General features: G+C 41.7%; 3 protein-coding genes and 1 long non-coding RNA gene across 11 annotated transcripts; 2 read left to right on the top strand and 2 right to left on the bottom strand.

Annotated features, from left to right (window-relative positions):
- The first annotated feature begins 7975 nt into the window (after positions 1 to 7975).
- crhr1 (corticotropin releasing hormone receptor 1) lies at positions 7976 to 55712 on the top strand. 3 transcript variants are annotated; one of them, XM_076092877.1, is made up of 14 exons: positions 7976 to 8593; positions 13627 to 13714; positions 15094 to 15141; positions 15491 to 15616; positions 30918 to 31003; positions 36236 to 36342; positions 40920 to 41040; positions 42038 to 42191; positions 44031 to 44091; positions 45702 to 45774; positions 50816 to 50901; positions 51034 to 51169; positions 51980 to 52021; positions 54816 to 55712. In XM_076092877.1, the coding sequence occupies exons 1-14, from the start codon at positions 8564 to 8566 to the stop codon at positions 54954 to 54956; spliced, it is 1299 nt and encodes a 432-aa protein (XP_075948992.1). In that variant the 5' UTR covers positions 7976 to 8563; the 3' UTR covers positions 54957 to 55712. The 3 variants fall into 3 exon arrangements, with proteins under 3 accessions (XP_075948992.1, XP_075948991.1, XP_075948990.1); XM_076092876.1 differs by having other exon boundaries at positions 15094 to 15153; XM_076092875.1 differs by having other exon boundaries at positions 15094 to 15153; positions 40911 to 41040.
- A 7061-nt stretch (positions 55713 to 62773) lies between these two features.
- Positions 62774 to 89723, top strand: LOC142952153 (KAT8 regulatory NSL complex subunit 1-like). Of its 6 annotated transcripts, none has more exons than XM_076094205.1 (16): positions 62774 to 62830; positions 63906 to 63988; positions 68536 to 70033; positions 79289 to 79430; positions 79613 to 79678; positions 80773 to 80897; positions 81356 to 81497; positions 82852 to 83017; positions 83433 to 83588; positions 84153 to 84365; positions 84506 to 84651; positions 85958 to 86088; positions 86180 to 86237; positions 87344 to 87456; positions 87557 to 87791; positions 88065 to 89723. In XM_076094205.1, the coding sequence occupies exons 3-16, from the start codon at positions 68604 to 68606 to the stop codon at positions 88275 to 88277; spliced, it is 3336 nt and encodes a 1111-aa protein (XP_075950320.1). In that variant the 5' UTR covers positions 62774 to 62830; positions 63906 to 63988; positions 68536 to 68603; the 3' UTR covers positions 88278 to 89723. The 6 variants fall into 6 exon arrangements, with proteins under 6 accessions (XP_075950320.1, XP_075950321.1, XP_075950319.1 ...); XM_076094206.1 differs by having other exon boundaries at positions 83433 to 83589; positions 84145 to 84365; positions 85967 to 86088; XM_076094204.1 differs by having other exon boundaries at positions 83433 to 83589; positions 84145 to 84365; positions 85964 to 86088.
- On the bottom strand, positions 75503 to 80740 carry LOC142952154 (uncharacterized). Its single transcript, XR_012954651.1, has 2 exons — positions 79233 to 80740; positions 75503 to 78894 (listed from the first exon to the last, which is right to left on the bottom strand). It is a non-coding gene; the product is annotated as an uncharacterized LOC142952154 (long non-coding RNA).
- Positions 89724 to 93711: 3988 nt separating the features above from the next.
- On the bottom strand, positions 93712 to 113083 carry LOC142951489 (uncharacterized). Its single transcript, XM_076093049.1, has 15 exons — positions 112985 to 113083; positions 110566 to 110701; positions 107948 to 108019; positions 105978 to 106001; positions 104012 to 104046; positions 103137 to 103277; positions 102797 to 102863; positions 102635 to 102673; positions 102191 to 102441; positions 100479 to 100571; positions 99748 to 99840; positions 98253 to 98345; positions 96275 to 96356; positions 96014 to 96120; positions 93712 to 94083 (listed from the first exon to the last, which is right to left on the bottom strand). The coding sequence occupies exons 1-15, from the start codon at positions 113081 to 113083 to the stop codon at positions 93886 to 93888; spliced, it is 1530 nt and encodes a 509-aa protein (XP_075949164.1). The 3' UTR covers positions 93712 to 93885.
- Between the last annotated feature and the right edge of the window lie 6030 nt (positions 113084 to 119113).

Genomic DNA, 119113 nt, shown 5'->3' with positions numbered 1-119113 from the left:
GTCCTGGCATGCGATTCTTGGCTCCGGCTCAGACTCCAGGTGCATTGCGACACATCCTTCAGCCACTAATAGCTTCTTGAGCAGAAAACCTGTCCAACTGACATTTATGCATAACAACAAGCACCAGTGTGTATGCGTGATAATTAGAACGTGTGCTCCACGGAGCCTTCTCACATCTCCTTGAGTCTCTCAGTTAGGTGCCCGCAGGGGGAGTTTTATTTTTAGCTCTTTGGTCTTTGATTAAAATATGACTCTCTTGTTGACCTTCACACCTGCCGCAGCTCTGCCAAGTCCACGGGAACACGAGCACTTGATAAATAAAGAGCTGTCACCGGAACCGCTGACGAGACATAATCAATTGGCCGGGCCCTTCCTGTGCACGGTCCCCGTGAATGCTGCTGGGGGGGGAAGGGACCCATCCTTCCCTGCAAAATGTTTCCCCCATTTTACCCAACGGGTTAGGGTTACGTCACGCTACGTATGTGTGCGAGGAGCTTCTGTTGCAACGCTAGCGGCGTGGCCCAATGTCACTCTGTTGGTCGGTCCAGACTGGAAATATCTCAACAACCATCAGATGGGTTTGTGCAACATTTTGCACAAAGGTTCATGGTCCCCAGAGGAGGAACGCTAACAGAGAGGCAAAGTCCCGCCCCTTCAGGTGGCCCACAATGGGACCTTATTTGGGAGACAACACATTTTCTTCCTAAACCTAAGCAATTGTTTCTGTTTGAATTCACAACGTTAACACGTGATTGTGGAGCGCCATTATTTTGACGAGCTGGACTACCCTGCGACAGGCTGACCCGGCGGCTTGCAGCTAACAGCACTGACAGAGCTAACAGCGTTACGTGGGGGGGGGGGGGGGGTGGGCGTCCTGACTACCTGAATGTTGTCTGTCTGTCTGTTGGTTTCAGCACTACGGGCTACACACAACAAACAGCGCCGTCCAATACTACCAACACACACCGTCGTAGCTACGCGCATGAAGAACATGCACTTATTGAAATAGTATTGCTCCGTTTAACCCGTCTAACATTCACACGCAACAGGCCAAGCCTTACATAAACATTACATTGTTCTGCAAAAATACAAAAGTAGTTGCAACGTTGATTAGTGATTGTAAGAAACTCCATAAACTAGTGAGCATCTACTTTATAAGGAGCAGTGAACGAGCGATTTGGGACACGGCCTCGGTTTTGTTTTCGTGTCACAGGAAGAGGCAGACGGTGGATGGATGAGCGGGTAGAAATATCGATCGGCACAGATAGAAAGAATAATTGACAGATGATGGATGGATGAAAAAGAGAAGCAGATGGGGGAGAAAAAGGTTCGAGGAGACGGACCTGCTGCACCTTGTTGGCGGCTTCATTACCTTAACGGATGAATGTGTGACAGAAACACTCTTTGGATGTCCAGATAAATTAAAGTCGCTTTAATTGCCAGCGGGCACGTTGGTCTTTCTGTGAGTGTGCATTTTCTTGTGTTTATCTATTTGTTTATATTTGTAGTTGTACTGTATCTTTAAGAAGTATTCATGTGTTATTGTTTCACAACATTAAATCAAAATAGATTTAATTTGACTTTTTTTTAACTGTCATGAATAGAAAAAGATTCAATATCAAAATATATCACATATATAAGATACTAAATACTGCAGCAGCAGTCATATTTTTACTATTTGTATCTTATTTGTATTCATATTTAATTTGCATTTGTTTATATATTTGTACTTTTTAGTCTTGCTCTGAATTTGTAACTCAATCAAATTTTGTTCGATTTAATTTAAATTTTTAAGTTAATTTTTTTATTATTTATTTATATTTTTTTATTGTTTACTTTATTTTAATCCATTTTCAGTTTGTATTTAATTGTATTACTTGCATTTTTTTTTATTGTATTGTACTTTGTATAGTTTATTTTTCATTCGTATCTCTATTTGTGTTTTTGATTTTGTTGTTGTTGATGTTGTTGTTGTTTTTCATATTTATCTTTATCTGATGTTTGTATTTATCTGTTTACTCCAGCTGTGCATCATTTTACTGTGACATGGACTTCAACACAATAACAGCTATTCCCCCAAAACAGATCGCATTTCCATCTGTGTTGTTATCATCTTACACAACCACCGACCATCATCCCGTGGATGTCAGGAGTGTAAAATGATGGTGTCGCTAAAATTGCTCTTCAAGTGGTGCTCTGAATGTGTGCCGGTACGACACAGTGCACAGATGTGGCAAAAAATCAAAACAAGAATCAGCATGAGCGCGCGCACACACACACAATCACATACACACAATCACATACACACGCACACAATCACACACACACGCCGACTGCTTCGATGTGAAGCTGTTTTCTAGGTCACCGTCTTCACTGAGTGACTTGACAAGTTTTCCGATCTCAGAAAAATCCGTTTGAAGTTCGCTCCAGTAATGAATGACTTTATGATTATGCAACTTTTCTTGCTGAGTATTGATGTATTTTTAAAAAAAACAACTATTCGACAAAGACTCCAACTCACTTGTTTTCAAGCATTCGACCATATGGCATGGTCTTCATCAGCAGGTTGAGTTTGCTCAGTTTTCGTGAAAATGAAGACGTTCAAACTACCGGATCTTCTTTTCTATGTCGGCCTAAAAATTCTTGTCTTTGGAAACAAGCTCAACTCAAGGTCCACTTACTTACTTGTTCTGGAGCTTTCAACGGTGTCAAACATTCTTCATCTGCAACATGAGTTTGCTCTGTTAGTGCGGAAATAAAAGACGTTCAAACTCTCAGTGATTATCTTGTCCATGTTTCCTTTAAAGTTCTTGAATAAGTAATCGGCAAACCAATCTAAACTCAAGGTTCACTTACTCGTTTATCTGGAGCTTTCTACCGTATCACATGGTCTTCATCAGTACTTTGAGTTTGCTCACCACCTCTAAGACTTTCCATGGTTTTCTTGCTTAAAAATATTTAACTTTGGAAAACTTAACTCAAGGACCATCTACTCACTTGTTCTGGAGCTTTCAACTGTGTCAAACTGTCTTCATCTGCAAATTGAGTTCAACCTGCTGATGAAGACTGTGATTCAGCTGCAGAGAAGGGTCAGTGTTTATTCCATCCGAGCTCTGAACTCTAGCTTTCATTAGCTGATTGGCGTGTTTCAGTCATGCTTCTCAATCACTTGTAGTCCCTCAATGTTACCTCAAGACGAGGGTCAACCTCACACCAGCAACAAAGACTAACTCAAATGGAAAATGGTCAAATAATGATCCAACAAAAACAGGCCTTTTTTAGCCATATTTCAGTGACATTGATTTTCTCTACCCAGATCTGGTCCTATTCTACCCAGATCTGGTCTGGTTTAACCCAGATCTGGTCCTGTTCTACCCAGATCTGGTCGTATTCTGGCCAGATCTCAAAAGTAATATTATTTCAAACACAAGTAACAGGAACATTGTATGTTTTGGGGTCAAAGAGGATATTTTCAGGGATACAAGTAAAGTGGCTTTTGTTGTAATTTATGTGAGGTCGAGTTACATAATTCATGAAGCGTTCATCAGCTGTTCGTAGCAGCTGACCAGTAACATTACATCATAATCATGCAGATCAGACACTGTAACCCGTTCCTCCTGCCTGGTCGTCTGCAGCAGCCTCCTCCTCCTGTGATCTATGTTTGGTATCAGATTTATATGTTAATGTTTGTTTCTTTAGGGGCGGATTATAGCTCTCACAGCACGGCTGCTCTGATGCTGTGAGAGCTCCGTCAAAGGGCTCAGCCTTCTCCACCAAACCTCGTTCTACAGCTCTGTAGAGCTATAAATGCTCTTTGGGTTGAGGTTGGTTTGTTTCCAAGGGCAAGAATGAACTTTTACATGTTTAAGGGCTGATTTTATTGTTGATTAATGCGCTGATCATTTATCTTTATTAATTCATTTGTCTTAAATTAGCTTAATAAATAAGAGCTTACCTACCACAAGTTCAAATCGCACGCTTGGTTCGACCAACAGCCCAACAATGAAACATTTAAAATCATAGTTTGTGTGAGAAAGTTGCTTTTTCCTCCTTATTCAACCTCAGAATGGAACATTGGTAATTAAATGAACTGCCTGCTTATCGATGTTTTCTGCTGACGCTGTCAAATATCAGCAGCTGCAGAAGCGTTTTTGCACTTCTAAACTTTTCGGGGACATTTTAAACGAGAACGTGTACGATTTTGAAAACAGGATGATTTGAGCGCTGGACGTACTCCTCCTGACACCGATGGAAGTCTTTGTTTTAAAGCTTTTATGTGAAATTGTTTGTTTTTGTTTCGTTTTACACTTTTTTGCTGTTTTGTCGGTTGTGTGTGTTTTTATGTGGTGAAATTTTATCAACTTTGCACGAAGATTCTAAATCTCAATGGGAGTATTTTGGGTAAATAAAGGTTAAAGAAATAAAATAAACAGGAAAAAAAGAAACGCAGTAAATCCTCACATATGAGAAACACAACCAGAGAATATTTCTCTCTTTTTTTTGCATTATAAACTCATCATTGATTAAAATAGTTGCAGATTTGTTTTTTGTCAGTTGACTCAAAAACAAGTGTTCTGTAAGAACACTTGTAAAAAACTTTCTTTTCTTTCCAGCCCATCAAAGTGCAGCGACCTCGTCCAGCGGGGGGTCTGTAGGTTAAACATGCTCATCACTGAACGCACTCATGTGAGGAGAACGTGCACGTTGGTCCAAACCTTCACGGGGTCCGAGTGCATGTTCGTCACCCCAACACATCACGGCTGCAGCTTTGTCATCGGCCGTGCATCTGGAATGCCCCTCAGTGTGCGCAGTCACACACACTCACACACACACACACACACACACACACACACACACACACACACACACACACACACACACACACACACACAGCATTTGACGCCGTGGAGAGCCGGGGATGTGACATGTCTAGATTGGAGATAAATTGCATTTTAGATTAGATGGAGGAAGAAGAGGAGGGGGGGGGGGGGGGGGGGGTTATCGACAGTCTGCTTCATGGTGAACTCCACCAGCTGCAGGAAAAAAGGGATTTAAAATCAGGCCTCACAGAAAATCCACAGCGAGACCAAAACACAATCCACTAAAGCGTGCATGACACCAGACGGCTTGATTAAAACGATATTGCCACCTGGGTGACACTCTGTGTCCTACAGGGAGCACACTAATAAACCAGTTTGCCATGGTCTCCTCCTTTTTACCACTAGTGACACTTCACAAGATGGCACAGTCGGGGGGGAGGAGGGCACTGTCACCTTGTATTAAAGCAGCTTCTGAATAATGCCTCTTTGCACGTCACTGGGTCTAAAGAAAGCTTTAGCGCAGTGTGCATAAAGCATTCTGTGCACTCGAAGGCTCGCTGGTCTGAATAATTGCAAAACAACCGTCGCTCCTCCTGTGAGCAGAAGACATCACGTCTGATGATGTGATGCGTCATGGGAAATATTACTTTGGTTTAAAACTGGCAGGAAGAGGAGCACCAGGGCGGAAGTCCCCCGGTGATGCAAAAACCACAACCGAACCTATTAAGTGTTGGACAATAATGTGAAAAGTGAACAACTTCCATGAGTCCAAGGAGAAGTCTCAATGTCCAAACCTCAAAGATATATATTTGGTATTCTTCCCTGATACATGAGTTGAACCTGTGCCACAACCATGTCCCTTCAAATGAAGCAACGTGAGTGAGCATGACGTTGAGCAATTGTGATCTGTAGAGCCTTGGAGAGGTTGGAGCCGCCACAATCAATATGTCAATAGATCAATAGATCAAAGTCTAACGTTGCATGTGTTGCTCGTAGTGATGAACCATAGAACATCTTTATAATTACTCTCAGATGCTTTTCAGCATCTTTTTGGCTGATTGTTTTGGTTTTATGGCCCGCAACTTTACTGTTTTGATTCTCTGTCAAGGTGTCGTTTTTCAGCAGCAGTCCGCTGATTACAGAGAAAAGGCTGTAAGAACATCTGTTCTCTACCTGCTCAGCAGCAAACAGCAGACAGGCTCAGTTAGCGACTAGCTGGGAACATTGTGGAGCATTCAGCAGCTAAAGAGACATATTCCCGTAAGGAGGTGGTGGAGACCAAAACCGGAGCTAAAAAGAGACTCCAGGTGAATGATGCTATCTATGCTTCTTGTGTGAATAGGTGACTGTTTGCTTAAGATTACCCGAAAATGTGATGATATGCAGGCTGTTATCCAGCATTCATAACCTTTACCAACGATAAACAATGCGCTTTAATTCGTAAAGATCCCACGAAATCATTTTGTATGTTTTCCACGTAATCATGAAGGAAGCAGAAAGATCGTAAAAGCACACATTTGAGGCGGATGTGTTCAACAACCAACAATCTTTCACCCAGGACACAGTTTGTTTCCGTGTGAAACAAGAAGTCAACGTTGATTTATTTGTCACGTTACTTGCGTAATGTAGTTCCTGTACTTCCGTGGTTATTTAAACCCAAACAACGATCTTTTCCTAAACCTTACCGAGTAGTTTTGTTGCATGAACCTAAAGTATTTCATCATCTTTTCCTAAACCTAACTAATGTAACAGGACGGTACGGAGGACACAGACAATAGTGGCAGCACAGCAATCAGAGTATTTATTTAAACAAACTTCAAGTAACACAAAACAACAGAAAACCTATCAGTCTAAACTATTTCAGCCGGGCCGCTAGCCGACTTCCCGGTCTCAACTTTCTCCAACCGTAGAGATCTCAGGGAGAAGCGACTCTCCTCCTCTTGCAGCATCAGTGTCCCTGCTTGACATTTGTTCAGCTCCCTGATGAGGAGATCAGCTCCAGGTGTGCCTCCTTCCACACCTGATCCCAATGCTCTCCTGAAGGAGTGGGTGGAGCCCTCTGGCTGGAATGCAGATTCCTCCAACTACCCCCTCAGCCCCTTACACTACGTTGTGTCCTGTGAAGACAGAAGCTTATTTATTTTAAACGCTGCATGCAACACATAGAAATGTACACGTGTTGATGGCTTTCGTAGGAAAATGCACAAAAAATGAGGAATGTCTTTTCATAAGATAAGATACGAACAGTTGCATGAGGATACGTTCACTACCGGCTCAGCAGCAAACAGCAGACAGACACACTTAGATTAGCTGGTGAACATGGTGGAGCATTTAACAGCTGAAGAAGCAGATCAGGAGGTGGTGGAGACCAAATACTGAGCTTAAAAGACGCTCCGGATGAATGCTAATGCTGCTTTGTGCTTGCTTGATGTGGAAGGTGACTATTTGTTGAAGTTCTGCATGTCAACCTAAAGGTGATGATATGTCAGCGCCGTGCTTCAATTTGTTTCTGCTGCCCCCAAGTGAGCAAAACAAATCAGTTCCTGCAACTGTAAATAGTCCAAAAATAGAGAGAAGTCAATAATAAACGTACGTTTGTGTAACAGAGTAAATACATTGTGTTCTTTCTCATCCCGTTAATCATTTTATGACCCACCAGAGTTATTTATGGTCCACTGAGGATCCTGACTGTCCGTTGACTGATTGATTGTTTGAGCGCTGATCTGAACACATTCAAATGTGAAGTCTATTTATTTTAAAGAGCCGGTTTATTGGGAACTCATTTGCATCGGGTTTTATTTAAAAAGAACCCCGGGGAGATGCGTAACTTTGTTTTATGTATTTTATTGACACAGTGGGACCATCTGTCCATCCTGCTCACAGCCAAATCGGTGAACTCAGAGTCTGGCACTGATTCAGCTGAGAACAGGGACACGTGTTAAAAGGGTTCCCTGTTCCTGGATGAGCTTCTCTTCTTTTCAGTAATGCGCGCGGATTCCATCCACCCCAAAACAAATCATTTAGCTGCGTCCTTTAACTTTCCTTAAAGCACTGCCGTCTAGATTGCGGAGGGATTACAGATTAGGATCTGGGACAGCGGAGAGCCGTTGCATAATTAACTCCGAGGCGAGGAATTGAGTTATTCCTCCGGTTTTAAGTGGCACAACGTGGGCGGCGCGTCGAGGAGTCGATGCTGAACCAGCGGCTCCGCGCGGGACTCTCACGCTGGATGTGAAGCCGGAGTGGGGGGGAGAGGAGGAGGGAGGAGGAGGAGGAGGAGGAGGAACATGACGGTGTAACCTGCGGAGGGAAAGCGTGCCAGCAAAGGGAGGTTTTTTTTTTGGTCCGGGGCCAGCCGTGGAGCGGATGCGGTACAGTCCGTGTGATGGTGCGCGCGTCTCTCCAAAAGGTGGATTCGGTTTCCAGTCCGCGTAACACAAACTGACGCAGCGACTTCATTTGAGGAGAAAAAGCCGAAGTGAACGGAGGACACCTGAAGGGATCCTCCTCACTGGACTGGATCTAATCTCTCTGGCCACGCGCCTGTTTCTCTGTTGGCGTTGAAGCAGCATCTTCTGCTTTTATTGTTTTTATTGGACACCATCAAGAAACAGTGCGACTTTTTTTTTTTTTTTTTTTTGCACAATTAAACTGAAGACGGAGAGTCTCGGTGGATACAACGGAGTCACAAGAAGACATTTATTGACGCATGTGGACACTATGTGAACAATAAACGGGTGGAAATGCGTCGCAAATGCTTCGGTCTGCTCGAGGTAAGTTCTGCGCTTTTGGCTTCATTTTTGTTTCTAAACCATCGCATCCGGGTTTGGACATTTCATTAGAAATATCGTAATAAACTCTTATTCAGCGGAATATAATCTTGATGCGAGAGGATGTAACACCATCATCTCATCCAGATGTCAGTTTCGGATATTGTCTCCATCTCACAGCTTCATCCATTACAAAGCTTTCTCTGAACTGCGTTGGCAGTAATCCAGACTTCTTTCTGCACCACTTCGAGTATTTGTTTTGGAAAACAACAATCTGCATCATATTTATCAAATTAGACACACTGAAGCATGAGCCATGTGTTTGGTTAAGATGGCATGAGAAACACCATCCCAAGTGACTCGAGTCCTCCCTCTTTTTCTTTTTCTTTTGTTGTGGGACTGGAGCTCAGATGCTGATGCTGAAAACACCGATTTGGGAAAACATGGAGATTAAAAGTGTTAATGCACTCCTCTCACTTCCTGTTCTGTGTCTGGAATCCCAGAAAGGAGAAGTCCAATTAACATTTTCAACTCTTGAAAGCCTCCCCGGGATGACTCATGTGAGGCTTACGTCGGGGCACAGGGGGGCATGCGGTTGGTTGGTGATGCTGCAGAAGCCAGAGGTGAATCACTTGAGGAGAGCTGCAGCACTAAGAATAGTCAAGAATCCTCTGAACCCTCCTGGCTTCTATTCGCGTCCTCCATTGTTGTGATTTAAGACCTGGACCCCCACTCACGTGTCTGCTGTGAGGTCAAAAAGAAACTGAGTATTTACCCGAGTACTGTACTGTACTCTTCCCTTCTGAGGTACTTAGACTATTAAACTCACATGAAACTTCTCCAGTTGATTTCTTAATTAGGACAATTATTTTATTTTATTTCATACATTTCAAGAACATAAACCTGAACATTGGATAAATCCAGGTTCAAAACTCTTGTTTCATTTATGATATTTCTTTGTGTCGCTCCATAAATCAGAAAATACTGTCAACAACCATTCAAAGTCATGGTTAATCATGTTTTTATTAATAACATGTAGTATAACTGAGTGTGTGAGTGGTGTGTGAACAAACCCCTCTGTGTGAACCTTCAGCACACAGAGAGGAATGAACGAGTGAAGTTTGGTGAATGTAAGAGCTGCTGAAGTGGAGATTTATCATCAGAGTCTGAGAACAAACTCATTGAGAGGAAACGTCCTTTAAAGAGACGTTTAGTTACATTACAGACATTTAGAGACTCTACAGGTGAACACATGAACTCATAGATATCACCATGAAACTTCACCACTTCATCACTCACATTAAGACTATTGTTTTTTGTATTACAAGTTTTTCGAAATGTTATGTTTCGATATGGAAATGACCTGCAAGGTCTGCAAATGAGATTGACCTTTGAAATCTACAGACGCAGACAAAGTAGTAAAATAAACACTTGAATGTGTATTTTGAATGTTTTCGTTCCTCTATAGTCTGAAAGAAGACTCTCTAAACTTAAAACAAACAAAGTTTTGAGGTACATTTCCTGAGTACTTCAGTGGTATAAAAAGAAGTACTCAGATGTTATACTCAAGCAGCCGGAGCCACAGTTTGCAAATACTCTGTTAGTAAAAATAAAGTTAAGACTGAATCTGCATAGTTACTGTCGGATGAATGCTGTACAGTGAAGCGGAGTAGAAGTTTGAAGTAGCATGAAATAGAAATACTCAAGTGAAGTACAAGTACCTCAAAACTCTGCTTAAATAATGATTTCAAACCTTCAGGGAGGAATGTTGTATTTTTTATCTTCTACCACTTGTGTTCAATTTTGCAGATTACTTTTCATACAAAAACTGATCCGATTATAAAACGTCATCAAGTCATTTTAATCAGAAACTGAGTTCTTAAATCAGAGAATTTCAACCTGCTTTCATTTCAAATCAATTTGTTTCAAGAGGAGATCGTTCTGCTTTATTGGCTCTTGATTCTGAGTGTTTGTGTCGGTGACATTTTGTGGTGAAACACACACCTCAGGGCCGCTGCTGGTTGGCTGCAGCTCACAGACACTTTACATATCAGAGGCAAACATTAATACACAGCTGCAAACATCTCTAAGCTGCTTCACTGACTCAAGCGCAGGTCTCTGTGCTCTGTAAGGTGTGAAAAGAAACCTTTCTGAAACAGTTGCCGCCAATGTTACTAGCCGTAGAAATAGAACAGACTGAGGAGCAGCTGGCTAATTAGCTATCTTGCTAATTCCACTGCGCGTTAATGCTACACTGGTTACAGAAGATGAGCCGAACAGTGTGCTGGTCTCTAGTTGTCCCTCCGCCTCACTTCCCTCTGCTCCAGAGGAGGACGAGCTAACAAGCTAACTAGTCAACCGTCCGTCTCCTGAGCTGCGTCCGCTCTCTATATATATTTTTTGTACTTGTCAAATGACGCACAATGTCCTATTTTACTTCTATGTTTCAAGCTCTCTTCCTGTCTGTTTCAACACAGATTTCTTGTTCACCGTGTAGCATTATCAGGGATCTGCTGATTTTCACTGAATATCTGCCGATAACGATCAGCATTAAGACTTTATTTAACCCCCCGATGGGTGAACTGTGTAATCAATCTGCGGTTCACATGAGGCCAAACCAGAGAGTAAAACCAGTGGGACTAATGTAGAATAAGAAGATGCATTTGAAATAATAATGTTTATTATTATGACACATTATGATGAAAGCATCTGTCCCAACGTCTCTCAGAGGACACCAACATGTCCAGAAGCAGCCGTGGAAATAGAGTCTGATTTAGAGCATTTATTAAACATGTAAAGCAGAATAAGCTGCATGTTTTTACTACATAAGAGAATATGGGTTTAAAAAGGTTCTCAGGACTTGATTGTAGACAGAAATGATGTTTTACCATCTCAAATAACCACAAAATATTGCTCACACATCAATGCTTCGCTCATAATAATCCTTTAACAATTAATTCATATATAACTCGAGAAGTGTGGCCTTCTTTTTGTTGACAGTAATCCCGTGACTGTAGGCGTGACATCTTCCACATCATTGTACTTTAATGGAGAGCATCTTCCACACACAGAAAACGACGCCCCGCTGAATAAACACAGGCTTGTTCCATCCCGTGGGTTCAGCGCGGTGGCTATCAGTCACGTTGTGGAGCTTTAATTAGGTGGGAGGAGGCAGACGGCCGGCGGTACAGCAGGTGACGTCCTCTGATACCTGGCCAGGACTCAGTGAGCGTGAAACAGACGCAGCGAGCCACCGGGGACGGTTCAACCCATGACATCTGCTGCAGTTACAGTCTGCGTGACGTGACTACGCACCCTGCTGTGACCATCAGGTATCAATGTGCCTTCAGCTCTCACATGTAATGAGACAAAAACAAAGTTTCATTCTTCACAGAAACGTATTCTTTAGGTTCTGCCAACAAAGGGAAGAAGTGAAATGTGTTTCAGATGTTAATAATGAGAAGTATGTTTTATTCAAAGGGCTTGTGTGTAGGATTCTGGGGTAGCTTTTGGCAAAAATTGAATATAATATTCATACTTTTCCTTATTGTGTAATAACCTGAAACTAAGTGTTTCCACTAGTTTAGAATGAGCAGTTTTTATCCGTCGTGCTGCATACCCCCTTCAAAACATGATTCTACCAAATATCACTATCTGTAATGTAAAGGGACATATCCTAAGAAAGAAAAGCAGATGTGCTTATTGGCTCCAAATACGAGTGGACCTGAGTCTCCCTGTGTTTCTGCCCCACAGTGTAAATGTGATTCACTCAGTAACAGCCGTGCTGTTGGTTTTAGTTGTGGGTGAACTGAGTTTGAAAATATGCCATGCCTGTTTTGTTTTTTCATCAAAATGATCTGTTGAATGCTCGTCGGCTGCTCGAACACGACGAGAAAATGAAAAGCAGGAGTTTCTGTGATGGGGTCACGTAATTCATCGGGGATGTCTCTCCCTCGTCCTTGTGTGTAAAACCAAAGACATTTGGTCTTTATCAAAATGCAAAATACATGTTGTGCCCGAACCTGACACTAGTGATGGTATACCGCCAACCACGTGCACCGCCATGTTTCTACAGTAGCCCAGAGCGGACAAACCAAACTCTGACTCCAGAGAGAGTTTGTGTTTTTACCTGCAGGCCACCGTAGTTCTTGTGAAACCGTGGTACCGTCAGCCGCCGTCTGACCTCTGTTGCTCCTAAAGACCTGACCTCTGTTGCTTCGGGCGGCTCACGTTACCACAGTTGGAAAGAGGAGGAGTGTGATGGATGCTGTGGGTAATAGACTCAAGGACATCCGCAGCGACATGCGGGGTCAACTCGAGAAAGGCCAAGCAAAAAAGTAAACCCATGACATTTTACAGTCTTCTCTGCCTCTCAATGAAACACCACTCACAGATGCATCACTGGTTTCCACGCGTCCCCAGTGCAGCACAATGCACACATTCACCAGCAGTCACGAGACATCCAGTCTGGATGCAGAATGAATCCACTGTGCCGTCGTGCACCAGCACCAGGGTCTCACCTGTTATCAGCCCGGTTGTGTCAATGCAGCAGATGCTATATTACATCGTTGTGCAGAAAAAGAAGCTGTTTCTTCAGTCACATGAGATCCAGCAGACACGTGCACATAACCCTCTCCTGAATTATGTAACATTATTTAATGTCCCCCCCCCCCCCCCCCCCCCCCCTTTTTGCACACAAGTCGCTGCAACCACGCACACAATGCACACGAATGAATGTGGATTCAGCTCTGCAGCCCTCCAAGAAGGTAAATAACTGCTTAGCCTTTATATTTTATTGAGTCCTTGTATCTGTAAACATGAAAGAGTTGGGGGGGGGGGGGGGCAGTGATCGCACAAACTACAAAGCGCTCCAAATTAGTCGAGAGGAGTTGTTAATACACGTATCATCGTCTGCTCAAGGGCACCTCGAGTCTTTCGGTTGGATTCAACTTCGCCGACTGTGTTGGGGATTAAACGAGCTGTGTTGAACGTGTTGATGTTTGATCCGCTGATTGGTGTCTCTTCTCTGTTTTCAGGTGTGCGCCATCATGAGCCTCCTGCCTTCAGGCTCTCTCGCAGACCTGACGTGTGAAGCTGTGCTCGTGCTGTCGGGAAATGTCTCCTGTAAGTCCATGTTTACAAGACAGCAACTGCTTTTAGAAGCCGCTTGTGTTGCCAGTCTCTCCGCTGTTAGCAACACTTGTGATTAAATAGATTTAGACCTCACAAGTACAGTAATACCTGGTTATTAAACACTGTACACCGCAGCACACACCCAGAGAGCACACACACACACACACACAACCATGCACACACACTCACACAACCATGCACACACACACACACACACACACAACCATGCACACACACTCACACAACCATGCACACACACACACACACACACACAACCATGCACACACTAACAGGAAGGATCTTCTTGTTATTTGCCTCCGGGTTTAATACTAAAGATGAGGTCTATGATATCAATGTCTGTGTTATTATGCTGTCACATTTCTCCGGGTTGACTCGGCACAATCTTGAACTTCTCCACCTTAAGTGACGAGTACGGCTCCAACTTACGTCAATGCAGTGTCAAAGATAAAGTTAAAAAAAAGAAAAGCCCAAAATATTCTGTTTACAATCAAATAAAACAGAAAAGCAGCAAATTGTCACAGTGGAGTCGCTGGAAGCAGAAGCTGTTAAACGTTTCTGCTTCATGACTTCAACGATAAATCAACTCAGTCGACAGAAAAAATGTTGACGTTGTAAGTTTCCACAAACAACGAGATACGTTGAATGGCAACATAATAACACAATGTACGATTATTTTGTACATTACTGAGGTGTGATGGGAGTAAAAAGTGAACTAAATGTTTGTTTGTCAGTAACGGTGCCGATCCCATCAAGAACTTTGTTACATTACTTTTGTAACTGTAACAAAGGTGCTTTTAAGCACGTCCACACGTCACATATTCTGTATTTGAAGCTGTGGTGCTTCATTTAAATTCATGGCTAGAGGAAGAACTACTTGGTTAAGGTCTCCCAAATCAAATACACAACAGACAAGAGTCACAATTCAGATGGTGCTTAGAGGTCTTTGTCAATAATATTAAATATTTGTTGATTTACAAGCATTTGAGTGAACAAAAAAAACTTCTCAAACTAATCTGTTCTCATTTTAGATTTGTTTCTCTCACCACAAACGGGTTTTTAAAGAATCTGTTAGACTGAAGCGTCAACTATTCCCCAGAACATCCTTATTTCTTCTTGAGTTATTGCAGAACTAATAGCCTTACCCTCGGGGCACGTCTACATTCATATTTGCTGCTCCCGTCCCATTATTGCTGGAGGAAAGGTCTGTCACCAGTGTTTACCGTTGCCCTTTAATGCGCACCCTTTGTAGCTGTTAATCTGGATGTAATGAGATTTCCTTAGCCTTCCTCTACAGTGTGCAAACAAAGATTGAGGTTATTGATGAATGTCTTTCCCTCTGGATTTTGCAGTACAGTCGCTGGCCTCCACCTGGAACCAAACCCTGAGCAACGCCACAGGTCAGTGGAGCGGTGAGTCGAAACACGTTTCCCTCTTTTCACAATGTGTGAAACTGATTCAATGCAGCGCTACTACAAAGCAGAGGTTGTTGTGGAACACCCCAGGCGAGGAATATGTTTGATCTGAACTCAGATTATAGACGCTAACATCAAAGACAATGCTGGAAATAGATTTGGAGACAACACTCGGGAGTAATCATTAAATCCCGTGCACAAACACATTGTTCCATCCCCAACAATTTACCGCCGGAGCGCTGTCAGGATTCCAGCGTGGCTATATGTGGTCCCGAGCCAATGCCGGGAATGTACTGTACGGTCTGCATCTGACATTTCTGTCCTCGCGCTGCAGGCTCGGGACTCTACTGCGACACCTCCGTCGATGGCATCGGCACCTGCTGGCCCAGGAGCGGCGCGGGCCAGATGGTGTCACGACCCTGTCCGGAGATGTTCTACGGAGTCAGATACAACACCACCAGTAAGTCCTCCCGCGTCAACGCTCCTGCAGCTAAACAAGAAACAGTAGATTCAAGAGAACCAAACCTCCCTCCACCCTCACTCGTCTTCCCCTCGGGCAAATCCTGTTTACGTAATTGCATACACAAAAACATTAGCATGAGCATACAAATGAACGAGAGACAAAGTGTAGAAAACAACACGTGTTCACAAAGTAGGACCGCTGCAGATAATACAGCAGAAAGAAAGAAGAAAGGACGCGATGTGTTTCTGTAGATGTTTGAGAGATCAGATTTTTGTGCTTTTCTTTAAGTAAGTAAAGTGGTTTAGATTTCTGCTCTGGAGTCGAACTCTACCTGAACTCCTCCGCACCACAGTTTCTTCAAAGGTCTTAACTCTTAAAGTACAACTGAAAGTTAATTGCTGCAGCAAACAGATCTGCTCTCTAGATTACATGTCTGCTGTTGTCTTTTGAAAAGAAATCTGTTGTTTTATAAGCTGTAGGAACAGCAGTCGGTCGTCCACCATTTTGTTTCTCCACTCAAATATCTCAACAACTACTGAGCATGGGTCGTCATGACATTACGTTCAGACATTCATGGTCCCCAGAGGAAGAACCCTTCTGACTTTGGTCATCACATTTTAATTTGATACCAATACTTTGGTTTATGACCAGATACAGGCGGCAACCTCCAGGTCTTCACCTTCAGTCAAAGCTTCATGTGTTAAAGCTGCATTCTCTCTAATGTCCACCAGGGGGCGACTCCTCTGGTTGTATAGAAGTCTATGAGAAAATGACTCTACTTCTCTCTTGATTTATTACCTCAGTAAACATTGTAAACATGAGTTTATGGTCTCAATCTCTAGTTTCAAGTCTTCTTCAATACAGCATGATGTTCATTTAGTACATTATGGTCCATTTAGAGTCAAACAGACCATAAAGCAGGGGATGCTTTAGGGGCGGGGCTTACTGTGATTGACAGGTCTCTACCAGAGACGTATACGGCATCTCTACGTCACTCTTCCTCAGTCCAGATATGGTCACTTCTGTTCGTTGATTGCGAAAAAAACACGGCAACGGCTGTAATCCAAGATGGCGAAGCCGAAACCGCCGAACTCCACAAACCAACGAGTGACGTCACAACGACTACGTCCACTTCTTACAGTCTGTGGTCAGATACCTGCACATCTAACGACATCACCATCAGCCTCAGCTGGGCTTTGTTTTTACTCTTCCACACAGTGAGGCATAAAGATTATTAATCAAACGATGGTATCAGCTGATACCCAAAGCCCAGGTAACTCTGATCATTTAAAAAGTAAATGATTCTGATCAAATATGGATCAGTAGTCTGTGACGTGGTTTCATTTATTGCACTGCGGCACTCTGAAGGTAAAACAAACGCAGCACAGAAAACACAATTCAGTACATTTAGGAGATAAAAGCCGACGTGTTTCTTGGTCATTTAAAGTGTGGAACCCCCACAGGACCCCGAGGACAGAGAGAGAGAGACGGGTTATAATTCAGCTCACCAGTAATTTGACACTGCGAGGTTCAGTTCACCTTCAGCATTTCAACATAATCTCCATTCGAGCGCAGACTAAAAGCCTTAAAACAGACCTCCCATCAGCTGACTCCGCCAGCGAAGGTCAACAGTGGAACAAGGTGTTTACTTTACCGAGATTTAGGGCCGAATCACTTTCTAAATGTTAACCCCCCCCCCCCCCCATGATATCACCCCTGAAGTCAAGTTAAATGAAGACTTAACTTGATGGTGTATTTTTAGCCTGAATTTATTATTTATCCTTCTTGAATATTTCATATTTTTTCACCGATGAGGTCAGAAGAGGCTAAAGGCAAAACATTTAATGAAGCTGCTTCGCCGTCACTTCTTTTGCTGAAAGCTTCATTGTGAGAGGTATAGAACACGGTGACCTTAAAGAGTTTTCTCTCATTCACCACTTTGAGCTGAAAGCAGCAGTTTGTTCCTCTCCTCTTTCGTTAAGGACGCTGTGAACACAGCACACTAAACAGCACAGATGAGTCAGATGGCCACATGGGGTTTTATTACAGTTTAAAATCTGTAGATTAACTACAGCTGTTAAATATATGCACTAAAATGTACAATGCTTGCCTCTGAATTGTAGTATAAAGTGGCAAAAAGATGGAAACACCCGGGTATAAGTACCTCAACATTATACTTAAGTACAGTACTTTAACGTACTTTCCACAAACGGTCCGCCTCTCTGCTCGCTTCAACAAGCAGCACATGTTGGATATTATCCGTCTTTATAGGAAGCGTTTCCGTTCATGTATGATAGTTCAGAGGGTGGCAGGTGTTGAAAAGCCTGTAAAATTCCAAAATTGCTTCACAAGACAAAACGGTGCAACCAAAGATTGTGGAGACGCAGGCTGAACCGGCTGTGACCAATTAGTTTCCGCTCCATTTCATCGGTGACGGATTCACTGCCACCAGAAGACGAGGTTGCCATAAATTCCCGTGTGTCTAAGTGGCGCTGTGGTGTAAACAGCTTTTTTAAGCTTCTTTCTTTTATTACACAAACACTTTTTTTATTAGATGAAAAAAGTCCAGTCAATACATAGAATATATTTTTTAAATGAAAGAAGGATAAGGAAAGGAAACGTACACGAAGAAGTAGTAGTAGTAGTAGTGTACGTAGTATTAGGACAATAATAAGTGGCTTTAGAGGAAGGCGAGTGCAGAGCGGCTCGTCCGGAGTGGGCACTTAAAAGCCTGAGTGGATGTGTTGCTTCTCCTCAGATCCAGAGGGAGATTATTGCAGAGTTCAAGTCCACGAGTGCAAAAGTCAGCTTTCCCTTTTTAGTCTGAGTTGTTGGTGCAGAAAGAAGATCCGGGACGTATTTCAGCCGCAGATCAACTCCCAACGCCAAGAGACAAATCCATGATACGATTTATAGACGAGCAAAACCAATTACACTTAAATTGGATTCTGAGAAGACGAAGACGAAGAAGAAGAAGACGAAGAAGAAGAGTGATGCAAACTCTGGTTTCTGCTCCAGTTTCAGAAAGAATGACGAGTCATGAACCCAGAAATGTTAAGCCCTCATCTGGACCCACAAAACTTTACTCACAGACGATCGTTAACGGATCAAAGGAGGAAACTGTAACAGCAGCACAGAATTCACATCCTTTACTTTAATAAAAGTACTAATACCGCACTGCTTCACTGCAGGACTTTAACACTGATGTTAAAGTCCTGCAGTGAAGCATAATCAGAGAAACGTAGGTGAAGTCTTCTACTATTATATATTCTATCATTAGAGTATTAAATACTCGTGCATTCATGTAAAAACAGGATTTTAGCTTATATTTAACTATTAGTTTATGATTATTTTCTCCCTTTAATCAAAAGAAAATGAGAAATGAAAGCCCAAAGTGACTCCTTCACAGTGTTCGTTAAGTTCAAAACTCAACATTATTAATAATACATAAACTTTACTACTAATACATTTACATTATTAACATTATTAAAAGGAAAAGCAGGAAATCTGGAACCATGAATTATTTTTACATGAAAAAAGATTATTATCAAAATAGTTGCCAATTCATTTTCAGTCAGTCTTTTAATTGGTTATTAATTTCAACTGTACTTGTATAATTGGGGGTCTAATTAATAACAAATCATCATATTTTGTGTTTTTAACAATCTTAATGTGTAAAGCAACTAAAGCTGTCACATAAATGTAGAGTGGCGTGAAGAGGAACTCTCTCTCTTGTAAAGTACAAGTGCCTCTGACGTGTCCCTCAGTAGACAATGTGAGTGAATGTACTTCGTTAAATTCCACCACTGCAGCGTTGAGTCTTAGTCTTTGTGACGATGAAGTTGCAGCCGACATGTTCTCTTCAAATACAACCTGCTGCTAAAAACGCTGAACAGAAGTAAAGCTGACATCCATTGTGTGTGTGTGTGGTGTGTTGGTGTCCATGCCCTGATTAGCAGTACTGTGAAACAGCACTTCCACGAATCAGGTTAGTAGGTAGCCAACCGGGCTGGACTTCCAAATTTAGATCGAGACAAATCCTCGATTTAAAGGGACAGCGCGTCGTTTTAGCGGTGTGGTTGAAGATTGCGACCAACTGAAACCTCTCCGCTCACTCCTTCCTTTTACAAGACTGAGGTAACGTGAGCCGTTAATCCATTCCATAATATACATATATACATATATATTAGCACAACTTTAGGAACAACGGAAGTTAGGGCGGTTAGACCTTAAGTTAACGTAAAAACATGAAAGTCTCTCTGTCGAGCTAGTGTTTGGTTTGTCCTTTCTGGGCTACCGTAGGAACATGATGGGCAACAATATGGCGGACTCCGTATTGTCCGCCAACTGATCATATTAGGACAGATGCTTAACATCGCTGGCCATCATTTTAATGCCTTCAGGTCAAGTCAAAACCAAGATAAACATATTAACACAGTATAATAATAGAAATAATAAAACCTGAGTCATGTGTCAGAATTATAGACTCAATAAGCTTTTTAAGGAGTTGACATGAAGCAAGTGTGAAAATCAAAAGAGATGAGATGCCATAAAAACAATCTCCCATGAATTAAATATGCAACAGTAAATATGTTTTAGAGGAAACATAATTATTTAAATTATTTGTATAGCTTTTTCTTAACAAAAGCTACAAAGAGCTTTACAAGAGAAGAGGAAAAAAAGTAAATTAAAAATGAACAATGAGATCTTCAAACACAGGAGATCAATAAGAAATGTAAATTTACAAGGTCGAAAACCACAAGAAACTTTTAAAAGCTGTTTTATCAAAGAAAGGGATTTGTACGACGTTACAGACTTTGTTGCAAAAGATTTGATGACAACGTATTCAATTTGTTTTTCCCCATAAAATATCCAGTCTTACAATAAAGTATCTGCTCACAGTGACTGCAGCATTATTAAACCTTTTATTATATGTTATATAGGCAGTAGCAGCACTTGTTAAAGTTTAGAGAAAGATCCTGGTTTGTTTCAGAAACAGTCTGCAGAGACTTGAGACACAACATGTTTATTAGCATTTAACTGAAACCCCGATCTGAAGCACCTCTGTAGCTCACTAATAGACATGCTGGTGTAGTTCTTGGTGCTACTTAACAGAGACAGGCTAGCTGTTAGCCCCCGTTTCCAGTCTCTGTGCTAAGCTAAGCTAACTGGCTGCTGGTTGTAGCTTAATAATCAACAGACACATATAAGAGTGACATAAAATGTCCAACTGTTCCTTTAAATTGCCTTTTAAATGGTTATTAAAAGTCAGAAAATGCAAGAAAAGACTAGAACCCAGTCGCCAGAAAAATTGTTGTCATTTTATTACTTTTCTGCAAACAACGGACACATTGAATGTCGATGTTTCTAAACCCAAATTACGTTAGCTTGAAGAAATGAACAATGCCACGTGGTTAACGTTGTGAAATCTTTACCTGTAAGCAGAAATAAAACACACAAGGCAAGTATTGATAATATTTAGAAATAAATAGCGCATCACATTCTGGAAAGAGACGATTTACCCAGTGACAGAAGTCATTCACTATAAGTGCTTAAAACAAAGCGCACACCTCTTAGACCTGAGGTTCTCCACCTGTAGCTTAATGGCACATGTTGCAAACTCACCACTGTATACCGTCATTGTTTAGGTCAAAGTATATCTTAACCTTTGGTAAATCATCGGTTAACCCTTTAACCTGGCTACAGGTGAATGTCCTCTTTACCACTCGTACATAAACATCATGCAGACAGAGTCCAACACTAGTCCTGTACATGCAATCTATCACGGGTTAAAGTATACATAATGACTATAATATATTCCTTTTACATTAACATTGTGAAATTATTGTTTAGGTTTCGGGAACAACACTTTTGGTTAAGGCTTAAAAAAACATCATGGTTTGTGTTACAACGTAACGAAACAATGCAAAGTAACAACTTAACACAACCTAACAACGTAACCTAACAATGTAACAATGTGACAACGTAACTTTACAATGTAACAATGTGACAACGTAACGTAACGATGTAACAATGTGATAACGTAACGTAACGATGTAACAATGTGACAACGTAACTTAACAATGTAACAATGTGATAACGTAACGTAACGATGTAACAATGTGACAACGTAACCTAACAATGTAACAATGTGACAACGTAACGTAACGATGTAACAATGTGACAACGTAACCTAACAATGTAACAATGTGATAACGTAACGTAACAATGTAACAATGTGACAACGTAACCTAACAATGTAACAATGTGACAACGTAACGTAACGATGTAACAATGTGACAACGTAACCTAACAATGTAACAATGTGATAACGTAACGTAACGATGTAACAATGTGACAACGTAACCTAACAATGTAACAATGTGACAACGTAACGTAACGATGTAACATTGCAACGTAAGAACTTAATGTAAGGTAACTTGACAACGTTATGTAAAAAACGTAACTCAACAACCGTAACAATAACTACGTTTCCATTCAATTGTCAAAGCGAATTTAAGGGGACTTTTGAAATGTCGCCAAAATTAAATGTGTGTATACGTAACACATGCAAGGGAGACATTTTGGTCGGGCAATAGTGCTGCACAGCTTCAATCAGCTTAAGATAAAACACAAGCCAACAGGACAGTCAAGTGAAAGTATCGTTAACGTAAAGTCAAGATATTAATGTTGTTATATTATAACATATATATTACTTCATCCTTTCTATGTTCATTTTTTTATTTAATTCACAAACCTGGCCGATCTGAAATATTAATGATTTTTTTGACAGATTTTTAAAGGCACATTACTCAGTTTGTACTGTTAAACACATCTTTGACCAATCTGTGTTTCACCTTACAGACCTTGTGTGTTGAGAATCAAATGTCACACACACACCTTTCTTTTGATCTTGACAGTCGAGATATCTCACTCCGTCTCTCATTAATTCCTCATTTCCACATGGGAGGAGAAAAAACATAACTAGAAAATAAAATCTAATGAGTCGGGGAGGAAAAAACCAAACTGGTCTGAAGATCGAAAGCACTTGAGTTAATCTTCTTCTCGCTGAGACTCGGAGCCTAATTGGAGCGATGAACGCAGGACTAATCACGCTAATCATCGCGAGCTCCTCGATGCTTCTGACGCTCTCTGAGATGATCGCGGCATGTTGTTAAACATATGCACGGAGGAGGGAGGACAGACGTCCGGCGGCCGCTGTCCAGACCGCTCAGCCGCCGAGTCCGTGACAGGTGCCCGGTGGCGCTGCACGCCCTCCTCTGGGTTCGTGACTCGGCTCCGGCACTGTCGTTGCACCACATCTCTTGCCCTCCACCCGGAAACCCCTCCACCATTTGTGGCCAAGCTTGACTTTCCCCTTAATGGTCCCCAGAGGGAGGCCAGCGGATTTTCATACCAGTGTGTGTGTGTGTGTGTGTGTGTGTGTGTGTGCACATGTGTCACTGACTGGCTGTGAGTTGTCTGGTCTTGCGCCAGTCAGAGTGGATAGAGGATGAAGAGGAAGAGGGGGTGTACTTTTTATTTAGAGTGGTGTAGGGTGGCAAAAACCCTCACCCCGGCTCACCCTCACAAGGAATGCAATGCGTTCTCTTTTTGTTGAATGAGCTCGAGCGTGGCGCGCAGCATTCGTCGAATATTAATTCATGAATGCCGTGTGAGCGTGTCGACGAGGGGGGGAACATCAAAGACAGAAGAGACAAAAGAGAAAGATGTAAAAGTGATGTGAGGAGCTGGTTTGTGTGTTGTTGTTTTTTATTCCTGCAGTAAGTCGGACACGGAAAGTAGATTATTCTCTTTAGACCTCCTTGAGAAACAGACGGCTCCGTCCTCTGCAAACCCTTGAGGTGTCTCATGCAGAAGTGAGCCAGAACACACACCCAGCGTGAAAACTGGCATCGGCTTCCTCCCTCAAGAGTGTCGACGGCCCGCGATGTCTCAAGAGTTGCTCCAGTTTCCAAGTTTTTTGGATGAATTTAACAAGTTTTTCTCCTGAATGAAAATGAGGTGGCAAAAAAAGTTTCCCATGTTTTCAGAACACAGGTACGACTCCTCACCTGAATACCCGCGTTTACTGAAGTGTAGAAGTGTTGTGGAGATGTGGAAAGTTGCAGCAATGTGCCAGATGTATGTGTTGCGATGAGGAGACTGTCACCTTCATCACTGCCTCATTAGTTTTAAAACAGGCTCTGTAAGTACAAATAGTCACAAATAGAATTAAAGCAAGTGTTGGATCATAAAACGTGAGCTCCGTAAGTGTTGCTGCGTCTCAGTGCAAAACCTTTCACACTTACTTCCCTGCAGAGTCTCTGAGCTCTGAACAATGGCTGACCTGCAAAAACAAATAAACACATGCTGTTACAGCTCAGATCTTTACAGTCTGGTTTGCTCTGCAGTTGTGCAAAACAACAACTAATTTAGTGCAAATAATATGTTTTTCTCTTCCCTGCTGGTCCTGGTTTTAATTAGACCTGTGCTCACAATGCTCAGAGGAGGAGGATGCTTCTGAGCTGCAGCCATTGATCCGTTGTGTTAAAGCGCTAAGTAAGTGTGACGATATTTGGGTCAGCGTATTTGCTCGTGTCAAGTTTAAAATCACAGCAGAATATCTGCTGTGCTCTGCGTTTTTTTTGTTTTTTGCCACAGAGAGGATCCTCTGATCTGTGTTAGTCAGCGGTGTGCGTTTGCTGTAGTGCTTGGAAATGAAATGAAGAAGAGGATCCTTCAGCCTCGAGGCTTGGAGGGCAGCCGGTGTTCCATCCACATCCACCACACAGAGCTCCGGTTTCCACAGGGAGGACTTAGCACCTGCCAGTCGCTGTATTTAACACCTACGCAGAGACAACAATGGCCGGTCACTGGGCAAAGATTGACACTGATATGTACTAGGTAGCTTACAATGACATCCTCTGTGATCCTTCTAAAGAAGCTCCACAGACAAACCCGTCTGCCGGTAATATAGAACTCCTGGTGAACCAGGCAGCTTGGCAGCCGACACTAAACGAAATCAGCCGTATATTTTAGGGACCTTGAGATCGTGACCGATGTAAATGGCATTTTACGATGCTGCCAGAGGCTCGTTCCTCTGCAACCCGCAAGAAGACTGCAGGAGAATGTTAATACGGTGGAGCCGCTGCAGTCTGAGGGAGATGTTCCTGCAGCAGAAAGCAGATTTCACAATGTGACTCTCACGTTATCCGTGCAGCATGTTATGTATGAATGTTCACCGAACATGTGCTACTGAGAGGCTCCCTGTACATTTTAATAAAGTGAGAGAGAAAGAGAGTTTTCAAAGAAACATTGAGAAACTGGCCTCCGTCCCAACATAACCACACGAATACTGTCAACTCAGGTCAATCATTAAAGCAATAGTTCCACATTTATTTAGATACGGTTATTGGCTTTCTTTCCCAGAATGAGGCGAGAAGATCGATATCAGCGTTAGGAACGGAGCTGGAGTCAGGAGGTGGTTAGCCTAGCTTAGCATAAAGACTGGAAGCAGGGGTAACAGCTAGCCAGGCTCCTTCAAAGTGAGAAACATCCATCTACCAGCACCGCTAAAGCTCACTAATTAACAGGTTGTATCTCGTTTGTTTATTCCGTACATAAACATTAATGTAAAATTTATATTATTTCCGATTTCCGCATAAAAAAACGCTGTAAATTCGAAAACTCTTTTAGTGACATCATCTCACTGCACCGTCTTCTTCTGCGATGATTTAAAGGGGCGTGGCTAGAGAAGCGCGGTTTAATAATCATTTTCTGAAGCCGATTTCCTGGAAATTAGTGTAAAATTCATCCTAAAGTTGAACGGATACTTGGAGTCAGACAAGACTTCACAAAGATGTGCACAGTTGTTCAGTTGTTCGCCAAGATGTATCTCACCTTGTGAGACTGTGTGTGCATCATTAAAGCAAAACGACGTCGAGGAGACGCCGACTGCAGCAGAAACTACAACACAGGAGGCCTTGAGTACTTTGCCGAGTTCTGTCCATCCGTTTGTGGACAGATTTTTGAAACAGAGATCGCGTCACAACCGTCGAAGATGCAGTCACGAAACCTTAGAGGTGTGTAGTTGAGATCAAAATAAAGGCGGGGTTTTAAGATGGGTGTGGTCAGAGCAAGGAGGCAGGAAATGAGGGTGGAGTAAAGAAGTGGGGAAGGGCACCACCACTCACACTTTACGGCCCTAGCCCGTCTGGTGTGATCCCGTCGCAAGATTCAGATCAAACACACGTTTCGTGTTAATAATTTGTGAGTTTTTGAGGTGTTTGATTGTGTGGTTTTTAAACTTTGGACAAAGCAAGTTTAATTCAATTCAATTTATTTTGAATAGCCCAAAATCACAAGTCACAAATTTGCCTCAGAGGGCTTTACAATCTGCACACATACGACATCCTCTGTCCCGGGACCCTCACATCAGAACAGGAACAACTCCCCCAAAAACCCTTTAACGGGGAGGAAAGAGGGAGAGACCTGTGGGAGAGCAACAGAGGAGGATCCTCTATCAGGATGGAGGTGTGATAGATGTCATGTGTACAGAATGAACATAACAGAGTTACAACACATTCAATGCATATGACAGAAATTATTCATCTAATGAGAGTAGTAATAATGATAATAAAAGCATGAATAGTAGCGGTGATATTAATAGAAATGTGACCAATAGAGCGAAGCTGTTTTCAGCTAAAGGGACATAAATGGAGGTGGGACCAGTGACCCCTTCCCTACTTCCTACCTCCCTACTTCCTTTGCTCTGACCACGCCCCTCTTCAACCTCAGCCCTTCGTTCTGATCCCACTGACTGACTCCAGTCCTGTTTCTTGGCTGCATGTGGCGATGTCAATAAATCTGTCAACAGACATAAAGACCCACCAGAGTCCTCCTCTGTGGTGCTTCCTCCTACAGTCCTTCTCTCCTGGACCACATGTTGCCTTCATGACTCACGAGGTGAAAACAACACCGCTGTCGCCGTCACAGCTGGTAAACATTTGCCTCTCACAAATACCGACAGAATAAACAGGCTCTCCTTCTGCTGCAACTGACAGCAATCATAACACTGCCACTGTGTTAGATCCACTTTGCTGCAGCAGTACAACTCTCTCATGCATTCTGACAGCAAAACAATATCACAAGAAGCGACTGAGACACGCTTGACTTGTACTCGTTGTTATGAAATGCAGAGTTTGTAAGGTATTTTAGTATCTCCATCCTGCTGTCAAAGGGATTGTAACACAGTCAGTGGATAGTTCAGTGGAGGTGGCACTACAAGAATCCACTATTCTGTGTTTTAGAAACGAGTTTACCCTTTCATGGGTCAAAGGAATATATCGACAGCGTGGGAAATACTCTCCTCATTTAAACTGTTTCCTTAAAGAGAAACTTGCAGATTTAGATTCTTTCTTCTTGTGTTCGTCTTACAAGATGTAATATCCTCAATGTGACGAATGATAGAACCAGAGTGACTTCGACGTTACTCCTCTATATTCTCACATTGTAGCATAAGAACCAAAATGCTGGAACAATTACTCCAGTTTCAATCTTCAGACGTTGTCCACATACTTCCGTGTTTTCGTTCTGCAGCACTGTAACAAATGGAGACGAGTCTAATCCCAACAGGCCTCCTGACTGCTGCTGTAACGAGCACTGAAACGCTGCCCGGACCTTAAATCCACCTTTAATTTGCGTCGGCTGTAAAACTCCTTTCACCTCGTTTCAGCCAAACAGAAAGCAAACAATACAACAATAAAGAGGATTATCTGCTTATTACATGAAGAAATATCTTCAGTGACAGTCAGTCTTTGCTATAAAATGTTTGATATATATGTGGGCTTTTTTTTTTTTAATAAAGAGGTTGAGCAGCCATAAATCACCGTGTGGTCCAGTGCCAGAAGGAATTTATGTCAAGGACATACAGCTTGATTTGAAGGCGCCACCCTTCCCACCTTTAAGCTCTCGGCTCTGCGTGAAGACCTCCAGCGTGACGCCTGTTCCGGGTTGTTTTTTCACAGATTTCTTTAAACATTTGGTTTTGGTAAATAGGTGCCTTCTAAATAAAAGTTTTACTTTTATTGCTTTGACAGTAATCCATTCAAATGATTTGGGACCATGGAAACCCAGAGGAGAGTCGCCCGGTCACGCCGTGTCATGTACATTTCGATTAGAATAAAAGGAGAGAATTATGGGAACGCTCTGAAAAATATGTGAGATTTTTTTGCCAGTGCACGTTAAAGTCAGTCACGCACAAGTCTGATGGTAGGAAATAGATTTTTCTTTTTTTCTCAAGAGAAGTAAAGCAGTTTAAACTGCTGATAGTGAACTGCCGTCTACGCACTGAAATTGAAAAATGTATTCTTTAAGCTTTTTATGAATCCCAAAATATTGAACAAGACTCTGGCTTCCCAGCGTGCGACACAGTCAGTCCACCGCAGAACTTTTGACTTTGACATAATTCTCCTCAGAGAGATTCTAAAGCTCTCTAGGATATTGCGTTTGGGATTTAGGGAATATCACAAGCTAGGTAATCTTGATTGGGGATGACAGTCCCCTTACACTGTCAACATGCTATTTTTACCCAGCTCATTGCACATCACTGCCCTCAGGCCACCCAGTCCCATCCCATCTCTTACCCTGCCCAAAATGTCTCATTATTAAAACATTTATTTAAGATTAACAGCCCCTGTCTCAGGCCACCGACACACTGATGGAGCCGCTCTCTCTTTAGCTAAAGCAGAGCTTTGAAAATGTCCGTCTTGTGTTCAAATGTTCATCAGTAAACAAGTCTTATTATTGTTGTGAGTCTGACATTTGAGACTTTCTACCTGCTTTCACTCTATTTTTATCATCACAATAAGCTGCTGGCTTTAGTATAGAGGGATTATTGGAAAAAAAAAACAATATTACGAGATATTGTATAAACAGTGGGCGCAATAAGTTGCAGCTTCAGCCGACACTGTAATAAATCTTTATTAGGTTTTTTTGGCAGGAATTGCTTTTTTCCGTTTGTTGGGTGTGAATGCTGGAAGCGTAGAAAGTTGATTCAAACATCAAAACGTTGAACTCAACTAGCACATCCTCAGCTGCAGATCCTTTCACAGTCCTCAAGTGTAAACAATCCAGATGTGTTCCAGTTCATTTCCTGTTGCAGCTGTTTGTGAATAAGATCAGCCGACAGGAAATAAACACGGACCCCAAGCTGTTATCAATGTAGTCTGAGTTTATTATTTATAGCCTTCAATGTTTCCAGAAATATTCCATGTTTTACGAGAGAATTGTGCCAAAAAATGAAACTGACAGAACGTTCAGAAGTGAGACATTTCAACACATTTTCATCTCGTATTCACTAATTCATACTTTAAGCTAGAAACTCCATTCAAACGTTAACATATTCCACATCTTCAGCATGATTCAAGTTTAAAATCTCATTAAAAATCTTTTAAAATATTCAACCTTCTTGGAAGCTTAGTGATCATGACCGTCACAGGTTTTTACATTAGTGTGTGTTGGAGCGGGTGACATCACACAGATCTTATTAAGAAAATATCTTTAACTTTTCCACAATGTTCACTCTTCAAACGTCATTTTAGCTTCAAAACATTTATGTTTCAAAAGTCTGGAGCCAGGTTAGCCGTGTATGTAGACAGGGTTGTGTTTCGCTGTCTGGACCTGAGAGCAAAGTTAGAAACTGTCCCCGAAAACAGACGCAAACAAGCACTTCATTTTCTAATATGTTGTGTTATTGATGGATGTTGACAGCTTTCCTCTCGCAGAGAACACTGCTGCAGCTTTAACTGTGTCAGCGACCGCTCAGCAAACTTCACTTTCTCCTCCCAGTTCTGTAAACTGTCAGTGGAAAAGTGTCTGTCGACCCGAGTCGACCCGCCTCGAGGTCCGGGTCAGATGTGTCCATATAGCTCAGTGAAGAAGACGTGTTCTCACTACTGATTGTGTGGAGATGAAACAACCTTCTCCTTTGTGTTTGTTTCAACCATTATTATATAGGACCGACTTAATGTCATTATCATTTAAATGAACCGAACCTCCGGCCGCCTCACCTGCAGACGGCTGCCGATGTAACAAATGAATATCTTTAAAATATTTCCGACATCTCTCCTTTCATCTTTAATTGCCTCATTTGCAGCGTTTCAAACCCAACCGTGTCCTGTTTGATGGTTTCATTTCCTTCATCTTAAGGAATAATAAATGTGAAATGACAAATGTGAAATTTGTCACAGATTATTTCGTTTCTGTCCCGTCAATGTGACGAGAAATGTGTGCTGTGATGGAGCGAGACTGCTCGGAAAAAAATCCAGTTTGACTCATCGTTTGTCAGCGTCTTCATGCCGAGCCCCGAATACTGGGGCTGCTTCATCCAGCAATGTGCAGAACTGATAGAAAATAATCTCCGGTTCTTTTTTAATTTATTTTATCTAAAGGAGGCAATAAAGATTGGAATTTTATAAATTTGCCTTTTAATTGTGTCACAGCTTGACATAAAACTTCCCCAATTACTCGCTGACCTGCCTTACTTTGCCAACACACTAGAACCATATATAGGGTTCTTTGGCTTGTGCCCGTTAGAAAACCTTTTTTTGGTTCCTGGTAGAACCTTTTAGAAAGGTTCCACCTGGGACCGTTTCAGAGGGTCCTAACACAACTTCAAAGGATTATGCCTAGAACCATATGTGAAAGGTTTCAACCAGAACCCCCCAATGAGAGGTTCTTTACAGAACCTGTTTTCAGAAGGGTTTTCATTTAGAACCCACCCAAAGGTTTATACCGAGAACCCTTTTATATTCCAAGGGTTTTATCTCCACTCAATCCAGGGGGTTCTCCAGAGAATGCATATATATTCCAAGGGTTTCTACTGAGAACCCTTTTATATCTTTTATATCGTACATCTTTTTGTGGACAGCGTGACACGACGATAACGTGGGTCAACATGTTTTTATTGTAAAATAAATGAAATGAAAACAGGTTGGCGGCTCGTTGGAGGTAAAAAGCGTCTAAATGTAAAGAAGGATAACGATGCTGAGGAAGAGGGTGGCAGACGGTCCTGACAGCTAACGTGTGAGAACTCACAGCTTGTAGGCCTGCCTCTAATGATATCTCTCCCTATTAGTCTCAAAACGCAGAAAAGGTCGCAGTGCCACTACCGATCGAGCAGGAAATCACATCGTTTACATTTCCAAGGATACAAGACGAAAAACAACCCAAGAACTATTCATTAAAAAGTGAAGAAAGTTTTTGTGTCCTGTCTCTTGTCTTCCTCTCTGTGCAGATAACGTTTATAGGGACTGTCTTGTGAACGGGACGTGGGCGCTGAAGGGGAACTACTCCATGTGTAAAGCCATACTTCACGAGGAGGTAAGACTTTCATGTTTCCTGATTAATGAGGCTTTTCACGGAGTCCCGCCAAGCGTGAAACATAATCAAAAATCCAACAACAAAAGCGAGGTTAGCAGGGGAAGATGAGCGCGACAGGTTTGCTCGCAAAGTTTATTTATAGTAAATGTGGATTCAGGGTTTGTTTCCCTTTAGAGCCTGAAGCCTTAAACTGACACTACAGACAAAAGGAAATACTACGAATGTGCTGTGAAATGCACCGGCAGCACAATGAATGCAGCCGCTGCAGCTTTACTGTCATCTTGGCTTTGGTGTTGTGTGTAAGTGGGAGCCTGAAATCTGCTAATCAACCTGCAGCTGTTTCTCTTTTGAATGCACAAAAAAGAAAAGCATAATTTAGCTAATTCCTCAAAAGAGGCGGCAGCCACAACAAGAGTTTGTCTTCGTCTAAAGCGGACTGTCCTCTGGCGATGAGAGCAGCAGGATGCTCTGTGAAGGTCCTGCTGTGCTCCAGCTTTGTATCCAGTCACGTGCTGCTGTTTTGTTGTTGTTTGTTGTTGTTTTTGGGGAGTTTTTTTGCATGCTCTCAGCCACCACCTGGATGCTGCTTTGTGATGTGCAGATGTGCTGGTGATGAGCACTCGTTTTAATTAGGATTGACCAAAGCTTTCAGACAGAACACGATGACCTAAATGAGGCCGTGACAAGAGGACACTTGAAGTATTGAATGTGAAATATAGAACTACATGAAAGAGAGATGTGACCCGACCATCTGCTGAAACTCAACTGAATATTAAAAACGCTTTAGTTTCCGTAAACATTGTTACTCTGCGCTGGTTCAATTAGCTAAGTTCTGTTTTATTTCTGCCCGTTTGTTAAAACAAAGCTGTCGATCTCCTTCATCTGCATTGGAAGGATGAAGCCGATGTTTTTCTATGTAAGACTGGAAGCAGGAGGAAACAGCCAGCCTGGCTCTTTCCTAAGTGGAAGAAAATACACACCAGAGTCATTTTAGTTGTGGTTTTCGACAGCTAGCTGTTTCCACCTGCATCTAGTATTTATGCTAAGCTAATTGCCTTCTGGCTCTTGCTCTTCAACACACAGACATGAGTGGTATTGATCTCCGTATGTAACTCTCAGTATGTGGGGTTTCATACAGAGACAAAGTCACATAGGGGAGTCAATCCGCCCATGATTTCTATCACTGGCTAAGGCACAGAATCGAACCTTCTAAAAGTACGCTAGTAGGGATTAAAGAGTCCCATTTATCTCTTTACTAAACAAAAAACATGTATTTATTTTAACTATCCAACAAATAATTAACTATTGACGGAAATGTATCTGTAGGCGCTCTTGCACTCACGATAAATCAAATCCATCAGGGTGTGGACACAATCTGATTCTAAATCTCTGAAGAGAATAAAGTACTTTAGTATCAAACAATCTAGATAGCAGCTAGCTTAGCTTCCCCACTGGCTTGCGTGCAGAAGGACGGTATGGTCCACCTTAGGGACACCTTGGAAATGAACAGTTGTGCTCTTTTTGAAAAGATGAAACACCAGAAGGGCTATTCAAAGGATATCATACCTAGTGTCTCTATGCACTGGTTGATCTGTTTATTTTATTTTTTTAATTCGGTTTGTATTGATAGGAAAAGGAATTATGTTTTTGTCAGTGTTTTGTGTTTTATAATTTGCTTTAAAAATCTGAAATAAAGTATATTTAAAAAAAAGATTTCAGATATTAATATGGGAAATATATTGTAATAGGTAAGAAGGATATCTAAATGTTTTCGACCAAATGTATTTGTTTTTTTTATTGATGTTGGTGTTTTCATATGTTTCATTAACAATAAGAACAATGTAAGTAAAGGATTTAGTCATGAGGGCATGTTAACCTGCCAATGAGGTCACCAGATCTCCTATAGACTTGTACTTTATGGGCTCATAAAGATAAAGATAATAATAACAGATCTGTGAGCATGTTGTGGAACGAAACCCTTCATTTAGCTGTGTTTTTTTCCGGGAGTCTCTCGCAGTCTGATGCCCCATCGATCCCCGCAGAAGACGGATATAGACTGTCCGACCTTTTAAAAAGTGTTTGATTTTCTTTCCTTTTTATGGCCGTGAAATATAAATCACCAGGTGGCAGCGATGGCGTGATTGATATCAGGGTAAAAAAAGGAGGGGGAGTTTGAAGTGGCTTCCATTTCAAAAGTTCAGCCTGTATTGAACCGGATACATTCAGTGGTCCCGCTGGGAAGAGGAACCGTGAGGATCAAAGGCTTATTGGAAAGTTTGTTTGAGGGGAAAAAAGAATCCTCTTGTCCTTATGGGACTTGCTGGAGGTTATGTTCTCAAATAAACGATAAGTGTCTTTGTTGTTTCTTACAGAAGGAGAGTGAGTCAGGTTCGGGTTTGACTCTTGTGGCCTGAGGCGAGTGGTGGGTGGCTCTTATATTATCCTCTCTGAGCTCCGCTATCCAGTCCAACACGTCCTGTTTGCTTGATTTATGTCCAGTGTTGGACTGCCGAGTCTCTCAGTGTCTGTTAAAAGCACTGATTCACTTTTTTCTCCACATCTCTATTGCTGCACTCATACATCGAAAGAGTAATCGTTCAATGTGTGGTCACTAATCATTGTAATCAACCCTCCTGTCACACTACCCTTGGAATGATCCTTTTATGGCGTGTCTCCGATACAAAAGGTGGAGGGGGAAATCTACATTCCTTGTTTGGTGGAAAAAAATGCATTATACTGCTGCAGAGGGAAATGTGCTCGTAGTTATATTTAGTGTTTTTAAAATAACATGCAACTCCCAGGATGAAAAAAACACATGATTTGTCTCGTTCAGACAGCTGAAGCCTCTATTGGCTTCACACAATGTGAGCTGTGCTTCAGTGTGCTTTAAACAAACCACTTTGTTGGGTTTGATTTGATTTCACTTGTCACGTTTCACATGCAGACATTCAGCCAGAAGACGTAACAAAAACTACAAACATATGTAGTATATTTTACATCCAGTAGTGCAGGAAGTATTCAGGACAGGACAGATATAAGATCTAACTTTTTACACATTAAAATATAATAAAAAATGAGTTATTCTAATACCGATACCAGTATCAGCACTGAGCTGATAGCAAGTTATATCATATCATCAACAACATATCTTTGTTTAAAATCAGCAGGAAGCGAGCTAGTTAACCTCAGTGGTTAGCTGCTAGCTGTTAGCTGTTAGCTGCTAGCGGCTAGCTGTTAGCGGTTAGCAGCCGGAGGTTGCATTATACGATACGTTCAAGCTACATTCAGTAAAAATTAGTATTGGATGAAGTTTTTAATATACATATATATATACACACACACACATATACACATATATTATAATAATAAATATATGTATTGGCATATATACATTTATTATTATAATATACCCATATTAGGGCCACTGTGGAAAAAGGTTTATCAATAAGTAATAATATGTGGAAAAAATCTAATTAAGTCGCATCTGGCTCATGAGTGTAATAAAAAAGTGGAGCAAAAGTAATAAGTTAAATATGCAAACAGAATAGGATAAAAATGTACATGTAAATACAAATTGCTCATCACACTAGTTGCTACACCGGCACAGTCCAAGTCTCTGTTTGTGAGTGTGTGTGTGTGTGTGTGTGTGTGGGGGGGGGGGGGGGGGTTATCGTACAGATATCAATGTACATTCCTGCATCAGAAGGGAATTACTTGGTGCAATTTGTCCACCATAGACTTTAAAAGGAGTTAAAGATTTGAGCTGCTGCACCAAAATAAAGTGAATGAGATGACGTCTTTCAGGAGACATTCAGGGATTAAACATGTCCACGTTTAATCTCGGCGTAGACACCAGTAGGTTACATAAATCCACTTACAGCATAGATTACTGTCGGTAGTGTGGGGGAAATCCGATCACAATGGATATGTGAGTCAGACACAAGACTTAGGCTGCGATTCAGAGGAAGATATGTGAGTTTTATGTAAAGCCTTCAGCAGCAGCACAAAGCCTCACGTAATGAGTTTATATGTGAGTGTTCACGTCCACCAGGATCAGGATTCATGTCTGAAAACCGGGGGGGGGGGGGGGGTCTGATTGGCACCCAGAGTGATGGGTAAGGTGATAGGCAGGTGGCTTATTAGTATCATGATGGGGACTGACCCAGATAGAGGCCCAGGACCCCGGGACCAGAACCTCTGTTTATCATTTAGCATCAGGGAAATAAACTAACAGATACGAAACAATCAGCAAGAGACAAAACACAACCACAAAGAGACAAAACATGACCACAAAGAGACAAAACACGACCACAAAGAGACAAAACACAACCACAAAGAGACAAAACATGACCACAAAGAGACAAAACACGACCACAAAGAGACAAAACATGACCACAAAGAGACAAAACACAACCACAAAGAGACAAAACATGACCACAAAGAGACAAAACACAACCACAAAGAGACAAAACATGACCACAAAGAGACAAAACACGACCACAAAGAGACTTACTTTAAGCATTAAGAGACGCAAAACGACCATGAAGACATAAAAGATGACTACAAAGAGACAGAAAATAACCACAAAGAGACAAAAAATATCCACAAAGAGATACAAAATAACCAGAAAAAGCTGAGAAGTGACTATGAATGGATACAAAACGACTAAAGAGCGACAAAAATCAATCACAGAAAGGACCTGAAATTCTTCAAATGAATGATATTTACTCTGTTTTTAAAGATAGATGTTTGAAGACTTTTGTGCTCTTGTAAATAATCTAATCATGAATATATATTAATGTTGATGACAAAGCATGGTGAACCAGACGAGGTCTGCGTTTCCTGGGCCCGTTTTATGCTAACCGTCTGGCTGTGGGGGATTTGGAGTTACAAATAGCAGTTATTTATTGATATTACTTCACATTAGAATATTGTTTTGTACAATTATAAACGATGTATATTAATCGTATGTATTACACTGAATAAACAGTGTAGCTGTTATTAATGTAATGGTAATTAAAAACCAGAGCTTCAAATCAAAGTCCCAACACACTTTTACTCATTTGTTTATTTTAAAAGTTTCTAAACCACCGCAGGAGTCTGTGGAGAGGAAAAAGGAAAGATAGAGCAAAGAGGGTTTCAGTCTTTGAAGTCTTTTATCTTATCCTGAGAATATTGTTTCTGTAAATCAGCCTCAAAAGACTCATCCAATGCTTCTTTCTCTCCCTGCAGAAAAAAGGCAAGATGCACTACCAGATAGCCGTCATCATAAGCTTCCTGGGCCACTGCATCTCCATGGTGGCGCTGCTCGTCGCCTTCGTCCTCTTCTTGTGTTTGAGGTAAGAGTTCGATAATCCCAAAGACGTCCTCCGCGTGACAGAAACGTCAGTGTTCTCCAGATCCCCCTCCTTTCAAAGCGCCTCTCGTTTCTCATCCAAAAACCGTTTGGTCATGGGATGAAACCTTCCCTCTCTCAATCCCACAGATGAAGAAGGGGTTTAGATGCCCGCAAAAAAACTAGGACACGTCCCCCCCCCACACACACACAAATGGGAATAATAAACCCATCTCGGAAAGAAGAACCAAAAGCAGTGTTGTGGAGGCCTGTTGGGACAGCCGGTGGAGGTGGAATGGGTTTCTCTGACAAACCGGAATAAACCGAGCGTTAACGACAGAAAAGGTCTTAGCGCCCTCAACAGCCGGGACGGTTATCGATCCTCCAGACACCCCCCTCACCCCCCCTCACCCCCCGGGGTGGGTGAGAAAAGCATGAAAGGCCACCGAGACAAAATAAATAAAAGCTCTGCAGGACGGCGTTTATGCACAACCCATGTTTGTGTGTGTGTGTCATCGGGTTCAGTGGAGGAGTTTGCCATTTATTACTCACCTTCACTTTTTAATGAGATCCAGAACCATTTAAGGGAAGGTTGACTCTGCCAGTGTGACGGAGAGAAAGGTTGACACTCCTGCTCAGTGTTGTGGAACTGGAACGAGAGAGTGGAAGGGATTACAGTAGAGAGGGGGGGGGGGGGGGGGAGACAGAGAGAGGGAGGGGGAGAGAGAGAGAGAGAGAGGGAGGGAGGGAGAGAGAGAGAGGAGAGAGTGAGAGGGGAGACAGAGAAAAGAGAGAGAGAGATTTTCGAGGGCTGGAAAACACTGAATTGGCAGTTGGATCATTTTCTGCTTCTGCTGGTTGACGGTGAAACTGAATATTAATATGACTGAATATCTATGTTGTAATTCTACAACATAGAAACACGAGAGTCTCCGGGATTATGTAACAATATTGTATTTTTATGTTATCAGTGCTTCAGTTTGGTCAAATTAATTTATATGGAACTTAACTGCATATGTAAATGCACAATAATCAAGTTTCTTATTCTATTAAACAGGTTTTCAGTTTCAGCTGTTTTAATGTATAAAGTTAAACATTGCAAGAAAAGATAAAAACATGGACTGTAACAGACAAGAAACAAATAAAGCAACAACATAAAGACAATAAAAATGTTGTAAATAATAGTATAATTATATGTACAGTATATCGTTTTTTTAAATGAAAGAGCCGTGTAGTTGTTTTTGTGCAGGAATGTCCATAAGTTCACATGAGAAGACACTTTGACACGAGCAGTCAGGGATTGAACCATCAACCCTGAGATTAGTAAATAACCACTTTACCTCATCCACTGCTGCCCCAGTTCGTCTGCTGATGGCCCTGAACACCATGAATTATGTCATGAAGAATTATGTCACCGAATTCATCCAAAACTGATCCAGAATTTAAAAGTGAACTCTTTCAAACTGCTGGATGATACATCAGCTTTTACTTGTTGGTGTTTTAAAGGGAAACTTTTTAAACTTTCCTATATTTTTTGTGTCTAAAATAGCTTGTTGTTGTTATTGACAGGCTCAGATTGTTATTGTTAGTGTCTGCTAATCTTATAGAAAGAACCCGACAGAGAAATATAATATTATTTTTACCTTTCTGTCTGTTATTGTGTGTCTTTCTCTGAGAAGTCTCCTTCTAAAATCTCTCGTCTCATCCAGCTGGAAATCAGCAAAATATTCAGTCGTGACATTAAAAAATCTTTCTGTACTTCAACACAAAAGAGAGAGAGAGAGAGAGAGAGAGAGAGAGAGAGAGAGACAGAGAGAGAGAAAGAGAGAGACAGACAGACAGACAGACAGACCTTTCTCTCTCGATTCTTTCCTTAATTGTTGTCAGACGAGGTTCAATAATGGACGAGTTTAAAAAGACACAATACCTGACGATGCGATCGCTTAAGAAAAACAAGCAAACTACACTCACCATATATTTTCTAACTCTTTTGTTCAGAGTTTGTGTCGTGTTTTAATCCGACTGTCAGTCAGCTCTCTTTAATATGCATGAAAAACCAATGAGACTTTAATCATTCCGCTGGAAGCTGGAATTATCTCCTCTGTTGCATCTCCGTCTGCAGTCAGGCGAGATCAAAGGGAAATTGATCAAACTGTTCAGGGATGTGATTCACTGAGGGCGAGCCGCTCTCCTTCACCTCCACCTCTGTCTTAGATCAGGAAGAGGAAGACGTTAATACATCAGACCTCAGCCGCCCTCTATTAGAAATGTAAACAAGGGATATTCAAACTCACACCTCTGACCCGTGATGTCGCTGCAGCGGCTGACACACTCCAGCTAATGAACAGTTTTATATGATGAGAGGGGGGAGTGCAGAGTGCTTTAAAGGGAGAGCACAACATGCCTTTTGTTTCTGAAATACATTCAAAATATAATTTATGAAAGATAAGATTTTATTGACACCTGAGCAGAAATTTTATACATTTCGGCAGAAAACCGATAAAGAACTAGTTAGTAACTAGTTAGTTAAATACTTTTTAAATTACAAACAAAAAAAAGCCAGGTGTGTCTGACACACAAGTTGCGAGGTACTCAGCAGCGTGTGTGTACTGCTAGTCTTGTTAGCTGTTAGCGGTTAGCCAAACGCACCGTCCAAAACAATAAAAAGGTGAGCAAACTGTGACGAGTCAGCAGGCAACGTCAGTGGCAGTATAAAACAAGTAATAAAAGGTTTTCTTTAGAGAAAGCCTGAGTCACCGCAACCTCGAGAGGTCCTTGGGCATGCAGCCACCCAAAATATTCTGCAGTCTGCTGCAGCAGATTGAGAGATTAGCCGTGGACGGACACAGAGGTGCACACTCACTCACTCACGGGCTCAATGCACACATACGACGCATCGCATGATCCTTCTGGTGGAGATAATTATACTATATAGACATTACAATAACGATATAGCATATAATATAATGTAGAAAGTAACAATATAGCAGAAATATGGTATTATTATTTGGTGATATAAGAAATAACATCAGAACACGAAACGCAGAGACACAGGATAAGAACAAATGTGTTTTATTTTATTTAGTCTTTGACAAAGCTCAGTCTGCAGGAGTGTTTCCTCTTAATTAATACCCATCAGGCCGAGCTAAGCCACAGGATGCCAAAGGAAGTGAGGTCACGCGGCGTAATGAATACGACTGTTTGAAAAACAAACGCTTCTGGCACGACATTCACTGCCTTTGTAATACGAACAGCAGCTCCAGTAACACTGTGACATAGTGGCAGGAAATTAGCTGCTTATTTGCGGGACACCACCATTTATAATACATAACTTTATACTTCTTTTGAACCCCTTAAGGCTGCTTTTCTTTTACTCCTGTGTAACAATAGTATAATTATTCAAAGCTGCAGCAGCATTTGTATGCATGCTATTGTATTTAATTAAGCCATTTTCCTTAAGAGCTCCACGGTTATTAACAATACAAAGTCACTGGGAAAATGTTGTCTGCTCAGTCAGCACAAAGCCAGCGCAAGTGACACCTATTGAGAAACGCTGCATGCTTAAATAAAGAAGATCACGTGATTCTACTAACGCCGTCAGCTGGTGACAGCAAACGAAGCTGTCACTACTGTGAGCGAGGTTGGCTCGTTCTGTCCGCTGTGTGCTTCTATTTTAACGCTCACTCAGAGGCAGATCTCTTAATTGTATCCTGAGGTCGATTTATTTGCAGCATTAAAACATCAGATGTTCGGAGCATGACACAAACAAGAGTGCAAAAAGTGGGCATGAAATGTTACTTCATGTTAAGTTAGGGGAGTGATGGGAAATGTTACTTTGAGGCTACTTCTCTTCATTATTCATATTCATCATCTCCGTTTGCTGTTTCTTACGAGATTACTTAAAGGGTTTTATCATAGTGGAGGAAGAGTTAACTGCTCTGAGCTTCATGTCTTTGTTTAAATTACACTAGAAGACTCAAACTAAGTAGGACGAGATGTTTAATTCATGAGTATGAAGCGAGAGTCAGGAGACGGTTAGCTTAGCTTAGCATAGCCTGGCTTTGTCCAAAGTTTAAAGATACATCTACCAACACCTCTAAAGCTCATTAATAAATGTACTATGTTGGTTTAATCAGCACATAAACGGATGTGTAAAAGGGGCAAAATGTGGTTTTATGTGCCAGGCTAGCTGCTTCCAGTCTTTATGCTAAGCTAAGGTAATCACCTTCTGGCTCTGGCTGAATTGTTGTGACACAGACATGAGAGCGGTATCAATTATTCTCATTAAATAATTATATTTCCCAAAATGTTGAATAATTCATTGAACTCCAGTCAGTTTGGGTACATTTCAATGTGAGTTTGTTTAAAATACACGAGGACATTAATTCAGGGATTTCCCACCAGTGTGTCTGTGAGTATGAAGCTTGAGCTCAAGAATTAACATATTATATTTAGCTGGTTTAATCTGAACAGAAACAGAAACATATGTTACCCCCGGTCTTTATGCTAAGCTAAAATAAGATAATTACCTTCTTCAACACCTGAGATTATAGAGATTATTCCCCTCTGTTCGTCTCGCAGGAGCATCCGCTGCCTGAGAAACATCATCCACTGGAACCTCATCACCGCCTTCATCCTGAGGAACGCCACCTGGTTCATCGTCCAAATGACCATGAGCCCTGAGGTGCACGAAAGTAACGTGGTACGTGTCGCTTTATCTGATCATCTTTTATTTAATTTGTTTATTTTCAACCCTAAATATTAACTTCTAATATTTCATGTCTTAGAGTCAGATTTAGCTTTTACTTGCCTCATTTTGTTTGTGTAAATATTGAATGAGCATTGTTTTTTTTCATCTCCAATGACTTCTTAATGGTTATTAAAAACAAAGATCTTGATGCAACAAGAAGCACTTAAGAAACTTTTGTTTTAGGTTAAATACTCACTAGAGTGTGGATTAATCCACCGCAGGAAATAGTCCCGAACAAATGCATAAAAACTACAGTGACCAGCTGTTTTAGGAAACTGCTGAGCTTTTAAAAAAATAAATAAAACTAAAACTCATTGTTGTTCTTTTCATGAGATTTAATGGCAATAATAAAATATAGAATGTCAGCAGCCTTATCCTTTAAATAGTTCATGAAACCTCCAACTTTGTGCTAAAATTATCATCATTTAATGAAAGAACTGTTCCTCTTTCCACAAAATGTATTCTCATTGTAACTAGTTTGTTAGAGAGTTTGAAGGATTGTTCCTCGTTGGTGTCTTCAAGAGACAGCTGAACATCATGAGCTTCAGATAATAAGGTGTTGAATTATAAAAGGTGCCATGATGTTTGTTTAGTGAGATGTTGGGTTGCCACCAGCCACCAGTTTGAATTCTCTAAGTCTGTTAACTCGATTGGACGGATCCTAAATCTACCAGATGTGTTCACTTCCTTTAAGTTATCGCTCGTATGTTGTTGGGAAATAATGTTTGTTTGACAAACGACTGGCAAACATGGAAGAGAGCATGTTTATTGCATTACAGTAAAAACCAACTCAAATGGAGCTTCCTTTGACACACCAACGCCCTGATGAAATGATGATAATGTAACTTAAAGAACATGTGGTATGCTTTAAAACATGTTTGACAGTAAGATGATGTATAATATTTTTGACAATCTGTTAAATGTTTAACAGAAGGATTAATTTTTGCAGGTTTGGTGCCGCCTCGTCACCGCCTCCTACAACTATTTCCACTCCACCAACTTCTTCTGGATGTTTGGCGAGGGCTGCTACCTCCACACGGCCATCGTCCTCACCTACTCCACCGACAAGCTGCGCAAGTGGATGTTCATCTGCATCGGCTGGTGTGAGTACACCTACTGCTAAACAATGAACGTCGGTAGTACAGCTGTATGAAAACCTTAGAATAGTGAGACATTCTGGGAAAAAAACACTTATTTACTGAGAGTTAAACAAGAAGATTGATGCCACTCCCATGTCTGCGTGTTAAGTATGAGCTAGAGTGAGGAAGAGTTAGCTTAGCTTAGCATAAAGACTGGAAATATGGGCAAAACTTTGCATTCTTCAAAGTAAAAAAATACACCTACCAACTCCTATAAAGATCAATAATTAACAGATATTTTATTTGTTTAAGCCGTTCACAAACACAAATGTAAAAGGGAAAAAAGCCAGGAGTCTGTTAGCTTAGCTTAGCATTAAGACTGGATTCAGGGGAAACAGCTAGCCTCGCTCCCTCCAAAGTTCAAATCATCGACCAACAGCTCTAAAGCTCATCAATTTAAATATTGTATGCTGTTACAAAAATGTAAAAGGGACAAATGGAAAGTTACGTGCTAGGCTAGCTGTTTCCCCCTGCTTCCATTCTTTATGCTAAGCTAAGCTAACATACTCCTGGCTCTAGCTCAGTACATAGAATGCAGACATGAGAGTGGTATCACTTTTATCATCATACTCTCGTAGCCTACATTTGGAGCATTTGAATTGATGAGAATATTAATACCACTCTCATGTCTGTTAGTATGAAGCTAGAGCCAGGGGGCGGCTAGATTAGCTTAGCATAAAGACTGGAAGCAGGGGGAAACAGCTAGCCTGTAACACATATTTTATTTGTTTAATCTGTACACAAACACAAAAGTAAAAGGGACAAAGTATTGTTTTTATGGCGGAGTGATGTGCCAGGTTAGCTACTTCCAGTCCTTATGCTAAGCTACGTAGACCCCTCTGGCTCTAGCTCAGTACATAGCATAACAAACATGAGACCGATATCAATTTTCTCATCAAACGCTCAGCAAGAATGCAAGAATTGTTTTCCTTAAAACGTTGGAACTTTTCGTTTTAACTCCAGTCAGTTTGGGTGAATTAAATTTCAATAGAAAAAGAAAAGAAGCTGCAGCTCAGACCGAAACTCATCCAACAATGTGGAGCAGTCGACTTGATGGAGATCCCAGGATTCGGTGTGGCAGCTGGGAAACGTATTGGTGTGGAGTTCACTAACACCCCGCTTCACACTGTCAAACTGAACTATGTGCTGCTGAGATTAGGTGCATTGTGCCATCTGGATTACATTTACCCGCAGGGCAGCGTGAAGCCTCCGTGTGAGGGGGGAAGATGGCAGCACATTTTGAAAACATAAATAAGATCAAATTTGATTTCCTTCGCTTGACTTTAGCTCAGGCTTCAGGAGCAGACGTATTCTTACAGCGGAGGGGAATGGACAGGAGATGCAAAAACAACAAGACAAATTACATTTTTTCCAAGTAATCCTAGTTCTTGTGAGAGTAAGATTTTCCTGAAGGTTTAACGTTACGCTGATGACAGTATGTTGCTAATGAAGTGGAAAATTACCAGAGATGTTTGGCAAGGTCTTCGTGGTCAAGTCACATATCTTCTTGTCTGCTTCATCTTTACTCCTATAAGTCAGTAAATTAAGACGATCGCTCTGCATTACCGTCAACCAGAGTCCAGCCTTTTCATTCATTCCCAGAGAAAACGTTCAGAGGGGGACACGTCGTGGCTGGAATCTGCGGATCACAGCACACAAGCAACAATAGGTTTGACAGAGCTTTGGCAGACAAGGACTCCGTGTCGCAGCGTGAAATCCCCGCAGGGATATACTATCGCGATGTGAAAAGCAGGAAAAGATGAAAGAATAATCTGCCATTTGTCTTTTTGTTTTGCCTCACAGGTATACCATTCCCTATTATTGTGGCATGGGCGATTGGGAAGCTGTACTACGACAATGAGAAGTAAGTATTTCAGAGAAACTGAACAAAACCACACAAGGGAACAGTTAAGCTGGATTGCATTAAGGAGATGAATGTCTATAAATAACCTCCGGTTATCACATTTGCATTGTACAATATTCTAAATGACAGGTTACCCCGGTGGGCATTCTCCCTTAGAGAGGGAGTGCTTAGCGTTTGATTGATATAAAGTGGTCTCTTTCTTCAGCTCGTAGACAGGAGATAATGGATTCAGCATTATATAAATGTGCACTGAAAAACATCTCGTTTAAGTCCTTGAAATGAGGTTGTATGAGATTCTTCTCCATACTGTAATAATACAGTAGACGGAGAAGCAGACCGGAGTACAACCACAGGAGCACTGGACATATTTTAGGAAGTATCTGGTTAAGTGTTCGCTATATTTAGAGTATTTTCACCTCTTTACCTTGGTGTCAGACCTCTCTGTTCTTTTCAGAAACCACCAGACTCCTTTGACCCTCACAGTAATTGAACCCCTCAGGACACAGGAGTTACTGGTGTACTGCTGCCTTCATCATTCATGTTAGTTTGTTTCTATTATTGTCTGACTTTGATGAATCTGAACTGACCCTTTAAAACACCAAAGTCACACAACAACACAAACTAACTAACCGATGGAGGCAGAAGTAGAACAGCAGCTCCTGTGTTCTGAGAGGTAGAATGAACTGCTTTAATCAATGTAGTCTGGTGTCTTTGTAGAGCGGCTGTCTTAGGTAAAGAGGAGAAAATAATCTAAATATAGAGTTCATTTAAACTGTTATTGATTCTTTTAGGTGTCTCAAATACGCCCACAGCAGCACATTGCTTTGCTGCTGTGCTGGTTCTGTTTCTCCAAACTCCATCTACTGTAAGTAAAGGGTCAAAGCCCGATGTCTCCTCTTCCTCCGAGCCGTAGAGCTCCATTAAAAACACAACAGGCCCAATTGTTCCTACATCACCATGAACGCACACACTGAAAATAGTCCCCAACAGATGCTCTATTTCCTCTTGTTCATTTGAATAAAATCTACAGCGAGCAGCCGTTTTAGGAAATTAGGAAACCTCTTTATTTTTTATTCAAACTAGACGTTTGTGACCCATTTTTAACGATGTTTGTCGTCGGGAGCCGATGAGCTCGGGGGTGAGCGTCAACGACGAGCCGCGACGTCAGAACGTGTGGAGAGACGGGTTTTGGTCTTTTCATGGAATTTGTTGAAAATATGGAAGAAATACAGAACATCAGCCGTAACCTCTTTTTATTACTTCCAAGTGAATAAATCATGTTATATATTAGCTTATTTCACATTTCACCAAGTAGTATCTACAATAAACTTTCTTCTTTTTGCAGCTTTCCAGTGCAGAATTATTAAAACAGGATCATTTATATTTGAAACAGTCTCACAGAACTGACGGATTGCATTTGTTTTAGGAAAATATGTTTTTTAGAACTCAGTTTTGATCAAAACAATCTTCTACATTTCATATTTTGGGAGAATTACTGACTGGAAAACACGTGTTTTTAACATCTGAGCACAAATTGATATGATGTAACTCCAACAAATGCCGATTACATCTGAACGTAAGAAGTCACGATGACTTCTGTTTGGCTTCAGGTGCTGGTTTGGGAAACGAGCTGGCGTTTACACCGACTACATCTACCAAGGTCCCATGATTCTTGTCTTAGTGGTAAGAGTCTTCTTTTCTCCTGCAGTTAGCAGCACTTTACATAACTCGCCGACACAATTAGTCTTTATTATGTCTTTTAACTGCCTGACAGGGCGTGAAATGTTGGGAAACCGCAGCACATTCTTCATGTTAGGAATGATTCATGTGAACTTCTGACACTCTACCTGTCGAGCGTTTAAATCTCTGCAGCATGTGGGAATCCTGTTGGAAACGAAGGAAGAGATCCAGAGATATGTTCAGTCCTGTTTGTTGCTTTGATGAATTGTCTCTAATATTGGGTTCTTTCCATACCCTGAGGGGACGTTTTCCTGGCTTTTACTTCATTATGTGTGTCTTCATCCAGCTCCACATTCAGCAGATGAACTTTAAAGTTCAGAAAAATAACTTGCATAACTTTAACCAATCTGCTCTGATGTCCTCAGAGGACAAAAACGTCCCCGTCAAGAGTCCTGATTAGTCCTGATCATAACTACCAAATATTAATTCGTTTTTTTATGTTCATGCCTCAGAGCCAGCGACATTATCTGTCCGTCCGATCCATTCTCGTGAGCGTGAAATCACAGTAACGCCAGGAATTGGGCACAAACGTCCAGCTGGACTCGAGGTTGAAATGATTAGGATTCTGGTGGTCAAAGGTCTTTTTGGCCATAACTCAATAATTCATGTGCTAACTATGAAAGTTTGAAACAAATGTTTAAAAGGATAAAATGATGAAGTGACGACATTTTGGACCATTTTTTTCATTTTCGTTTAATGCCACTGTTGTTCTTCATGAACAAATGACACAAAGTGACTCCATGATACAGCAGCGCTGCCCCTAGTGGAAACCAGGAACATAGCATGTGCTTGTCACATATCGCAATAATGAGAAAATGGCTCAATCTGATGTCAAACTGTAAAGAAAAGGACATTTTGAAGCCAGAGGCTGTAGATATTGAAAGCCTGATATAATAGAATGCATGGTTTGAGGACATTGTTGCCCTTAAAGGTCTGAGTATCTATAATTTAACTCCACAGTTTATTTATAGACTTATTATAAGAGCTGATGTCTCTGTCTGGCTGTGACATCATCTCTCGCACTCATTGGTCATATTAGTGAATACATGTTTTGCAGTTTAAATAATGAAAACTGTGCGTTCGTGATCCTTTAAAAGACATTTTAGTGACAATTGCAAATGATAAATAAGCATCTTACAATCTTTGAGACCCCTGAAATTTTGCTATTGAGGCTTTTAGGCTCTTATTTGGTTGAACTTCCAAAATCAAATCAAAACTCACACCCTTGACAAACGTTATGCCAAAAGCATGAACACAAACCAAAAGGTAGAAAAATGTAAAAAGCCCAAAATGTCCCGAGTGAAGCACGAGTGTTGAACGGGACCTCCTCCACCTGCAGCTGCTCTCCTCCAGCATTCAGGGCGACGCTGTTGTTGTGACTCTCAGTCTGCGTGAAGCCTCTCGGCCCTCCAGCTCCACTCGTGTTGAGTGATCCTGCAGATTTTGCAGATCGTCTGGAGGCTCAGAGCGGCTCCTCGTACAAGCTTTACTCATCTCTGCTCTGGACTTCTGGAACTCCCTCCTGACTGCGCTTCCAAAATACCTCAGTCCTCAGTCCAGTGGTGGAAAGAACATTCACTCAACTTCTGTACTTAAAAACAAGTTAGAGGTGCTCGTACTTTTCCTCTGATACATTTCAGAGGAAATAGTTTCAGATTATTAATTCAAAATATGATTTAAAAAATGAATTAAAATGAATTAGGATGCATTTTTGGAGATTAGGTTTCTCAGCAGTACATAAAGTAGTTAAATTATTATTATTATTATTAAATTAGCCTCAACTTTACCAGCTGCAACATCAACATGATGCCTAAACATCAGCGCATTAATAATCAGAATACAATAAGATTAGATTAGTTTCCATTTCTGATAAAAACTAAGCATCTAACCAGAAGTGCAAAAAGCAGGAATGTACGGTTTAAGTGTTTATGCAGAAGTAAATAAATATGAACACAAATAATCAGGCTTTGTGATCGGTGCATGACAATAAACAGAAATAATTAAAAATTGAAATATGACAAACAAACGATTTGAGGGTTAAAATGCGTCTGTTATTAAAGTGTTTCTTTAAAGTGAAGAGTTGTGCAATACAAATATATAAAATACCATTCTGCATCATGAATACTTTAGTACTTCTGTAATTTTACTCTGAATGCAGGACTTCTACTTGTAACAGCGTACTTCTACTCTGTGGTATTGTTACTTCTACTATGTGGTATTGTTACTTCGACTCTGTGGTATTGTTACTTCTACTCTGTGGTATTGTTACTTCGACTCTGTGGTATTGTTACTTCTACTCTGTGGTATTGTTACTTCTACTCTGTGGTATTGTTACTTCGACTCTGTGGTATTGTTACTTCTACTCTGTGGTATTGTTACTTCGACTCTGTGGTATTGTTACTTCTACTCTGTGGTATTGTTACTTCTACTCTGTGGTATTGTTACTTCTACTCTGTGGTATTGTTACTTCTACTCTGTGGTATTCTTACTTCTACTCTGTGGTATTGTTACTTCTACTCTGTGGTATTGTTACTTCTACTCTGTGGTATTCTTACTTCTACTCTGTGGTATTCTTACTTCTACTCTGTGGTATTCTTACTTCTACTCTGTGGTATTGTTACTTCTACTCTGTGGTATTGTTACTTCTACTCTGTGGTATTGTTACTTCTACTCTGTGGTATTGTTACTTCTACTCTGTGGTATTGTTACTTCTACTCTGTGGTATTGTTACTTCTACTCTGTGGTATTGTTACTTCGACTCTGTGGTATTGTTACTTCTACTCTGTGGTATTGTTACTTCTACTCTGTGGTATTGTTACTTCGACTCTGTGGTATTGTTACTTCGACTCTGTGGTATTGTTACTTCTACTCTGTGGTATTGTTACTTCTACTCTGTGGTATTGTTACTTCTACTCTGTGGTATTCTTACTTCTACTCTGTGGTATTCTTACTTCTACTCTGAGTACTTGTCTGTGATCCACCTCTCCTCGCTGTGGTGATTTGGAGCATTTCCCTGTTGTTTGGGGCCGGTTCCTACCTGCTGGGTCTCCCTCCAGTGGTGGACTTGACCTTCCTCCATCCTCGTCAGAGAAACAACACGTTCCCTCGTCTCCTCATCTCTTCAGTCCTCCCTCCTAGAGGCACTTTATGTTTCTGTCTCTGCTGCCTCAAACTCTCCCCTGAAGCACACATCTGCCTCCTCCAATATCTCTCTGCACAGCATCCTGCTTACAATAGCAGCTTCTCTTTTATCTCCTCGCCAAGTTTCTTGATCCTGCAGGATCATCTTCGTGTCACCAGAAATATTTGCGGGTGTCTCGTGTCAGGGTAGCCGTGGTTGTGAACTGTCGGCGCCCTTCACGATGTGCTGCCGTAAGCGATAGCCACAGGATGTTATTAAACACGGTGAGCGCTGATACGCGAGGCTAGTAGGGCCGCTGGAATGGAGGGATCTCCAACGATTGCTGTGCATCTGTGTCAGGCCAAGGTCAGGTCAGCAGAAAGTATTCCTGCTCTCGTGTCATCATTCTCACCTATTGATTTTGTCTCTCATCACATTGTGGGGGGAAATAAGCTCAAGGAGCACTTAAGATATCCGAGAAGCAAGGTTTTAGCAATGTTAAAGGACACAGCTGGTATTATTTCATATCTTTCTTATTGTCAACAAATCCCCTCCAAAAATAAAAGGCCAACAATGAACCATCAACCATCGCCCTGCTGCCACAAGCAGAGAATTAATCACATGATTTATAAGTAAAAGCATTGATATCACCATGTAAAAAACACTCTATTACAAGTCCAGCCACAAAACAGAAGTGATGTTGGCTAAATGTTCATTAAAGTAAATAAATGAGGTGAAATCTGAAAGAATGGATTTCTGCTGCTGATAGCGTCATCAAGCTGCTTCAAGGTACAGTTCATTAAAGATATTTCTCCTGATGATACTACAGCGCAAACACGCCAGTAAGGTTTTGCAGCTGTGTGCAATTTGCTCTTTTTTTAGCTTCAGTTGTCTTCGGGGTGGGAGTGAAGTCATGGGGGGCTTGTTCCATCCAAACCTCCTGAGGCCAATTAAGAGAGAGGAAAAGGAGAGCCCAGGATTTAGGAAAGGAGGGAGATTCGAAGACATTATTTGTTTATTTAATAACCTCATAATACATCATACATGACCAAAATTACATGTAGAGGAGCTTTATTCATTAGTGTTTCATGGCACAGTCGTGATTGAGGGACGGGAGGGACGGGAGAACCAGAACCGGGACTGAGAGGGGCAGACTGTCAGACCCTGCTGCAGTAAAGAGAGAGGTTTTCTAAAGGGACTGTGTTCATAAACACTACCACTTTAGTCCACAGGGGCCGCCAGAATCAACACAGAATAAAAGTTTCTTGTCGTAGCTTTAAATAGAAGTTCAAAAATATTAGCATCATAATATAAGTTTAATGTTGCAGCAGTAAAGGTGGAGCATTTGAATTACTTAACCCTCTGGGTGGCTTAAATTAAATAATGCATTATCATTTATTAGTTGATTTGTGTGTTGGAATATTATTCTAAATCTGCAAAGTAACTAAAAGTTGAATGAATGTAAAGGAGTAAAAAGTCCAGTACTTGCCTCTGAGAGGTAGTGGAGTAGAAGTATAAAATATCATACAATGGAAATACTCTAGTAAAGTACCTCAAAATGTAAGTACAGTACTTGAGTAAATGCATTAGATACTTTCCACTGCTGCGTACAGCATACACGATGACGTAACAGAAAACAGTTCCACATACATATCTTAGTAATGTCACTGGTTTCCAGCAGGTTGCTTTATTTCCTAAACACTGAAAATGTCCATAAATATAAAGTACGATGACACTAACGGGATGAGTTTCTGTCCTCCGTTATTAAACCCGTGCAGAACAGCCTCTCTCTCTCTCTCTGACGTTAAGAGACGCTATGAAGGAGCCTCACATTCATCTGCTGCCTTTTGATCGTCCCAACAGATCAATTTCATTTTCCTCTTCAACATCGTGAGAATCCTGATGACCAAACTGAGAGCTTCTACCACATCGGAGACGATGCAGTACAGGTACATTTAACTCTTTCCTGTATGGACACACACCTCTTAAATAATTCATGTTTTGAACTCGATCGGCGGATTGTGGTGAACAGCTCTGTGTGAGTGACGGTCTTTCTGTCCCGGTTGTCTGATCCTCTGCAGGAAAGCTGTGAAGGCCACTCTGGTTCTCCTTCCTCTCCTGGGAATAACCTACATGCTCTTCTTCGTCAACCCGGGGGAAGACGAGATCTCTCAAATCGTCTTCATATATTTCAACTCTTTTTTGGAGTCCTTCCAGGTACAATCTGTCCAATGTTTACTGAGGTAATAAATCAAGAGAGAAGTAGAGTCATTTTCTCATAGACTTCTATACAACCAGAGGAGTCGCCCCCTGGTGGACACTAAAGAGAATGCAGGTTTAACACATGAAGCATCAGCTTCACTTGTTAGAACCGGAGGTTGCCGCCTGGTTTAGACTCTGGCTTCTTCTTCTCTACTTTTCTCCAGTCTTCCTCATTTAAGTAAAACATTTACACAAATCCTCCCAGAATAGACGGCAGGTCTATGTGGGAGAATAAACCCGACATCTCTGATTCGTTCATGGCCTCTCTTTGGCGTTTGGGCGGCTGAATAATATGTTTAAACTAAATCCCCTTCATTAACAAATTAATTTTACACTCAATGTCGCCAGACACCTTCATGGCAACACATCACCATTCACCTTAAAATGACGTTAGATTCAGGCGTCGTTCTCTTCAGGTTGGTTAGCGGAAATCAAACCCGCCTTCATGGAAATCGATTAAAAGTAGAGGAAATGTCAGACTGAAGAAACAAGTTCACAATTCTGTTTGATATCAGGAAAAAATGCATCAGAAATGCTTTTCGGGGACAAACCGAGTGTCATATTATCGTCTGCGTGGGCGTATTTTGGTACACAAAGAAGCAGTAATTGTAATGAGTGGACAGTGTTCCTCTCCAGAGATGATTGAATGGAAGTGTACGGTAAGCTGCTGTGTTCGGATTAAAACCAGATCAGCGTTGATGTGGTGTTTTTGTATTTTGATGACATTTTGTTCCTCTCTTTATCTCCCTCTTCCTCTCCTCACAGGGCTTCTTTGTGTCCGTGTTTTACTGCTTCCTAAACAGCGAGGTAAGCACATTCACATCCGCTTATTATACATATTATATATTGATCAAACAGTTTACGCCCCCCCCCCCCCCCCCCCTCTGCTCCCGACACTTCTTCATGTTCCCCGTCTTCAGCTCTCCCTCGCTGGCTGTTGTCTGTGTTACTAGAGGGGATTGAGTGATAGAGCTTGAGGCTCTTGTGTTTAGGGCACAATTAAGACTTGTCATGTGTAAGTGACATCACTTTCTACTCCTTATGACAGTGTCGGCCTTAATTTGGTCTCATGGAGAAAATCTGGGGTGAAACCCTCTCAGAATAGCACAGAAACGTGAATATGTAAGCGTGCAGATGTCCTACTTTAATGTGTGAAGCTGTTATTATTATTTATAATACTAGTAGTTATAGTAGTTTTATTATTACATTAGTTGTATTGCGTGTAGTAGCCGTATTTTGTGAGTTCTTTGGGGCTTTTTCATGCCATGTTTTTGATATTTGATTTATGTTTTGGGGGATGAAAACATTTAAAGTGTCTTGGTTAAACGTGTGATACTGATACTTGTTACTCGAGGTTGGAAGGAGATACATGTTTCTAAAACTTTACGTTTCTACGTAAAAGCCTGTGGAGCTAACATTAGCGGAGTACATTAGCACATCATTAACTAGCGATAGCACTTCTATGCTACGCTAGTATACACATGCTGGTAGCTATATCTACGAAAAAAAACAATGTGCTGCAATTAGTAGATATCTCACAAAAAACTGGTCGTTCATCCAGGAGACGCTGTTCGTGGTTTGAAACAAAAGGTCAGTGTTGATTTATTTGTCAAATAACTTGCGTACTTCAGTAACGGCACTTCCATAGTTATGTTAACCCAAACCACGATCTTCTCCTAAACCTAAGTCGTTTAGTTGTCTAAACCTAAGTAGTTTAATTGTCTAAACCTAACTAAGTAGTTTAGTTGTCTAAACCTAAGTAGTTTAATTGTCTAAACCTAACTAAGTAGTTTAGTTGTCTAAACCTAACTAAGTAGTTTAGTTGTCTAAACCTAAGTAGTTTAATTGTCTAAACCTAACTAAGTAGTTTAGTTGTCTAAACCTAACTAAGTCGTTTTGTTGCCTAAACCTCCTTTCTCGCATCCTTCTTGTTTCGCGGGGGGCGGGGCTTAGCGAAGAGTGAATTGCACAAGCTAGAGAAAATAAAAATAACTCACATCCCTCCCCTCCTCCATCCTTAGTTTTAGTATCCTCCTTTAAATCTCTTCTAAAGAGAAACTATTCTGCTCCATCTTGTTTTACCTCTTGGCTTCTGGATCTTAGTTGCTTATATGTTTTTTATTGTGAAGCACTTGACGTCTCTGAACAGACCCTGATATGACGATGAAGCAGAGACGAGGATACTTATAGTATCACTTGACCTTTCCATCGCCATAATGCGGATTACGTCAGATCTTTAGGTTTAATCAAGGCAGCCTGGAAGGTTCTTCGTCTGAATCACAATCTGGTGTTCCAGCTCACATCTCATCACAGAACAACCATCACTTCACAAGCTATTCCTCCACTAACACATGGATGTAATATCAGCTGACCGCTGGCCCTTCGGTTACCGTCCCACACTGGTGTTAGCCGGCCGGATGATGAACGAACATCTCATCATGGACCAACACGGGGGCTTAACCAGCATGCGTAGCTTACAGAGGATATTGATTTAGTGTTGTGTTTCAGGCTGAGAGAGGCAGAAAAGAAATGAGACAGATGAACAAAGGATACTCACGGTCACATTCAAGAGGAAAGAAAAACATTTAGCACTGAAACACGTGTGTGTGTGTGTGTGTGTGTGTGTGTGTGTGTGTGTGTGTGTGGTGGATTAAACGGGTCTTTACAGACAAGCTGGTTAGCCCGCTGATGAATTGAGACATCAAAAATAACAGTGTGTTAGAATCATTGTTTGGTGTTTTGTTGGGATCAGCTCTTCTCTGGACAGTGTGTTGTGATTACTGGAGGAAGGGGGACACATGGGACGATTGATTCTGGATTGGGAGTGAGAGGAGGAGGAGGAGGAGGACGGACGCTTTTTAATCATCATGAAAATGATTTAGCGTGTTGTTGCTTTCGAGTCTGTTCACAGAATATGTGAAATATGTTGGAATTGGAAGAGACTGATTTATATGAAAGGAAGGAAGCCCGTTTCTGTAGGAAACAAACAAAACAAAATGTATCAGATAAGTCAACATTTTGAGACACTAAGTTGAATTATGAGATATGAAGTCAGACTTTGGAGAGAGTAAGTAGAAAGTTGAGCTAATAAATCATATTTTTGAATCAATATCTTCGACCTTTGTCATAATACTGTCCAGGTGAATCTTATAATCGTAACTTAATTTCTATCTTTTGATTTTTACTTACTGTCTTACACTGCCTTACCCTTCAATAAGTCCACATTTCTAACGTTTTGTGTCATCAGTTTATACATTATATCTTAAATGATCTCGGTAGAAGTTATAAAGTAGTTTAAAATGGAAACGCTAATGTCCAAGTACCTTATGGGTTAATGTACTTAGTTACTTCCCATCACCGCATCCCTGTCCAAAACATGCTCAATATTATTCATTATAAGAGCAAAAACAGACGCATTAAAAACTACAAGGATGCTCTGAGAGGATGCACCCCGGGGTTCTGATCCGCTAGTAGTCCCTGTAGTCCTGCTGACACAAAACATACAGAACTATGCGTGGTAATATCTCAGTAAAACAGTGTCGGTACCACGATAACACAGCGATCCACCAGCTGACAGGTTTTTTTTTTAATTTATTTATAGGTGCGGTCGGCCACGAGGAAGCGGTTCCACCGCTGGCAGGAGCAGCACTCCATCCGGGCCCGGATGACCCAGGCCATGTCCATCCCCACCTCACCTTCACGGGTCAGCTTTCACAGCATCAAGCAGTCCACGTCGCTATGAGAGACCGTCGTCCTCATCGCTTTTTCTGCCACATCACTGGAGTACACTGAAACACTTTGTCTCCTGGACCTCAGGGGGGACATTACGCAGAGTTGAAAAATGGACGAGGACGGAGATAAAGGACACTGCAGACTTTATGAAGCGAGAGGTCAGTGGATCAACAGATGCACCGAGCTGAGGGACTCTGAATCTGGGTCTGAATGTACAGCACTCCGTGTTCTTTAATGTTGGCCTGCCATAGGAAGTCTTACATCTTACATCAGTGAGAACCCGTGTCGCTGGACTGCACTGAACTGGATTCCGCTCCCAGCGAACACTGGATTCAAACGCAGCGAATAACTTATTAAAATGAAGGTTTAAGTTTTTTTTGTTTTTTTTTAAGTGTTCTGGATATAGTGTTTGCTAATTTGATGTTGTGCTATCGTCCTCTGTTCTCAGCCAGCTTTGGCGCAGTCGTGCTACTTTCATCAACTTTCCAGAATGTTTTAAACACATTCCATAATGTTTCTACTTGAAGAGTTTTGTTCAGAAAATATATGTCAACTGTGAATTAAAGTCAAAGTCCAGCACAAGAGTGGGTTAGTAGTGAAGTCTAACGGCAGATGAGATGGGTCCATACCACTGTCAGATGTTAGGAATCGAGCCAGAGCCAGGAGGCAATTAGCTTAGCTTAGCATAAAGACTGGAAGCAGGGGGGACAGTTAGCCTTCCTTTCTCCAGTGTCCAAAAATCAGTGGTGGAATGTAACGCAAGTACAAATTTGAGTTACTTGAGAATTATCTTTTCATGCTACTTTCTACTTGTTAGATAGCTTTAGTTACTTTACAGATGTTTACATACAAACATGCAAAGATCTCATGAATATGATGTTTATTATGTATTAAACTACCCAATAATTTATACAAGTACAGCTGAAATGATTAGTTTATTAACCAATGAGTCAATTGAAAAAAAAAGATTTCTTGACAGACAATCAAAAGGTGTTTTGAGAAAATGTGACTCACTGCAACTATGAGAGGTTCTTGAGCATGCAGCCAGAACTGGTCTCCCAAAATATGATGAAGTTCACTGCAGCGGAATGACAGATTAGCCGCGGACAGACCGAGAGATGCACACACACAACCATTATCTCATTATCTCCTGGAGGAATCTATTAATATAGTATATCAATTATATAACAGTCACATGGGACATGTTACATTATACTTTTACTACATTCTCCTGATTATACTTGCATACTTTTACTGGAGTAACATTTAAACGCAGGATTTGTACTTGTTACAAAGTATTTTTAAAGCGTTTTTCTTCGATGTTTATTGTTTTTGGAACAAAACTCTTCAGCTGAATTTAGAGACTTACTATTGTTGCCTCTCCACCAGCAAAGATACAGAGAACCATTAGAGAGTTCATTAAACCAGGTCGGAGGTCAGTCTTGTATCTTATCAGGTGACTTTCTGTGATGTTGACTTGAAGCATGACATGTGAGCGGGCTACGCAGTAACTCTCTTTTACTGATTTATTATAAATATACATATAAATATATAAGCAGGGGCAGTTAAAGTCACAAATATGAACCAAAAAACACAAACCACACACTGTGAATCACATCAATCCATGTGATCAGCAATTCACAGTCCACATTCCTACTAAACCAGTTTGCCTAGCAGCACCTGTGCATTCTATCAACTGCTCTTTATGTCAAATTGTAGATGAACCTCATCTTTTTGTCGCCCTGAAATAATTTAATTTTTCATCCCTTTTAAGTGATGTGTGTACGATGGCGTGGTTGGGCCGTTGTCGTTTAAGAAATGATGATTACAGAGCTGCAGGAGAGGCTTAATATTCAGAGACAAATACTATAATAAAGTTGTAAATTTAAACTTGGATATTCTCTGAGCGAATTTAAGAGGAAAAATAATAACAAATATTCTCAGAGATTTATAAACATACATTTGCAAAACAAAAGCTAAGAAGCTCTCTGAGATTTTACAAGAAAAGTTTACAAAATTCATGAGAATATTCTCTTTGATTAAAGTCACAAATTCAGAAAACTGATTCAAGATGACGGGATTTCACATCTACTGTGATGTGTCTTCGTCTAATGTTGATCATCTGAGCAGTCTGAGCTGCTTCAGGACCGATTGGAGGTCAAATAACGCGCAAGATCTGTTCAAAGGTTTGTAATCAACTGTTATATTAATCTTTTTCTTCCTCTTTTTGTTCTAACAGAGACAAAAACTGTATAATCCAGACACCAAAAGTATCATTTATATTTGCATTCCCAGTTCCGGGAGCCTGGATCATGATTGAACTCTAATACTGAGCGAGTCTCTCTGATTGAGGAGCTTTAACTGTGATTTATTCAGATATTCAGATCCTGCCAACGCTCGACTAACCTTCTATTTCTATTGAAGAGCTTTGCTAAAGGAACACGTGGCCGTTGTACAGCATGTTGAAGGCTGCTTTATTGTGAAACACAAAATCATTTTCTTATTCAAAATATTGTCTCTTTTAGTCGTCAGTCTGGTTGAAGCCTTGTACAGCTTTTTGATTCCATGCAGTAAACTAAATAACTATTTGTAAAGAGCACTTTTCTACAAAAGCATCAAAGAACATCTGAATGGACGCAGTCAAGGTTTCTATGGCAGCAGATTACAAACTTTTGAACGTTATATGTGCTCAAGTCAAAGAAAAGTCTTGTTATGATGTAAAAGTTCATCATAATAAAAGCTCATGAAGAAACAGAAAAGTCAGCGTTAAACAGCAGGACGATCGGGACCTGTTGTCATTCCAGTAAAAAGCATTCGGTCCTCGTCACAGTCGTGTGGTGCATGTGGTGGTCAAAACTAAATCATAATGTAACTCACAAATATTATTTATTATTTATTTTCAATATTGTTATTTTCATACTTGAAAAGATGTGAAGAGATAATAAACTGTGTGTTGCATTCAACTGAATGAAAAATTCAACAATGTGAAGTCAAGTTTATTTACAGGGCGCATTTTATACGTACAGAAACTCCTTATACGTACTCCTTCAGCCAGCGTTGTTATTATGGGATGCCCGCTTTAGAGGCTCAGCATGATGGCGCTGCCATTTGTCTCCACGGCCCCCTGAGACGAAGGGAAACAAGAAATGCATCTCGAGCATCGTGTGATCCTTTTAAGCCTTGTGTGTGCGACTCAGAGGGGAGCTCAGCTTTTAAATAAGATCCTTCTGCACAAGTGAACATTCACTCTCCGGACCGGGAACCAGAGAGGAGCTTCTGCTTTCAATCACTGACGTCAGGCTGGAAAACTGAAATACATGTTGATGTTCACATGCAGGTTATTGAGTGTGACGGTACTGATGATGATAAGTGAAATCGTACATGTAACGCAGGACTAATATAGAGGTGGAAAGTACATTTACTCAAGGACTGTACTTAAAGGTGCAAAAGCATCACAGCATTTCGTGAAATGTTAACAAAATGCAATCTATTGGTTTCTTGTACACGGACAAGAATTGTCCATTTTTTCGTGTCCCTCGGAACGAGTTTCTTTTCGAAACGACATGTTAAAAACAAAAGTTAGGTTTAGGCAACAAAATCACTTACTTGAATAAAGGAAACACATCATGGTTGAGATAAAATAACTACGGACAGTTAGGAACAAAACCAGCAGTTAGGTTTAATTCTGCCCAACAAATACTTTTACTTTAGATAATTTAGCTGTTAATACTTTTGTGTAACATTTTCCTTTTACTTAGAACGGAGTATTACACTGTAGTATTGCTACTTTTTCTTAAAACACATGACTCCACTACTGCCTGTTGTGCAGTCAAACAAACTGTATTTTATAATCTACTCTCCAAAGAATGTAAAAGGTTCCTGATGTCATGTGTATGAAATGAAGCACCAGACATCCACAACACGTCCATCTGATCGAACGCTTCAGCCAATTAAAGTCTCGGCCGTCGAGCGGCTTCAAGATGTGCAAGACTGAATATTAATAATGGAATCAGTTCAGTTTAATTACTGTAAAGCTGAAGGGGGAATCTGTGTGTTAGAAGCCTAAATAATGAAGCAAACATTCAGTATTTTCTCTCATGAAGAACAGAGAGGACTTTTTAATCCGTGATGTCACTTTAATGCACAGAGTGGAGGGGGGGGGGGGTCAAAAAGGATCACCTAATTAGATGTGAACTTCCATGCAAACACTTAAAGAGACCTGCGAGGTCCGTCTCTGCCTGCAGAGCCGCTTTAGGGGAACCGTTCCTGTTTTTCTCACGGACTCATCTGAACAATCCTCATCTGGGTTTCTGGCTTCGCTGATTAGATTTAACATTAATAAACTAAAGCTGTCAGATAAATCTCGTACAATATTTCCCTCTGAGTTGTCATGGAGTACCTTTAGATGTGTGTAAATGTACTGAGTTACAGTCCACTGTGGTGAAAACAGGAAGCGGCTGTAAACAGCTCAATCAGAATAAAAACCTCTTTGAACCCCCGAACCCTTCGTCTCTACTTCCTGTTGTGGAGACACAAATCTGCATCTGTAGAGAAGAGGTCGCCCTCGTGAAGCATTATTATGCAGATGAGATTCATCGTCGTCCATCATCTCTCGTGTTATAAATAGAGAGCGTTCTCCACAGGCACTGAAGAAGACCAATGAGCTGAGAGGGGAATGTACTTACTGACAATAAAACACCTCGTATTTAAGCAGAAAGTCCTTTTTTCATTTTAAATAATAATCTTTGAAAATATCCTTAGAGATAAAAGTACACTAGATATTGAAACATGAGTCTTTGACTAGAATAGTTGATGCAATATATCACAAGTGCTCCTGTTTATCATTAATAAGCACTATATAAACAAAGTGTTAGTTTTAATATATATTAAGTGTTTATTAACGTAATTGTTGAGGCTGTGTATAAACAATATATAAAACGCAGACATATGTCTTCATAGGGAAAGTTATAATTGCTGACTGATGCTGCACATTTATCACCTTTAAAATGTATTTTTATCTGCTTGCAAATACATTGTGTGTTTCAAACGGAAGTAGTACTCACACATTTTACTTCAGTAAAAGTAGTAATACCATAAAAAGTAAAAAGTACAATATTATTGTACTACTACTACTATATTTCCCTCTGAATTGTAGTGGAGTCACGTAAAAAGGAGATACTCAATTAAGTGCAAATATCTCAAAATTGTACTTAAATACACTTGTTGAGTAAATGTGCATACCTTCCACCACTAGTTATAAACCGTATTAAATGTTTGCATTCTGCTTATAAATAATAAACAAATGAATTATCTCTATATATTAGAGGAGTTGCATTCTGGCCAATAACTGAATTACTCCACAGTTATTAAAGTGAGAGCAGACTCATGTGCAGCCTGATGATGACGATGATGTTGATGATGACGATGATGATGATGATGTTCATGTGATGTCTCAGCGCCATCTAGTGCTGCTTCACTACAACCACAGGTAGACGTTTCCTCTGTGTTTTCAGCCTTGAAATAAGAGTTTTCCATTATAAAGAAGAGGATTTAGAAACATTCAGAGGGTGGTGAGGAGGAATGAAGCTTGTCAAAAAGATCAAATGCAATTAATAAAAACAATTTTAAAGTCATTGTGGATGCTGAGAAAGTTCATGTGTGAAGATGAGAGAAATATTGAGAGTTTGCAGAAAGAATGAGAATAAAGAGACGAGATGAGGGAGAGAAAAGCTCTAGATTTGGTACATAAACACCCAGATGGAGCTAATATATATACTGTATATATATATATATATATATATATATATATATATATATATATATATACACTTAGTACACTCAGTGTGTTTTTCTTTTTATACAATCTGTAGTAACAATGTTGAGCGGAGCCAGCAGCTGTGTCACTGATTGTTGTGCATATGACAAATAAAGACAACGTTAAAATGTTCTGATTAAATACAACTACATCTTGAGGTAAATAAAACTTGGTGAATATTGTTTAGGTCTTCACTCCACCATAAATAATGGACATGGAACTTTATACCTTCCCACTATAAACCAAAGTCTCTCTACATTCCTATATATCCACCACAACTACTCAAAGTGACTTCTATATGTATATAAGGTTTTATATACAAGTAACTGTATATGTTGTTTGATTTTATTCTATTCCAATTTAAATATTTGTGTATATGTTTGATGTGTGACGCATGAAGGGACTACAAATAACATTACCAAAAAATCAACCTTCTAACTTTGTGTCACTCCTTCATTTTCCATACGTGTTTGCTCTATAGATTAAAAAAAACCATCTTGTTATTCAGGCCATTGTTGCTAAACTGCCAATTGAACTCAGTATTGAGCTGTGGCTGTGACTGAGAGAGGCCAGACTTACCGACTCGATGTGCTATTGAAAAAAACAATGTTGGAAGAAGTACTCAGATCCTTTCCTTCGGTAAACTTAGCAGTACCACAGTGTAGGAATACTCTGTTACAAGTACAAATCCTGCATTCAAACGTAAAAGTACAAAATTATTGCCAGCAAAATGCAGTTAAAGTATCAAAAGTGAAAGTATATGCACAATGCAAAGAGGCTCCTTTTAGAGCCTTCAAGGTCCCGAAAGCTGTCTTATTTTTTCATCTATAATAATTTGTGCACACAAGTTATTATCCTTTGCAACAAGATAATATATTTTTCAGGACTATAGGGGCTCTCCTAGATCTAATCAGCATCATAACTGAAAACACCTGAGAGTGTATGCGGGGCCTTTAATATATAATATGTTTTCATATGTAAAATCAAAGCAGCTGTTCAATAGATATAGTGACACAGTGGTGTGATTAGTATCAGCAAAGTATAATAATATGACACACCAACTATAACAGTGTACACCAGCACTTTTCCCCCAACCTAACATATAGAAGTGTATTCACAAATGATCACAGGTTAATTTCAAATCTATGGCCTCATGACGAGAACTCACTGAAATTAAAGTAACACTAACGCTCACAAAGAGGAACAACAGGCCTACAGTTATATTAGGAGATACATTCTTCATAAACAATATAGCTTAAAATCTGTAGTAATATTTGTGAATGTTGAATGCAAATTGAAGAAATATAAAACATTACCTAGTGACTTGCCACCACTGGCAAAAAACAGATATTCAATCCACCACTAGCCCAACACTGCATCACTCATTTCATATTTCCACCCATCCTCTGTCCCTCCTGTCTCCTGTCTCCTGTCTCCTGTCTTCTCGGCTCCAGCTTCAACTCCACTCTTGTAAAGGACACATCTCCTCTTTTATGTCTCCTGTCCTACTTTGGGGTGAAAGATTGAGGAACCAGGACCTCACTAATCTCATCCCACCACCACAACCACCATCAACAGCAGGAACTGCACAGCCTGTTTAGCATCTGATGCAAGAATTAAAAAATCAAATGAAACATATTGAACCAACTCATTTGCAGCAATCTGCGTCATCTGCTTGTTGTTTACAGCGTGTTGAGAAATAGAGAGGTTCATTTTGCTGGTAAAGTCCCAAAGACAAAGCAGTAAAAATATGAGATATTGTAGTTACATTGAGTGAAAAACACACCGGTCTGGACTGAGTAGCTAGCATGCAATGCAGTGTAAACAACACTCATGTAATGGTGCATTAAAAGCAGCCATTTTATTAATAATGTGGAGGTTGTGAAGTCGTATTCTAATGAAAAAACTATATTTTTGGAACTTTCGTCCCACATTTCCGCTGTACGGGCATTTGCTATGACGGACAGCCGTGGGGAACCAATAGGAAGCCTCGATTAGAAGTGTCGACCAATGGGAGCTTAGAGGAGGGCGGTTGTTATCAAGTCGTAAACGGTTAGTAACACAAGCAGGTAAGTAAGATTTTGTCTTATTTTCATCTACAATTAACCAACGCTTGTCGGAGAAACGACTCGTTGCGGTTAAAAACTATCGGCTGTTCGATTTGAGCGGGTTAGGGTTTTTTTTGGGACACTTTTTCTGCCCAAAAAAAGAAAAGAAACGGCAGTCATTGAGAAGTCAGTATGAAACAGGCTAAAGCTAGCGTTAGCTTAGTCCGCTAGCTAAGTTGGCTTGTTATTTAGCCGTTAGCTCGCGACGTCAAACGTTAGCATTGGGCTAACGTTAGCTTCTCATCTGGAAAGTACTGTTTAAGTGTACCACGTTAAATCACTGGCAAAGCATTCCGGTCCATAAAGAAACACACCTCGTCGTAACTTTACTTGTGTATTCAAGAGCTCAGTGTTAACGTTATTCAACATGTAAAACACTTTTTCATTATGAATTTGCAATGATAACGTTAACATTAGCACACCAGTTAGCGTTAGCTTGCCAGCTGGACGTAAAAAAAAAAAAAAGCCCCGAGGGTCAAGTTAGTAACTCTGATTATATTATAATAATCTTTATTTATTATACAATAATTATAATTGTTTTTATTTATAATACAATAACTATAGTAATGTGTAATATTATGTATTTACAATACGATAATTATTATAATATTCTTTATTTATTATACAATAATTATAATAATATATCATATTATTTATTTGCAATACAATCATTGTAGTAATATATAATCTTTATTTACAATACAATCATTATAATAATATATAATATTCTTTATTTACAATACAATCACTATAATAATATATAATATTTATTTCCTGATATATTATTTATTTTATTATTATATCCATACACATATTATTTACAAGGAATTTCACATGGTGGATAGTGCATAACATTAAATAATCAACACACTGCAAAAAATAATAAACATTCAAATGTACAATAAAACATAAAAGATGCACAAACAAAGAGATAACAGTACTTTAAACTAGTATAATGTGAGTGTAATGTAAAAGTGTCATCTGAAGAGTTTGAATAAACTAATATTTGTTTGTGTACACTTTTTGTTATTTTTAGGTGTCATGTTGTCTTCATGTGTGGTAACTGGAATTATGGCCCCTTGGATTATTGAATGGAGGATCTCAACAATGAAGATAAAGGTAATTCTAAACAGTAGTCTGAGGGGTGAGATTGTGGACAGAAGTGGCCCGAAATGAGTGTTTCATTTTGGACTTTTAGCCTGGGAAGGAGGCACAATGAGGTGCATCTAAACCGGATAAACACGCATCACTGTGGAGGTATTTCAGACACAACATGCTGGATATATTGCACATCCCATCAAAGTTTTTTTGCTATGGTGACTTGGAACAGGACAAGAAGATGGATGGATTTTTTAATATATTTTTTAACCAAGACACGGATAAATGGAGGATATCTTGGTGAATAATTATCAAAGACATCACTTCTTTGATCCTGAGATTTGTAGTTAGACTTTTATGTCGAAATCAATTTTAAATAATTTTCCGAACAGGCAGATGTCGATTGTAGTACTCTCTCTCTCATTCACACATTACTTCTTTATCATGCATGTCTACTCTGGTAGTCTGATAGACCTGTAGGAAGTAGGTGGCATGCATTCATTTGGATTACTCAACAGTCACAAACAATGACTCAACACAACATTGAAAACGTCTTTCCTGAGAATCTTCTAGTGCACAGGAAGTAATAGATATGTGTTTATTTAAAAGTCATAGAATATAAACAGTCACAAAATGAAAAAGAAGTCGAGAAACAAAACATTTCAATGATCTTCAGCAGTATTTTAAAAATAACTTCTCTAAAAGGATTGCTTGAATTAAAAAACACAGGTACTAATACTTATACCTTCCTACACAAGTACTTATTATCCCTTTACAATATGTATACAAAATGGGAGAGATCTATAAATTACTACGTGTAATATAACATCCCCACCACTGCCACGCCATAATACCACTAGTATCATGAATACAAAACACCCAGCCCTATTTTAATTCCGACCCCTGTAGTATTTAGTGAACAGTGTTTTATACAAATGTAGTCCCCCCCCCCCCCCCCCCCCCCACCCTGCTGTTACAGGACTTATGGTGCTGTATTATATTCGGGCTATGGCTGCAGAAGAGCTCCCTCTAGTGGCCACTGGAGACAGTGTTGCTGTGGTGGTGGGCGGTCTAGTTCCTGTTAAAAGTGACAGAGCCGGACTGTCGACTCGGTTTTGTTTTTCTCAAAGGGAGCATAACGATAATATTATTATAATCATAATATAGTTATTTAGAAGAGAAAACCAGTAAATTGTCATGTGGATATATATAAAGAAATGTGGTTAAAGTGAAAGCATAATACGATATTTACTGGTGGAGGAGTCATATATATATATATATATATATATAGCAGTGGTAACACGTCCAATTCAAGCCCCTTTTAACACTAATTAGTGCTTGAATATCACTGCGCCATGTTTTGTATCAAAGACACAAAACACCCTCCTGTGATATATATCTTCTTTCTTTTTTGAGCTTTTTATGTCGTTTCTTATCTGCCCTTTACTCTAGTGGTGAGTAGGAGAAATGTCTCCCGCCTACCAGCAAGCACGCAACACACACACTCACACACACACTACACACAGCCCTCCTGTTTGTCAGACTCACAAATCCGAGGGAGAGGAGCTAGCCGCCATTTTCTAAGCGTCTCTCCCTAAAAAACGAGAGAAAAAGGGCTCGCGACAAAAAAACCTACCATCTGGATTTTACCCTATTCGCTTTACGGAGAATCGCGTTTTTTTCCCGGTAAAGGATTACCGAGAAATCGGCCACGTTTGAAGTAAATCGCGCGGTAGAAAACGAGTGTTTTTGCGGCCTTGTCGTTTTATATATTCTTGCTGCTTGCTCGTTAGCTTGAAGCTAGCTGGTCGAGCTAAAGGTGTAGATCGTTGAATCCGGAACGAGACTTCCGAGCGACTCGCGTCAAACTGGGCCTTTTTTTTTGGACATCTGGCCTCTTTTTTTTTTTTTTTTTTTTTTTTTTTTTAATATATATTAGTGGGGGGGATATTAATAAATGGCAGAGTGATCGATAGCGATCCTCAATCTGGTCTTTTTTTTTCTCCATTAAAACTGCAGAGGGATTGTTACCGAAATTCCCTCGGATAGTGTGCAACCTCGTCACGTGGTAGGTTCCTCCTTTTTCTTTGTTAGCGAGCTATAGCTACAGAGAGACATGGTCTACTCCCTACACTTCACACATTTATGTGCATTTAACCCACTATTTGATTAGATAACGTATCAAAGCACGGTCATGTGCAACAACAGGCTTGTCTGTCTTTATTCCCGTAGTCTAATCACAATGCACACCATGTCTCACGCTCTGCAATAATCAAAGATAAGTTATGAGGTGTTTTCTCTGGTTATTATGGACGGTACAGTACCCGGATGTAAACCCTTTGTATACGTTTAATACATATCTCTTTGGTCGTTTTTTGGGGGGCTTAAACTGTCACTGATATTGAGCGTATGCTACGTAGTCGGTGACAAACAACTCTATTTTTTTGCGTAACGTTTAACGTAAAAAAGAGCATATAGACCCTTAATGTGATGAGTGTTGGAAACGTTTCACTGCAGTTGGTTTTATGGGTTATCCGCACCATCTAGCTTCACGAGCAGGTTGTGTTTCTTGCATCAGCAGCTTTTTACCTCCTCGAGCTAACTAACGTTAGCCAGCAGCGACGCGCATTAATCTGCACGCAGTGTGTAAAGTGGCACGGTTTAGAGAAGATATCTATCTTTTCGGTTATTGGGGAGGTTTGGTTAATGTGGGGGATCGATGGTGGTTGCTGATTATTATTATTTTTATTATTTTTATTATTATTACTGGACTCGATACAAAACACACACGCTGACTGGTCCGATCTGTGGTTTTCAGCGGAAGCTAGTGAGAATTAAAGATTACGAAATATCACACCTCGTATGCATATAAAACAGGGACGCCAGCATGACCTTTTTATTTAATTTAAATGTACCAATGTGTTTTTGTAAACACCAGGAAGGCATTTTGGTGATTACGTTATGGTTGGCTAACGTTTTTTTTTGTCGCATCTCTATCTCCAGACAGAGACTCTGTGGTGCTACAATGCATGTTGATTTATAGCGATGCTATTTACTAACATTACTCCTTTTACTGTCCTCTCTTTATGGCGTGAACGAGTTCTGCGTGTTTACAGTGGAATGGGCGGTTTTTTTTAGACAGATGAATTGCATAATGATCTGCTTCTGAAATACCAACATGGCGTAGTGACTAGAAACTGCGGTGAAATACTGAGCCCTCATTCATCTGAGCCTGCAGACGAGAGGAGGGGATGCAGCTCGCTTTTATCTCCTTTTATTTGAAGGGAGGCTCCAATTAAATACATATAATATGGACATATAGGCAGTCTGTGTGAAGGACATGTGAACCACTGAATAAATAGTCATTTTACATATTTAATTAAAGATTAATTTCCAGGCACTCTTATTTTTGGGTTGGGGGGAAATTGGGTGGTTCAGCTTCAAATTGACCAGGAGTCAGCATGACATCATGTGCTATGTGGACTAATGCTTTGGGCCTAAATCCACCTACTTTACACAGTGTCCTGGCTCCTGTGTGGACTTAACACATGTAGGGCAGTGGGTTTTTTTTGGGCGATTTGCATCGGCTTTCCCTGTTTCTTCAATCCACCAGAACTCAATTTCTTTAAAGAGGAGCCGTGTAAGTAAGTGACAATGAAGGCTTGTTTCACACGAGTATGGGTGTAGTGGGAATTATCTGTTGGAGCTCAGATGTCTGGTGTTATTCCATCAGTATCAGGAGCGTTTCACTCACCAAGGTCAGTGCATACCAGTCATTCTTTGGGACTCTATTGAAGTCTTTTGGATTAGGGCCTCTGTAGATAAATGCAATATCTTCATACAACATTTTTGTGAGAAAGACGAGAGTGAATGTGATCTTCTGAGATGTTGCCTCTCTTCATTTTTAAGCAACACTTCCAACCAGTAGGTCAACAAAATGTCAATGGACACCAGGTCATTTGACTAGGCCTTTAACTTTATTAGTTGTTTGCATTTGCTGCAGCTTTGTACGACCCCGTAGTGGTACTACTGCGTTTTCATTGATCATATCTGAAACACATATTTTAGAAATGCCACATGCCTTTTCTTTTAGGTGCTTGTTAGTACATTTCCACTCCCCCTTAAAGCTTACAGAACCTGTAGTGCAAGTATTTCAGTTGTATGTTTTATGTTATAGAGACGGTTGTCATGTTGTATTTCTATTAGGAAATTATCTTTCGTTATTGATATACCATCTGTGTTTAATGATTTTGAGTCCACTTTACTCTAAAGCTCTCTCCTTGCAGCCTTTCCTTTAACCTATGTTTAGTCAACAGTCATTACTTGATTTGCCTTCCGATTAAATCTGAGTGCACTAATACAAATTCAGCTCTTGTCGAGCTTCATTATTAAATCAATATTTAAACATGTTCTAGGTAGTGTCTTTTGTGTCTGGTTACACTCCATCACCGTTCAAGGCTTTGAATGTTACCTGGGAAAACATCTCCACACCACCTAGGATCAGGATTTGATATAGTTTAATGTTTTATTCCTTGTCTCCCCTCTCTGTTTGTCCTCGTCCCGTCCAGGCTGTCCTCAGGTGGGGCAGTAAGCGGGTGGTGTGCAGCAGGCCGCGGTGCCCGTCCCTCTGCACTGCATGGCTGCGATGGCGCCCGCTCTCACCGACGCCCCAGCCGAAGCTCACCACATCCGCTTCAAACTGGCCGCCCCGTCCTCGAGTCTCTCACCGGCCAGTGCAGAGAACAACGGTAACGCCAGCAACATCCTCATCCACAGCGGCGGCCCCGCCAAGTGCAAGGCCGCGTCCGACGAGTGCCCTCTTGACTTTTGCGTCGGAGACCAGGAACAACAACAACAGCAGCAGCAGCAGCAGCAGCAGCAGCAGCAACAGCCTCAAGCCGACTCTGTGGCTCAGGCAAAGCTCCAGCCGCTGGTGGCTTCTTACCGCTGCTCTGATGTGACACCTGTCCCGTCAACTAAGGAGTCAATCAAGCTGCAAGGTGTCCTCATCAAACAGTCCGTGTTGAAGAACCACAGAATACTGCCCGGCTCCGTGCTCAACGGCGGAGGAGACTTCCTGTTGAGGAAGAGGCAGGCGATCGAACTCTCCGGCAGTCAGCTCAAAAGCCTCATGAGCGGCAGCACTAACGGAGGTGACCAGCCCATGGCGCCGGTCAACGGCCTGGCCAAGAAGCTGGCCACCATGTCCGGCTCCGGCTGCGTGGTGGCGGTAAACGGTGACAAGCAGTCCGCCACCGCCACAGACTCTCAGTCCCAGAACCTGCCCTTGGATTCTGAGACCTTATCGGCCACCTTATCGGGGAACATCCCGGTGAAAGGAACCCTTAAACAGAAGCATTCCTCTGGGGTTTCTCAAAATACAGACGGTAAAAACCTTGAACTACCAGTGCTCCAGGCTAATGCACTTTCCCCCCTTACCCACGACAACCCTAACCCCGCTGAACAGGTGAACTTGGAGGAGGCTGATTCTCACACGTCTACCAGTCAGCCACAGGGTTCTGATCGGGAGCGACCCGGTAGCAGTCAGCAGGGCTCCCCGTCTTGCACACTTCAGCCTCCTCTCCCTTGCACCTCTTCCTCGGAGAGCCTTGACGCTCACGTAAAAGAGCGCACCCTTCTCAACAGCAGCCGCCAATCCGAGATCGAAAGCCGGCTGCGGCGCCTGCGCAAACGTCTCCAGGTCGTGCAGGCCAAGCAGGTGGAGCGGCACATCCAGCAGCAGCTGGGCGGTTTCTTGGACTCGGCTCTCAACCGGCTTCTGGTCAGCAACCGCAAGTCGGAGACGGCGACCCCCCCTACGGCGACGTGGAGGACCGGACGGCACTCTTCTTCTTCTTCAAACAGCAGGGACGGCCTCGGTCGCTTCCTGAAAAGCGGTTCCATGCCGTTGGAGCTGGAGAGGCTGTATCTGAGCGGCTCGGCCAACCTCCACTCTGCAGAAAGCGCCTTTGACTCGGACGTAACGGAGAGTAGCTCCGGAGGAGACTCTGACCTGGAGGAGGAGGAGCTGACCAGGGTGGACATTGAGCAGCGACATGTCAACATGTAAGTACAGCGAGCTTATTTAGAGCTCGAAACAAAGCAGTGAAAAAAGGTTTCATAGGAAAACTCTACAATAAGATTAATTCATAGTCGACTATATGCTTCTGTGTCACTTCACACATGTAACTCGCATTACTCTCATATTTCCATTAGTGCGTTTCAACTGCCCTGTGAAAGTCCCTGTATTTCTGGGCCCTGCAATATGCTACTCAGGCTTAGCAGGTGCTAATGACAATTATAACTGCTTCAGTAGTTGGTTGGGTCAAACTCCAGGGAGGGGTAGAGATACCATGTGTGGGTGGTATCATCCACAGGCCGGATTGGACTGTAAAAAAGCTCTAGAGCCGAGGCTAAAACTGAACGCTCTGATTAACTGCAGAGCCAACAAGCAACAACCCACAGAGCCGACGAATGTTTTGATTTAAACCGAAACCAACGAGGAAACGTAGCCGGGGTGTTTTTATGGTTTTTCTGTTGTTTTTTTTACTTGCGGCCTATTGTGATGTCAGGCTTGCTTCAGCAGGAGCATGCACATTTATTCCATGAGGAGTTGATATTGGCGTAGTCATTTGTGTGTCATTGGTGTTTGGAGTGGGGGGGGTGTACAGCGGGTGGGTCAGCGGGCGGGCGTTAATGGACTTACTGACCTGTGTAGGATTGGGTAGATTATTAACAACCATAGCCAAGAACACAGATTTGTATTATCCTTTCCTGCATTCACTTTAGACCTTTGACCTAAATATCTTCATAACCTGTGTGTGTGTGTGTGTGTGTGTGTGTGTGTTAGGTCAACGGGGTCTTGGAGCAGTTTGTGACAGTGAGCTACATTTATGTGGCCTGAGATTGTAGGAGGAGTCAGTCATATTTATACTATATTTATATTTGTTTTGAATTGAGTCATAACTAAACTACGACTTCTACTACTGTTACAAATAGAAAATGACCAAAACTAGCAGTATAATGACACTTTAATGTTATATATAGTTATGATATAGAAGTAATTATGTAGATGGGAAAGGTAAATGATGCAATGAGGAAGTTTGTTGACCCAAAAAGAGCGTCTCATTACATTTAAGATACGTAGGACTAACAGCAAAGTTAGTAATTATACAACACGTTTTATTTTCTTTAGTCATAAAATTACACATCGGGGCAATAAAGGCCTTTTTAAAATTATTTCTAACTAAGTGATCATTGATATCACATGATGTGTGCATCCCAATATTAATTGTTACGATATCATTTAATATTGTTTAGCTATTTGTTCGTAATGAAAGTGAACGCTGTACTTATCTAGAGGGGTTTTTACAAATGGAGACCCGTAGAAGTTGGAGGTGCTTTCCACATTTAGTGAATCTCTTTTCGTTTTTATTATGAATGAGATCATCGACGTCCTGATGATCCAACCTGGAACAGGAGACATTTTAAATACTATGTTCTCATTGAATTAGGAGCATATTCTTGTAGATGAAATCTATTTGGATAGGAACAAGAGTATTTACATAAATACGCCTCATAAATACAAATACCTCATGGTTAAAGGCTGCATCAATCATGGGCCATAAAGGTGTTCATGAATGGGGGATTATTTATGGTTGTGTGTAAGATTTAACTCGTTGTCTTGCTTCAGCACAGATGATTGTGTCGTACATTATCAAGCAGTGTTTTATTTTACTCGTGCTCCTGCTCTGATGAAAAGCAGCCAGCTGTGGTTGTTTGCTTTTAATCGGTGCGTTTAGAATGACCTAGATGTAGTTCCATACACGAGAAAGCATCTGAAATACACATTTACCAGCAGGAATATGACTCCTCATCGCTGCATTTCTCTCTAATCTTGACCAAGCTCCCTCTCTAATGGCCTTAAATAAACAGGAAAAACTACTGGTTACAAGCTGCAGTTTATCTTCTGGTTCAGTGACTCATCTTGTTCCTGCTATACCATGAAAGCCGACCATTGTGATGGTTTTTATTGTGAAGCAGGTACAGCTTCTTGCAACATTAGTCACTGGGTTAGCAACTGCTAAGTCCTCAGTGTGTAAAAATAAATAGGTCTCTGTACATCTGTGGATGTGATTACTAGGGTAGGACAATCCTTTTGATGGTTGGAGCTTTAAAAATATTAGAACCGTTTAAGCTTCCTGCAATTTATACAAGAGAGAACATTTTATTTAAAATGGTTAAACAATAAGTCCATGGGTCTCAATCCAAGTCATATCCATAGCTAGAGCTGTACTAAATAGTTTCCTATTGCCTCATCATAATGTTGACATTCAAATTATTATATTTGCGTGCAGTCCTCCACTATCTCTTCCCCTCTCTCTGCCACTCGCTCTGTCTAAAAGTCTGAATTTCTTTAAAAGAATACATGTTTTTACAGTAGGAAATATGCTGCTTTATTCCACATTTGTTGGTGTTTAGATGCACGCACCTGTATTAAATGGGGCGGTCTAACAGCACCATAAATAACATTTATACAACCACAATAACACAATCATATTTTCAAAGCTTCATTCGAAAATTGTAGAGCTTCAAATGTAAAAAACAGAATCTTTCGGTAGGCCTGCTCTCAGATATTGAAGTGTGCATATTAACTTTATATTTCCTTATGTCAGCCTGGATGTCTCAACACCCTGTAGCATGACGTTAGCTTTGGTTTGCTTGTAGAGTATCGCTGTGTCTGTGAAAAACGTTGAGATGAATGTTTTCTCTCGTTTCCAGAGTGTGCAACATAGCGTGAAAGCTCTGGTTCTCAAATCACTGAGTACGGGCGCACATCCTTGACAAAGAAAAGTGTGAATTTACTTTGTGGTTCGCTTCACTGAAAAAGCGAAATGCTTCCATATGTCAGCTTTTAAGCCAGGGGAGTACCGGTCGGATCGTATCCATATTCGGCTGCTCAAGCTCAGCCACCTTCACCAGAACTCCGCTCGTATTTAGCTTAGCTTAGCATGTAAACAAGACGCACGTCACGTGTGTTACGTCTGTTGCGTTCAGGGGCAGCAGTAAGGAACTTTTTTTCCTAGTTTGTGTAGCCGAGGATTAGCGTGAGGGTTGGGCCTACACTTTATATAGATAATAGAATATTAACATGGAAGCTCTGTACGCCAAAGTCAACAACAACAACAACAACAACAACACTGCTTCACTTCTTTCATTCCACCTTTTAAAATCATGTCCCCGGACACATACTCTGAAACACTGCGTACTAGAGAGAACTTTAAGTCATCCAGAGCCTTCACTAAGAGGTAACTTAACAAAAGAGCCAACACTAGTTGTGTAAACATAGCGGACAGAGCAGATAGAAATATCACTTTCTACATGTTAACATCATATTAAAGCCACAGTTTTACATGTTACAATATACTATATAGGTGGAATAGTTTGTGCAGACAGGAAACCTCAAAACACGACAGACAAATTGCTTTTGTACACCTTAATATGAGGCTGGATTTGTTTTGTTAAATAATTACAATAGTTTCTTCCGACCAGGTGTACTACAGTATTGCATGGTTAAATGTAATAGAGATGAAGTTACTGTAATACATTAGCCTCTGGTTGTGTAGTTAGGTTCAATGCTTTTGGTTATAACACCACCATATGAGTAAGCTTTGAATTATTTTAATAATTAGTCAGTAATTATAATCTTTAGATTCTGACCCACATAGGAGATGTTTTAAAGCGACCCAATGTCATCTTTCACTCATAAAAATAGCCAGACCTGAGCACACTTGACAACACGTTCAGCCATGTTTTGTACACGTTATGTCACAAGAGTTGTGTTTATTATAAAATTTTAGCATAATAAACCAGGCTTATGGAGCTATCTTAATTGGCACAGTTCTTGATTTAGCCGTGTTTTGAAAGGTCTTTCTATCGCTGTCACAGAAGCATCCATTACTTACGGGGTTTAGCCAACATTTGCAAAGTGGTAGCACACGTAAACCTTCTGTAATGCCTTTCTAAGCAGCCGTCTGATGCACATTGTATAATTATCCACCGCTCAACAAGTAAGAAAACAGGTTCTCAGCTCCTAAACCAGCAGAGGAGCAACTTTCCCTCATTGTGAACGTGTTGGTCTACCAGGAAGTTGAGTGTGTGAGAGAGTGTGTGTAACCATAATGCCACATTTTCAAAACTGACAATTTTGTCTTCAGTTACCAATTAATGTCTTACATACACTACACCAGTCAACACTACAGACAATGTAACTTCTTATTCAGGCAGCAGAGCCTCAATTATTCAACGTATGGAAAACAACCTATTTGGGTTGCTTGTTTTGGATGCAACGCTTGTTGCTTACAACTAATCCCGTCATCCACACTGTAGACGTGGTTTCCCGTATCTCAGAGAGAGGATTTAGGTGGCCGGCCAACATCTGTTGTCGTGCTTTAATGCTGCAGGGCCTTTCTGCTCTAGTGTCTGTCTGTGAATGTGACACAACGGCCTCCAGCAGGGGAGTTAGTGCTGCTAGTTTCAGATACAAAGTCTACAAAAAATAACAGTTAATGCATTCATTGAGTTCCCTTGAAAAGTCTGTCCATGTAGACATTGTTACATGGAGCTCAGGTTGAGAAATGAGTGGGAACAGTTGTTTCTGAAGCAACAATAATGCTCATCAGGAAATCTTCAGAGCTTACATGAAGGCTCATGGACAGAATCAGGAAAATTATCGGCAATTATGTCATCTGCACCACGGTTTGCAGGCTTTTTATTGTCCGTCTGATGATTAAAAACTACGGCTCAGAGGATCAGAGTCCATGTTGTTTGTGTGACCATAAAAATTCCTGTCAGCCGGCTGCCTGTGAATTAGGCTAACTGGCCCAGACGACATGCCTTTCATGCTATGGCTCAGCATTACTCTGCAGTCTGAGGAGTGTGTATTTATGAATGTATGTGTTTCTGTCCCGTTTGACACATCTGGATGTGTTTTAGTTCCTCAACACGAACCCACAGGCGTTACATAACAACCCCCCCCCCCCCCCCTCTCTCTTTTATGTAATGACTGCTGCAGCTCTCCGGCTGAATTTGCCCTCTCTAGTTTTGTCCTTCCTCTCGCTCAACTATTCCAGCTCCTGAGCAGTTTCTAAGTTTAACCAGCTGTCCTGTGAAAACATAACGTATTTTTCAGTTTCTCCCGAAGTGTCTGGATGATTATCGGCTCTTTGAAAATCCTTGACTCTGGAGAACAAAGCATTTAAAATGACAACTACCGCTCTGATTCCCCCTTGTTCTTTATTACGACGCATGAATTAGGAGTGAATGGTTTGTGAAGCAGACTTTTGCAAAGTGGTTTTGTTTATCTTTTGGTTTCTTATGGAGCGGTAGAATGTGAGCCGTTGTTTTGCTTCCTCAGCCTGTTCCTTCTGGAGGATTTTTGTCCACGGAGCTCGGGTTTCAGAATGTGAACATTGGGTGTGATAGTCATTCTTTGCCTCCATAATGTTCAGAAAATAACACCATGAGTCAGTTAGGTCTCAGTTAGTCCTGTCTGTTAATATCGAGTATGTTGTTGATCCTAATACAAAAGTTCCCTCTTAATCCATGTAGCTACACAGTGCACCATAGCTCAAATTAAGCTAATCCAGTTTAGTCTGGCACCCACTAACTGCCTTTATAAAATACATCACAGCTTGGCTTTAATGTCCTTGTGTAAACAACTGTTTTGTAAGGTCCGTAAATATAGTTTTCAAGGTTTATGACTCGTTGAACTATTGTTGCAGGATGATTTTGGTTTTGGAGACCCAGCCCGGGCAAAACATGGACTTTAAAATCCAGTTTTTTAATTAACATCTGCACTTAAGAGTTGTGACACACCAAACCTTGATGAAACAAGGAAAGTGGGACAAAAGCAAGCAGCACTTTAAACTAGAACTTGTACATCAACGTGTCCGAGGAGACGGCTGAACACAGGTCCAGCGGTGGACATAAGTCACTGCATACTTTGGGCTGTTTAGAGGCAGTTTAATGACTTTCAGGCATCATAAAAACGTGAAAAACTCTCGAGATCCAGTGTTTGTTTTGTCCCCTCTGGGCTACTGTAGAAACATGGCAGTGCAACACATCTTGAAATAGAGTGCTTATTCTAATAACTTCAAACAGAAAAATCTAAAACTGTATTATATTTGGAGAGCTTTTGAATAGTGTTGCATGCCTGAGGAGGCTTCCCATTTGATAACTGTGGAAGTAGTATATCCCGATAAATATGCAAAATGTCTTTTGTAGTCGAGTTCTGGAATAAGGTATAATATGTCTGTCAGAGTCCTGAGTACTTATACCTCCTATAGGTACTCGGAGTATGTCAGAGCCCTTGTTTCTGAGTACTTCCTATATACAGTAGACTTACACGTACAAGCTCGCAGCTTTGAGAGTTACATCGAGTGTACAGCATAACGTTAATCGAAATACTCCAGTATTCCCAAACACACACAGTGAAGTAGAGAAGGCAGAAAGATGCTGAAATTGTTGACAAAAATGCACTTGATTTGGCGTTTAAATGGTGATAGAAATGTGATTTTTGTGGCTTCACAACATGAAAAGAGCTGAAGGAACATCCTGCGTGTCTTCTCTGTTCATGGTACATTTCCAGTGGGAAGGTAGACGGTCAGCTGGCTCAGAGGCCTGATGGGTTGGGGGGGGGGTTTGGGTCACGTGGTGTATGTATATACTATATATGTATATACTATGGTACTGGGGTGCACCACATACAACACATGTGCTGCATCCAGAGTAGCACCACAATGGAGAATGTGCTGACAACCACCATACAACGGCTGTAGTGATTTGCCGCTGGTGCTTTGTGTGTGTGTGTGTGTGTGTGGGGGGGGTGGGTAAAATGTCTCCTGGTTAGAGGGGGGGTGGGGCTCCTAGTGTGTGGGGGGGGGGGGTATTTCTCAATGCCACTAACTGACTCCTCCTTAAGGCCACTGCACTTGTAAAGGCCTCTTGTGTGTGTTTATGTTTCACTAAACTGTACTTTTAGCTCTTCCTGCTTCCCTTTTGTCACTGTGAGTTTGAGTTTTCCACCCTTCAGTTATTCATTTGAATACACCTGGTACGTGTAGTCTACATCAGTCCATAGATAGATGGCCCCAGGCCTGGAGGATCCACGGCACTATACATTCTCCTTAAAACCTTAATTTCCCCTTTCTCTTTATCCGGTCTTACCGGTGGTGGAAGAAGTACCCAGATCCTTTTCAATGTAGAGTATTTCCACACTAGTATTGCTGTTTTACTTTATTGAAGGCGCAATGAGTAGGATTTTCCTAAAAACAAAAAAAACAATGTATACACTCATAAAAATATTCCCTTTGTCTGTGAAAAGCACAACTTTGAATGTGTTTACAAACCGCAACTGACAAATTCTACTTTGTGCCTTTTTTAGAATAAAAGTTAAAAAGGATTTGCCTCAAAATATACTGTTGGTACCAAAAAGTATTAAATTTGAAGAATAGCCCAGTTAGGAATAATGTATATTATTGGATTATAATTATTAATGCACTCATGTACCTCCCTTACTGATAAATGTGGGGCCAGTCTTTACTTTTTTAAATATATATTGCTTGTGAATTTCCCCGTGTGGGTCAATATAATCAGTATAGTTCTTTATAGATTATATTTTGACTCCATTCACTAACTAGTAACTTAAATTGTCAAATAAATGCACAATATCTGCTTCTGAATTTTAGCAGAGTAGAAGTATAAAGTAAAATGGAAGTACCTCAAAATAGTACTTTAGTAAATGTGTCTTGTTGTCTCTTTGCTGTGACTTTTGTTGACGGCCTTACTCGAGGTTTGTAAGCTGGCCAATGCATGCTGGGACATCTTCCCTGTCAGAGAGAGTTTGAATCTCCTTGAGATCATTTTTCCACTTCACCCTGAAGGGCGTGAACACCTGGCCTATATATCCTCTCGCTCTCTTTTTGGTGGATCAGCTGTCCACCCACCACCGGGTGAATCATGGCACACAGACTCAGCACCAAATTTGTGCAGTAAAATTGTGCGACACCAGTGTTGTTTCTCTGTTGAGTCTCTATGGAGGTTGATTACCAGTGCATTGATCTGATGCACCAGCAGCCATGGGCGTGTTCAGCAGCGTTGCAGTGTTTTAAAAACATCCACCACCCAGTGTGTACGAGCAGCACACGTTTGTTAATCGGTGCTCTGAGCAGGTAACACTGCAGCTGTCTTTGCAGCCGTGTCCTTGATGCTGTATTGCAGTGAACGAAGCCCTAGGTTGCCGAGTAAAAGGAAAGGAGTCGAGACGTCTTGGTCTCCTTTTTACGCTCGGCTCCACAATAAGACAGGATGTCTTCTCCACTTCCTCCATCCTGCTGGTGGAGCTCTGAAAATTGAAAACAGAGACGGGGTGTGTGTGGAGAGGAGAACGCGCAGTGGAAGGTCTATCTTAGTCTGCCATCTGAGTCATTTTTCTCCTTCATTGTTCAGCCTGTATTTTGATGAAACGGCGCCATCTGTGGTCGCTGCTGCACGGTGCAAAGAGCAGACATTTTCCTCTCATGTCTGTCTTTTGAAAAGGCCCATTCTGTGTGTCATACTGGTAAAATGGAGTACTCTGCTCTCAGCTGGCACTCACTGTTTGCCACGGAGTAAATCATTGCGATAAAAATCCTGAATATTTCTCTCCGCTGCTTGTGATGCAATCCCTCGTCATGTTGTTGTTCTGATGAGAAGGACTTTCCATCGCTGGGAGCTTTGATTCACTGACCTCTGCAGTCTGACGGGGGAAATGCTCAGACTCTCCAGATAATGGGCTCTAAATGATCAGTTAAAGTGTTCCATTCATTTTTTATTATATTATGTTTGATGGGATGCTTCATGACGGAACAGACCTGCCTGTACGCAACCTACAAATACAATAAATTCACTTTAACTGACTGAAATTGTGGCCGCAACTAACGTTTATTATTTATTGTTTTATTAACGGTCCAAAAGACCCAAAATAATCACTTTACATTGATGTATAACAGAGAAAAGCAGAACGTCCTCACATTTGCGAGGCTAAAAAACGGCATATTTGGGAACAATTTAATTAAATTAGTTGTTTTTCTGACAAATGATTAATCTACTAATCGTTGCAACTGTATTTAAATATATAAATCATTACATTTGTGTTTGTTATGGTGGAGTTTGTTGGATTTTATGGCGTTTTTCCTGCAAACGTTAATGAATGTCATCCGTTTACCTTTTTTTAAATTTTTTTAAACGTGAGCGCTCACACCTCTTTTTTCCGACCCTCAGATGGAAGCGAGCAGAGAGCCGCTACACTGTGGAGAGAGCCGCCATCATCAGCCACTGGAACTGGCTCCAGGCTCACATCTCAGACCTGGAGTACCGCATCAGACAACAGACAGACATCTACAGACAGATCAGAGCCAGCAAGGTCAGTCGCTCACTCATCTTAGATATGTGTCTGTCTCTCTCTCTCTCTCTGTCTCTCTCTCTCTCTCTGTCTGTCTCTCTCTCTCTGTCTGTCTCTCTGTCTCTGTCTCTCTCACTCTCACAAACTATGTGCAGAAACCCACTGATCTTGTATTAATCTCTGTGGTGGTCTTGTGTCTTCAGGGCTCGGTGGAGCTGGGAGGAGTCTCAGGTGGGACAGAAGTGAAGGCGGAGCCTGTAAATACTCCGGTAAGTGAAGGAGTTTAACGGAGGGCTGTGCTCCTGTCTAGCTGTGCTCTGGTCATGTTCTGTCTCTTGGGGCTCAACCAAATTAATTTGTGACAGCTTGTCAATTTAAGATGCATTCACAGTATCAAGTATTCAGCGTTTCGTGGTCGGTGAGTCTCACGGAGATCTCACTGAGGCAGACACTACTGAATGTCCTTGTCTTTTTTATCGTGGTAATGATTTTATGAACTGCAAGGCCATTAGGAGGAAAGAAGCTCTCGTTTTAAAGAACTAGTACTTAATGTTAATGTGTAATAAATAACATTAAGAGCAAGAATGAGCCTCAAATAACTAAGTTCTTCACCAAAACACAAAGCTTCAATCATTCTCATAAAAACACGGAGAAATCCGTTTTCAATATGTAAATGTTCTCCGTACCAGCGTTCATTCAGCTGTCAGTCGTCTGGATGTCACATGTTCTGTGCAGGTAGACGTTTAATCATAGATCTCTAATAATCAATGAAACATTCAGCATGCTCCTGTCAATCAAAGCGTCTGGTGGAAATTAAATGTGAAACGTTCACAGGAAATTGTGTTTTTTTTTTTGATCTGTCCCTCAGGTCCAAAATGAATCGGATGCTCGTTTTTTTTTTTATGCGTGTTTGAACAACATTCATATTCAGATAATTGCCAAATAACATATTACAGGATGAGCCTGTTTTCTCTTTGTTTGAACGTTTTATTCAACTGTTTGTTAATCTAGTCTGAGTGCAGGTGTGGCCTCTTAATGCTGGTGGACAACTGTGGTTTGCTGAGGCATATTACTGATATAAAACATAAAATAATCTGCTTTAACAGCAAATAAGAGGCTGTGAAGTGTCTGAGGTTTGACCATGAAGTATTGTTCACCTGAGAGTGAAAGCTTGTGAAGAAGGAGCTCCCAGCCATGCGTCTAATAAGGTTTTCAGCCCTTCTTTAATAATTCACGGCCACAGAAGCGGGAGGATTCAGTCTTTTTTAGCGTAGCTTCCGTTTTAATATCCCGGGTGTCTCTGAAGCTGTGCCAGTTGACACGAGGTGGAGTCTCACTGGCTTTGTCTTATCTGTCGATGCAGGATGTCGGTTCAGAGCGGCTGGAGCACACAGGCCCCGCCCACACAGGCTCCGCCCACATCCCCAGCACAGAGCCCGGTCCGTGGAAAGGTCAAAACACACAGCCCGTTAACGGCGTCCTCAGCAGGTACAGCTGATAACAACAAGAGAATCTGCTTTCTTAGTGTTTCCAGTCACAAATGCAACATGTTTACTCGCTCTACCTTCTGTTTAGCATATATGATGTTAAGCTGGATGTCTTTGAAATATACCGCTATTTTCTGATATTTCACAGACAAAACTGATTTACCACGGAAATGATTGGCAGACTAATCGATGAAAATAATCACAAATTGCAGGCTTGGTACTGAGATTAAGATTAAGAGGATTTCACCCTTAAATATCTGGATATTAATTAACTTCACTGGCTTGTAAGATAACCATCGGTGTCTAATTGATCTTAACTTCTGTTGACGCTGTTCAGAGAGACTACACATCTAGATTTATACTGATTAACTTGGTTGTCACTTGAGACAAAATGTGTTTCTCTGTCACCTTGAAGGCCAAACACCTGAGAGCTCATTCAGCTTTGTTTTGTTCCTTCAGGACGGCAGAGAGCGCCGACACAAAGCACCAGCAGCCGTCGGCCTACGACAGCTCGTGTGTCGCCGCTCGCACGCGTCCGCTAGTCGGCTGTCGACGACGGCGCCTCATTCAGCCCAACACTGTGCCCAACGTCAACGGGAAGGTGAGCAACGCTGTGCACATAATCACCTTTAAAATCACGCAACGCTGTCACCTGTTAAAGGACGTGAGAGGACGAGTTTGAGACTGAAATCTATGCGGAAGATGTGAAGATGTTGTTCTCACTGATTTCGATTCTTGTAACTTAATGAGCTGAGTAAACAGCAGACGGCTGACTTATTCATGAAGAACTGGGGCAAACAACAAAGAAGGGAAATAACCCTTGTGACGACTCACAAGTTCTGGCTGCAGAAAATAGAAACATGGGCCGATTGTTCGAGCTTCTCTCCCCCCCCCCCCCCACACACACACACACACACACACACACACTGTGGCTCAGAGGTCTGTGGGAGAGTCAGTTTGAAACATAATGCAATGAGATTTCAATATCCACTCGTATTTCATCTGTTACGCAGTTTATTTATAGTTTCAGGAAGAGGAAGCCTGTACTGTCGGTACCAAGTACAAGTCTTTAACACGGGCCTGAGGCGAATTAACTCAAGATGTGCTCTTTATCCTTTTTTATTCCGTGTTGAGGGGGAGGGAGGGAGAGAGAGAACTGGGTGCTCTGTATACTCAACCGAAGATCAAAAAACCAACAGGATACACGGGAAGTCACTCGAGGAAGGAAAAATCAAAGAGTCTTTATTGGAGTGTAAATCATTAAAGGAGCTGACGCGGTTCAACCGTTATACGGCTTCATCGGGCTTTTAACAAACCTTTGGTCACACCTTTTATAGTGTAAACAGCCGATGAGATGCAGTCACATGACCACTAATGAAAACACTAAATACAAAGAGATGAGATAGCACAGGATAGTTTTTATATATCATAAATAGAAGACATGTACCTGTTGGTTTATTAACACAAAGACAAAACATTACAGAAAACATGTGAAGTCTTCCTAAAGTTATATTTAATTAGCTAATTTAATGGTTCGTACTAAACAACAGAGAGGCAGTAGGGAAACGTTCACAGCTAACACGTGCGAGTTAAGAGTTCATTTCAAAAGATAAGTGAGTTTTATTGTGTTTATGTCGAGTTTAAAGTGTTTTCTATCAATGGAGCCTTGTGGCTTTGAGGAGAGCACAATCATTGTATGTTAATAAATTAGATAACTACTTGTCCACGTCCTTTTTTAGATTTCATTTAATAGGACTACATGTTCTGTTTGGGACAATAGAGCAAATGTTTAAAAAAGCTTAAAGCTCTGCAAGAAGAACTGATATCAGAACCAGTAGCTTCAAAGAGGGGAATGTTTTCTTTAATGACTCACTTAGAAAATGAAGCGTGATCTTTTATAGGTTTGTTATTGTAGAAGCTGAACTATGAACGTGGTTCTGTGTCGTCCTCCACAGACGCAGAGGAGCAGCTGTGTCCAGTGTAACTGCAGAGTGAACCCCAGCTGTGTGATGTGCGGTGGCTGGCCCACCCCCAGAGAGGACCCTCAGTACGAGCAGCCCACCCTGGAGCGCCTGTCCAGACTGGATCTCGGCGTCCACCCCATCCTCTCCTTCCCCGACGGTCAGTTTACGCAGTCGTTTCCTACTTCACATCCTCAGGGGAAGACGAACAAGGAGTGGCCGTAGAGAGGAAGTCCGTAGAAAAGATTCTCTAAATCGACTGAAAAACATCTGGTGTCGTATTCCCCCCGAGCACGTGTTCCAGGCTCCTCTTAACGGTCATATTCAAGAGGCTTCTTTGTAATTATCAAGGAATGTGTCGTGTTTTGTCCCAAATGCATTACGCCGATACACATTTGAGATAAACACGGCTTGGCACGCGATCACGTCGTAGATTGCCTTTGGTTAAATATCAATTTTGCAGGCCATTTTGAATTGCTTATGTTGAGCTACAGATGGCACGCTTGGCCGCGTACGCTGCTGAAATCTTAAAGTGTTTCCGAGACGGTAATTCTCTTTGTTTACTTCCTCCTCAGACGTTTGTATAGGCCTTCGTCTGCAGCAGGTGATGAAGAGCCAGTGGCAGGCCAAGTCTCTGGAGAGGAGCAAACCACTGAAGAAGCTCTCCCTCAAACACAAGCTGTCCTCGTCCAAAGAGAAGCACAAGTTCACCAACTCACTCATGGCAGTCAGTGAGTACAGATGCTGCTGAGCCTCAGGGAGCGAGTTTAAACAGACACAGACACAGACTACACAGTGACGCTGACGAGTCTGACGTTACATTACATGAATATATATAAGACTTTAATGTGGAAACTCTTCCATATCTAAAATAATCACATGAATAAACAGACAAAATAAGCCAATCAAATCTCAGAATTCGGCTCATTATGATGAAATGTTTTTGTTGCTGCTTTTCACAGTAACAGAGTTTATTGAAGGTTGTTGTTATTGCACAATGTCATCTCTCCCAGTGCCGGTTTTATTTCACAATGCCGAAGGGCAAAGTTATGTGCTTTAGCTGCTCAGCTGCAGCAGCAGTAACCCGAGTTCTTATAAAGTCTACCGTAGCTTTCATTGTTTTTTATTGTAGTTCCACACATTTCACACCCAGTGAAGTGACTCCCATGAGTCTGTGGGCTTCAAGACGTCCAATGAATGTCCCTTTTTTAAATATTTTAATTCACTTTGCTCTGAGAAACTTGCATCAACTCCTCCGTCTAATGATGATGTGTGACTGGTTGCTGGCGTTGCAGGACTGGGCCACTATAAGAACCGTGCTGAGAAGCCGAGGACAGTGGACAGCAGTGTGGGCGGCGGCAGCAGCAGCGCTCTGAACGCAGCCAGGCTGGAGGGCCAAGCCGTGTGCAAGACGGAGCGGCTGCAGGGCCTCTCCACTCCTTTAGGGCCCTACGACAAGAACTACAGCCGCAAGAGATTAAGAGAGCACTCGCTGGACAGGGCCGACAGTGAGTCTCCTTATGAATGAGGCCCAGGTCAAAGAACCGGGTCGCACACTGTTTAAGATCTCATGAAAACAGGGTTTGTCATGGCTCACAGAGACCGATCAGTCCTCTTAAAACACATCTGTCTGTCTCCCGTCCTCCAGCCTCCCCTAAACTTTTCATGGACTCGAGCAGCCCCTGTCCAACGCTGGCCAACATGCACCCGTCCCTCCACAGCCCCCTCACACGCCAGCTGTCCACGTCTTCAGAGAACTCCACGCCGCTGGGCCAGAGCATCCAGAGCACACCTGTAAGGAAACGCCGGACCACCACACTCTCTCTTTTTGTTTGCTTGTCTTTCCGCTACATGACGGTGAACCGCGACTTCATTTGGTGTCGGTTGTTCAAACTAAACCTCAAGGTTGTCGGTCTCAATATGACTAAACTCTGGTGTTTTGACAAGTCAAACTATTATTGTGTAAAAATAAACAATCGGCACCTTTTTATGTGGATGTCCAATCAGTGTTGATGGTAAATGTGTTTGCATGTTGCATTGAGTTAGTCAGTGCCTACATGTACCAGGATGCACTGCGAGCAGGTTTCTCCGCCTCTTTTCACCGCATACAGCCGACGCAGTAAAACCACCGTGCAATGTTCCTCCGCTCTCGTATTCTGGGATGCAAACTTGCAGGAAGTTCTGTTTTTAAGCTTCATCTCAGATGAAATAGTTTGTAGTTCCTCCAACTACGTCACTGGATGGAAGAACAACAGGTTTTGCAGCTGTGAACTCAGCTGTTGGAGTCAATTTAGCACAGAAGAGGAACTCGATGACATTAACCATCAACACTGATTGAACATCCACATGAAAGGAGCCAAATTTAAGACACTAAAACATGAGATAAAATGAAATATTTTACTTTTCTATCGTAAGAGTTAAGTGTGGGGCGGCTGCTGAAATCAAACTTACTAAGAACTACTGTTAAAATGTAGAAAACATGTTTTGTAAACGCATAAAGCCGAATGACATAAAGACACTGGGGACGTGCTAGCAGGTGCGCGGGAAAGACGAACGAAACTGAAACTTTCTTTGTGATTTGTTTTGTTTTTTTGCGGTTACTGAAGCAGAAAAAGGTGTCGGGGGGGGGGGGGGGGGGGGAACAAAAGCCTGCAGTCAGTGAGTAGTTCAACAGGCGGCGAGTAGTTCAACAGGCGGCGAGTAGTTCAACAGGCGGCGAGTAGTTCAACAGGCGGCATTATCTGAGAGAAATCCGCCTCTCTAGACACACAGCAGCATGAAAAACCTGTCTGACACAATGTCTGGTGTGATCAGAGGATCTGGAACACAAATGTGTTCTGAAACTAACTGTGGAGTCATCGTTAGAAGATGTATTTAAACAACTTCCCATTGAGGCAAATGGTTTTTACGTTTTAAACATCATAATACACGTGTCCTGAAGTGAATTATCCAGATTAAGTGAAACTTAGATTTCATGATAACATATCTGTCTCAATACAGCTACATGGATCAAACGGCCACAGAGATGAAACCCTGAATCCTTATTTGTGCTCCTCTTTGTCGTGCCCCCCCCCCCCCCCCCCCCCCCCCCCCCCCCCAGCAGCAGCAGCAGCCTATCAAGAGGAGGCGAGGTGAGAGCTCCTTCGACATCAACAACATCGTAATCCCCATGTCTGTGGCGGCCACCACCCGAGTGGAGAAGCTGCAGTACAAAGAGATCCTCACACCCAGGTAACTACACCTGCGTGATGTCACACACAGACCCTGTTCTGGTTGGTTCACAGTCCTCCATCATCTCACGTTTATTCTTCTGTTTGCAAAGGTGGAGATCCGTGGACATCTTCTCTCAGCCCATCACGGAGGAGGAGGACGAGCGGGAGGTAAGAGTGGACTTCTTTAGGATCCACACGTCTGTGCTCTCCCACATTACTCACTTTAAAATATATAAACCTTTTAATACACTTTATAAAACACAAAAATACACAAATTATGAACTTGTACTGTGCGGCAGTGAGTGAACAGTGACACCTGGTGGTCAGATCTCCGACACTTTCAAGGTTAAATCTTTATAGAGGAAGCAGTTCATAGATCAGAAAGAATCATGATTCGTTAATTACAAAGGTTGTTGGACTGATTATTTTTTATTTAATAGCTAAAACACGTTTCTCCTTACAAGATAACTTTGGTATTTTTCCACCTGGACCCCATGTTATTCTGTGTTTGTGTGTCTCAGTGACCGATGGGGAGAACAGTTGTTCTAAATTGGTTCAGTATTGAGTGAGAACGCTGTGATGTCAGCGGTTCAGTGTCTTAAGTCCGGTTTATAGTCATGAACACATCACTACAAGTCATGTCATCAGAATGTCGTCTATAAAGTCCTGAAAGTCATAAATAAACAATATAATAGAAAGTCATAGTATAGTATGTACAGTCAGTGCAATATGTCTTAATATAAGTCATAAAAAGTCACGATACAGTATGTGAGAAAAGTGTACGACACAAACCCAGAGAGATAATATTATCAAAGGAGAGTTTAAAGAACATGTAGAGTCACATGTGACGAGGCTGCAGGTCTTTAGACGTCTTAACAACATTTAATCTACAGTCAGACGTATTCTTCTAGTCGGCCACAGACTGTAACGTTGTAGTCTGTCAGTGATTTAATGTGATGTTTAGAAACTGGTTAACGTTTCTATTGTTTCATCATAATATGACGCAGCTATGACGTAACGAAGTGAGATATAAGTGTTAACCTCGTCATCATTTCACTGATACTTTATACTTTGACCGGTATTACTATGAAACATCACGTTCTATATTGTATTCAAATATATTAAATGTAACTCTGTGAGCCCTGCAGACGCATTTCTTTACTCAATAAATCAGTTATCAATATTTTAGCCGTTAATTTCCAGTGAGTTGATTATTGTAGTTGTCGTCAGAGGCGGTACGTTCAGGGACCTGACGGTGATTTGTGCGTCTGTAGGTGGAGGACCTGACGGACGCGGCCTTCACTCAGCACCACCAGCCCCACGAGGACCAGGAGCGCTCCCGCTGGACCTGGATGGCCCTGGCTCCGGCTAAGAGGAGGGGCAGCAGGTAGCTACTAACACCACCACCATAGCACCACAGTGACGCACTAAAAGTCTCCGATTGCAGCCCCTAAGGTTTATCTGTGGACGTTCTCTCGTCTCCTCAGGTCGTACAAGTCCGTGGACGGGCGCACCACGCCGCTGCTTTGCGGCACCAACCCCCCCACCCCTCAGCCGGCGTCGCCCGACCCGGGACACTGCCCCATGCTCCACGACTACAGCCACGTGCCGTCGCCCGTGAGCCCGGCCAGCCCCGACACGCCCTGCTCCAGGGACTCCCACCGGCTGCTGTCCAGCGAGGACACGCGCTGCTCCACGCCGGACTTCACCTTCGAAGAGAGGGTACGTAGCTCAACTTCATGCTGTACTCATGTTCACTGAGCAGAGCCTGAAGGCATCACAATGTAACTGAAGTGAACCTCCGTTGGTTAGCCGTTAGCGGTGCTGCTAACGTTACTAGCGCTCCTCTGATTGGTTGTTTACAATGTAACATGATCAGAGACTAGAGGAGCATCAATGATGTCCTGATCTACTGCAGATGTTCCAGCCATGTTCTAACAGTGTGTGTGTGTGTGTGTGTGTGTGTGTGTGTGTGTGTGTGTGTGGTGTTTACAGACAGTAGCGCCGTGGGAGCGGCGCTGCTTCCCGCTGCCAGAGGACCCGGCCCCGGAGCCGGAGAGCGACCCCCCCCACATCAGGCCCAGAATTCGCAGCATCTCAGGTTGTCGAGCGACGGCCTTCGGGCGGCTGGACTCGGACGACATGGAGCAGCTGCATTGTGACGACGACAGCGGCCCCAAAAGCAAGGCCTCCACCGCCCACCGATGAATGACTGACAGGCTGAGGTCTCCCCCCCACACCCCCCCTCCACCCACAGCTCCTCTCTGGCATTAACAAGCAGAACCTCAAAGCGGAATAAAAATGTTAAATGGGTTCCTGTTGTTTGATATTCAAACATCAGTCTAATACTTTTCACAGTTTTTAGTGAACATTATGGAGATAGAAGCCTTTCCCTACACTTGTTTTGTCACAGGAAAAAAAAAGGATAAATGTAAAAAAAAAAAAAAGTATAAAACGACACGTTACAAAAACTGTTTTGTGTAGTAGGCTAAACAATGTACATGGGCGGGGCTTAGTGGTGTTTCATATGTCGCGTGTACACTTGTAGCGCACTATGTAGCGGACTCCTAAAATATGGCCAAAGGGTGTTTTCTATTGACTAGTTTGCTTGTAATTCCCATGTACATTTTTAGTGGAGTGACAAATTACAAAACAAGAAAAAATACCACCCCTGTCTTCTTCCTCCTCCTCTTCCTCATCCAAATAAACAGGTACATTTGAGATGTGGTTCCTTCTTCTCCCTCTAGAGGTCGCCTGAAATCACCAGAGCACTTCTCCAACTGCCAAGTCTAGTTTTGTTTTGCTTTTTCTTTGTTTTCATTCCTCACATGTTTTCTTTGTGTCTTCTTCTTTCTTTTAAATAGTAAAAATCATTCCTTTACGGTCTCTTTTGTTCAGAGTGTCCACAGCTCCGTGTCGCCCCGCTGGCTCTTCTCACTCATTTTGGGTTGTTTTTTTTAAAGAGGGTGGTGGCACAGAAAGGGCTGGGGCGTCTTTTGAGCACTTGCCCTACAGTAAAGCGCTGCTGCATGCTGCAAAAACATGCTAATGTTAGTCTTATCACAACGGCACACACTGAGAACTCCACTGATTGAAACAGAAACGTGGGGGAGGATTGAACCATCTGCTAAGTTTCACTCTCAGCGTACAGTCGCTGCTGTATTAAGTTAAATTATGGTAAAAATAAAACACATAACTGAACTATCCCCCCCCCCCCCCTACTTTTCTCTTGCAAACATCTCAAATGTAGCAGCTAGATGCCCCCCCGAGCTCAGGTTTTTCAATTTAAGGGAATATTTTCTGCTGTTTGACCGGTTTCTCTCTGATCACATCCAGACGACTCTGTTGCAAGATGGATTTTTTTTTTTTTTCATTGTGTCATAACCACACTCTCCCTGCCCCTCACTCCCCCCCCCCCCCCCCTCCCCTCACCTTAATTAACTAATTGCTATGCAAAAAAATACTGGTTGTTTTCATTTTACACCTCCGTTTTATGCCACAGCCATTCAATCACTGTTTTTTCTTTTCGTAGTTTAAGCAAGATGTCAATGTACCTGTTCGATTGTTGCAGCAGTTAACCTAATCAAAAAGCAGATTTGTTTTTGTTTTTGTTTTTTGTAAATAGTACCATTAAAACATTTATGTTTAACTTGGCGTTATCGTTCTGGCCTCCAGTCCTTCGGTGTGAAATCACTCTTCATGAAATGTTTACAGACGGAAAAACATCCCAATTTACTGGGATTTCAGTCCCGTGTGTTTATTGCACTACTGTGTGTGTTTATTGCACTACTGTGTTTATTGCACTACTGCGTGTTTATTGCACTACTGCGTGTTTATTGCACTACTGCGTGTGTTTATTGCACTACTGCGTGTGTTTATTGCACTACTGCGTGTGTTTATTGCACTACTGCGTGTTTATTGCACTACTGCGTGTTTATTGCACTACTGCGTGTGTTTATTGCACTACTGCGTGTGTTTATTGCACTACTGCGTGTGTTTATTGCACTACTGCGTGTTTATTGCACTACTGCGTGTTTATTGCACTACTGCGTGTTTATTGCACTACTGCGTGTTTATTACACTACTGCGTGTTTATTGCACTACTGCGTGTGTTTATTGCACTACTGCGTGTGTTTATTGCACTACTGCGTGTGTTTATTGCACTACTGCGTGTGTTTATTGCACTACTGCGTGTTTATTGCACTACTGCGTGTGTTTATTGCACTACTGCGTGTGTTTATTGCACTACTGCGTGTGTTTATTGCACTACTGCGTGTTTATTACACTACTGCGTGTTTATTGCACTACTGCGTGTGTTTATTGCACTACTGCGTGTGTTTATTGCACTACTGCGTGTTTATTGCACTACTGCGTGTGTTTATTGCACTACTGCGTGTGTTTATTGCACTACTGCGTGTGTTTATTGCACTACTGCGTGTTTATTACACTACTGCGTGTTTATTGCACTACTGCGTGTGTTTATTGCACTACTGCGTGTTTATTACACTACTGCGTGTTTATTGCACTACTGCGTGTGTTTATTGCACTACTGCGTGTTTATTGCACTACTGCGTGTGTTTATTGCACTACTGCGTGTGTTTATTGCACTACTGCGTGTGTTTATTGCACTACTGCGTGTTTATTGCACTACTGCGTGTTTATTGCACTACTGCGTGTGTTTATTGCACTACTGCGTGTTTATTACACTACTGCGTGTTTATTGCACTACTGCGTGTGTTTATTGCACTACTGCATGTGTTTATTGCACTACTGCGTGTGTTTATTGCACTACTGCGTGTTTATTGCACTACTGCGTGTTTATTGCACTACTGCGAACACTACTGCGTCTTTATTGCACTACTGCGTGTTTATTGCACTACTGCGTGTTTATTGCACTACTGCGTGTGTTTATTGCACTACTGCGTGTTTATTGCACTACTGCGTGTGTTTATTGCACTACTGCGTGTGTTTATTGCACTACTGCGTGTGTTTATTGCACTACTGCGTGTTTATTGCACTACTGCGAACACTACTGCGTGTGTTTATTGCACTACTGCGTGTGTTTATTGCACTACTGCGTGTGTTTATTGCACTACGTGGTGAAACCAGGACTGATTCCTGACTTCACAATTCCTTCACGACGACGGTGACTTCATAGCATTTATTTTCAAATACACATATACAGCAACAAGAATCATCATAAACCAGTTATTGATCAAATGCACAACAACAAGAACAATCACATTTCCACAAACTGTACAGCGTCAGACGTAAACTGAAATAAGGTGAGTTTGTTACTGCAGAAAACCACCCAAAGCACGTTACTGTAGCTCCTCAGCCCTTCCTGCACACCGAGACGAACGTGGTCTATTGGAACAGAAGAACCAAGAAGTCAGCATGCAGATCACATCGCAAGCACCTTAAAGTGCTGTCTGCTAACTTAAAAGAAGCATCTTCGCGGTTTTTTATATCTATTTTGGCAACAAATGTTTAAAAAACGCACACAGTTGGGAGTGAAGTGTTCCGACTCTTTATAACCACATATACTTTCTTTTTTTTTTAAGTCTTCGACCAGCACGTCTTTCATAAAACAGGATATACAAAGAGACCACTTCGTGAAACGAAGGGGGGCAACAAGCAGACTCGTCACTTACATGAGGTGCATGCAAGAAGTTGTTTCACTTAATATTAACGTGAGTAATGGTGACGAGTCACCGGGAATATTGAGGACGTTTATATTTTTTTAAGGGTTACAAATTGAGGAGAGCAGCTGGTTTGCATTCGTGTCCAACAAATACAAGACTCCCGTCGTTAAATCTTTTTTAATCTGCACCGTCTTCATATGAACCTCGCTAACTGACTACATTTAGTTTGGGTTTGTTTTTAGTAGTTTGAGTTGACTCTTTAGGTCCCAATTAAGGAAAAGGGGCCTCAACACAATGACAAACGCACAAAATCATGTTTCTAGAGTCTCATAGTGTTGAGTCCTGTGTCCGTCGCTCAGGTCCACAAACAAGACGTCTCCCCTCGTATCAACTTGGCCCGATCAACCCGCCGTCATCCAGCCGTCTGCTTTGCAATATGCGTTCTGGTTGAGTACATTTTAAAATACTACGTTGTTTTTTTTCCAACCCTTTAAAGTGAGACTGTAACTCTTGAGAGAGGAAATACAAATGAAAAGTCGTAAGCGGCATCTTTTACATAGTTCAACACACTCATGAGCGGTAGCTTATGGTGGCTAATGTTAGCAAAACGTTCTAAATGCTCAGTTTCCTGCGTAACAATAGAAATAGGAGTAGACTAAGACATTCCCATTCAAATCAATGGAGTAGGATGGTCAGAGAGGCGGCCATTTTATGTGTACAGCTGTAGGGGGCTAACGGCCGCATAAACTAAACCGACTTACGGCAAGCGAGTGATACCAGTGCAGCATTAAAGCATGGTGGGGATTAGCTAGCTAGCTAACTAACTAGCAAGGCGGCTGGCTAATTTAGCTAGCTTGCTAATTCCACCATGCTTTAGTGCTACACTGGCTACACTCGTTCCCTTTGCCGCCGCTCCGGAGAAGATCAAGCTAGCTAGCTGGCCAGCCACCCGTCTCCGGAGACGACACTTTACAGCCTCACTAACGTGTGTTTCCACTACAGCAATTAACAACAACCGCCATTTTCTTTTGTACTAACTTAAATGACCGCGGATAACGCTTCAACTTCCGTTCTCCTCCTATTCTATTTCTGCGGTTTGCTGACTTTATGACTCCTCAATCTGCACTCGTGCTACTGTTGCAATGGCTTAGCATTTTAAGCTAAATGATAAACAGTAGCTTAGCATGTAGCATTCTCACAATGTTTTCTTTTCAGCCGAAGTTACGTAGTCTCGCTTTAAGAACACTTAATAATCGCGGTGATTATTCTACCTAGCTCTCATGTGCATATAGCAGTTTAAATACTGTAATCAATGAACTCTTAATAGTTTGGCCGTGAAAGTTTAAAGGTTCAATTTTCCTCAAGCTTCAGCTCATTTACAATAGAGCAGTAACAAAAAATAAAATAACACTGACAGTAGCAGGCACAATACAAATGTTTCTTCATATCAAATACATGTCATATATCCACAGAATACGATTATAAAACTGTGCCCAACACAAACCAAAGTTTCTACTCTAGCCGTTCTGTTTTCTATATATTTTTTTTAATCCAGGTTACACTTGTGTCGTGTTGGGACTACACAAAGCAAAGACACCACTGAGGTCTGAAAGCTTTTTTTTTTTTTTTTTTTTATCTGCCTCGACTTGAAATAATCTGCTACGTTTCTTTTTAACAGCTTCTTAACTTCTTAACTTCTTAACCCTGTTAACCTGCTTCAGCACAAACCGGGCACCTTATCAAAAGAAATATGAGGGGAACACCCATCAATAGGGACATTTAGAACATGACTCTAAAGGGTTTACAGTCAATGTGACAGGAAACCAAGCGTTAAATGACGATGTCAGATTTACCAGGACAAATGAGAAGATCCTCAGATTCACAGGGAGAGTTTGGCTCTGCTGGGGTGATTTAACTCTTAAAGGGAGACTTACAAAAGGTAGAAATAGCAAATAAAGAGCTCAAAGACCAGAGAGAGAGATACATGTTGGGTTACTTGTTACTTATTTTTCTCTACAAGTAATGCCTCGAGAGCAGTTTAGTGAAGGATAAACAGTGATGGGTAGCTAAAAAAGTCCTGTGAAAAATAAGGAGGAAGGCGTCGCAACTCCTCTACGTGGTCGTGTGGTTTGGAGGTGGAGGAAGTGGAGGTTTTTTTTGAGAGGGTGCATTCACAAGCCCTGTTTGGCCAGAGAGGCAGACACCTGGTCGGCCAGCGTGGAGAGCTGCGGGGAGTCGGCTATGTTGAGGCTGCCGGAGGAGGACACGGTGCTGAGCTGGTGGGGGGAGTCTTCCAAGGAGACGATCTCAGCGCCGTGGTCAGTGCGGGCCTTGGCGGACTCGCGGAAGCTCAGCTTGTGGCTCTCAATCTGCGGGGAAAAGATGGCCGGAGACGGGTGAGAGGGGTGAGAGGTGCTGCGTGGGTTAGGAACACATGTTACGTGTTGAAGAGCGCCATCTGGTGGACACTGATGTGAACACTGATGGATTACAAAACTTCAATGACACGAATTCAATACATGTACCTGCAAAGTTTATTATCACTTTTTTATGACATACTATGACTTTTTTCGACATACGATAATATATAATATAAACACATTATTATAACTTTTTTATGTCTTTCTTCGATATACTGAACTATGACTTTTTAATATATTTTTCATGACTTTTAACGTACTATACTCTGATTTTTTTTAACATTGTATAATAAGCTTTTTTTCCCGACATACTATATTATGACTTTTTATTACATATTTTACTATGAATTGTATTTGACATACTATAATATGACTTTTATCTTCATGACATTGTTATGACTTTAAATGAATATATTAAATATAGATAAATTCTTTAAAACTTATATTCTACTATGACATTGAAGTTTTTATGATGTACTATACTAAAGCTGTTATAGTAGCAGATTAATGCCCATAGTTTTATAGTTCTGGAACAGACTTATACAGTGTAAGTTTCAGGCGTCCACATATATGTGGCTATGCTATGTAGCATGTTTGGGTTGCATGTTTAACCCCTTAAAACCTGTAAAAAAGTTACAAAAATGAAGTGAAATGAAAAATTTAAAAACGTTTGTGCTGCTGTTTAAAGCAGCCGACGACACGTACTTACAAGAGTCCTCAATCTTTATGAGGGGGTTCGTCAGGATGGGTGTGATGGGAGCTGAGGGGACAGTCTGTGGTGACTGAGTGGGGGTGGCAGTGGGGGAGGGGATTGAGGGGCTGTCTGAGGTACTCCCCTCGGCTTCCTTCCCCTTCTCCCTCTACAGACGAGCCCCACCAGAGGAATGACAAGGCATGCAACAAAAATACATGTGATGGCATCAACATAATCAAAACGCAACACAACCAAATGAAGAACCAAAAGATAACGACAACAAATGAATAGATTATGATCGTATCGGCGGGATGGAGAAGATGGAAGCTTGAACAAAAGAGGGAGAAAAGTGCCAAACTCAGGGGAGGAAAGTATGAGAGACGGATGACTAAGCGCTGCGTCTTCAGCTCCTTCAATATTAAAATGTCAGTTTTTTGTGTGAAACCCGTTGAAATATCAGTGTTGGTGACTTCTAACGGAATCTGAGTTGCATTGTGGGTAAGATGAGGTCTGCCATAGTCCAAAATCAGGACTCTGGTGCAGACAAACAACCAATTAAGACGATTAAAAATTATATTTCCTGCACTGTTATACATATCTAAATCTAGAAAATGATAATATCCTTCATACTGTGAACATTTGCACACTAATATTTTATATTAATATTCTTAACCTGCTGAACCTGATTTCAACTTGCTTTACATAATAATGGTAATATAACAAATACTAGATATGATATACAAATGTCTATTAATGCACTAATACTAAATAATAACTAATGAAAAATGATATTATATATGATATTATATATATATATACAGTATATATATATATATATATATATAGCTTCTTTGATACAGACCTGATATTGTTTCATACTTTTACATTTTCTATTATTTTATGTAACCTTCACTACAAACATCTCTGTTCTTTAAGTGACACTATTTCAATTCATAACATCTTATTTTGAATCATGAACATCTCTCTACAGGATCTTCAGGTGAGTCTGCAGGTCGTCATCACGAGTGAAGCTGTTACTCTACAATAGAGCAGCGAACGCTCTACTTATGCAGATAAAAAGCTTTAGCTTTGCAAACAGCTGGCAGGACGTGATCACAGGAACAAGGGCAACAACCATCCCATAATAATAAGAAATACTTCATCCAGTGTTGCAGGTGTTCTTACCCGTCTCTGTCCTCCTCCGGGGACGTGGCCGATGTTGTCAAGAGAGCCGATCTTAGACTGACCTTTGAAATCAATCTTCTCGCTTTTGATCTCGATATTTCCTCCGCCTGATGAAAACACCGTTATTATTAAGTTAAATGAATATATATACATATATATATGTAAAATGTTCTATACAAACATGCTTTCTTCTTTTGAAATAAAGAGTTTATGTCCACTGATTATTTTGGGTCCTGCAGGATACCACAAACACAGACGTACCTGGCTTATGACGAATGTTGGCTTTTGATCCACATTTCGATTGAACGTTGGTCAGATCAACCTTTTTGTGCACAATCTGAACCTGTGAAGGCGACAAAACAAAGCAGAGACATAAAGCTTTAGAACTACAGTAACAGACGTCACTCTGGACTCGTAGGTTTACGTGCAGCTACAGAGGAACCGATGCTATAGAGCGGCCTGTTAGTCGTCTACAACAGCTACCAGGAAGGAAACACGGATCAATGACACACTAAGGCTGAGTTGCACCAACAAGGATTCATTTAATCTGAGATTAGTTCTAATCAGAGTTAGCAGAAGTAGGTTTAAAATGAGTAAATCCCATTTTAAAGTTAAGCAGAGCTCTGTTGCACAAATAAAAACAAATCTTAATTTAGTAAATCCAAGTTTAAACCAAAATTACATCAAGTTTAATCAACGTGACGATGCTTGTTTACCCAAATGAATTACTCAAGACGATTGACATCACTCATGATGACTCGGAGGAGAAGCTCGCTTAGTCTTTCTTGATTGAAGAGCTACTTTTAAAGAAGATTGAACCACATGTTGGTGTAACTCAGGCTGAATCACACACGTGAAGACGAGCTGGGTTAAATATTAAAGTCTCAACTAGAGTTGTTTAGTAGTCAGTGTCTAATCTTTAACACGCACTGCTCACGTAGATTGTCGATTTGTTGTTTTAAAGCCGTATTTCCCGGCCGTGCGTCACAAAGTCTCGTCTCTGCCGTCACGGCCGATTGTCTCGTAGCACAAAGCGCTCAGTCTCTCAGCTGAGGTCATCTCAGTGCTCATCACAACAGGCACAGTTTGGACAGAGACTCTTTGTGCACTTCTTCTTTTAGGACACAATTAGTTGTCTTTAGCGGGAATTAATACATATTTTCTTTAATGGATTTTCTTTTAAGAAATAAAAAAAATCGGATCTTGCAACTTGAGGCAGTTTGCATAAATCCCAAAGAACACACACGGGATTCATGCATGTTTGTTTAAGGGGCCGGTTTGGGTGGTAAACACTTTCTGATCACAGTCGAACCGACAAGCACAGATTCAACAGAGTTATCAAGCTTACAGAAGAACATGAGCATTACGTAACGCGGCTAGCTGCGACAGTAGAAGCTCTGACGCTTCACCAACGAAAAAGACTTTATGGAAACTAATTCAGAGCTAAGATTCAGTACAGTACTTAAAGTGTTAGAAGTGTAAAAATGTCCCTTGTGACTGTTGTACTCTTATATCAATAGATAATTATTACTAATGCATTAATGTAAAAGCAGGATTTTACAGCCTTTTTATATAAGATGACTTGTTCTAACATGGATCAATCTGCTGATTATTTTCTTGATTAATAGATTGATTGTCTGGGTTGTAAACATTTTAAATATAGTGAGAAATGCCGTCATGTGAGCTCAAATTGATTCAGTTTATTGTCATTTAAGACAAAAGAAAAAGCTGCTAATCGCCACTTTTGAGAAGCTGGAATCATGAACGGGGCATTTAAAATCAATCCAGAAAGAAATCAATAATTTCACATAAAATATTGATTTAAAAATGATCCTATTGGTTAAAAATGTCTTGTATTGCTTTCGCTACAGAAAAGAGTCCTCTCGTTGAGCACGGAGAAAACCTCTCATGTTACTGCAGCAGCATCCTCACAGTAACGTCAAGTACAACACTACAGTAGATGTACTTGGTTACGTTCCACCACTGATCTCTGGTTTAGTGCTGCTCTAGTCATCAGTATGAAATGCTCATGCCTGTGTATTAGTGATAAAACCGTTATAAGGAGGTGTTAACAGTGTTGGGAGTATCGAGGTCAGGAGGGTTGAACACACAGCAGGTTTCGTGCACGTTGAGTCCTGCTTCTTTGTGAAGATGCATTCAGGAGAAGCAGCAAGAAGGGTTTTTGGCGACAACTGCATACCTGCAGCTCGCCACGGGGCCAAATCCCTCATCTACTCACATTGCCACCACCGGGTACATGTTTCATATTATCTTTGGAGCCACACCGGGACTGCACGCTGCTTAAGTCCAGCTTCTTTTCAACAATTTGAACCTGGAAAGTTGATATGAAAGACGGTTATCCTGGAGGAAGCAACAGCAGCAGAGTGAGGACCAGTGCTGGAGAGGAAGTTAGATCTTGGAGGAGAGAGATCCAACCAGAGAACCAGAGAACGTGGCTGATAAATCCTCTAGAAAAATAAAGGTCATAACTGAAGAACCTGCCTGAGAAAAAACATGTTTTTAAATGTTCTTCAGTATCAAAGTAATCCGGTGATAGTTGTCTGTACATCCATGAGTACACTGCAAACAGGAACTGCTAACAGCTAATTCGGCATGCTTGTAATGGTGCCAAAATGCTAAAATATATGCAAATATCTGCAAAAATACAGTGACTCACACTTCCCCCCCAAAACCCACAAATTATGGGAACTGTAGGGTTGTTGTTTGATGGGGGGAGGGGGGTTCAAAGTGTCAGATTTTGAAAACTGTTGACCTGGAGGAGTTAAAATTGTCCTTTGACAATGCATCACATTTTATAAACTCTTCATATGTTTTGTGTGTATTAATCTTAATGTGTAAAGTAGCTGAAGCGATTCAATAAATGAAGGAAAGCAAAAAGTACAATATTAAATAAATAAGAGTACAAGTAACTCTAATGTGTACTTAAAGCTACTATGAGGAACTTTCACTTTGTTGATTTTGGCGGTCCCTGTGGACAAATGCGGTATTGTTTCTCAGCACCAGAGTCCCTTTAAAAAAACCTCTCATGTTACTGCAGCAGCATCCTCACAGTAACGTCAAGTACAACACTACAGTAGATGTACTTGGTTACGTTCCACCACTGATCTCTGGTTTAGTGCTGCTCTAGTCATCAGTATGAAATGCTCATGCCTGTGTATTAGTGATAAAACCGTTATAAGGAGGTGTTAACAGTGTTGGGAGTATCGAGGTCAGGAGGGTTGAACACACAGCAGGTTTCGTGCACGTTGAGTCCTGCTTCTTTGTGAAGATGCATTCAGGAGAAGCAGCAAGAAGGGTTTTTGGCGACAACTGCATACCTGCAGCTCGCCACGGGGCCAAATCCCTCATCTACTCACATTGCCACCACCGGGTACATGTTTCACATTATCTTTGGAGCCACACCGGGACTGCACGCTGCTTAAGTCCAGCTTCTTTTCAACAATTTGAACCTGGAAAGTTGATATGAAAGACGGTTATCCTGGAGGAAGCAACAGCAGCAGAGCTGCGAGTGAGGACCAGTGCTGGAGAGGAAGTTAGATCTTAGAGGAGAGAGATCCAACCAGAGAACATGGCTGATTAAAGAGGACGGGGAAGGACTTTTATGAGAGTGAGACCATCAAACGACCACACTACTATATTGACGACTATATGTGAGCTCAGAAAAAAAGTGCAATTATTTCGAAAGGTGAAAGTCAAACAAAAGGGTTCCCCACCTTGCCTCCCCCGGGCATGTGCTTTAAGTTGTCTTTAGATCCACAGCGAGCTTGGACGCTGGCCACGTCCATCTTCTTATCCAGGATTTGGACCTGCAGAAGTGCGAGAACATAAATACAAGTCTTCAGAAGATTTTAAATGAGAATAGAGGGGGACCAGCCCAAAATGGAGGAAATATAAGACACATTTTTTGACTGATTTCATTAAAGCTGCCATCCATAACTTTGTCACACTCGTTTATTCCACCACAATAGATACTACTGGGCGTATTCTTATAACTTAGAGCATTAAAATACAAATACTGCAGAATGTGACACTTCTGGCTCCGTTACTGAACCAGGACAGGTGAGACCCAACAAGCTATATTTAAAAAATCAGTAAAATAAAATCAGTATTTCTCTACTTCAGCACACACTGACCATATAGATCATATATAATATAACGAATCAAATGTTACAGATGCCAACTTTGACGCATTTAAAGCAGTGAGCTTTTAGTTAATTGCACCTTGAGCGTTTGGTGAACTAAAGAGAAAAAGCTAAATATTAAAGTGTCTTATTGAGCAGATTGTGACATATTTGTACATATTCCATTCAGAAGTCCGTCGGAGAGCAAAAACAAGAGAGCACCTTCGTCTTTATATCCTTTTTTTACCAAAAGTTGGTTTTGATGCTCATAACTGCAGAGATACTCAAGAGTCTGGTGTTGAGTTCATCCCTCAGTTACTCACATTGCCGCCACCGGGTACATGAGTCACATGGTCTTTGGAGCCACACTTAGACTGGACACTACTATAGTCCACCTTCTGATGAAGGATTTGTACCTGGAAGAATGAAAACGGCAGTGTTTAGATTGTTGAGTGGAGACGATGGTTTGACACATGAGCTGTGAAGCCTGAGAGAAGCTTTACTTTACTTGGGTTGCTTTGTGTAACATGCAGGTCGAGGTGTAGGAGAGGAGAAGAGATAACCATAGAAACAGAATAGGAGTAGAGCGGACATTGAACTGTTTTCTGTAGCCGTTTGACTAGAACAAAAGAAAACGGCGATTGTTTTTTAGTTGACCAGTTGTCGCAGGACGCAGCTCTAGAGACGGATAACTGGCTAGTTAGCTAGCTAGCTTGTCCTCCGCAGTGGAGTGAGGCGGAGGGACCGTCGGACAAGCCCGCTGTTTGGCTCATTTTCCTGTAACAAGTGTAGCATTAAAGCATGGTGGAATTAGCAGGCTAGCTAGTTAACATACTAATTCTACCATGCTTTAATGCTACACTGGTTACAGAAAATGAGCCGACCAAAGATGTCACTCTGTCGATAGCAATGTGCTTTCCTTCGCGTTGACAAGAGTGTGTGGATGAAGCATTAAGTTGTTAAATTTATTCCGGCTGTCTACGCTTCGTAATGTTACTCCGCTGCTCTTTTTAATCGTAACCCCACCTCAGTGAGTCCGCGACTCGCCGTAAGTTGTAGTTTATACAGAAGTTAGCCCTCTACAATGGTCACAATGGCCGCTCTGACCATCCAGCCACGTTGATTTGAATGGAAACGTCTGTTCGTCTTCTATTAAATCTCTATGCAGACGACACTGGGCTGTATTCCAAACTGTTCCTGAAACTCTTCCTCTCATTTCCTTCGAGGACCAAATACAGGAATCATTGCAATGTGTGTCCTCCTCCTCTCTTCTGTTTCTTTGATCCGCCATTTAAACGTCAGGGAGATAAATATTGTCACACTTTAAATGATTTATATTTGGTCTATAAATATCGCAAAACACAAATTTCCCCTAAATTTCAGCAGTAAAACACCAAACAAGTGACTGTAGCCAAGACGAATTTAGAACAAAGACTGCAGTGCTTTTAATGCTAAAATGGACCTCACACACACACACACACACACACACACACACACACACACACACACACACACACACACACACACACACACTCAGAGCACATTGGACTGTGTTGATCAGACAACACTCAAAACATCAAAAGGCAAATTGGAGTTTTAGTTCCACAAACATTTCTCAGAGGCTCTGGCTGATTTAGACCCAGTGGGCGGATCCAACATTTAAGCCTTTTTTATTTGAAAATCCAATGACAAGTTTCCACCAAGAAGTTCCTGGTGCTTTTTGTCCCGGTAAGAATCGTTGTGCTTTCAAAGACTGTGCACAAGAAGCTAACAATGAAAACAAAACAAACACAATTTAAAAACGGGGTTTGCAAGAAAGGAAATGCAGTCGAAACGTTTTGAAGACAACAAAGGCCATGTGTCTTAGAAGTTAGTAGATATCTAGATCTGCTTAGTGAGGTTTAAATGTTCAAATTAGATCATTTCTGCCTCCAGAACTGGATCTAAACCTCTGATCTGCAGACTGAAGTAGAGGGATGGACTGCATGCGGTGTGAGGTGCGAGGTGTAACAGCTGGATGAAGGACTCAGGTTACCTTTCCACCTCCCGGCTGGTGCTTCATGTTCTCTGTGGAGCCGATCTTGGACCGGACGTGCTTCAGGTCCGGCATGGGCGCCGCCGCAGCCAGAGGGGCCGGCGGGCGGCTCTTCAGCGAGCCCGGGGATTTGGGTGTGGAGCGCACCACCGCGACCCTCTTCACTTTGTTGGCCTCGGCCGCCGCCTTGGCAGAGAGCGCTTGGCTAGCGGGAGATTTGGGAGTGCCGGGGCTGCTCTGTCCACTCCCATCTTAAGCAATCGGAGAAGCGACGAGTCAGAGAGTTTTAAACAAGTCGTGGATGAAAGTAAAATAATAAATATAAATATATAAAGACTAGCATCTCTGCTGGCTAGAAGCTGACCAAGTTTGATCCAGGACTGGCTATATGCTAAGCTAAAAGTGATCGCTAATGATTAGCTTTTTCTTTATTCATTTTTTTACCTTTGTCATTTTTTGGAGTGGGAGGTTTCTTGGCACTAGCTGCATCACAAAAACAATATGACACATCATAAGTAATCCTTAAATCTTACTAATCGCTTGAATAAAAAAGAAATGAAAATGATTTATGGTAAATGAAAACACTTAAGTGTAAAGTTGTCGTACCTTGTTGAGCTGCAGTTCTGACAGAAGCTTTGATTCCCGGGGTTTGAGGTTTTGCGCCACCGAGGCTCTAAAAAACAAGAATGAAAAGTTATTTAGTGTTCAGCAGAGATGCTGCTTTTACCTCAGAAAGACACGTACATCTTGTTCACAAACACATGAGTGTCAAACAGTCATCAGTGATGAGCGGACGAGGCTTTGGTTGGTGTTTATGGTCATTTACAATAACAATAAATGTAGGTTTTGGTGCATTTATATTTCTTTAACCTCCCAAAAGATGACGAGGAAATTGCGCATCCATCCATCGTGTGTTTCACAAGCTCAGGTTCAGAGCCGTACTTACTCCGGGCTGCTTGGGCCCCGGGCTGCTGGCTTTAATGGGGATGGAGCTGGGGCCGTTTCGGGAGGAAGGGTGTGTTTTGTTGCCCCTGGTGACTATGGATGGTCTTTTAGGGGAAGTGGTTGGTTTGGTGGCAGTTTGTGTCTTTGTCATGAGGAGGGAAAAAAATGAATACGTAAAAAACAAAAGTTCTAAATGACAATGAACATGAAACAGAGGAACGACTCAACAAATGAGAAATGATGGAAAAGAATGATTGTGTTTCATAAAAAGGATTATTCCGGTTAGTTACAACTTGGGTCTTATTTCCATAATCTCGGTGATCAATTCTATCAGTTGTGAAAGTCTTTCAAGTCTTCTTCAATACAGCATGATGTTCATTTAGTACATTATGGTCCATTTAGAGTCAAACAGACCATAAAGCAGGGGATGCTTTAGGGCGGGGCTACACGGCGATTGACAGGTCTCTACCAGAGACGTATACGGCGTCTCTACGTCACTCCTGCTCAGTCCTAATATGGTCACTTCCTGTTCACTGGTTGCACTAAACAAGATAGTCGTCCAAAATGACCAATTTGAGGCTTCAAACCCGTAGTCCACAAACCAACGGGTGATGTCACGATAACAACGCCCATTTCTTCTATACAGACTATGATTTTAACAAACTGATGCTCTCTCTCAAAACACGAGCTGTCTAACCAGCAGATTTATTCACAACCTGTCTGATCATCTCCACTGTCGCCATGTTTCAAGATCAATAGTGCAATAGAAGAATTGCTACAAAGCTAATAAAACATGTTCCAAGTTGTAATAAACCAGAACGATCCCTTTGAGGAAAGAAATGATTGACATCTTTAATAACGTTCCTGGTCACGTACCTTATCTGCAGAGCTGTTGTCCACCTTTGCTGGAGCTACAGGCAGAAGAGAGGAGCAGGTGTTAGATTTAAAGTTTAATATACTTTCATTTCGTCTTTATTTTCTACCCAAGTGAAAGACTTTTTCTACCCAGTGTGTGCCTGAACACATTCACATGGCAAAACATACATGTTGGTGATATGCAGCATGCATGGTGGAAACCCAAAAAGAAAAAGTGGATTTTTTTCGTGGGCCGCATTAACCAGCAAGGTGAGCAGAGATGGAGACATGAAAGAAAAAGTGGGGAGGGAGGACAACAAGCTTCTCCTCGGGTCAGAGTTAACGTCCAATAGAGAAAGAACTTGGGGGGGGGGGGGGGGTGTGCAGCATAACATACGGTAGAAGCTGCGTTGTAACAGAAAGAAGTGGAAGGAGTTAACTGAAGAGGACTCTGAACCGGTGAATACGACAGCAAACAGACCTTTGAAAATAGCGACTGGAACCAAAGACTTTCTGGCTGCAGGGCTTTGGGGGGCAGGTTTCTGGAGCTCGGCGGTACCGGTGGTCTGAGCCACACTCGAGTCTGAGTCATTAGAAATGTGGGGCTCTGAATGGCCGGCCCTGTGTAACGATGAGTCACGGCTGCTGTTTTCAGATGGCGTTTTGCTTAACGGGCTCTCGTTGTGGGAAATGTTCCTGCCACTGTGAAGATCTTCTGATTGAGAGTCAACGTGTGGCAGATTTTGTGTGTGTTGTGCTTCTGGGGGGGTGCTTCTGGAGTTTAAATCCGCTCCATCTTCAGAGACGAGAGACTCCTCTCCTTGACTGCCCCTCGAGCTTCTGTGTCCGATGGACGTCAGGTCTTCCAAAGCCTCGCTGCGAACTAAAGACATCCCGGACAGATTGCTCATTTCGGCCAGGCACTCGGAGGCGTCGAGGCTGATCGCCCTCTGGGAGTCCGCGGGGCTCGTCCCGTCGTCCCGTCTGATCTCCGGCCCGGAGCCCAGGTCTTCAGAGGCCCATAAAGACTCACTCAGCCTCTTCCCGCACTCCCCCACCGCTTCATTTCCTGGGTCCAAGGGGCAGGAAGCTCCCATGAAGTCAACGACCGCCCCGGCGGCTCCGTCTACAGCGGGATCTGACCCGTCGCCCGCAAACACAAACTCAGTGCGGACTGCAGAAGCACCAGGCTTTGCTAATTTGTTTGGAAAGCAGATTAATGAGGACATTCACAGCACTTGTTTTCCATCTCCCCGTTGAAACAAAAAAAATAAACTGAAGGAGTGAACAGAACTGTACAACTGATGACATCAAAGAGTCCGGTTTTATTATTTCACGAACCAGAAGAAACTGAGAGAGCTATGAAAGGTGAAGATGCAAAACGTGATCAATGGCGGCTCACATGAAAGTAAAATGAGATGGAGATGGACATGAATGCATCACACCGGGGTGACGGACAACAGATGACGCATACCAGTGAACACAACCAACAAGAAACCAATCAAATTTGGCTTTTTCATCCTAAAAATAGTGAATAAAATATGAAATAAAGTGTGAACTCCTTCTGTGAACTGTAAAACAACGCAGTCCCCCAAAAGACCTTTGAAAGAAACTGTTAAATGATGCATTAAAAGCTTAATTAATGGTTATAGGTCCTCACTTTGAATTATGAATCAATAATTACGCTTTTAATTAAATTGAATGGCAAATTGAATGACTTTTTACATATCTAGAGAACATATATAATATATTAATATTAATTTAATGCAAATGTAATTAATCAATGTGAAATTAGCTTTTTACGTGGTTTAAATGATCAATTACTCGTAATTAAACCCTGTGAATGTCTATAATCATTAGTGTAACACACATGATATTATGAAAAGAGAACATCTTTTTGTCCACCTGGAGTTATAACTGTACTCATATCCATCTCCTGCAGTCAATAAATAGTCCAGTGCGATCAATAAAGCATGAAACAGCCTACCTGTTGAAGCTGCTCCTGCTGCTGCTTGAACGTGACGAGACAAATGGAGAAAAGAGATTATAATGAGTTCCTGTCATTCATGATTAATACACTCGCTCACTGCAAGAGAAATCAATACAAAGCCTCCATACAGCACGTCTTCAGTTAGTGCAGGAAGCCCTGAGCACATAACTGTTACAATAGCTCACTCACACACAGAGATCAACATGCAAACATTCAGGTTTCCACCAGTCTGACGTGGAGCAGCGCTGCCACACCTAACTGGGGCTCCGTGTGGTACTTCTGGTTTTAACATTATTCCACCGGGAGCTCTGCATCTGTTCAACAGATCACAGGAGTCTTACATCAGCCTGCGGTTTGGCTCATTCCCCCCATTCTGAAATAGCCGGGATGAAACCATCTTCTACTTTTATAAAACAAGGACATGTTTGAGTCCGTTTGAGATCAAGTTGCAGTTCTGAAAGGAGCAAAGCATCAACCGTGAGAGCGAGCGCGAGGGAAGAGAAGCAGCAACAGAAAGAAAACACTCTGTTCCAGTTCGGAAGCTGAAAGAAAAAGAAAATAAGCGAAATGTATGCAAAACAGGAGAAACAGGAGAGCAGCTTTGGTTAAACAGCTTAAAGGAATAGTTCAGAACGTATCTGCTTTCCTGCAGCCAGTTAGATGAGAAGATCAACACCACTGTGTTCAGTATGAAGCTACAGCCGGTTAGCTTAGCTTAGCACAAAGACTGGAAGCAGATGGAAACAGCTAGCCTGGCTAAAGCTCTCTAAAGAACATGTTATATATTATTTAATAATATAATAGAGCATGTTGATTACCTTTAAAAATGTCATCAACTCAATTTTCATCAAAATAAATGACATCACTTGTTGCTTTACTTTCCTTTTAGGACCAAAACAAGAGATTTGATCGCCCTGTGATCTGAGATATTGTGATCTTTCACTGTTCTATGGTGTCTTATAGACCAATTGATTCATTGATAAAATGGTCTGTGGTTGAAGCCCGACTCGTCTGCTGTCCAACATGGTTAATTAGTGAGCTTCAGAGGTGCTTTGGACAGAGTTAGGCTAGCTGTTCCCCCTTGTTTCCAGTCTTTATGCTAAGCTAAACTAAACAGCTAATCATACTTATCACACAGACATGTGAGGGGTGTCAATCTCCTCAAGTAAGAAAGCAAATCCCAACAGAGTCAAACGAGGAAAACAAACCAAAATGCACAAGCAGCTGAAAAGAGGCGGGAGCTGAAAGACCGGCGGCGTACCGAGCTGCCCCTCGTCTCCACGTGAGGGGCTCTCTGTTTCTGAGAGCTCGGGCACTTCAGCTCCAACGCCGGCTTCCTCTGCAGACGTCTCTGCTGCAGGATAAATAGATGTCAGTCAGTCAGAAATGTAGCTAACAGTTCAACCCCTCAATCTCAGCCTAATCTCGCAGGATTACGGAAGCTAAATCGGCTCTGAAGCGACACCTCCTGACCTCGCCGCTGAGGTATTCCTCACGTTTGCAGGAGCTGTTGAACAGATCGAGGAGTGTTCTGAACCTGATGACATTACTTTCCACTACGCTTTGGACTCGCTGTCACTCTCGTTGTTTGTGATCAAAGCATGCTCGACCCAGACTGGAGAGGAGCTACTGTGGCTAATTCTTACAGGCGTTGTCTTTGGGTGCTAGTCTCTCCTATTGCACTTTGTTTGCAGTGACAACACAGATGTGCCAGCAGGCTGTAAATATCAGAAACGCATGTTTGAAGCACACATTAGCAAACAGGCAGAAAAGCAGAAAACTTTAAACCAAGACATGCTGAAAGAAAAGAAGAAAATGAAGAAACAAAGAAACATTTCTTCAGTTTTATCTGTGAAACAAGAAGGAGTTTAATGTGGAAGAGGAGCAATGAGAACTGAAACATGCTAAATGAGGGTTAGGTTGAGTTAATAAAGCTGCAGGCCGTGAGGAGTGCAGGAGCGGCGTACCAGGAGGCACCTCGTCGTCACACAGCGCGGATTCAGGTTTCAAACCGTTTTCACTGAGCGCTGCTTCAGTCTCTGTGAAATAAAGGTAAACGGGAGGTCAAGCTGGAGGTCAAGATGGAGGTTTATCGTGAAAAAGAATCAATCACAATCAATGTTCATGTGAGCTGTGAAAAGTAATTACAGCGATTGAAACATTCAGTCTGAGTTATTTATCAACCGTTTGTGCAGCAAAACCATTAAAACCTGTTAAAACAGATCTAGAGGTTGAATGATTAGATTAAAATGCATTTTTATCCAGATTGTATTCAGATAAGGGTTCTTGGCTGGAAACTCGAGGTGGGTTCTAGATGAAACTCATGGAACATAGAAGAAAGAAGAAGAAGAAGAAGAGGAAGAGGAAGAGGAAAGAATCAGACAAATGTTTTAAGACCGTTGCGATAAATTTGTTCAATATAGTCATCACAAATGTATTTATCTGTTGGACTTCAGTACTGCGTTGTTGTGTACTTGTACCTGGATTAGTGCAGATTTACATCTTTTATGTTTTATCAAAGAACTAAATATATTCTAACAGACTTAAACCTGCAGGAACAGATTTCTTTGGCCACTTGTGAACATAATATTGTTATATTATCACCTTTAAGTTGATATGTTGAATTTGTCAGCATATTGTCGTATTTACTCATCCAGTAGTTACAGACAACATGATTCATTAAGACTCTTTGTTTGTGTCACATTATCCATCAGTCCACTATTCTCTCTCTTTTAGCTCTGCTTTTGGTCTCCACCACCAAATATCTGCTAAAAGCAGCTCGTCTCTGAGTCTGTCTGCTGTTTAGTGGACTGTTACTTTTGACAGCTTTCATGATGAAGACGTTGCTGTGAGAGCGCTGAAGGTGATAAACAATAAGCTGAAACTCACTATAAAGCCCCGTAGAGCTGAGAGGAGCTGCAGAGAGATCATTCTCTGCAGCTTCCTTTCTGTCACAGACGCCAAGTTCTACATTTGATGTGCTGACTTTGTCATATCTGCGACACAATAAAAGATTTAGAAAAATAAAATAAAATGCATTTTTGTATTCGCCACTTTAACTGCATTTATGGGTAAAATTAAGAGCGACAGGATCACATTTTAAGTTGATTCCTAATTAATTTATGACATTTCTGAATCCAATTTACTGCTCTGAACTAAACACAACCACACAACCACCTTTACACTACAGATACTACACTTCCTAACTACGTCTTCTACGCTCTTCTACAGATGATCGAGGTACTCACGTAGTGTTTCACCGCTGACGGGCCGACCTGACTGTGTGTGCTGCTGCTTCCTGTTTGTGCGCGAGATGATGGGAAGTGAAAACGGGGAGAAGGACTGCACCAGCGAGGGCTGCAGACTGGGGAAAGCGAGGCTACGCACTAATGGGCCGTACGGTTGATAAGAAGGGATGAGAAGGGAGAAACTGAAAATGGTTATAAGCTACTGAACAATCCGCCAGGACGGTTTTATTTATCCAACTGTGAAACTGACAAACAAGACATTTATTTATCCTTTCAGGACTCATCATCAGACGTGTCTTTATCTTCCTGCGCATCGTGAGGAGCCGGTTGTTTGTGGGCTGAATGCAGCGACAGGAGCTCGTTCTGACCCACATCACAGAGCACAGTGCAGCTGCAGCCGGGCGCTCGGGCCAGTCGAGCATGTCTTGTATCCATTATGTAAAGCTGATTAAAACAAAGCGCAGCTGAAACTGTGGAGCCCCCCCCCCCCCCCCCCCCCCCCCCCCCCCCCCCCCCGATCTCTACCGACTACAGTGACTTATAGTAAAACTGCACGTGAGAGATTTGACTCTTTATGAATCCTTCTCTTTGAGATCATTGAGGAATATATTCTGGGATTAAAGCACTAATTTAAAGGCACAGTGACTTTTAACCTAAGGGTCTCAAACTTTACCCACAAGTCAGCTGGGTCACATGATCAAAATAAAAACGTATAAAACCATTGACAAGACTATACGGCAAATAAAAAAATAGAATAAAAATAAAATAATTCCTTACTTTCACAATCATAATAATAATTACGATTAAAGAACAATATAATAATAATAACAATCCGATTTTATTTATTTTTATAAAATAATTTTCCATCATCATTCGTTTTTGTGTATTTCTAACAGCTCACCGGCAGAGAGGCGTTTTTATACGAGTGCTTTACCCGCGATGTACTGACAGTACGCATGATGTCATCAGCATCACGTCACCGCGTTCAGGCGACGCTGCATGAATGCACTCAAAGTGAAGTCATCCAGCGAGAGCCAATCAAACACGTGGAAGCAGATCACGTCGTGATAAACTCTGCTGGTTTTACAGGACGCTGTGCAGCGCTTTCAAGTATTGATTAACCTTCAGAGTTATGACTTCCTGGATGATATTTCATCGTTACTCGACACTCGCAGGTTCTTGCTTCTGTCTGAACGTCCACTTATTGTGCATCAGGCGTGTTTACTGTCAGCATCTCTCTTCATCATCTGCTGCGTGTCTGAGGTTTTCATACCTGTATTCGGAGAGTAAAGCCTCGTGACTTTGTGCTGCTTAAATAAAACCGACTTGACTCTGACCTTTCATGATGACCCCGTTCTCCTGGCGGTGCTGCTCGTTGATGGTGACGTTGGCTAAGGAGGAGGTCATGGTGTCTCCGGAGCTGTAGCTGTTGGGGGCGTTGTTCATGCAGTCCATTGCCGGTCGCAGGTCGGGCTGCAGGAGAGCGGGACAGAGTTAAGTCCGGGTTGTCTCACGCAGAAACAAGTCGTGACACATTTGCTGACCCACCTGCTTTCAAAGATTAAAATACAAGCATGACGCACACTTCATGGACACTTTGTCTTTCCGGCGGGCAGAAGTTAGTCCGTCACCACCGAATGTAAACAGACACTGCGTCGGTGAAGACCAGTTATTTATACTTCCTGATGTCGGGTCGGCGCTTCGTGTTACAGCCTGACTGATAAAAATAGTCCCTTCTGCCCGTGTGCACGTCGTCCTCACTGTCACTAGCTTCCTAAACAAGCACCTCTGAACAAGTGTGTTTCATGTTCCATCACCATCATCATCATCATCATCAAGATGCTCATCCTATAGCTACTATAGATAGATAGTGAAGGAGGAGGTATTCAGATACTTTACCTAAAGCCACGCTGTAGAAATACTCTGTATGTGGGCGTAATCATGAAAATGTAGTATTCAAACTGTGACTGTTCTACTATATCTACTATATGTTCTACTATATTATATATAGTTGTATTAGATTATTATCATGCAATAGGGTGAAAGCTGAATGACTCCTGTTGGTTGAGCTGGAGCTCATTTTGAACTGTTAACTAATGATGTGATTATTTTCATTATGGAATAATACGCTGATCATTTTCTACATTAATTGATTGTTTGGTTTGTAAAAAATAGTGAAAAATGCCGTCGCACCGAAACGTTCTCACTGATACGTTGACATTAAATAAAATTGTTAAAAGAAAAAGCAGCGAAACTTCATATCTGTGCAGCTGGAACCGTGAAATGTTCCGTAACAATCATCAAAACAGACGACTAATAGTTCCAGCTGTACTTGAACAAACTGTTTAATAGTTACATTTATTATATATATTTATCATATTTAATAACCTCTTTATATGTTTTGTGCGCAAAAATCATATTTATATACTTAGTTACTTCCCACCACTGCTAGTACTGCGTATACTGTACTACAGGAAGTAACAGTCACCAAACGCTTCTTCAACCGGCGAGATAAGAGTCAAATCTCGTAAAGAGGATTACACGTCAGATTAAACACAAGCCTCTCGTTACATCAGCAGTTTTCAGTTTGAATCCACTGCCCACACACACACACACACACACACACACACACACACACACACACACACACACACACACACACACACACACACACACACACACACACACACACACACACACACACACACACACACACACACACACACACACACAGAGTTTATGGCGTAATCGTTGTCGGCATCCAAACTGCTCTTTCCGTGTCCGTGTGTTGAAGCCTCTGATCATCGTCTGTGTTTTGACTTTAATCTCAGAGGTGCAGCTCGAACACAAACACAGTTTATAGTCTCAGCTGCAGAATCATCATCAGTCAATATCACGGAGCAATAAAATACATAATCTGTGGTTCATCAGATTATTGTTGTTTGTCAGCAGCGGAACGTAAATGAGTAGATTTACACAGAGTGTAAAGTACAGAGTGTACTTTGGTAAGGTTTTCAGGTACTTGTACTTTACTCATTTTATGTAACTTAATACTTCTACATTAGAGGGAAATATTGTGCTTTTTACACAACTACGACATTTATTTGACGGCTTTCACTAATAGTTACTTTACAGATTGAGATTTTACATAAAATTAAATACGATACGTTTATAAAATACAAAATATTCTTAAGATTAAACTGGTGATTCCTCCCACCACTCGTCCTCTTTAAGCTTCTCACCACCAAGTGATGCAACGGCCTCTTCACGACCAGCAAAGCCTAAACTGTTGCTGCGGTGACTCCTCGGCTGAGCTACGTGACCTTCCCTCTGTGTACGTTCATACAGTATCTGCTGAGCTTGCATGTTTAAACAGCGTCACGCATTCAGAGCAAACGACGAACGGGAGAAAGTGGCGACCGCGGGATAGAAAACATTTAAACTCCTCTTTCTCCATGTGTGGATTAATCCACCACAGAAAGTAGTCCCCAACAAATACACTATTTCCTCCAGTTTGAGAGATGTTTGATGAAAACTACAGTGACCAGCTGTTTTATAAAAATCACTGAGCTTTTATTAAAATATAACTTTATATTTGTGACCTTTTCTAAATGATTATTTTTGCCTAAACCAATCAGAAGCCAGCGACGCATCCGTCCCGCCGCCGTCACAGCAGCAGCGTCTGTTAATAGTCGTTAACTTAACGAAATCTACCGATTTAAAGAGTTCTGTAAATTCACTCACGGCAACCGGCACCGCTGCGTCGCCATCGATCTCTTCCACGCTTGCCGCCATTTTCTTGGTCGCACCTTTTGTAGTTTTTCTGGCTCTGGCGCGGGAACATAAAGTCCCCATTCTTGATCCCGCCCACAGAGCTCTGATTGGCTCTGTTGGTTGTTTTTTGTCCAAGCGGTGGAAACACAGTCTTTGATTCGCTGAAATAAATCCGGCAGCGATTCAAAAGGTTTGGAACCAGACTGACTGATTTGTTGACATTAAGAAAAACCTCACCAGACGTCTCCTTTAAAAAACTGCATTTAAACCAAACAAAGAGGCGATATTACAGTAGATGGCAGAGAGAGAGATATCTGTGTGTCCCATAGAAGTCCTAATGAATAGTGTACTCTCAGTGCTCCCAGACAGAACTGCCATTGTGGCATCACACATGGCAGACTCCAAACAACGAGCACTGCTGCCAACCAAGACAATCCTCTCCAAGGAGCCGCTCTCTGCATCCGGGAGCTCAGAGAGCAAACAATCTCCACGCTGATGAGAGCTGGATCCTGGACCTGATAACTATGTGTACGTTAGACTGAGAGCTGGATCCTGGACCTGATAACTATGTGTACGTTAGACTGAGAGCTGGATCCTGGACCTGATAACTATGTGTACGTTAGACTGAGAGCTGGATCCTGGACCTGATAACTATGTGTACGTTAGACTGCAGCGCGGGGACATTACTCCACTACATGTCTCTGGAGCTTCAGGCCTCTCAAAGACTCTGCAAACACTTTGCATTGTCATCATTTTCACACAAAACGACTGGCACACATTTCACCTGCTGCAGAGAGGGAACGTGGCAGCGCTCTTTGTCGCGGCTTCATGAGGGGGAAGAGGCTGATAAGGTCAGCTGACGCAGCTCCATCCTCTCAGGGTCGTCTGAAAGTGTAAAGTTGGCGCCGAGCAAAACCCGGACCAAGACGGCTCCGCAAGGAAGCGTCGGTCAACGGGGATGTTGACTCGGTCCAGGAGCACGAAGCCACACACGAGTGTGTGTTTATTAACCCTCGATGTTAATGTCTGATGCACCAAAGTGGAGCAGAATGAAACACGGGGAGGAAACCGACATTAAACGAAAAGATGCTTTTAGATGCCTGGTGTTTTTTTGTAGCTTGACCCATATAAGGGAGTAAAGATCGTGATATCTCTGCGAGGTTTTCACATAGATGCTGTCCTGTTGATTCATCGTTTGGTCCATAAATTGTCATAAAACAGTGAAAAATAACCTTCACATGTTCTCGGAATCCAAGGAGACCTCTCGTTGTGAAACAAACAGTTAATTATCATATAAGAGACAGAAAGAAGCTTTTTTTGCTCGAAAAACAATGAAGTAGATTAATCAATTAGTCGATCTACAGTTAATTAATCGACAACAATTCTGATAATCGATACATTTTTAGCATTCAACCAAGAGAAAGATGCAAATATTCATATTTAAAATGTGAGGACTTGCTGCTTATTTTCAGTTTTATGTTTTAGAAACAGTTCTTAATAAATGTCATCTATAATCGATAGCGGCCGCCCTCGATTAATCAATGAATGGATGAACGTTGAAAGATATTTTGTCTTTTGGGGACATTTTGGGATGTTAAAGGGTTTATCTATTAAATATCACAAGTTTAGTCTTTAAAATGCTTATTCTGTCTGAGCAGCAGTCATTAAAAGATATCCACACAGTGAGGTTTTTCATAATTAGTCATCAGTAATGCGGATGTAGCGGGTGAAGATAATAAAATATCACTTTAATCGTTTAAAACCAAAAAAAGACGACACTTCTGCCGTATTATGATATTACAATTATCACAATATCTATATATTGATCATCCCTAATGATCCGAATGAACAGAGAGAAGCTGGAAGCCGAGAACATTTAACATTGTTGTCGATTCATTTCCTGTTTTTCGGGGCTGAAAGAACGAAGGCGCTGAGTGTCGTCCTGCCGGCTCACCAGCGCTGCTCGTAGCTCAGAGACGAGGACGCTGCTCTCATGCTCCACTGCTTCTGCATCTCTGACCTACTTTCCCCTCATCACTCCCTCCCTCAGCCTGCAGACCGACTCTACCGCTCTGTGACGTGGTGCAGGAGCTGGGGGGGGGGGGGCGTCTCCTGTTCAGCAGCTGTGATGCCCGGTAGTCAAACAGATTCTCCACCTTTGTTTCCTCTCCTCCAGGATGTAGAAACCAAACCACACCCTGCTGCTCTCCAAACAACACACGCGTCACATGACCGAAGACGATCTCTCAGCACGGAATTCTACACGTGAGGGAGTCGACTTGTGTTGTCATGGTGAAGAGAGTGAAGTCATCATCAGCTGCTACATGTTTCAATATGTACACAAAACACACACACACACACACACACACTGCTGAACCAATCCTCTGTCAGCATGGAGCCAATTAACACACAAGAATGCTGTTTAAAGCTCGCCGTGGCATTTACTCTTCTCTTTAACGAGCCAACGCTATCGTAGAGTTTCATCTCGTCTTTTTCTTGCTGTTCACCGGCATGAATGCACACATGTACCGTTTGTCTTTACAGAACCGTAAACGACAAAGACCAAACTCTGTGTTTGATTATCCGAAATTTGAGTCATTATCAAACGTAAGACCCCAGAAGAAGAAGATTAGGCCTCCAACGAATAACAATTCTCAAAATGTCAGAAGATACTATCACAAGTTCCCAAAACTCAAAGTGACGTCTTCAAATGTTTTCTTTGTTCAAAACCTAAATATATATAGTTTGCACTCACATAAAACAGAAAAAGCAGCAAATCTTCATGTTTGTGAAGAATATTTGGCTTTTTTTCGCTCAAAAATGACCTAAAACATGATCCGTTGCAGATTAATTCCCCGTCTCTCGACTAACCGATGAATGAACTCATAGATCTGAGTCTGAAGAACTTGTGTGAAAGCTCGTCTAGAGAAGTACTTCAGTGATGTTGTTGGTGTTGCCAGCCTAAGCCCCTGAGGCCGAGGCCGATGAGGTCACCTCTGGACTCGAGCCTACAGGAGGCAGCAGCCCGTCTTTGCTAAATGACTCGTTTCATAACGCCTGACGCTGAAGCCGATGACTCAACGATAGTCAGACGCCGAATTCAGAGGAGTGATTGTTTCAATCAAAGGCCTGGAGAACGACAATGAACCTGCATCTTCTGTTGTGAACGGTTAGAGACTCGTCTCCATCGCTGCCCACCAACCGTTATTATGCAAAGCAGTTCAGTGCTGCAGCAGAACGCATGTTAGACAACTCACTCTACTTTCACCTCTTTACTTTGCTGTCAGACAGAACTGAAGCTGTTATCTACGCTCTCTCTCCATCGGTTAGTTGTCTGTTTCTCCAAACCTGCTGGAGGTAAAACGCTGACTATGGAGAAGAACCTCATACAACCACATTGAGCTTCAAACAAAACTTCAAACAAAAATTTGAATATTTGGATTTGAATACTGGGAAGCAACAGAATGACAGAAACCTCAAAAGAAGTTGTGGTTTAACGAGTGACCGTGTTAACTTGTGTTTCTCTCTGAATTTACTGAATGAACATCATGCTGTATTGAAGAAGACTTGAAACTAGAGATTGAGACCATAAACTCATGTTTACAATGTTTACTGAGGTAATAAATCAAGAGAGAAGTAGAGTCATTTTCTCATAGACTTCTATACAACCAGAGGAGTCGCCCCCTGGTGGACACTAGAGAGAATGCAGCTTTAAGACATGAAGCATCGACTCCACTTAAAGAACCGGAGGAGTTATAAACATATTTAAAATGTTTTGACTGTAGGTTTTCTTCCTTGAACATAAGGTTTAGCTGTTCTCCTCCATGAAGACGTCCCTTCATGAAAAACTACAAGTTCAGCAGTTCTTGGGGGGGGGGGGGGGGGGGGTGGGGGGGGGGCTGTGTGCTGTTCTGCAGTAACAACTGGGTTCCAAAACGCTGCAGAAACATGCAGAAGGCTGTTTGTGTCTATTTAAACATTAACAAAACGAGACTGAGATGTCTTTCATTGATCTGGCGGGTTGGAGGAATGGCTTCCAGCTGCAGACCTCAACACCCCCCTCTTCCCCCTCTTCCCCCTCCTCCCCCCCCCCCCCCCCTCCTCCTCCTTGTTTCACAAATCAACGTAACCAGAAGCTGTCTCTCCCCATGAGGATGGGTGAGAGGTGTGTCGGAGAGACTACAGGTATTACGAGGCTCTGACAGGCGAGCGGCGCATTAACCTCATTGTTCTCATCCGGGGTTCGTGGTTGAAAAGGCTTTCCATGCACCAGACTGCCATCACGATCCTGTCCGCTGACCCCGGGGCCGGATTACAGAGGAGCCCATATGTGTCAGATAAGCAGCCCGGTTCGCTGCTCGAGACACTGCTGCGCGCGCTCTCTCCTCTGTTGATCAAATGAAAAATGGGCTTGGCATTTGCGCACAGGCCGCCGCGTCGCTATCCCCCCCCCCCCCCCCCCCCCCCCACCCCACCCCCCCAGACACTATGTGCTCTCTAAATACTGCAGGACATATGAACATGTGAACATACATGTAAATGAAATGCAAAACACTAGAGGAGTGTTTGCGCATCGGGTTGGATGCGGGTTTGCAGAATAAAAGGAGCGGATGTGTGCTGCGATGCTGGAAACCGTTTAGGCCCTCAGATGCAAAAAAGAGGAGAAAGATCCAGAATAACGGGAGCGAGGGAGAGAAAAAAAAAGCTAAATATTCAGAGTCAAATCACATCAGACGACACAAAGAAAAGAAAGCTGCCAACATTAAACCATATATTAGAGCGATAACATCGCGTTATTGTCCTCTGGGAGCCTTTAATAACGAGATTATAGAATATTCTGGAGGATTAGTTTTGTCAAAGCGCGCAAAGGAACAATGTGAGTCTGGAGAGGGAGACGGACCTGCTCCGGAGGAGGAGGATGGAGACATTTTTGTTTTTGCACGGAATGAGGGAGGACAAACACGGCCGTGTTAGCGGAGGGAGGTGACGGCGACGGCCGCAACAAGAACCCGTTTCTCTGCTCTCTTGTAGATGGAGGATCATCGATGGAGATGGAGATCGCGCACAATTCAATAAAAAATAAACGCGCCATAAACGTGCAAAACAAGCCGCTGCAGGAGGAAGTGTGCAGCGAATATGTATTTCATTCACGTGCGTGATATTTCTATACGTGTGTAAACGCTCAGAGGCCCAACCTCTCCCTCCTCAAGCAGAAATATATATATTAAGTGACAAGACGAATGCCGATGGAGAAACACGACGCAGCGCTCTGACCCGCTGCGATGTTCACGTTTCAAACATCGCACTGATGTCGGATTGGAACAAATAAGAGAAATATGTCGGGTTTTTGGGTTGTTTTTCTTACCTGAGTGCAGACGGCGGTGTTGTGTCTTCAGCAGCAGTCGCTCACCGGGCTCACACGGCTTCTTCTCGTCGCAGTGCAGCGGGCGGCCGGAGGGGGCGCTGCGGAGCGGAGACGGGCTGCACAGAAATGCAACCTGTCTGCTCCAAACCAGCCATCTGGTTCCATGAAGAGTGTCAACAAAGAGCCGCTAACACGAGCTTTACAGCACAACACGTTTCAGATGATTAATGCGTCACTCATCTGTCAATAGCACTTCTGTAGGTACATATTTATCATATTATAGGATTAAATAATGTGTATAAAATACTCTGTAACAAGTAAAAGTCCTACTTTCACAATTTACTTAAGTCCCAAAAGTAAAACTCCTTTTTATTATGCTGACTGGACCGTTTCCAGTTGTGGAAAAGTAACTGAATACATTTACTCAAGTATTGTACTTATTATAATGTTGAGGTATTTGTACTTTCCTTAAATACTTCCATATTATGTTACTTTAAACTTCTACTCTACGACATTTATTTGACCAATTTAGTTAATTATTTCATGATAATACAAAATATAACTGATACAACAATCGAATGATAAAGTATGATATATTATTATGTATTAAGATGCACCAGATGCAACAACAAAGGTCTGAACATTAATGCAGCAATAATTAGAATCCAGTAATATAATATATATTATATATATTGGACCTCTGCTGGAGGATCTGGGTCTGTCCACGGTGGACCGGTCTCTGCTGC

The sequence above is a fragment of the Anarhichas minor genome, unplaced genomic scaffold (assembly GCF_050575085.1).
Source record: "Anarhichas minor isolate MPS153535 unplaced genomic scaffold, ASM5057508v1 ptg000017l, whole genome shotgun sequence".
In the NCBI taxonomy this organism is placed as follows: Eukaryota; Metazoa; Chordata; class Actinopteri; order Perciformes; family Anarhichadidae; genus Anarhichas; species Anarhichas minor.
This window is presented reverse-complemented; position numbering and strand designations above follow the sequence as displayed.

What these genes read in the sequence shown, in the direction of transcription:
- crhr1 (XM_076092875.1), top strand. Translation starts at nt 8,564, where the DNA reads ATGCGTCGCAAATGCTTCGGTCTGCTCGAG. An exon ending in AGTCAGATACAACACCACCA is followed by an intron (nt 15,617 to 30,917) that starts GTAAGTCCTCCC and finishes CTCTCTGTGCAG; the next exon opens with ATAACGTTTATAGGGACTGT. An exon ending in GTTCATCTGCATCGGCTGGT is followed by an intron (nt 42,192 to 44,030) that starts GTGAGTACACCT and finishes TTTGCCTCACAG; the next exon opens with GTATACCATTCCCTATTATT.
- LOC142951489 (XM_076093049.1), bottom strand. Translation starts at nt 113,083, where the DNA reads ATGGGGACTTTATGTTCCCGCGCCAGAGCCAGAAAAACTACAAAAGGT. An exon ending in CGGGGCCCAAGCAGCCCGGA is followed by an intron (nt 102,864 to 103,136) that starts GTAAGTACGGCT and finishes CTTGTTTTTTAG; the next exon opens with AGCCTCGGTGGCGCAAAACC. An exon ending in CAGAACTGCAGCTCAACAAG is followed by an intron (nt 102,674 to 102,796) that starts GTACGACAACTT and finishes TTTGTGATGCAG; the next exon opens with CTAGTGCCAAGAAACCTCCC.
- LOC142952153 (XM_076094200.1), top strand. Translation starts at nt 68,604, where the DNA reads ATGGCTGCGATGGCGCCCGCTCTCACCGACGCCCCAGCCGAAGCTCAC. An exon ending in CGGAGCCTGTAAATACTCCG is followed by an intron (nt 79,679 to 80,772) that starts GTAAGTGAAGGA and finishes CTGTCGATGCAG; the next exon opens with GATGTCGGTTCAGAGCGGCT. An exon ending in GCTAAGAGGAGGGGCAGCAG is followed by an intron (nt 87,457 to 87,556) that starts GTAGCTACTAAC and finishes TCGTCTCCTCAG; the next exon opens with GTCGTACAAGTCCGTGGACG.